Here is a 139,226-nt window from a genome sequence, read left to right as displayed (position 1 = left end):
ATGCTAGTACTATATAGACATGGACGGGCGAGCAAGGGCATGGACAAAATTTACCTTAACATATTGGGCCTCAATTTACTGGGCCTGTCAATTTTGCAAATTTCAAATTTTCTCAAAAGGGTCGTAGGGTCATTTTGTCAGAATTCTTTGTTTTCTTAAGGGTTAGGCCCAAGTTTTGGAATAAAATTTATAATATCCATTACAGACTCCGAGACGGAGGCTTTTTATTATCATTGTTATTATGCTTACCCTCCTTTGTTTTTATATAAAACCTAATTGACTAAAAATTAATTATTTATAATAAATAGGTATTATCTTTTCTAAAATATTCTTACTAATCAAATATATTGGCTAGAATTACTATTATATAACGACTATCTTGGAAAAACATAAATAAATATGAGAAACAAAGTGAATTGAATCATATATTCAGGACCAAAATAAAATTTAAATAAGTTCTTATATTAAGAATCTGATGTAGTATATGCTTTTAAGCAATGAGTCATAAGCATATTATAAGCATGTTTATGTATATTTGAGCACCTGCTTATCTCATGTTTCGTAATTAAAAAATTATTTTTCAGGGCTCCTACTGCGCCTTAAATAATAGGCTTATATAATAAAATAAACCAAAACAAAAGTACAAAAAGGTTAATATTATTATCACACTTATTGTGGCTTGGAATATATCACCATTAACTATAAATATAAGATCTATTTTATTGTATAATCTAACATCAAGCTACATGACTCCCTCCTTTTCGTTTTTGGCCAACGTCTCCCTCCTTTTGCAAAACTTGTGAAATGAAATGAATAATTATACTCCATAGTAATACCCAAAAAAAAAAAAATCATTCATAATTAATTTTAAAATATAAAAAGCATCTTTTTTGAGGACGCGATGATACATCCATGCCCTTTCCCTTACCTCTCATTCGCCATCAAGTACCAAAATTTCTCCACCTTTTAATTATTACGTCGCTTTCTTATGAAAGCGCATGTTAGATATATTTGTATATTACCATTGATTAGGCATCGTGCTAATAAGTAATAACCCTTCATTTTTTTTTTTCTAAATCAACATTTATATTTGTCATTTTCGTTGATATTTTTGTTGGCATAAAAAAGCGTTTAATATTTTTGTTGGCAAAAAAAAGTGTTTAATATTTTTGAGATACTGATGTCAGCGTGACAGAGATTTATGATAATGGTGCCATTGAGTAAATCCAAAAAAAAAAAGAACTATTATTAAACTTTTCGTTGAACATACAACCAGCAGCATGATTCTAAACTTGCGGATCTCTCATGTTGTTGACGAAATAAATACAATAAAATAAAGTTACTCGTATTATTTTAAATAAAATTTAAATTTAAATTTATCTGGCAAAAATAACATCTTCTGGTGAAAATAACAAATGAGTCCGAACAAAGAAGATAAATAAATGACCAAATGAAAGAGTACACAGGAAAGATAGAGAGCAATTTATGATTTATCAAGTAAAATATATTTAACAGTAAAATTAAAAGGCGGATGAAAAAAATTAATTACATGTTTATTGAGTTCGATAACTTTTAAATTTAAATTAATTAAGTATCATATAAAGGATAACTGTAAAACAAAAGTTAAAAAGAGACAGAGAGAGAAATTTTTCTCCCTCAACAAACATGCTTCTCTAGTAAATGCAATATAAAAACGAAATTAAAATAACTCTCATACGATTAATTATACGAAATTTAAAAACGCAGTATAAAAATGCAATGTTTTATTAATTGTTGACGCATATTAAAATCAACATTTGAAAAATAGAACATTTGTACGAGGGAGTCAAAAGCTGGAATTTTGGGTTGCCTTTTGTACAAAGAAGAAAAATTAAAATCAAACAAGTCAATTTAAAAATAGTATGGCAAAAATCAACTCATAAAATTAAAAAAAAAAAAAAAGTTAAGGTTGATCCCGCTAGGATATACCCGGCATCCAAAAGCTTTCTGAGCGCGTCCAAACACTGAAGTATTTATTTTAAAGTATGTTTAATGCTTTTTTTTGACATTTAATATTTTAAAATATTTTTCAGATATATCTAATATTTTAAAATATTTTTTAGATGGAGTATAAAAATATTTTAATATATTAAATTTGTCTTAAAAATATTTCATAATCTATAAATACCGTCTTATAATGACGCTGAAAGTAGCACTCAATGTACTCGAGTGATCCTAATCTGAGGAAATCTGGTGTTTGCTGAACATAAAAGAAAAAAAAGAAAAAAATAATCTATGTAAAGTTTTAAATCAATTCTCTCTCATGCTCCCGCACTCTGTCTCTCTCGCCCTGCTCCTCTGGTAATAGCTTCCCTGCCACCCCCGTCCTCCACGGAAATCGTCGCTATCTCGCTTTCTGTATGCCTTCAACACTTGACTGGTGAGAAAGACGTCAGTTTGAATGGCGAATCTGAAAGGAGGGACTCGACCGCCATGGGTGGGGCTTGGAGCTGCTGTGTGGATTCAAATAGCTTCTGGAAACGCCTACACCTTCCCTCTGTACTCTCACTCTCTCAGATCTGTTCTGGGTTTTAACCAGCGCCAGATTGCTTTCCTTGGTGTCGCCAACGATATTGGCGAGAACGTTGGCCTCCTTCCTGGTCTTGCCTCCAACAAGTTCCCTCCTTGGCTCATTCTCTCCGTTGGTGCTCTTCTCTCTTTTCTTGGTTATGGCGTTCTCTGGCTTTCTGTTAGTCGCACTGTTCTCTCTCTTCCGTACTCCGTGGTATGTTCATCCTTCTCTTCCCTTCTCTTTCTCTGTTTTCGCTTTTGTCTCTTTCTTCTTCTTCTTCTTACAGTGAGTTGTTTCAAACGTCTCTAATTCGCTTACGCTTTCCACTCATACCATCTGGCTTTGGTTGTCTTCAATTCTGAAGCTTTGCATCTGGGGATTCTCTTGATTCGAATTTCCCCTGCCTAATTTTCTTTAACATACAAGTATTCTAATAACTACCATAAAAACCTTTTACTATCACCCTTACTTCATTAAATAACTTAAACTCTTGGAAATTGTCACCGACAAAGTTTTAAAGTTTCCTACGATCGAATTAAGAGTAAATTATTGTCGCTCTGAAGTTTAGACAATATTTCGTGAATTTGTTCTTAGCTTTCACTTCGAACCCAAAAATCGGTTTTTGTCGTGGATCATGATTAAAGGCTAAAAGCTCTCATGACGTTTTACCTGGCCTGTTTGTTTCTGCGCTGGCAACAAATTATGTTTTTGAACGCAAAACCAGACATTGCATAAGTTTCTAGTAAATGTTAATATTGGGCTCTTCGATAATGGCATGATATGTGGGGGTAACACTTTTTGGAAAAACAATCATGTGAATAAATATCATCCACGTGCTATATTTTTGTTCCAGAAACTGATCATAAATATCGACCAAAACTGCACCAAATTCTAATTTCATATCTTCTTCCATTGACATTTAATTTGCAGTTATGGATTGCTTCAGTTGTTGCCACCAACAGTACTGCATGGTTAACCACAGCTGTTCTTGTCACCAACATGAGAAACTTCCCTGTGAGCAGAGGTTCAGTCGCCGGAATCCTCAAAGGCTATGGAGGGTTAAGTGCTGCAGCTTTCACTGAAATTTACAGCCTAGTCCTTCACAATTCTTCCTCTAAGTTCCTCTTGTTCCTTGCCCTTGGCATTCCTATTACATGTTTCACCTTGATGTTTCTTGTCAGACCTTGCACTCCCGCTTCTGGCGAAGACTCCTCAGAAAATTCCCATTTTGTCTTCATCCAAGCCTCTAGTGTTGTCCTAGGTTTTTACCTTCTTGCAACCACAGTACTTAACGATGTTGTCTCCTTAAGTGATGTAGTGTCCTATGTTCTGATCTTTGTGATGATCCTCCTCCTTATGGCTCCCCTTGCCGTCCCCATAAAGATGACATTGTTTCCCAGAAAATCCATCAAACCAGAGACACCTGGGGCGCAAGTAGGATCTTCAGAGTGTGATGAGAAGTCAGTACCTTTGTTGCTTCCAGCATCTTCGTCTTCAGCAACACTTGGGAGTTTTTATGACAGTGATGAGTCGGCTGAGGTGGCTATGCTTCTTGCTGTGGGAGAAGGGGCAGTGAACAAGAAGAGGAGGAGGCCTAAAAGAGGGGAAGATTTTACATTTCGTGAGGCCGTGATTAAAGCTGATTTTTGGCTTCTGTTTCTGGTTTTCTTTGTTGGTGTAGGAACTGGGGTTACTGTGGTAAATAATCTAGCACAGATTGGGATCGCACAAGGTGTGGAAAAGACCACAATCTTGTTGTCCACTTTTAGCTTCTGCAATTTCGTGGGTCGGCTTGGTGGAGGAGTTGTTTCTGAACATTTTGTCAGGTCAGTTTTCATCACTTAAGTCAGAACTGCAATGGAGAATATCACTTAAAATATTCAAACAGATAAGATCTATGAAACAATGGAGTTTTCATATTGAGCTAAACCATGATAATAGTCTAACTACAGCAAAAACTCATTGTAAAGGCACATAATTCACCCCACACTTTCTTCTGTTGGGGAAAAAACTATCAGAATTAAGTCCTAAGCATTTCAACGTTCCACCTGATTTAGATACTGATCTTTTGAGATTATGTGCAGAACCAAAACAATCCCACGAACAGTGTGGATGACATGCACGCAGATTGTAATGATCATCTCGTACTTGCTGTTTGCATATACTGTGAATGGAACTCTTTATCCTGCAATAGCATTTCTGGGAATCTGCTATGGCGTGCAGTTTTCTGTCATGATTCCTGCAGTTTCTGAGTTATTTGGGCTGAAACACTTTGGTGTTCTTTACAACTTCATGTGCTTGGGAAATCCTCTTGGCGCCTTCCTTTTCTCTGCCCTCTTAGCCGGCCATGTCTACGACGCTGAATCCGCCAAGCAGCATGGTCTGAACCACCTGATGCATGGCTCTATAAGTAAGGCCTGCGTTGGTCCCTCCTGCTTTAAGCTGACCTTTTTGGTTCTGGCTGGTGTGTCCGCTGTAGGCACCTTCTTGAGCATTATTTTGACTTTGAGGGTGAAGCCTGTTTATCAGATGCTTTATTCTGGTGGTTCTTTTAGGCTCCCCCAATCCTCTTCAAGGCATTAAGATGATCTTGAGACTGCTCATACTTTAAGGCCCGCGATATTTACATGGGTCTGATATTTGTACTACTATAAGATGCGGGCGCACACATATATAGCTGAGTCCTTATCAGTGTAATGTAAGTTCAAATTTTTGACACTATGATGCAATTAGGCCCCACCTTTTTTTTTCCCCCCTTTAATTTCATTCATTTGATCTTTTCTGTGAGTGGAATCTAAGTTTCTATTCTCACATGTGGGGATCATCTGATGTTACTTTGTACGCACTAAGCGTTATATAATTTGTACGAGTTTATTATTTGGCGAGTGTAAGTGTGTAACACGTCTGGGGGAGAGTAGCAAAGAAAATGGGGATATATTTGTAATATAAAACAGTTACAGAAGTATACTTTTATAATAAAAATAGGAGGTCAATTTGTTTCGGTTTTATAATCAAACTGAATTAGTCGATTGCTCACCCTGGGTTATTGCATGTTTTCGTTAACATAATCATGCGTAGATTTTGCATTTATAGTATGACAGGATGCACTAAACCAGTCAACAAAAATTGATCCAATTAATGGGGATTTTATTAGTGGGTGAAGTATCGTTATAAGTATTTTTTAAACTTGGAGGCATTTTTTATTTGGCTAAAATATAGAGATTCTCTTATTAGAGGTATTATTAGGCACTAAATGTGGATACTTTTTCTAATAAGGATTCGAATTTTGATTCTTCATCTTGTAAGGGACTAGTTTTTTCTGTCAGATTTAACTCATGTTATAAGGCTTTTTTTTTTTTTTGCTAAAGCATAGGTATCCTCCTATTGGAGATAATCCTATTCAAAGTACTTTCGGGCACTAAATGTGAGCACCTCTCTCAATGAGAATTCAAACCTTGGTTTATCATGTTGTGAGAAACAAGTTCTTTCTGTTAGACTCAACTCTGTTAGTATTATAAGGCATGTTTTGATCTTAGTAAAGTTGGCACCCACCTCACTTAAATTTTTTTGGGTATCAAAAGGAAAAAGATGCCCTAAAGCCCATTGGGTTATCAACCCCCGCATTGGAAGCCCAGTTAATCCCAGGCTCCTTCTGATCCCATCCAAACAACTTATCAGATTTACGACTCTTTAGAAAAAATGGAGTGGGCGGTGCCGGTGATGTGATTGCAAAACCAATCTTAAATCATATGACGCGTCTCTCTATTTAAGCCATCCTGCCATTGTGGCGGTTAAAATGGGGGCTCTGTTTGGAAACACGTTAGTGCCGATGTCTTGTCAAACAGACACCTACAGAATTGAATTCAGGTTTCACGGGATAACAACTTGGTACAGCTAATTTAAAAATATTTAAAAATCAGTTAAACTAGTTATTTATAATAAATATATATTAATTTTTATAAATTGTTTTATTTAATCATATATATCAGTATTATTTTTTAGTAAGAATCCCTTATAATTGATACAAATATGTTGAGAAAAATTATAAATTTAAAAAATAAAGTGGACTGAAATTTTCTTCATAAAAAAAATAGATTAAAATTTTATATTTAAGATCAACTCTAATTTTTAATAGTTTAACTAATTTTTATAAAACAACAAGCCTTATCCCACTAGGTGGGGTCGGCTACATGAATCACACGACGCCATCGTGCTCTGTCAACAAAGTTTAACTAATTCTTATATTAAAAATAAAATGTAGTTTTTTTAATTTTTTATGTTTAATAGCTTGTAATTTTAATATATTTAAAATCTAAAATAAAAATAAAATGAACATGCATATTATGACAAGAGACCAGACAATCATCTGTAAATCGTAATTAAATTTATTTTTTATTTTTTATCCTCTGTGCATGATGCATGCACCTCTGATTTTCCTTCCCCTTTTGTGGGCTAAAAAGAAAAGAAGGCAACAATAGCCATTAAATACGGTACGGGCAGAAAAGCCCGGGGGTAGAGAGAGAATGGAAAGGGAAATTTGATGAAATATAAAGTGGACGGCACACAAAAGATTATTATATTAATCATTTGGATTATGATCTAGTTGATCAATATCTAATTAATTTGTAATATTTAATTGAAGGGATCCGTATCGGATCAAGACTCTACATATGTATGTTTCTGAATTTGATTAAACTTGTCATTTCATTACCAAGTCCCTGGTTATTAGCGATCAATTGCTGAGTATGACTGTAATGGACTAAAGTCGCATATCAGTCTCTGGCTCCAATTAAAAAGCTCAGCTTTCCCTCCCTCCCTCGTCTTCTCCGATCTTCCTCTTCTTAAGACTAGCTTCCCTAGTCCCCACTGCCTAAGTTCTTTACGAAAAGAGGAAAGGTGTCCAGGATATATATATATATATATATATATCTTCATTGAACTCTTCGCCTGAAAAGCATGACTCGATCGGGGAAGGAAAGCGAGGCCGTGAGTGAAGTGGCTGATCTGAAAGTAGGGACTCGGCCGCCATGGGTGGGCCTTGGAGCTGCTGTGTGGTTTCAAATATCTTCTGGAAATTCCTACGGCTTCCCTCTGTACTCTCATTCTCTCAGATCGGTTCTGGGTTTTAACCAGCGCCAGATTGCCTTCCTCGGCGTCGCCAACGACATTGGTGAGAACGTTGGTGTTCTTCCTGGTCTCGCCTCCAACAAGCTTCCTCCTTGGCTTATTCTCTCTGTCGGTGCTCTTCTCTCTTTTCTTGGCTATGGCGTTCTCTGGCTCTCTGTTAGTCGCACTCTTCCCTCTCTTCCTTACTGGTTGGTATGTCCACCATTCTCTTCTCTTTCTACTTCTTCTTCTTCTTGTTAATTCTTACTGCGGCGAGTTGATTCAAACGTCTTCGACCTTTCATTCGCACCATCTGGCTTTGGTTGTCTTCAATTTTTAAGCTTTGCATCTTTGGCTGCTTGATTTGGATTTTCTCTGCCTATTTACCTTTGAGACTTTTTTTCTTAAAAGAAAGAATCTAAAACCCGTCTTTGAAAGATACACTCTCTTATTGCTTAGTCTCTAAAATTAGGCATAAACTAAATGCATTAGCCTTTTCTGTTGGATCAAATTACTTATCTACGCTTCTTTGAGTGCATAATTCCACCTTAGCCTTCCATGTATTGGTTTAAGCCCAATTTTGATGTTTTCATATTGTCATTGATGACCGTAAAAGCAATTTGTCACTCTTACTTCATTATATAACTAAAACTTTTGAAATTATCACCGATATAATTCTAGAGTTTCTTATGATCACTGGAGGAGTTAATTCTTGTCTCTCTTATTCTTACTAGTTTGTACACGAAATTTAATGCCTTAGCTTTCACTTCGGGATCATAAAGGTTGTTTTGTGATGGACTATGACAATGGCTTTCATGGCCTTTCACTTGAAAGTGTGTGCTTTATTTATTTCTGTGTTGGCGTGGTCCTAAATCGCGTTTGCAATGCAAAACCACCTTTGGCAGCAAAGTTATGTTTATAATGCAAAATTATGCACTGCATAAGTTTCTAGTAAGTGTTGATATTGGGCTCTTCGATAATGGCATAAAATGTGGGGGTTAACTCTTTTTAGGAAAGAAATAATGTGATGCTAAGCTAAAAAACATAAGTAATATGCTCATGTTATATTTCTGTTCCATAAACTAATCATAAATATCTACGAAAACGGCATCAGGTTTTGTCCAATTTCAAAATGGATTTAGCTAGCTCATACATAGTTCTAATTTCTTATCTTCTTCCATTGATATTTAAAACGCAGTTATGGATTGCTTCAGTTGTGGCCACCAACGGTAGTACATGGTTAAGCACCCCGGTTCTTGTCACCAACATGAGAAACTTCCCTGCAAGCAGAGGCACAGTCGCCGGAATCCTCAAAGGCTATCTAGGCTTAAGTGCTACAGTTTTCACTGAAGTCTACAGCTTAGTCCTTCACAGTTCTTCTTCCAAGTTCCTCTTGTTCCTTGCCCTTGGCATTCCTATTACATGTTTTGCCTTGATGTTTCTCGTCAGGCCTTGCACTCCTGCTTCTGGCGATGACCCCTCAGAAAATGGCCATTTCGTCTTCATCCAAGCCTCTAGTGTTGTCCTAGGTTTATACCTTCTCGCGACCACAGTAATTGGAGATGTTGTATCCTTCAGTGGTGTGGCATCCTATGCTTCAGTCTTTGTGATGATCCTCCTCCTAATGGCTCCTCTTGCTGTCCCCATAAAGATGACATTATTTCCCAGAAAATCCATCAAACCTGATGTACAAGAACGATCTTCAGAGCGTGATGATAAGTCAGAACCTTTGTTGTTTCCGGTATCTTCATCGTCAGGAACACTTGGGAGTTTTTATGACGATGATTCATCTGAGGTGGCTATGCTTCTTGCTGTGGGTGAAGGGGCAGTGAATAAGAAGAGGAGGAGGCCTAAAAGAGGCGAAGATTTTACATTTCGGGAGGCAGTGATTAAAGCTGATTTTTGGCTTCTGTTTCTGGTTTTCTTTGTTGGTGTAGGAACTGGGGTTACGGTAGTAAATAATCTAGCACAGATTGGTATCGCACAAGGTGTGGAAAATACCACAATCTTGTTGTCCACTTTTGGCTTCTGCAATTTCGTGGGTCGGCTTGGTGGAGGAGTTGTTTCTGAACATTTTGTCAGGTCAGTTACATATTATATATGGGCACACTTGAGAAATTACAGTCAGAACTGCAATGAGGAATATACTTAAAATAATCACATGGATAAAATCTACGAAACAGTGAAGATTTCATATTGAGCTTGACCTTGATATAATAGTCTAACGACGGGCTAAAAAACTTGCTGTAAAGGCACACAACTCACCCACTGTTTAGTCTGCTGTGGAAACTACCAGAATTAAGTTTTATGCATTTCAACGTTCCGCCAGATTTAGATACTGATCTTTTGATATTATGTGCAGAACAAAAACAATCCCACGAACAGTGTGGATGACATGCACACAGATAATAATGATCATCTCGTACATGCTGTTTGCATATGCTGTGAATGGAACTCTTTATCCTGCAATAGCATTTCTCGGAATCTGCTATGGCGTGCAATTTTCTGTAATGATTCCTACTGTTTCTGAGTTATTTGGCCTGAAAAACTTTGGCGTTCTCTACAACTTCTTGTGCTTGGGGAACCCTCTTGGCGCCTTCCTTTTCTCTGCCCTCTTAGCCGGCCATGTCTACGATTCTGAAGCAGCCAAGCAGCATGGTCTGAGCCACCTGGTGCACGACACTATAACTAAGGCCTGCGTTGGTCCCTCCTGCTTTAAGCTGACTTTTTTTTTTGGCTGGTGTGTCTGCTGTGGGCACCTTCTTGAGCATTATTTTGACTTTGAGGGTGAAGCCTGTTTATCAGATGCTTTATGCTGGTGGTTCTTTTAGGCTTCCCCAATCCTCTTCAAGCCACGCCATGTCTACGATTCTGAAGCAGCCAGCAGCATGGTCTGAGCCACCTGGTGCACGACACTATAACTAAGGCCTGCGTTGGTCCCTCCTGCTTTAAGCTGACTTTTTTTGGTTTTGGCTGTGTTTCTGCTGTGGTGCACCTTCTTGAGCATTATTTTGACTTCGAGGGTGAAGCCTGTTTATCAGATGCTTTATGCTGGTGGTTCTTTTAGGCTTCCCCAATCCCTCTTCAAGCCATTAAAAATGATCCTAATCTTTGAGACTAGTAATACTTGAAGGCCTGTGATATTTATATGGGTCTGATATTTGTATTACTATAACATGCATATATAGCTGAGCATCAACTTTAGGCGATCACAAATTTGAGTGGTATCTGAGTAACCTATGCCTTTCGGTGTAATGCAGGTTCATAATTTGGTATTTTAATGTGAGAATAATGCTTATTTGGGTATGAATGTTCCGCTGAAAATTGTATTAGCAGTTCTCAGTTCTCTATCGCTGTCTGCTGACTTGAGCTCAGTCATTATGAGAGATCTCAACACTATCATGCAGCTACGTCCCATCTTTTATTCCCCTCATTCGATCTCGTGTACGACGGCTAGTAATCCATTGGTACTTATACAAGGAAAAAAAAACTATTGTTTTTTCCTTACGTAGTATTTTTATTTGCTTATATCTCAATTTATACGCAACTCAGTCCAGACAGTCCTTATAATTATAATTTCATTTTAACTAAGTTTTACATTTAACTATAGTTTAACCATTTAAAAAATTAGTCTTTATATTTTAAAAAAATAAAATTATATATTTTATGATAGATTGAGTTGTATTAGGTTAGAGTTTTCTTTCTTTTTTTTTGGGGTCAAAAGTATTAGGTTAGAGTTTAAGGATTGACTTATAACAGAATTAAATTGAAGTTTCAAGATATTAAGTTTTCCTGTATACAACGCAATCCTTATTTAATTTGCATGACATATGAGAGTGAGTGACGCATTTGGCTGAAAGTAGAAAGAACATGATATATTGAATCACTCGTCTCATGAACCTTGGATTATGTCGCAAGCTAAGCCGAGTAAAAACCGAAAAGATGTTTCAGACTTTCGGCATACATATATACATGAATTGGCCGTAGAACCCAGAGAGATTAAGAAGATAAGCAAAAATTCTGCAGGGAGATTAAGAAAGCAAAAAACTCTGAGACACACTTGATCACCTTCTACATATATTAATAAACTACATAGCTAATGGCTAGCACTCGCCATTAAAGAGCAAACCAGGAAGATTAGTGCCGAAACCACAACACAGGAAAAAAATTCAAGTTGGTTTCAGATCTTGAAACATTGTGAGCCACTGGTGTGTTTTCATCATCATCATAATCCTGCTCAGATTTTGCATTTTTCTTTTGATAACATGGACTGAAGCCCATTGGGCTATCAGTCACTACATCCGCAGCCCAATTAGGCCTCGGACTCCTACTGCCTGGCAATGGAAGCCCTGATAACCTTGGGCTCATTGCTGAGCCCATCAACCTCCCATGATCCACGGGCCTGGGCACCATCGGGCTTCGACTGGGGTGAATCATCCTCCCATCAAGAGGGCCAGATAACTTCAACACCTTGTTATTGGTAATTACCTTCTCATGCACTCGTCCATCAAGAGGCCCAGAAAATTCCAGGCTTCTGGTTCTGTAGGGTGTACCCATGGGTTTGGGCTTTTCCTCCTTCAGCGACCCTCTCCTTTGGACCAGCCAATTGGTCTCACAAGGAATCTCCTTCCCGGCCTCATCACGAGACACAACGAGCTTCTTCACACATTTCCTCCAACACTTCTTGACCACCTGAGAGAGCTTCTTGTTGGCTCCATTGTCCTTCTTGGCAAGCTTGAGGATCTCCAGCCTGTGCTTGGCGACGGAGATTCCCATGCTCTGGAGGAACTCGTGGTCGAAGAAGACGGCATCTCCGGGCTCAAGCTCGTTGCGGGCGAATGTCACGCCATAGTCGTAAGTGAGGGAAGGATGAAGATTGGTTCGAGAGAGCCAGGAAAACCAGTCCATAGATGAAGGAGAAATTGAAATGCGGAGAATACTAGGCGATATTTATAAAGGAGACGTGACACGTGAAGAGAAAGTAAAAAATGTTATAGGCCTTACGGTAAGTTAGCCATTTTGTTGAATGGAGAGAAATGTTGAAGGAGAAGAAGCTAAGATATGAAGTGGAAGTTATTCTGAGAACAAGACCGGTGAGTAGGACGGCTATATAAGGGGATAACATATGGTGGAAGGTATGAGATTGAGAGAGAGAGGGTGAAGCTAAGGAAAAGGTAAAATTAAGAAGTGGGGTTAAAAGAAAGAAAAAGGGGAAAAAGTGGTTAGAGCCAAATCAATTTGGAAACCTACTTCCCGTTTTATATATCATAAAATCCAAAAATATGACCCCTTTTCATGTCTATCCTTGTTCTCCACTAAGTCATATAGTTACCAGTCTCACACCCTTTTCTCAAGTTCTCTCTCCTCTCTCTCTTTTTCTGGGCCTTGCCCTTTTCTCAGGTTGTCAGCTTTAATTTCTCTTGTTTCACTAATTACATTGTTATGGATTATTGCAGATTAAATAAATGACTCAAAGGAAATATAATGAGTTGGACAGGAAGGGTGGCCGGAGACTTTAATTGAGCTCTGAAACGTATAATGAAATTTGGAAGGTGATTCCCGCTATATTTATAATTTCATCCAACCACAATAAATGTTGATGAGCTATTTTTCAGTTCATTATTTTGGTTTATTTACAGGAAAATAAGTGAAAATGTGGCTAATTAAGTACGTGACATCATATCATATTCATTTTAACTACAAGCTAATAAAGAGATTTTCCAGTTACTGCAATGAGAAAGTTGTGATTGAAAGATAATTATCATAATACTACCTTCCGTTTTTAATATAAGAGTTAGTTGATTAATTTGAATAGATTAAGAAAATCAGTTAAATTAGTTATTTGTAATAAATAGATATTGTATTTTTTAAAATATCCTTACTAATCATGTGTATTAGTTAAAACTACCATTTGATGAAAAATTTAACATGTGTAATTACTATAAAGACTATCTTAAAAAAATAAAAAAAAATGAGAAATAAAATAAATTAAGATCTTATATTTAAGACTAAATTAAAAATTAAATTAACTCTTATATTAAGGATTAAAAAAATAATAGATATTGCTTTTTAGATAACAAAAATTGAATAAGGTTGGTAAAAATATTACTGAATAAAAATATCTGAAACATGCGATTTATTAGTAGTTGTTGTGGTACCATTATACAGCTCAACCTCTAGCCATAGTCGGCCTTAATTTCTGCTTCAACTAAAAATTTTATGCCCCATCTTCTTCAACTATCCGTATATATTAATTATTTGAGTAAAATACTCTAACTTCTTTTATATTTTGTCTTAATTATACAGACTTTTTTTTTTATTTTGAAAACATACACTTAAATCCAAACTATTAATTCTGTTAAGAATATTTCAAAAAGATATTTTTTTATTCAAATTTATATTAAAAATACTTTCTATTTGCAAAATTACCCTCCATAGTAGTAAGTCCTAAAATTTTGGTTAATCGCAGAATTTAAGATTTTCTCATTTACCTTAATTTTATTTTTTTATTTTTGAAAATTATTGTTTGTTTAATGTTTTCATCATAGTGGGCCAAAAAATTAAGTAATTTAGTTACTGCAAACATAAATTTAAATGATTTATATAAGTTTCCAAACTCGCATAATTTATATTATGTGATAAGAAAATAAGCATTCAAACTATTTTCTAGTCATTTTTAAAAAAAATCTTAAGTTTCAATATTTCATGAGGAACTAAAATTATATAATTGTATAATATAATTGAAATTAAAATTTTATAACATTAAAAATTTTGAAAATACATGTATTATAGTTATTTTTGTTGTATCAAAAAATTTTTTTTATAGATGTAAATGTTTAAATAACATTTATGTTAAAGAAGGATATTTTGATCAAAATAAAAATTTAAAAGTCAAATTTAATGGTTAATTAACGATTGAATGGATGGATGGAAATTGAATCTTAAAAATATAAGAGAGGTTTGTATAACATATATTTTAATTTGAAAGGAAGTTTATATACGTTTTTAAAATAGAAAGGAGGTTTCTGTAATTTAAGTAAAATAGAGAGGTGGTCAATGTATTTTACTCTTTTAATTTTCATCGCCCGGAATACTTTAATGTTAAATTCATTGTTTGCTGCTACTTTATGTGACTTTGTAATTTTGTAATAAATTTGTAATTAATTAATGGTAGTTAGATTGAATGAAAGTTGCTCACTCAGTTTCCATAAAACAGGTCGAAAATTTGAAACTTGTATGTGGAAAAATAAATCATGCCACGGGTGCTAAGTTAGTTTCATACTTTTATTTGAACTCAAGAAAGTTTGATGTCGAATTAATTGTTAATTTCTTAAAAAATTATTTATCGCCACGCAATCCTCATGCATGAAATTAAAATTTAAAACAGACAGATTTAGATTCCCTTAGATTTACGAAATATTATCGCATCTCTCAAGTATATTTAACTACGTTAGAGGGGAGGGGATAAGGAGTAAAAATAATAATAAAATTTAATTAAAATATAAAATCATATTATTGATGGGTGATAAACTTATTGAAATTTTTATATTATAGAATAGATGGGAATTAAATCACTTTGGTGGCTATATACATATACGTGTGTGTGTGTGTGTGTGTGTGTGTGCAGGTTTTAGAGGCACCCTGTCGGTGAGCCTTTTATGACGCCTCCAAATTTGTTGTTTTCTTTTCTTTTGTTTGTTTTTTTTTTTTTCCCACCTCGAGTGATTCCTGTCAAACCATTGGGCCTAAAATGATTATTTTGGTAAATTAAAATTAAGCTGAATACAATCTACATATTATTCAAATGTAACGATAAAGATCCAAAATATCATTTTGAGCAGCAACCTAACACATTCAGAGTCATAATAATAAAATAACTCGAGCATGAGATTTCATTCCAATGAAGCAGGGGGCATTAAATTTGTCCAAAAATTTTCCCTCATGTGCTTTGAGCACCCAGAAAATTTTTTTTCCTTGTAAAAATTTACTCAAAAATTTAAAATCATAATAATATTATTCTTATTATTAAAAAACTAACGTTGGTCATTAATACTTTTAATGATAGGTAATAAACTTGTTATGAATTTAAATTTTTGAAATAAATTTGTACTTAAGAAACTTTCAAGTGCCCACTCCTGACTGAAATTTTTTTCAGCAAATTCGCATCTTATCTTTTTTTTTCAAAGACTTTTCTTTTAGTATCGAGTACTAAATATAAATACCTCTTATAATTCAAATCTTAATTCATTATGCCATAAGAAACTAATATTTTTTATGGTAGCTATAATATTGAAAAAATTTACTTGGGTAGAGTCAAGAGCATTTGACTATGTCGTGGGAGACTCTTGAAGCTTAGTTTTGGACTTTGGGGCATTATCTGGGCACTGAGGAGCTAAGTCTGGGTAAGTCTGATCTGAAGGAAAATTCGGCCCACATATTAAAAGTCTCGTTATTAAAAAAAAAAAAAGTGAAAAGGGCAAGCTAAGTGGCTATGGCGTCTCTGAAAATGAGATCAAGGCATACCCACTTACAAAAGCTTAGTGGCAATAATCCTAACTCTTGCTTGATATTCGGGTGATCTCAACTACTCGGTTTTTGTCAATAATCTTAGTGGTACCAAAGCTTGTCATAAATAAAAATTCGGATTTAATCTCACTTATAATATTAAATCGTCAGTATTCACTTTTTTAGTTTAAAATTTATTCTTTGAACTTGTTCACCTGACTGTATTTTATCATCCTTCTTTCATTCTTTACAATCCCTTTTTTCTTAAAAAAAAATTATTATATTGCCACATTATAGGTGAAATACAGTAAACCTTTTAAACGTTTTTCTTCTATTTTTATTGGAAGTTGAAAATATGGAAGGTGAAATTTAAAGAAGCTTACGTGTTTAACATTTTATACGAATACTCAATGTATTCTTTAATCTTCTTGTAAATATAAAGTCTAAATTTGATAGTTAAATTTTCATATACAAAGTTCAAAGTTTACATGCAAAGTAAAACTAAAAATACAATCCGGCACATATATGTCATAAAATGTATTGTGTGTGATGAAGAGTTTGAGTGATAAAAGACGAAGAGGAAATGGAACGAGAGGTGAAGTGGCGTAGGAGTGTAGTTTTGTTTTTTTTTTTTTTTTTGGGGGGGGGGGGAACTTAGATGGGCAATGAGTTAGCATTGGGCCATCAGAATAAAAAATTTAACAAAATCAATTAAAATAAATTTTGTAAAAACACTTATAGGCTACCTCGAGCCTGGCCTATTTTTTTGAGGATTTTTATATTTGGGAGTGAATATTATTTTTTCCCCATTTCTCCCCTCATTTTTCAAATTCAATTATGTTAAAAAAAAAAAAGGGGCTAGCCTTATGAGTCCCAGATATTGAATTATCCAAATATTTGTCTATGGCCAAGATAATCATGGATTTGAAAATGAATTTGTACTAAATAAATTTTTTTTAAAGATATTCCCTCTGATTTCATATATAAAAGAGAAGGCATATATTTAATAAAAAATAAAAAATAGTTTAACTTTTTTTAAAAAAATATTTAAGTTTAAAAACAATCATGTGTGCGAACGATTTTCTTATAGGGTTAATACTATTTTTCGCTCTGTAAGTTTGTTTTCACTTTGATTTTAGTATTTTAAATTTCAAATCATAAGTTTTAGTTAAGTTTTTTTTAATCTAAAATATTAGTTTTCATAATTTAATAAAAATATATACTATTTTTCCTCTTGAAAGATCAAACTTATAATTTATAACTTGAAGAACTGAAACCAAAATGAATGTAAACTTGAGGAACCAAAAATTATATTAACCATATATAAAATCGAAATAATATTTTTGTGGGAGAATTATAATGAAGTTTCAATTAAGGAATATCATTAATAAAATATCTCAATAATAACACAGCAGAGAAGTTAACAAAAAGTAAAAGACAATTGTTCAATCATCGAAATTTATTAGTATTTATTTATTTTTATTGGGGGTTCCTTATGATTCTCCCCATTTTTGTTGCCAACAATTCTTTCAATTATACTCTTCTGATCCTTAATATAAAGTATATTTAACTAATTTGATTAGATTGAGGAAATTAGGTTTAGTTAATTATAAGAAATATGACATGTTTTTTCTAAAACACCATAATCGTCTTTCTTAATATCCTCTCTTCTTTTTATATTTGATTATAGTTGAGGGAGTATCTATAGAGATAATTTAGAAATAATTGATAAATATGAGAAATAAATTTTATATTTAAGATCAAAATTAACTTAACAATTAGATACTATGGGTTAAGAAGTAGAGGGTTATTAATTAAAGTTGCTTCATGCTTCGTTAGCAAGAAAAGCCTCCACAAAATTGTCATGTTGATATTTTTCCCCTGGATCCTTTTCGCAGCCTATATAAGGATCGAGACATCGGGGAATAATCGGAATCATCGGTTCTTCACAGTTGCCTTAGTCCAATTTACACTCTGCGTAGTTCCTCTATCAAAATTCTGTGTGCTTTGTGATGGCGAAGTTGAAGATTGCCGGCACATGGGCAGGAGTGTTAGAGGTTGAACTCGAGACTTGGACGCTACCCATGTTGAGGGAAGAAATCGCCAAGCGATCCAACTGCGGCGTAGACTCCATCAATTTGATATGTGCTGGAAAAATTTTGAAAGACAGTGATGGGCAAGAGAAATTGAGCAAACTGGGTATCAAAAATAACGCCAAAATTCTTGCGAGTCGTATCAGTGCTGAAGAAGGCAGGGCTTTGATGGCCGAGGAGGAGCGGACTCGCAGACTTTCCCGAGTCAAGTACATGACTAATTTTGATTTCATTCCTTCGCTTTCACTTTTGATGGAACACATTTTTTATTCGCTCAATTTGTGGAACAAAGGCTCCAACTATGTGCACTTGGATTTCGTTGACTTCCCTATCCTTTTGCTGACTTCTAGCTTGTCGAAAACTAGTGTGCTCCGAAGATTTCATTGATCAAGTGGTTTTAATGTTTCTCATTTTGTTTAACTGTGCAATTATCGCCAATTTGACTGCGATCGTGTCTTCAAAGGAATGTATTAATTGAGACACTGCCCAGTGCTGCCTAGAAATTATATAAAGAATTGTTTTCTGTTGGTTGGGTTTGTGAAGTTTCACTGTTTGTTCTGGAATTTCATTTAAATTTGTATCAAATGTGTTCTGTTAGGAGTGGTCCAGGACTTCAATGTAAAGGTTACGGTGGCATAGGCTAATGGTTTTGGCTTTTGATTAGCAAAATTTTCTCCTTTAATTTTATCCATTAGCTCATTCTCATCTTTAATATCTGTGGCTGACTTGCATATGTTTTAAACAGGACAGCTGCCACAGCACTCGCCAAAAGGCATGCTGATGGCTCATTACCTATGGAAGACTTCAACATAGAAGTTGAAGATCAAAGCGGGCAAAAAGTGCAGTTGGGTTCTGAGACGGATCAGAGGTATGCAATATGGACCTGTGACATTTGAGGAAATTCATTTAGATGAAACTAGTTGTTTGAGGACTTCAGATTCTGTTTTACATTTAATTATCAAAATAAGGGTCAAGCCGTCATTTGGCAGGGCAGTAATGATGGGACTGATGCTTCATGCAAACGGAAAACGTCTAATCAGACAGAAAAACTACAATGATGCTTTAGAAGTGCTCTCTATGGGCGAGGTCAGTTCCTGATGAAATTAACTGATGCGTGTTAATTCCTTTTCTGTTTATCATTTAATAATCCAAAGAACACTTGACTTCTTTGGCAGGAGGCATTCTCTCTTTGTGATCCAAAGGTCATTGAGGTGAGCAGCGCAATTTTTATCCTTTTTATGTGCCAAGTCATGGCATGATAGGGTTATATTTGATGGAAGTCAATATTGAGCTTTTCCTTGCTGAAGTGTTTGTTGTAAACATGCTTCTTGCAGTGAAAGATGTTGACTATGTAGGAATTAATTTACTATACTCGGAATTAAATAAGAAAATGTGCTTATCTGAAACTGCCCCTTTTTTTTCAAAAGGAAGTTTGTTATGCTGCAATGCAAAAGTTTTTGCAATAAGGTCTGATAACATGTTTCTCAGGTCTCGCTTCTTTGTTACTGCTTTTACTTTGCTCTTCCAAGGTTATTAAATTCATTTGAGCTTTCCTCTTGGTTGGCTTTTCTTCAAGAACAATTTCCTACAATATTTTGTTCTCTGGATCTGAAATATTTTTGCCTCTCTGTCTGTTCAGCTTGTTGACAATGTTCCAATACTGCAAATAGACATGGTCTGGTGCTACTTTATGATCCGAGACATCAGATGGCTATCAGAGGCTGGAAAGCGTCTTGAAATGGCTAGGACTGGAATTGAGCGTGCTCATGGAAAGAATTCCCAGCGCCTTAGACTTCTACAGGGAGGTCGCTATCCTGAACTTGCATTGTAAGTAGTTTGTGTGTACTGTTTAGTTTCTTGCTTCTTAGAAATGTTCAAAATATTCTTGTGCTACAGCATGGCGTAGATTAATTTCGTGCACCATGTAATAGGCATTTGCGACTAGAGCTACTTGAAGGGGTGGTGGCTTATCATAGTGGTAAGCTGGATAAAGCAAGAGATGCATTGACTTCTGCAAAAGCAAAATTCACCCAGGTAAGCTGAGCTATCATATCATATTTTGAGAAATTATGAGTCAAAAACAGTGATATCACATCTTACAAAACCATTTTTCTTTTTCCTGTGTCCTTGTCTAATTAACATTATAATTGGTTATAGTCTGCCTTCAGATTTTTGGATTTTAAGATGTCCAAGTTTTTCCCCTTATCTAGCTAAATCTCTTTAGAACAAGCTATCATATTTGGTCCTTGAAAGAGACCGTCCTCATCAATATAATCCTTAAAGTTTATTGACATCATTTTGTCCTAATATTTTCTAAAAATATCAATTTTAGTCTTGAGTTGTGAGTAAATTGATGTTGTTACAATCTCGGGGATTAAATTGATATCAGTAAGCTTTCAGGGAGTAGATGTCATTGAAATCTTTCACGGAATAATATTATATCTAACTCATCTTTTAATAATACATTTCTTTTCTCTCTCATCCTGGAAATAAACTGATGCATTTTTCAGCTGCAAGTGCCAGATGAAGCCTTGTCATTTCTTATGAACATGGGATTCAAAGAGCGTGACATAAAGAGAGCACTAAGGATGAACAATCAAGATGTGGGAGGTGCCATTGATTTTCTTGAGGAGGAGAAGGCAAAGAAATGGCAAAAACGGGAAGAAGACATAAGGAGAAGGAATGAAATCAGGTGAGTGAGATGATGGTTACTGACCGACGACGTTTATTCTCTATGATGTATCATTGCTTATTATCATTCCCCCTTGTGGCACCTCTGAGAAAATAAAAATGCAGGGAACAGAAGCGTTATGGGTTGACACCCTTAAAGAAAGCTGTGGATCTGCAGAAGTTGAAGGATTTGGTCTCTCTGGGGTGAGTACTAAGTTAATCTTGCTTTGATCGTTTTAAAGACATTAAAAAAACCGATCCTATAAGTCTTCACTTAACAACTAAGCTTTTCTTATGAGTCCCATGTTGGGAAATCTTACAAATGTTGTGGGGTTTATAAGTTTAAGAGGTTCTCCCTCCTAATAGATTAGTCTTTTGGGATTGGGCTTTCTCCTTAGGCTTATGCTCATCATATTGGTGCTTTCGTTGAGAGTCAGCCAACTGAGAAAGGGTTACCTGCAGAGGGTTCTGACCGGTAAGAAGACCGCGTGAAGTGTTGTAAAGTGGAGCTGCCGGGGACGTCAGCTCTCAAGAGGAGTACACTGTTATGAGTTTCACATTGAGAAATCTCACAAATCTTGTGGGGTTTATAAGTTCAAGGGATTCTCCCTTCCAATAGGCTAGTGTTTTGGGATTGGGCTTTCCCCTTGGGCTTATGCTCATCACATCTTTAAGGACGAAATGATTATTGACATGACTTTAAGGCCTTTATGACCATGTCGTTGAAGGCTTGATCTTCATAGAAGGAATATAGCAGAGATTTGAATAAAACCAATACCTTAACTTGCACAACTTACAGCTTTTTCATTGTAAATTTAGAGTAAATTAGTTTGACGTCTAGAGAGGTGCTAAACCTAAACTCATCTCTTAGTCTTGTTTCAAAATTACACTAATATCTTCTATCCGAAACCTTCATCAACAATTTGTCCCTCGTAAGTTAGTCCGGACAAAATGACCCATATACTTGACGTGAAAAATCCAAGTCAGAGGATGCACGTAATCTCTAAAACCGTAGGGGATTTGAATTTAAGTTAGGCAAATATAAAGCAACCAAGTGTAGTTTACTTATTAGCATGTTTTTCTTGTGACAAAAGCGTCGCATTATGTTTTTTTGGCTAATTATTGCTGACATGTTCTATCAATAAGAATGCTATTCCACAGAATTTCCTTATTGAACTAATCTAGCTCTATGCTTCTGGTTGTGGAAGATTTGAGAAGGAACTTGCTGCTGAAGCCCTTCGAAGAAATGAAAATGATTTTGACAAGGCATTGAATGATTTGACAAATCCAGAAACTAATTCTGCCATACAGGTCAGTATCTATATGTCTCTGCATGTTATAACTTCAAACAGTTCAGCTAATTACTCTCATCAATATGAAGGTTCACATCGAGACAAGGAAAACAAAACGGCTGAAGCAAGCAAAAGAGTCTCAAATTGAAAATTTTGTCCGCATGGGGTTTGAAAGATCAAGAGGTACTAAAGGTCTTGAGCTCCTGAGAATGGGCATGATATATAAATGTTGTAGCAGGTTCTGATATTGCTTTCTTGTTGGCAGTGGTATCTGCCGTCGAGGCTGGTGGCACTTTGGATCAAATAATGCAAACACTGACTGCGCAACCCGAGGAAAACATGCAAATCGAAGCAAGTTCAACTGCGAACACTGCAAGTTCTGCTCCCTCGTCAGATAACATGGATTCTAACGTTCCAGGCCTATCCGAGGATGTTGAAGGTCTATCAGAAGATTTCAGCAAAGCAGAGGAGCGGGATGTGGAAATGGAAGATGAGCTTTCTGCAGATATAGCAAAAGCTGACGCGTTGGCTGACTATGATATCGAAGTTAATATAGAAGGGGAAGCCATAACAGAATATCTGTCTCTGTTGGAGTCAGCAGGCAGCAGCAGTGGGCAAAAGTTGCCTTCTCAGTAAGAAGATGGCTATGAAGAATAATTCTTGTAGATATAAGATGGGTTAAATATGCGTCTCTCTCTTTCTTGTAGGGACAATGTCATCTTTATGTGGTTCCAATTAACTTGCTTTATGGGGATGCTTCATCTGAAAAAAAATGAATATTTGGGGATGCATGGAACTTAAATTTTCGGTGATAATATAACTTTAACTATACTCCCCCTTGCCACCTTCTCCGAGGAGCAGTGTAGTTTGACAATGGCTTTAATTTCAAATATGATTACAAGTAAGATATTATGGTATAGATCACAATTTAGTTCAGAAAAATATATTTCAGAAGTCAAAATGATGGCTTTTTTTTTTTTTTTGTGGGTCAGTGTATGTCTTCAGATTATGTGTATTGCAAAAATAATGATTTCGTCACTTTCCCTCCTCAATCGATTTCATATATTCAAACTTGAATCCAGAAAACAGCAAATGCTAACTAACCAAGACATTTCATCAACATTCCAGCCATAAAGTCGACAGTTAAATTTCCAAAATCACTTATTCTAAAAAGGGGAAAAATTTCCAGAAACCTTCAAGAGCCTCTTCGAGATCAAACTATACCTCTATGAAAACTTGATATTATAACAAAGACTAAAAATACCTCTATGAAAACTTGATATTATAGCAAAGATTAAAAAAGCATTGGAGCTGTCTATCCATTGGAAAGACGACTATTTGCAAATTACATGTCTACCATACTAATTGTGTCTATTTACATCATTATTCTGAATCATTAATTTCTGTATCTGTGACCATAACAATCTCGGTAATTTTGTCTTCTTGTCCCACTTTAGTTTCCTTGTAATCCTTTGGAAGCACATTACAGTTGATGGTGTGCGACACCGGTCTCTCCTCTTGAAACAATCTGAGTGGGCAAATTGAAAGCATGCATAAATAAAACATCGTATAGCTCAACAAACACAAGTGGTAACTTGGCGCTTCCCCCATAAAAGACGGAGGGAAAGAGTCAAATAGAGGACTTACGGGTGCTTGCATAAAGTAGGGCACTGAATAGTGAGTGCATACTTGCAAGTGGAAAGCTCTGTGATAGAACTAATCATAGCTCTCGGCTCTGAGCATACGAACCTGACCTGTTATCAAAATTCGAAATCAGTATGCTTGTGGAAGAAAGAAAAGAAAAACAGATTTCTTTAATTTCTTACCTCTGTCTCTCGTGGCTTATTTGTAAGGTCACATGTGGTACCATTTGTGTATTGGTGAGCATGGTACCTGCATGGGTATTATAAATATTAATATACACGAGTTTTTGTTCCATCATCCTACATCGAGTGAAACAATTCTCAATGATCAGCCAGCCTTGTTATTTGGTTATATACTTATATTCATTTTTGGAGGGTACCTTTGAGATGCATCTTGGGAACGAGGATCCTTCAATGTAGAAATGTCAGAAAGATTTTGGTTGAAGGCAGCAGTGGCTTCTTCGTCATACTCTCCCAATACAAATTCCTGGACCATCTGAAACAAAGGCACAAATACATCCATTTATTATAAGTCCGACCTGCAAGTCAAATAATCTTTAAGAAAACTGATGACAATACGAATGACAATTGCTAAAAGAACATCGTGAACAGATGTTAATGTCTTGTAGGGAAATTGATATAATAACAGGCTTGATTGATATGGATAACAAGCTTCTACTGTCAAGAATCACTGCAACACGTAATAAGATTGAATCTGTTTAGTGAATGTTAAGCCAAAAAATACAATTCCATTGTATTGATCCGATCTAAACAGTTTACAAAATAACTCTTAAAAACTAAGTTCCCATGCCACTGTGGGTGAATTAATTTAAACTGGTTTATTTATCTAATTCCTGTCACAAATTCATTGTCTCCCGCTGCTAGCTGGGAGGAAAAGAATTGATTATATTATATAAATAGAATGAAGGACTAAAGCTTACCTTATCATCCTCCACATGTAGTTGCCGCAACTTCTTTTGATAGCAAAATTCATATGACCACCAACCCTCTTGCTGCACAAACATATTATTAATGCAAGAAAATGATTTAAAATAGATATCTTTTGATAGAAAAAGTTTTGATATATACTAACTCTGATAAAGCATCGATCCTTTAACACTTCTAACAATTCATCTGGTGTCTTTAGTTTAAGCCTTTTCTCAGATTCAACAATCATGCTGCTAATATTGTGCTGGATAACCGGCCTTCCGCTTTTTTCCTTTTCCACCTTAGGCAAGAAGCATATAAATTTCTGTCCACTTTTATCTGGCATGATTATAGACTCCTGGTCATCATCCTGTTAACAAAGCATCACCAACACTTTAGGAAAAAAGGGGAAGATTTTGGAGAAGAAGGTTTTTTTTTTGGGTGGGGGGGGTGTCGTCGCCCACTAAGTTATGATTTCTCCTCGTCAATTAAACAAGAATAACAGAATTAAAAACAGAAAAAATCAGGACAAGGGGAAAAAGTAAACAAGCATCTAGCAGAAGAGCACATCCAATTCTCACACAGGAAAAGCACCATAGAGTGAACAAGAGATGATAACCCATAGAAAGGCAATTGCAAATGAATACAAATTTATTCAAGCTTACTGGATGAAAAGGAGAATCTTCTGGATGGAATTCAATCTTGTACTTTGGTTCACGAGAGCTACGACCATATGTGCCACCACCTGCTAACAAATCAGTTAGTGTATTAGTGACTAAGCTCAAATAGGAGACGGAAAATCCACAGCACGTAATATAATATCGCATTTTGTTGCATTACCACTCGGACCTCCATCCTTTACAAGATGGCAATACCAAGACCAATTGGTACTTCCACACCGAATTGGCACTTGCATTTTGGTAATTATAAATTAGAAAAAAGACTGAAACCAATAACTTGCAACCAGGAAAAGAGATCTTTGAAGCTGATTAGAATCACTTTGACAGGAATGCGAAAACAAACGTGTCATTCATAAGGTTAGATAGATGCACGGAACTGAACCGAAATAAGGCGCAGCTGAAGGTCCTAAGCAAAGCATTAATTTCCATAAACAGAAGCTTGAACCTCTTCTTCCACAAAAATTTAACTACGTGAACGGAAGGAGATTCTTAAATCTTCATTTATTCTTAAATTTCATTCAATGAACCCAATTGTTGACAATGCAAGTAAAACGTTGAATTATCGAGAAAAAGAATGAGGCAAGGATTTGAGAATCGGAGATAAGTCAGAGAGCAGCCAAATTGTTGATTAACTAAGAGAGAAAAGAATCCAAATTGAAGGACGAAAAAAAAGATGGGCACAGGCGTTGGATTACCGAGATGAGCTGGGAAGATCTGGTCACCGAACACGGAACTAAAAACGGTGAAAGATAAGAAGATGAAGAAGAACGCCTTCATCTCGTCTCTGTTAGGGTTTATGGTGTCAGAAATAGGAGAATCTCGCGATAAGGAAAACAATAGCTCCCAATCGCAGACAAATAGGAAGATGACTAACTCCGCTCAGAATCAATCGGAGACGGCGATCAATAAGTCGTATGGAGGGAGAAGCCACAGTGGACGTACTCCCCTTCCCTTCCACGCGAGCTTGCCAATCATCGCTTGCCAGATCATACAAGGTTGCATAACCTTTTTTCCTTTCACTTCTTTTTTGTAAAAGCCCATTGGGCGGACAAACAGGCCCATAAGAGTGCAGGTAGAGGAAAAATTAAATCTATCTCCCCGCTAAAAGAAGTGCTTCATATTTAGTATTCGATAGTACTTTGAATAGTATTGTCTCCAATAAAAAAATATCTATACTCTAAAAAAAAAATTAAATCTATCTTGGCCCAAAATTATAACCAGAAATCTCAACATCATCCTATTTTTTTAAAAAGATAATAATCTAAATGATATAGAAAATTATCCCATTTAAATTAAAATTTCATTTTTATCTGAAAAAATAAAATAGGAAGCTTTGAGTGTGTTAAACTTAAATAAGATATGAATTGTCGAGCTACTGTTGTAAAACAAGATCATATATCCAATTATCGATACAGGCACCATCAAAACCTTTTTAAAATTAAATTGTTTTCACTTGTTAATTTAGAGGAGGAATATATATGCACACACAAATACATATATTCACTGTGGTTTCTTACCTATAAAGAAATATAAAAATAAAATAAGATATATACTGCTTCTGATCCTTAATATAAAAGGTAATTTGACTTTTAATTTGATACTAAATATAAGAATTCAAATATACTTTATCTCTCACATTTATCTTTTTTTTTTCTCAAATTATTTTTTGTAATAATTGCACATGTTAAAAAACCCTTGCTAATACACATAACTAGTAAAAGTATTTTTTAAAAAAATAAAACTTATTTATTAAAAATAATTAACTTAACTAATTTTTTATTTTATTTAAATTAGTCAACTTACTAAAAAGAGATACTGTTAATCAATATCCTAAATTGAGGGATAAGTAGGAGAGTTTTATTAGGAGAATGAGAGTTTTAAAATTAAATTGCTTTCACTTTTAATTTGGGGGGGGGGGGACACACGCGTGTGTGTGTATTGACTTCGGTTTCTTAGCTATGAAGAAATATAAAAATAAAGCAAAATACTACTATAATTTAGGGATAAGTAGGAGAATGAGGGATTAGTTGGCGATTTGTGGGTTGTGACAGACAGTTGAGGGGGGCCCACACTGGTTCAGCGGCTAGGCTTTGCTTCGGTCACGTGGTTCTCGCAGCTAGTGCTTCGGTGGGAATGCCATACCAACGGAGGTCGTCCGCCATTTTATTTTTATCATTAAAAAATATTTATTTTCAGATAATTAAAATTACAGAGCCCCAGCTTTGTCTAGCCATCAACTTGTTCTGCACTTCTCCGAGATTCTTCTCTCCCCACTTTGTTTTATTTTATCTCTTTTTCAGAGAGATATTATATGACAGTAGTGAAATTAAATTATATAATAAAAACAAAAAATTATATCAGTTTTTTAATTTTATAAATATATTATGTACCTTTTTTTCCCTTGAAATTACATGATGCAATTCTAGAAAGGATTTGCAGGGTGCAATATTTATGAGAAGTAAAAAACAAAAACAATGATTAACTGTATGAGACGCCAACGGCCAAAATTAGTCTATCCGCTATAAGATCACATCACCTGATTTATGAAGGTTATTAATTAAAAAACTTAATTCATAAAGGTTCCAAAAATCTATTGCTCTCCGAGAGATGGGACCCACTGATTTTTTTTCGTCAACATCCCGGTGGGGAGAATAACAAGAAAACTATAAAGCGGGTATTTTCAGTTGTTAACAAGAAAAAGAAAACGAGGAGGAAAAAAGATATTGTATTCCAAGAAATTCTGATAAATGAAAAAGCAGCCAACATTTTCTGGATTTTCTACTTCTGTGGCGTTTACGTCAAGGATTGGAAAAATCTTTCAGTGTACAAAAGAACCAACACAACGTGGGTCGCTTTTCTTTTTCTTCCATGCCTCACATTACATTCTCTTCCCCAGACTTTGTCTCGCTCAGTCCATGTCTTGTCTCTGAGTTTTCTCGGTAAGTTTCATGCTTCTCCTAGATTTCATCACATAGATAAGTTCTTCTGTCTTATCAAAATCTGGGTTTTCATTTCTTCTGATATAATCTTAGCGGGTTGTCAGGTTTGGATAGTAATACCTGTTCCCTTCGAATTCAGTTTGGGAGCTGGTAAATAAAGAAGAAAGAGAGAAAGTATTCGGTTTGTGTTGTTCTTCTGTGTTGGGATTTGAGAAAAGAAAAGGAAGATCCTAATTTGCATTGACTGTGTTCTGATTCTCTCAAACTTCAGCCATTCTGATTACAACCTAGTCGGTCTCACGAAGAAGACGTTTTCAAGATTTCCAGCTGGTGATTTTCCTTATAAGTTCTTGCTAGGCTATATGCTATCTTATTATTTTGTCTCTGAAGGACTTTTATTGTATTGTTGGGGTTTGGATTTGTTATTATCTTGTGTATGCACTTCAATTGGAAACTATCTTTCTTTCTTGTTTATGGGATTGACTTGATTGAACAGTGAGTGTTGTGGTCTGAAGAGAAGTACAGCGTCAATTTTTCTTGGTTAGGTTCTTTACTGTTCGATTTTTGGGTCCAAATGGGTAGCAAAAAGAAACAAGTTGGAGAAAAATCAAGCGATGGTAGTGGAAGTCAAAGCACAGTAGGAGATAGCAGCTCCAAAACTTATGATAAAGATACTGAGGTATTTATTTCCATGTCTCAAGAGTTAAAGAGTGAAGGGAACAAGCTGTTCCAAAGGGGAGATCTTGAAGGAGCCGTCTCAAAATATGGGAAAGCCATTAAATTGCTACCAAGAAATCATATAGATGTGTCTTGTCTGCGGAGCAATTTGGCTGCATGCTACATGCAGTTGGGAATCAGCGAGTACCCGAGGGCCATTCGTGAATGCGATTTAGCCCTTGAAGTAACTCCAAAGTACAGTAAAGCCCTTTTGAAGAGGGCAAGGTGCTATGAGGCCTTAAATAGACTGGATTTAGCTGTGAAAGATGTTAGAACAGTACTGAAGATGGAGCCAAACAATACCATGGCATTGGAAATTTCGGAGAAGGTGAAAAATGCACTTGAAAAGAAGGGATTAAAAGAAGATGATATAGCAATTGAGTTGCCTTCTGATCATACTAAACTTCCTTGTGTGCCTCCTGAAGGAGTAAAAGAGAAGAAGCGCAAGAAGAGCAAAAAGGTTGAGTTGGTGACTGCAGATAATGTAGGTATTGAAAAGCCTGCTGAGGAGAAGTTGGAAGACAAGAAGGCGGAGGACAGTGTTGAGCAGAAGAAGGCTGTGAAAAAATCCAAAGAGAAGTTGGAAGACTGTGTTGAGCAGAAGGAGACTGTGAAAAAATCTGAAGAGAAGTTGGAAGACAAGAAGGCGGAAGATAGTGTTGAGCAGAAGGAGGCTGTGAACAAATCCAGAGAGAAGTTGGAAGAGAAGAAGGCAGAGGACAATATTGAGAAGAAGAAGGCTGTGAACAAATCCAAAAAGAAAGTGGCCAAGGAAAAGAGTAACGAGAAGAAGGCTGATATAAAGGAGGTTATTGAGGAAAAATTTAATGATGGAAAGGAAGATACAGCTAAGAAAACAGTGAAACTTGTTTTTGGGGAGGACATTAGATTTGCAGAATTGCAAGTCAATTGCAGCCTCCAGCATCTAAGGGAAGTTATCAGCGATCGATTTCCAAGCCTAGGAGCAGTTCTTGTCAAATACAGAGATCAAGAAGGTGATTTAGTCACAATCACTTCTGATGAAGAATTAAGATGGGCTGAAAGATCAGCAGGATCAGAGAGTTCTATACGCCTATACATAGTGGATGCTGATCCTAAGCAGGATCCACTGTTTGAGAAAATTAATGAAAAGAAGGAGCAAAAGCCTGTTATTAGTAATGAACTTGAGAGTAGTTGTGTGGAAAAAGAAAAGGAAATGATTAGGCCATCTTGCATTGAGGATTGGATAATCCAGTTTGCCCAACTGTTCAAGAACCATGTTGGAATCGAATCTGACAGATATTTAGATTTTCATGAACTTGGAATGAAACTCTATTCTGAGGCTATGGAGGAGACAGTTACTAGTGAAGAAGCACAAAGCCTGTTTGACATGGCAGGAGCTAAGTTCCAGGAAATGGCAGCTTTAGCATTGTTCAACTGGGGAAATGTTCACATGTCCAGGGCAAGAAAAAAGGTGAATTTCACAGAAGAATCTTCTAAAGAGCACCTGCATGAAGAGATAAAAAATTCATATGAATGGGTGCAGGAAGAATATAAAAGAGCAGGAGAAAAATATGAAGCAGCCATTAAAATTAAACCCGATTTTTATGAAGGCTTCCTGGCGCTAGGGCAACGGCAGTTTGAGCAAGCAAAACTTTCTTGGTATTATGCAATTAGCACAATTGTTGACTTAGCAACATGGCCCTCTACCGAAGTTCTTCAGCTTTACAACAATGCTGAAGAAAACATGGAGAAAGGAATGCAGATATGGGAAGAATCAGAAAAACGTTGCTTGAATGAAGATCCTAAATCAAAGGATATCAAATTCCTTTTACAGAAGATGGGATTGGATTGCCTATTGCAAAATATATCATCAGAAGAAATAGCAGCTCAGGCAGCAAATTTGAGGTCTCAAATAAATATCCTTTGGGGTACCATGTTGTATGAGCGTTCAGTTATGGAATTCAAACTAGGGCTACCAGTATGGCATGAATGTCTGGAAGTTGCAGTTGAGAAGTTTGAACTTGCTGGAGCTTCTCCAACAGATATAGCTGTAATGTTGAAGAACCACTGTTCAAATAACACTGCTGCTGAGGGTACGTGTCCATACTAATTAGAAACTTTGCAACAGAATGAATATGCACTTTTGTATATATTAATTTTCCTCATTAACAGGTCTAGGATTCAACATTGATGAAATAGTCCAAGCATGGAACGAGATGTATGAAGCTAGAAGGTGGCAGAGTCGGGTTTCATCATTTCATTTGGAACCCTTATTCAGAAGGCGAGCTTCAAAAATTTATCATGCCTTGGAGCTTGCATGATTCGCTTTCTGTTCTCCAAGTTGATGGAAAACGGCACAGCCAATACTCACGTAGCTGCCTCGTGCTTGAATTACTGTCTTTTCATAGAAAGGTAACTTAAATTCATATCAATATCATGATTATTGCTGTCTATTTTTGGTGAAACAGAAACATGATGAAAGGGAAGGCTTGTACACAAATACACCGCACACACCTTGGCAATGCCCTCTTTTCTTTAACATACAGTACTGTGAAAGGATCAAAGCAGATATTAACCATGAGAGAACATCCTAAAAACAAAATGTGATGATAAAATATAACTGCAGGATTCAAAGAGTTCAAGAAGACAATGAACTTGTAATTGTTTAGGAGTCCCACATTTATAGGCTTCTCAATGAAGTTGAAAATTTGACTGTCCATGTCCTTCAATAATCTTCACGTTTTATTCATTGACATGCTCATTCTTGCAAAAGCTTCTTATACGTTTGATCCCCCCCCCCCCCAAAAAAAAAAAGAAGAAGCAGGTAACTGTGAGGAACTCTGCTTTTTTTGTAGTATGCCTGATGTTAATTTTCTTTTAGTCATGTTGATTTTCTTTTCATTTATTCACTGACATGCTCATTTCTTGCAAATACGAAACATAAGGAGACAGTTAAATTTTCTTCATTCTGGACGTTGGGTCCTGAACATGTGGAGTCATCTGCAACATTTGTTTCCAGTATGAGTTTAAATGATGCATGTTTCTCCAGATCAACTTAATTCTTTACTCAGCACCATATTAAATGGAAACATCATTGGTTCATTTTTTTCTGTGCAGGGTTTATATCTTGTTACTTGTAGGCGTTGAGTCAATTTTATGTTCATAGAAAGGAGCTATTCTTTGCGCTGCACATAGGTGTTCCATTTCCAAGAACAGAGTTCTCTGTCTTGCGTCATTACACGTTGGGAAGAGTGGAGTTATAGCAACTTATATTTGGTATGTGTTTGGGAACACGTTCTCAAAAGGTTGCTCTTGTTTCCAAACACAGTTTTAGTTTTTGGTTTCTGCTTTACCTCATATTGCCTCCTGTTGGTGTGTCAGTTTTTAGTGATCAGCAGTGACATTAACTTTGTACCAAAAGCAGTTGAAGAGAAAGTGTTTGCGAGATATATCCACTTGTACTGGATCATTTAATTTCTTATTATTGGCGAGTTGTGTTTCGAACATCAAAGAAAAATAGACGAAGAAAGAAATCAAAAATTAAAAATTATAGAAAGAAAATAGTTCCAGAGTATAACTCTAGCGTTCAAAATATGTATGCGCATCAGATACGGAAGACTTTGTTTTTAACAAGTTTGCATCACGCCAATGAAAACACATGCTTGTTACCCCAAAACAAAAGAACAAAAAGAAAAAGGACGGAAGAGTTGCTATAAAATCCTAAATAAAAAAACATAATTAGTAAAAAATCGCAAGTATAACAAAATAATCTGCAACTACAAGTTTTAAGATAGTAAATGATAACTTCTTATTTATTAGTGAGACTTACTAATAATTTTTTTTCTTGGAGCTTCATTGTAATTCTATAAAATTGTTCCAAAATTTAGGTGTAATTTTAAATATATTGATTGTTGTCCACCGAATTTGGATCCCTTTCTCCCCTTTCTCTCTCACAATCCTATTTCTAGTTTCTATCACGGATAATTCAAATTTAATATTTTAGAAAATAAATGCCCGCATTCTCCCTCTTTTTTATGTAATATTATAATAATAAGTTTACAAAATGTGAAATTTGTACCATCCGTTTTTCAATCCATGAGAATCTGGAAAAAAAGAGATCAATCCAAATCCGTTGTCACCGAATAAAAAATGTGAAATAAAAATATTGCATCCAAGATCATGATAGTTCCTTACTATTTCTATTGAACCTAGTAACGAAGAAGTTTAATTAAATCCATCCTTTGATTTAAAACTATGAACATGACAAAATATTTATGCTCTGGCAAAATAAAATGATAAAGTATCTATGCTTTCAATCACTGGACTTTGGTGAAAATGAAACATTATTTATATAGCCATGTGCATTGAATAGACCGCAGTACCAACCGTGCACTGTTTAGAACATTTACTTGTTCCATCAGTGTGTTATTATACAGTGGAAAAGAGGCACTGAAAGGCCCAGTGAGTGAGCATCGGCATCCAAAAGGGGTGGGAAGAAAGATATGAAAATTGAAATTCACGTGCATAATTACATAAAGTGCGTACATTTATGAGAACCAACCCCTTCTTACCTTCTATTACTTGATGGCCATTTATGAATATTCAAGACAATGTCATCAGTATGTACAGATAGCTGCCCCAGGTTGAGAGACAATTCAATGTCCCTGGTCTATTCTGGTCGAAAGCTTATCAAATTGGGAAGCTCAGTTAAGTGAAGCTTCTTGATTTCAGATGCAGTAACTTTGCAAGACTCCAGATTTAGGGTGCGTAAGTTCTTCAAAGGCTTCAGATACCGAAGTCCTTCGTTGGTTATTTGAGAATTGGACACATTTAGTGACCTCAGTCCAGTTAATCCTGTATCACACAAACTCAAGGTCAAGCATAAAAGCATAGTTAAGATCTTGCACACATCTTCTAACGGCTATACCTCAGGAAATGACTGTTAAGAAACGAATAAAGTCCTTAAATTATAATAGAGCACGTGCGCCTAAGGTGAAGAATATGCAAGTCGAATCGGGACTTATCTGCTTCCTCTTTCAACCATGGAAGAAAGGGAAAGCAGAAGTACGACAGTTTGGTCACACAAGGAAACCCAATTTTATGCAATGTATGTTACAAGGTGCAATGTAACAAGAGGGATAAGAATATACCAGAGAGTAATTCCAAAGTTTTATCTGTCAAGTTGCAATTCTGGGACAGGTTTAACTGTGTCAGGGAGACAATGTCTTTAATATTTTGGACGCCTGCATCAGTTAATCCTCCACCACATATTTCAAGGGATTGTAGGTTCTTAAAGTCTGCCACGCGAAAACATACAAAAGCAATTAAATTATCAATATAACTTCATGCACAAGATACTGCAGACCCAGATTTTCAAATTACGTCAGTCAGCACCTTGTAACATTAATAATACGTCTCATAACAACAGCTGTGACTCAATCAGGTGCTTGAATGTAATTCTATTGTTAGCATGCAAATAGAATAAATAATTAATGAAAGAAATCGATCATGGACTGAGAGTCAGATTAATATACTCATACATCGTAAATATGCAGTGCCAGAGTCTGAAATTCGTGCTCCAAAAAGATCCAATTTTATCAATCCACTCAGACCTGCAAAAGATGAGCCAAAATGATAAAATGAACTACAGATGAAGCAAGGCAATATTCATTTCATTTAGTTTAAAGATGTTATCAATTTTCCCATGTTTTTTTACACTTGAAAATAGTACATTTGAAAAATTACTTGCCAAACGAAAACAGACATCAGAGATTATTGTGAAACTTTAACCTCTAATTGGAAAAATGGTGATGATGAATATGGTGATGCAGGTGAAAAGACAAAAGGAATATGTAATGTACAACAACAAGCCTTACTCAACTAGGTGGCATTGGCTACAAGGAATACGTATTGTAGTCTATGAAAATAAAAGCTTCTTCCTCTTTACAACATGGTCTTTTAGTTCTGTTAACATTCATCATTGTTCATCATTTAAAAGTAACCGGCACAGCCTGTACCATTATTAACTCACCACATATATGGACTTAAAGTAGAACGTGGGTTAAAACTGTTAAGGTATTGTGGAGGAATTAGAGGAGAGAGAGGAAGGAGAAGAAATCTGGGAAGAAGAACGAGAGAGACAGAGGGAGAAGAGAGAGAGGAGGGAAAATTCATTCCATTCATTTAAGCCATTCGCATGTCTCCTTAAAACTTACCCAGGCTCTTTATTTATAGGCCTAAGGACTTAGTAACTAATACTAACTCACTCCCTTCTTTCTATTATACTTACATATCAAAAACCACCAAACAAAAACACATAAATACGTACTAGTAAGTTTTGCAAGTCCAGCATCAGTAATCTGACGGGCATCCAGATTGAGCAATTTAAGAGACGTCAATCCTGACAGCCTTTTCAAGCCACTATCAGTTACCAAGGTAAATGACAGATTCAAACTTTCCAATTTGTTTAAACCTGGATAAAATTAAGAATGACGAGCAGCATCATGTGCACTTGTTCAGTCTATGTTATCCTCAATCATGATTAAATCAAATTGATAAGTAGATATAATGCAAATAGTATGTCATATATAGATGTTAGTGTAGGCATACGTGGACCTGCAAATATTAAGACAGACAAAAGAGATCTCTTTAGCTAAAAAATTGTGAAACCAGAAGAGCAAGAGGCATTGTATCTATGCTCATTAAGAAGGATTCAGCCACAATAGCACCCAAGCATTGGTAAGCAAGAATAAGCGAAAATATTTATTACGAAAACGGGCTTACTCAAATTTGTCTCCCAACATGCTACAGAATAAATTTTTTAACATGTTTACAGCCTATAGAGCAGACACTTTTCTGATTAGATAACTAGATATAGGATTTAATCATTCAACCTGATATATAACGCAGCCCATTGCTCCCAACTTCAGTGTCAGACAACTCCAAACTTTTCAGACAACTGAGACCTGAAAGAAGAAAATTTGTGACTTTCGTTTCATAGCAGGTATTGCTAACTCAAATATTTGAATCTAGAATCCTCACAATCTTTTAGAACCCTTTCTTCCCACTTGAAGAATAGGATTTAAAACAAGGATTTTTATCACATTAAAAATAAAACATGAGAGATTCATCTTTTGCAATAGATCATGAATTGGCCAAAAAAAAAACAGAGAGGAAGAAAACAGTACTATGAGCCTTTAAACTATATAGCGGACAGGAATATGAACCTTTAAACAATGTAATGGTCATTCAAAACTACAAAACAGAGATACACGAAATGCAAATGTAAACCTGTCAAATTAGCCAGCCCTTCATCACCTATCTTGCAAGAATCCAGATTCAAAAACTCCAAATTCATTAAACCTGTCAAGAATCAACCAATTATTGATGTGATTCAACACTCGGAAAAATTAGAATATACAAGTTGCACAAGCAATAATAGCAAATCAATGAGCCCTACTCGTCCATATAAGGCATGATGCATTCCCTTTAAGGAGTTTCTTAGAATTAGAGTCTCAAACATGAGGACTATTATCAAAAAATTACTGTCTTCTCAAGCAAGAATCACGTGTCAACTCTTCATGAACCTCATTAAGCTCCCCTTCATAACCACATATTATAAACTTCTCACGACGATTGAATCCAGCAACATAGCTGAGTTTGCTCTGGGTTCAATAACAGAACACCCAATGGTGAAGAGGAAGCCTAACTATAAAACACATGATTGCTTTGTTACAGGAGAAAACAGGGATAAAGATACCAAGAAGCAACATAGGATATGGGAAGTAGCTTTGGTGGCCTCACGGGGAAAACAGAAGAGCTTTTAACATTCTTTTCAATTACCCATTAGCCCGTTCATTTTACCCTTGTTTTGAATTTTAATATGCATGAAATAGGTTCTTTGTTGTTGAATTTCGTTGAGGAGACTTGTTACAGTTTTGTTTCAGGGGCTGCACTCCTAAATTCCTCTAAATATCAGGCATCCCGACATAGTAACTATTCCCGCTCAGATAACTTCAGCAGGACCAATTCTTTCCCAAATGAGTAAATAAATCCGTTAGAAGTATGATAGATGCATGCAGAAGACATTAGGATAACCAAAATGCCCAAAACCACATGCAAATTTCAATACCCAATATCACACAAGAGCTCTATCTGCTGCGCAATGAAATTGGAATTGCCAGCAATTGACATTAACAATTTTACAAATAGGAATTGTACACGCACTAAATTAGTAACCTTCTTAATCTGAATAGCTTTAATGGTACTGCAAACAATTGAGAGGTTTTTTGGTAACCATGGCTGGCCATGGGCGTACTCTATCACATATGCACAATAAAATATAATATATGCAAGCGGAATTAAATTAGAAATCGGTAAAAAAAAAAAAAGAATTATAAGAAACAGATGAAATGTAAGCAGGGTAATCATTTAACATATTTATTTTATCCAACTTTCTCTGGTTTCCTTTTTTTTGATTTTTTTTGCGCCCCGCGTGCCCCCCGGGGGGGTCCATAAACTTCACCCAGAAAGATTGGGCACATCAAGTTTATTTTTCAGCGTAGGGAAGAAAGTAAAAATGAGAAATACTCTTCTGCTGCACAGAGAGACCAGATACAACCTTTCAGATGAATCAGACATGCGTCTGTGATATTGTTGAATCCCAGGCTCAACCTCTTCAAGCTTTTAAGGCCTGCACAAAAGGGGATGGAAGTGTTAAACCTAGAATTTATTGCCTTGCAATTCTTCGAATTAGAAGCATGAATATGTAGTTTCGAAGCATGCTTTCATAGTTAAACTTACCGGAAATTTTTTCAAACCCATCATCAGAAAGACCACATCTATTAAGATTTAAGCAAGCCAAGGCTGCTAAGGCTGTAACAGAAATAATTATAAAATTAGAGAACTGACTAAACAAGTAGACATTGGAACAATAATCGGCATGAGCATCCAATAATATAATTTTTGACAGCTTTAGTGACAACTCATAAAGGACATTTCAAGGTCCTTAATTCTCCATTAAAACTTGATAAATAAACATAGTCATCCATAATGATCAATATTTGTTCCAGGAAAATGATGATGTCTAAAACTTGTGAAGCTTAAAGAAAACAAGTAGAAAGAAAAATGAAGTTACCAGCAATAGAATCTAAACATGAAGCAGTTATATTGCAACCTTCCATGTCCAAGGTAGTAAGCTTCTGCAAACCTGTAAATGCAAACCAGTAAAAAGTTACCACTTAAAAGTAGATGGCCGCATAGCATAACACACGAATCATATTGCACTTTGATAGAGTTAATCCTGTATCCTTCCCAAAAACCTACTGCAGCTGACAAAATAGAGTAAAAGTAGTAAAAGCTGTGCCTACAAGTTACAAAGAATAAAACAGTTTATGACCCAAGAAGCAAGAGTGGAGGAAGAATAGGTGAGGGCAGGTGCAGCCAGAAAGAGAGGCAGCAACTGGGAGTGGTCGGGTTACCATCTTGTAGAACTCTCGGTTTCAGTGGGTGTGTGTTAAGTCTTTTAGAAAGGTAGTAGCTTGTGGAGAGTTCTGGCATCTCAGATGCTAGCGTGTTCTTTGCATTCAGTTGCTGCAGCTATGTTTGTATTTCTGCTCTTAGGGTGTGAGGGGAGGACGGGTTTTAGCCAATACAAGGCACTACAGCATTGGTACTGATACAGTGTAACTTTGAATACAAAACACGAGTTCAGTTACATCTGTTTCCATTCAGTCTTCCCCCTTTTTTATCCTGATCTGAACCAAGCACGTTCTGGCTTTGGGGTTGAGTTTCACGGTTCTATCACACTTTAAACATATTGAATAAGTTAGACAGTTTTGATTGATGTTTAAAAAAAAAAAAAAGCCTTTTACATTATCTATTGGAGCATAATGCAGCAGCTGCTGTGTATTACATTGGGAAAGGATACCCAACACGATGAAAGATACCTCTCAAATAACTAATTCCAAGATCTGTAATACTGGTGTTGGAAATTAGTAACTCCTTGAGATTTGAAAGCCCTGAAACACCACAAACAGTCAAAACATGATAGTGACTTGAGTAATTGCATGTTAAAGCAAGAAGAGGAACGGATGATAGATGAACCCAGTCAGTTATCAAACATTTAAACCGCGGGATTTGGCATAAACTGATCAGATGTATGTATATGAGTCAAAACAAATAAAGTAATATGATCAAACATTCTAAACAATATTCAAGACTACTCAAGCAAAACATTGCTTTACCACGTAAGATATAAGATACTTGATCATATGTATGCATAAACAAAGTAAGTTCACACAGCATATAGATTCGATATTTGGCAATTTCTTTCCTTTCTACTTTCAATAATAGTAAGCATAACCAAAAGAGAATAAAAATTAAGTAAAAATTTAATTTCGTCCAGCTGCAATTGAATGTCATTCAACTGCAAATATTTATTGTCGTTGTCATAGTAGTTAATAAGACAAATGTTTGAAGAAACGATATTGTTATAGATCACTAATATTATAACTTTACATGTCATTTCAGATGCCGCTAGCATCACGAAAATTAACCTGGACACCAAAAACAAAAATTATATACATCTCAAACATCCTTCACATGCATAAAAAGCTTGTTCGATATCTGATGGAAAAACACATCATTCACATAACAAAAGACCATATATAATCCAAGCGGGCAAAATTTTCTTAATTATGCCCAAAACATAGAAATTAGCATATTTTAGGGAATTATCCATTCACTTCAAGAGGAAATGTTTTTCTCTCTCCCATGCCTTATCTTCTGTGGCTCAGCCATTTCTATTTGCCAATTTTAAACATGGGAAACGCCTGTGAATGAGACAGCTATATCATACAAAGACTTATGTCACCCATGAAGATCCACAATCCACAGACAAAAGAACACTCCCTTTTCATCATCAAATGAAACCTGCAAGACAAACACTACAATAAAAATACAACACCTAAATACCTGAGATAGCCTTTATGTCTGAATCTATGACACATTTGCAGCATCCGATATTAAGAGACTCCAGCTTTTTCAAACCTGTATAGCCAAAAAATTTCTGAGGAAATCAAGCATGATAGCATCAGGTCACTTTAACCACCATTCAAATCATTCCTAATTAAACAATCTAGGAAAAACCAAAAGGTAATAATAAAAATTCATCTTGCATTATCATATAAACTAATCTGATTGCACTATTTGTTTATACTAAACCGAAGCAATTGACTCAACAAACAGCATAAAATTATCAAATTTGAAGGTGTTCAGCACCTTTAAGATATATCAGAAATATATGAAATTGTCAATGAACATTCATCAAAAACCCATTAGAAGTAAAATAGGTTGGAATTCTAATTAAAAAGACAGGGGAAATATGTGATGAAGCAATCTAAGATAACGATCATATTCTTATTCCAGTCAAATGAACCTTATTTCAGGCTACACTACCCCATCAATTATACCTCTTGCTTAACTGTAGATAAAAACTCAAGCTTATTTTATATTACTACAGGAGAGGTTGGCAGTAAACAGTGCATGTATGTTTTAAGAAGAAATTCATCTGAGCTTAGAAACTGCAAAGTTTCGAGGAAAGAAACCTTTAAGATGAACAAAACCACCATGAATCTCTGGACACCTCTCCAGGTCCAACTTCTCCAGATTAACTAAATTGGAGAAGGTACGCATTCCATCAGGTGTAACAGTGCTGCTCCTTCGGATACTCAAGGAAGTCAAGTTTGAAAGACCTATGTAAGAAAATCAGCATTTGTTTATGACAATCAAAATGGACTCCTGAACTCTTAGCCAGTCAGCATAGTAAACACAAGTACATGATACCATTAAATACAATGCTATTATCTACTACATACATACAGTATGAAGAATACACAACATTTGATGAAGGTTGCACCTTATTTGAACATCATTATCCATACTACAACTATACAGCAACTATCATGCAAATAATATGTACTACATATATGGGACTCGAAAACTGTCACATAAAATATAATAACACACAACCACATACATATTTACTTGGAAATTCAAAAACACTTTTTATGACAATTCTATCCGTTATAAAATATCTTTTTTTTTAATGGTAAACTAGAAATTATAGAATGAAGGAATTCACAAATGTTGGTAGGATGCACTTAAACTTAAATCTTCAAATCAAAAAATTCGCATATCATGGAAAAGAAGAAAAGAAGACATTACATGACAGCATATCCCACAGATAGCATTCAAGATGAGCATAAAATTTCACCAAACTCTAGGCAAAGTCCCGTAATTGGAAGAAACTGCAAGATCTTGCTATAATCGTAAAATGACAGAGAGCTCCAGATTTTTTAAAAAAAAAAATTGTAATCATAAAAAAATAATATTACCACTAATGTGTTTAAGCCCATGTTCTGAGAATTGGTTGCAGAAATCAAGAGTTAATGCTTGAAGATTTGAGCAATCTTTCAGGAAACGCAATCCCTTATCTGTCACTTGAGACCGAGTAAGATCAACAGAGAGTAAAGATTCTCCTTGCGAAGATATTGTGTCCATCCAACCATCATGTACCCCAGGATATTCAGCCAAAAAAATATCCTATCATGTAGAAAAAACACCTCGTAAGGTGTACAGTTTTACAACTTCAATGCTTAAGTACTTAAACTTGAGAAATACTTTCAACTCCACCAAGCCTCTCGCACACTACCTGAAGAGCACAATCTCGGAAAGCTTCCAATGATACATCTGTGAGGCAATGAGAATCCACCAATTCATTGAAGATTTGCTGGCTTATGTCCCTTGGAAGAATTGAAAATGAACTATATTTGTCAATATCCTGTCACATTTCAATCTGTGAATCAGGCAACGAATGTAGACAAGAAATAACCCCCAGGCGTATGAACAAAAGAAAGCAGTACCTCACGTATTTTACGGATACATAGCTCCATGAGAGAAGGGCAACCACCCCCTTCTAAGTGATGACTTGCCATAGAATGCAAAGCTGTGGCTCTTGACCATTTTGCGCTAGCACTTCTACAATACCTTCTTGAGACTACTCTATGCAAACCATATTCAACGACTTGCTGATCTCGCTTCCTGGAACAGATTCCCCCCATTGCTTAATGGTTGATGAAGGTGCCAAAAAACAGCAATGTTCCCATTTCAGAAGGATATTCTGCTGGGATGAACTGCAGGAAGAAAAATAAACATAGCTTTACACTTGTATGTGATTGTGAGGAAGAAGAATAAATAAAGAGCCCTTGGGTGCAAAAATATTGTAGACTTGAACTCAGTAAACAAAAAAGTTCTTCCCTGATTTTGTAGGTTAACAATAAATTGTGAAATAGCACTAACGATCTCTAATACCGAAGCTTTTTGCACTACAATAGCAGTGATAGCAGAATTTTTAAACAGAAAAGCACAGACAGAAGGCATCATCATCCGTGTTTAATATTAGTAAGCAGTAATAACACTTTAGCAATGGCAGAGCGTAGAATAGGATATCCGTTCTTGTCCAGACGAATTAACCATAATACCAGATTATGAAAACTAGTCTCGGACCAATTCTTCTGGACAACAAATGACACTATGTTATCAACGATGGAAGCTTCATTTTCAAACATTATTGTGCATAATCGGGGCATGGGACCGCCGCTCTCACTCATCTTATTTAAATTACAAGAAAAATTAGTGATAGCAGAAGCATAACATAATTTTATCCATAAGCAGCTAAATAACAAGAGAAATTCTTGTGCACACCATTTCGTTTCTAATACAAAATTCTTGTATGCAGTGGGACTGAAGGAAATCTGTTACGTCAATGTAAATGCATGGTTCTCTCTCAAGCGTGAGCTCTGGAAGTCAGATTGATCTCCAACCCCAGAAGTGTGCAAAACTAAAAGCTCCAAATAGTAGATAACATTCCCGACTGTATATCTATAGCAATAAGTAACAATAATAATTTTAAGAAACATTATCTTGTGAAAAGATGAGGAATATGAAACAGTGTTCTCCCTCCAACGGGAAAATCAGAGAAAACACCATCGTTCAAAATGTTCTAAGAACCAAAGATGCAATCAGTTTTTACCCCCAAGGTATAAGCTGTACCTCTCCTTCAAATATAGCTCAATAAGTTAAAGTTTTCATTTCAAGGGAGGAAAAAGGCATAAACGAACCCACATATGAGTCGTTGATCTCCACCGCTAAATCATACCTCTTTATCTCACACACCAAGCAGAAGAGTATAAATACTTGGTCGACGGAAAGGGAAGATGAAAACGAAACAGAACTCTTGAATGAACATACCTTAAAGGCGAGCTCTTCGGTGAGAGACTGGAAGATCAAAAGCCGAAGAAGCCATGAAAAGTGAGTTTTAGGAACAGAACGAGGTAAACGGCAAGCAGAAATGAGAGGAAGCAACGAGGTGGTTTGGGGAGGAGGAGGAGGAGGAGGAAGAAGAAGGCGATGGAAGTGTGAGACAGTGAGAAGCCAAGCTACGCCATCTGTGCTTGCCGCGTGTCAATTGGCTCGGGGGTGTGGGGGAACTTCTGAATAATTAATAACTAAAATTAATCATCGATTATTGTTAATAATTAATGATTAATAGTTAATACGATAAAGGATGAGATAAGATTGAAAGGGGCGAGAGCAGGCGGGTCCCACGTTCGTGCTCAGGCTTCGCGTCCTGTTGGACCATTCTATTCTATTGTCCCCTCTCGCTCGTCGGCTAAACGTTGTCGTTTATCGGTTATTTACTCATCTCATTCTATCCATAGAACAGAAAGATAAAACATTTTTTAATTTTATTTATAAAATATTGAGAAAATTTTTTTATACAAATATACAATTTTACTTTTTATTTATTATTATATTAATTTTGTTTATATGAGATATAGTGTATATTAAATAAGGATAAAATTGAAAAGTTATTAAATTTTAAATGAGAGTTAGTAAAATTTAGGGTTTTTCTTAGTTTGTGTGAAATATGTTAGAAGTAATTTTTATAAATAAAATCAGAAAACTATTACTTAAGAGCTTATTTGAAATTACATTCAAAAAGTAATTATAAGTAAGTTTTATCCTCTACATACTTACCTAGGTCATTTCAAATGCGCCTAAGTCGATGTTGATACCCATACATAAATCTCTCTCTGAAGTAAAAAGCAATAAAATCATATATGAAAAAATTATGATGATCTAATTTCCTTGAAAAATTATATAAGGCCAAACTTTTATTAAATATAATGCATAATATACTAAAAAATGCTCCTGGACCACCATTGTTTAATGCAGATTTATTGCCTCTATTTACGGGAAAATACTAAAAAATGTTATAACAGAAAAAAAAATCACTTGACAAGTATCTATATTTTTTAATTTTTAATTTGTTGTGTGTACATATGTATTTATTAAATTGTTAATTTTGGTACGTTAATTCCGCGCAAGAGCAAAATTACAGAATTAACAATACCAATAGAAGTTTTTTTTTTTTTAATGCAGAGAAAATATTATTACTCCGAAAATTTACAAAAGGAACACATCAGAAGAAAATTGAAGTATTTAATAAAAAGAGAAAACAACAACTAATGAGATTGGGCGGAAAAAAATCGAATTCTTCACAATGTAGCAAATCGGGATTTAAATCCTACCGAAAAAGACACTTACATTTACTGCCCCAACCTTAAACAAAATTGTTTTGAATAGAAAGATTTATGTTGGCATGAAAAAAACAAAATGGCTTATATGATGAAAAAGAATTTCTTTTTAAAAGGCCTCTTATATCTGTGAGCTAAGGAGGCGCTAACATAAAAGATTTATTTAGAATAGTTTATAAGTAATTTTCCAATTATAATTTACGGAATACAAATTAATTATATGAAAAGAGTTGTAATGTTACATCTCGACTTATATAAAACATATTTATAAGTAATTTCTAACCTAAATAAGGTTATATAAGATTAATTCCCGATGGTTATATCAATATGTCATCGTCTTGCCGTGAATTTGAAGTGCTTGGAACTTTCAAAACTCTAATAATTTTCTTGGCCACTAAAACCTCTGCTCATTTTCTTGCACACCTATAATAGTTTGGCCATTCGGCATTTCAGTATTTGAGTAGTGTGAACTTTGTTTTGATGTTATTATTGCTTTGTTAAAAGCAAATAATATCATACAATATTTTAATTATCAAATCATTTAACTTTTTTAAATTTAAAGTTTTTTCCCCAAAAAAATGGCGCTTTTTTTGACCAAAGAAAAGTAATTGTCATGCTTGTATCCTTATGTTTTCAGAAATATATACAGTGACTTTTATCAATAATGAGACCTCAGTATCTGAAAATATCTTTAGTCACTATATTTCCATTTTATCCCATGGAACGTCTTTTTCAGCTATCAATTGTTATTGTTCACAGGCACGATGTTATCTTCTATCCTTTTTCATCTTCCAATTGATGATTCTTGTTCTGCAATCACTTCATTGCTAAAAAAGAAACAAATATTGCCAGTGAAATGGTTAAATTTATAACAGGAGTTAGTTGAAAATTAAATTTAGTTGAAAATATAAAATCTCAATTCACTTTATTTTTTAAATTTATAATTTATTCTCTAAAATATCCCCATCAACTACACATATTAAGGGTTTCTCTCTAAGGGTAACCATGATTAAAAAAAATTTACAAAAAATATGTTTGTTGCAAATAACTAATTTAATTAATTTTTTTAATTTATTCAAATAAGGGTTCAATTTAGTTTTTTTTATATGTTTTTTTAGCCTTACATTTATTGTATTGTTGCATCCATTGCATGTAATGCTGTTCGTTGTATTTTCTTGGATTTTTTTTTTTTTTTGCGGACTGATTTCTTGGATCTTTATTGTTGCAACCGGGTTTTTGTGGTTCCATGTGGTTTTATCATACAAGAGGGCCTAAAAATCCATGCATCATTTTGCTTTTTAGATCACACTGTCAAAAACAATAAAACATAAGATTTTTTTTATTATTAAATATTATTTTCCCTCCCTTTCCCTTTGCTTCAATCATCTTTACCCGAACGGAATGACAAGTGTTTATTAATATCCAACGATTTAGTTTTTACAGTACATGTGTGTCTCCCCAAATGGAACTGATGTGGGTTTCCTCAAAATACCAAATAAGTGTCTAAAAAGATTATACTCGTCTGATCCTTAATATAAGACATATTTAACTAATTTGATTAGATTAAGGAAGTTAGGTAAGCTAGTTAATTATAAGAAAAGTGACACATTTTTCCTAAAATACCATAATCATCTTTCTTAATACGTCATCTCCCTCTTCTACTTGATTATGGTTGAGAGGGTACCCATAGGGGTAATTTAGAAAAAATTGATAAATATAAGAAATGAGTCTTATATTTAGGATCAAAACCAACTCAAAACTTAAGTCCTGTATTAAGGACCAAAGGAGTAACATACTTATAATTACTTAGTACTCCCTCCGTTCCTTATTATAAGAGATATTTGATGCTTATGGCATGTTCCTATATATAAGAGACACTTAAAAGTTATCTCTACTTTTTTTGTGTTGATTTCCTATTTTACCCATATTTATTGTCTCCAATTCACACTCTCTCTCTTTCTCACTTCTCTTTCTTTTAATAATTTAATTGTTCTCTCTCATGCTTTTTCTCCTTATTAATTAGGGCATTTTTGGAAAAAAGATTATACTTTTTACACATTGATTGTTCTTAACTAATTTTAACTGTTTTTTTTATCAACGTAATTCAGTTATTCGTTTCTTATAATAAGTAATGGAGGGAGTATATAAATAATGCCAAACAAACACATGCTCGTTCAAGGAGATGAACCCAAACTACTAAATTTTTTTTCTTAAACACATACTGGCAATTGATACATTATCATCTCAATTTTTTTTATGTTCACTGAGAATAAAAGCATAGAGGTAGCTCGATTCTATTCTTTATTTTTATTTTTTTAAACAATATAAATTTTAGAAATAAAAAAATCTGTTTGAATCATTATTTTTTAAAAGAAGTAAACGGGCTTATAAGCCATAATCTCTGCAGAAAATAAATTAATATTCTTGAATTATTTTTAATTTTAAATTAATTATAAACGGTGCTCTTTGGACATGGCTATTATAATTTATTTTTTCATCATGTATAATCCATTTGATTCGACTGGTTAATTTTTTAAGCGTATTTTCAAAATTGAGGGATGAAGGAGAATTTATCAAAGCAAATTTTAATTTCAGGAGGTCTAACCGGACCAAGCTGTGGCCTGTGTCTTACCCTAACCGGACCATACACACAGTGATCCCCCTTGCCAATTCTCCTTCTCTCCACTCTCCCTGTCTCTCTCTGTCTCTCTCTCTCTCTCTCTCACTGAAATTGTTCTCTCTTCGAAATGTTGGCAATGGAGGATTCAACCTTCTGCTTGTCCAAGAGGGACATGTGGATTGACTCTTTCGTGGAGGTTGCCGTGGCGGTGGAATCTCTTCTTGCCTTCCAATCTCTTGCCTGCCTTCTAGTGGTATTATTATAATATTTATTGTTTCTTTTGTTTTGTTTTTTTGTTTTTTAAATTTTGCGACCTAGAGCTTAAGCATGACAGTAATTTCTGTTAATGGCGTCTCTGATAGTGTTCGTTTCACAATTTTCGTCTATGATTTTATGCTCTGTATGATTTTGGGTTTCATTGGAGTGTTATGTTTCTTCTTTGTTGTTTTGTTTAATTTTCAATTATTCATTCATTCACTTGCTTATTCTTTTGAGAAGGGTTTTGGGATTATGCTGAAACGTCACTTGTTTTTTGGTCAATATATTTGCTGCTTAAGCTAAACCGCCCCCCTAGAATACGAATAAGGACTGGATTCCTTGTTCGTTCTTAGGTTTTGTAATCAAATTATAAATTTTAAGAAAATTGCATCATGCGATACGGAACTATACAAATCAAATGTTACATTATCATCGTAAATTCATACCTGACCATAAAGACATAAGAAAATTTTCTTGGTAAAGAACCGTGTTTGTGGTTGTAAATAGACACTATAGTACTTTGGAATGGTGGCGCACAACTCTGCGTTTTTTGGTTCATCCTTCATTTTGCTAGATAGAAGGGTGCGCTTATACACCAAGTTTGCATATTGGCTTTGTAATTCAAATCCTGTGCATGGTTCTCTTCAATTCAATCGAGAATTCAATGGTGTTTAAAGCACGCTCTCTGGTTTGCTTTTATCTGTTGCGAATGAATGCACTTTAATATTTACCCTTTTGACAAGCTCGATAATTGCTTCGCATAACCCATGTACCATCGGTTCTTTATGTTCGTTTCTCTTCCACTTCTACTCCGCATCCCCCCCCCCGGGGTTCCCAAACCCAAAAAAAACGTAAACCAGGTTTTCAACATCAACAATGCGTTTCGATTGGCTAGTGATAGGTTTGATTTTTATTGTCATTTACATATGCCCTTTTCGTAAAATGGAAAAACTTTGCCCTTTAAAAGGTGACTGCTTTAGAAGAGTGCACTATGGGTTCTCCTGAAGGTCATGTCTACTTTAGGAGTATGCTTCATTTTGAAGTTTTAGCTTTGTAAGTTGTGTTTTCTTTTCACTGCCCTGCATTCTATGCCTGAAAAAGGGAGTATCTTCTATGTCCTTCTGGCCTTTCATCAGTCTGTCCTCCTTTCTGCTTGTGAATTCTCTGCAAAGAATTAGTACTGCTGAAAAACTGTATAATTGATCAATTTAAGCAGGTTAATCATTTGCATCCTTGCTCCTTTCTTGAAAGGCTATGCTAAAGTGGGATTGTGTCCTTTTTCCCTCTCTTATGCCCTCTGTTTTTGAACGTCACACGCTTAGTCTGTTTGAAATCATTTTGACGGGTTTGATGTATAATGTCTTCCAATATAATACAACTGCGAGAGTGAGTTGAATGAAAATTCTCACGTTTATCCTTCAGGCTGGATCTCTTCTTTACAACATCAACGATTCAACTTTGCATAAATTGTGCAGAATAGATGGAAGGTAAATCTAGGCATCTCCATAGAAGGCAATATTGTTCTTTTAGAGTTGGAAGATTACGTATTCTGATGTATGTTCATTCTTTTGTCAGCTTTCCTTTAGAAGAACTCCTTAAAGGAAAACGTGCTTACCTAGAAAATAAAGACGGAAGCGAGACAGACGAAGACGATGATGAAGACGATGAAGAGGCAAATGATCAGGATGATGATGATGATGGAGAAGAGGAATTCTCAGGTGAAGGTGAAGAAGAAGGGAATCCTGAGGATGACCCTGAGGCCAACGGTGCTGGAGGATCTGATGACGATGATGATGATGGTGAGGATGATGATGGTGATGATGGTGAGGATGAGGAGGAGGAAGAGGAAGAGGAGGAGGAAGAAGATGATGAAGAGGATGAGCCACCTGCCAAGAAGAGGAAGTGAGAATTGGATTAGGTACATTGTTTTCTCACCTTCCTTTGTAATGCCTAGTCTAGTTCCTAATAGAAGATTCTCCATCCTGTCGATCAGACATGATTCCTTGTGTCAAGGATTATAAATCATAAACATCTACAATTAGCGTATTCTCTTGTTATTATTTAGTTTGCTTTCATAGTTATATCCCTTTTCATTTGCCGCTACTTCATACATTGTATAAAAGAGAGACAAAAAAACAAAAACAAAAATAAAGAGACAAAAAAAACAAAATAGCTTTTGCCATTACAGGGAGAAAACAAAAAGACGAAAAAATACAGATTTCCCGAAAGGGGAAAAGATAAGAAAAAATTCATAAACAATCAGACAGTGGAGCAGTAATGGATGACCCAAAATACAAAGACCAGTAATACTTTTCATTTTTTAAAACAAAAATGGTTCTGGTGGGGTACTATTCACTCTAGTTTTTCAGCAGTGTTCAATTTTTTTAATAAATGAAATCAAATATCATCAGTTATCACTGCAAGTTTATTATGTTTTATAACTAGCCGTGCATATTAATTTTTCTCAAGAGAATCTTGTTAAAGCCTACAAAATTTTAAGATTTTTCTACGCAAAGGTACTTCCTACTTTATTTAAATGATTTTATTACATAACGTTTTTTTTTTTCTAAATTGAAATTTTCCGCCAAATATTTTAGCCTCCGCATTACCGTCAAGTCAAGTTTTGGATGCGCGTGAGATCGAGTCAATTCAGGTTAATTCAAGTGACTTTTTATGAAATTAAACAAAATGTCAAGACACAACAATTCATATAATCAGTTAAGCAATGAATTAAGCCATCACATCTCATCTCATTTTAAAGCCTGTTCAACCAATATGGCAGTGAAATGTACATAGAACTTGGCCTAAAGAAACTCAAATATAAAAGCCTAAAGTTTATTGACAATTCACTTCAAAAAGCCAATACGTGAAAGAAAATTAGGAAGCTATCTGCTTGAAGAAAGAGATACAAATGGTTCTCTTGTTGAAGGGGGAATATAAATAATATTCCGCAGCACTCTTTGACAGGAAGATGGATGCTTCTTTCCCATCAAAGTTAACCTGCAAGAATATTCATAATTATAACCCAATAATGTTACTAAAAAAGGTCACTGCATGTGTCTGTAACAACTTTATGCTGTGAAGTAGGAAATTTCGAGGATCCTTGGGCGACTTAGTGATCTATACCATGGCTTTAAATTAGGCTTTTGAAACTGAATGCTTCTAAAATGAAAACTGCATAAAATATAAACCATCAAAATCATGTTTCCGTACGGGCTGAGCGTATTATATCATAAAACAAATGGGTAGAGAATGCAAGTTTCTACAAAAGTAAATTGCAAAAGCAGTGCGACAAATAAAAATGGTCACTAGCTCACGCTTAATGATACCATCCATATTTACAACAGCAGCAAACAATACATACATTATGCATTTTGAAATTTAATCATGAGAGATTTCCAACAAGAAAATACGTATAACTGATTTTTTTTTTTTGGGACCATGTACAACTGTGATTTTGAAACCTTGATTTGAGCCTTCACTACTGATGTTACAAAGGAAAGGAGAAAGTGCAAAGTAGGGCTCATTTTATACAAGACGTCTCTCGGCTCATCTCAATTTCTGTACTACACCCATGCATGCCAAACTCAAGCGAAGGGCTATTGGCACTCAACAATACTCAGGACCCCAGGATACTTTTCCTAGCTTCTAAGATGCGTCAATAGCCATTAGTGGTATACTCTGCAAAACCATAATTGGTGTTTAATTCCGGTGTTGAGAGGAATATCGTAGTTTTGTAACCAAAATTAAGAAAACAGTCAAAAAATAAAAAGACAAAACTGATGATCTCAAACAATAATAGACAGAGGAAACCAATAGAATGTCACTTGGTGACTGAAAATAAGAACGAGGACTAGCCGGATAATTAAGAATACAAGATGCTTTAAAGTTCAAACCAGAACAACGAAATAATCATGATTAGTTCAAAAAGATTGAAATTTCACCCACTATGGCAGTTTCCCCGATCGAAAAATTGCAAACTTGGACATCTCCGAGTAAGAATACGCAATACCATTCTCCTTCAGAAAGTCCTCAAGAAGCTGCTTAGCCCTTTCAGGATCAGCACTCTCACACTCGATCTCATACAACGTTCCAAAACCAAAACTAGTCTCATCCACTTCCAATTCCAGACCCTTCCACTCATACACGCTCCTCACATTTCTAAAGCCTCCTAAGCCCACATATCCCTTCTCACCCACCACTCCAAACTCCTCCTTCACCCTCCTCAGCACTCTAGACTCCACCACCGAATCCAACCTCCCCGGTTCAGCCACGCAATCGCGACCGATCTTTGGGTCTAGATCCTCTTCATCCTCCTCCACCCGACTCACGCCGTCGACCAAGACCGCTTTAGCTTTGAGCGAAACGACACAGCGGGCGTCGTCGTCGAAGAATCGGAGCCGGAGAACGGCGCGGCGAGACGAGAGCTCCCCGGCTGCGCCGTCGAAGAACAGATTCTCTTGGCGATGGGTTTTAATGTGAAACGGAGCGAGTAAAGTCGTGACCAAACGATGAGCTTCAGCATTTCCCAACCGCAGCTTCACTTCCACCTCCATTGGGGATGATGAGGGAGGAGAAAGTAGGCGTCTGTTAAGTGCTCTGGTGGGAAAATTTAGGGTTCGTTTAGGAGGAAATACCAATGCGATGCGCTTTGGAAGAGGAATCCTTGGCGCGATCGAGCTGATGGAGAAGAGTAGCTGCGCCAGTGGTGGTGGTGGGGGTGATGGCGGCGGCGCTGCGTCTGCGAGCTTCCTCGAGTTCCTCTTTATCTTCGATCTTCACTTCGATTTTAGTTGGTCGCCTCAGCATTTTCTTGCGGAATCTGATTCTGGATGGGAAAAACACATGGTGAGATTGGCTTGTATATCTATCGTGTTTATGCTATCGCCTTTCGTTTCTGATACGTCGGGTCGGATCCCATAATTTCAAATATGCAATTCCCTGAAAATCCTAGGCCCAATTTCCGAATAGAATAATTTGAATCGAGCCTGAAAGTGAAATGCATATCTTCCCAAAAATTTTCAAATGCATTTGGAGAACATGAATGATTTTAAAAAGCTGAAAAAGGATAATTTAATTAATATTTTAGTTAATTATTGTAAAATAACTTAATATGAATTAATTAGACAAACTTACATAACAAAATTAACCCTCAAAAATCAAAATGTTCAATAATATCAATATTACGTTCCCATAGAGCAACATTACATATTTTTAAAACTTCAAGGAAAATATTGCGCTTGTCAAAAACTCAAAATACGAATTAGTAAACTTTCAAGGCGAATTTTCCATCCAAGGCCCAAAAGAAAAAAGGCGATTTTTCCATGTAACCCAACAACAACAACCATATATTCTAGCATTCAACCTGGCTTTGAACATTCCTTTCTTTTTTCTTTTTTCCTCGCCAACGGCTTTGAAAATTAATATTAAGATAATTTACAAGGGGACACTATCTCAAGGGAATATTAACTAATATATTGACAAAATGTTCTGATAAATCTCAAATGACAAGCAGGTGGAACTATTCGAACTGGAGATTGAAAATCATCATCATCATCAACCTCCCCTTTACAAGGAAAATTTCCTATAACAATTCAGCCTAGTTAACTATCTCAACAACTCACACGATAGGAGGACAGATATACTTGGGTTTTGCTGGGAGGGGTGCGGGGAAATAGCGGAAAAAGAAAGAGTGGGAAGTACAAGAGAGTTAAAAGAGCAACAACACAGACATGGTAGAAGGACTTGTTTTCTGTTTGTTTTTCTTCTTTGGCCATTTATATATCGAAATTACAGGTTACCCTCGTCGCAATCAAAGTTCATATCTTGAAGATCAGGCCACCGTGGGTAGCGAAGAAAGGAGCAAACACAAGAGACTCGACAGCCATGAGCTTGATCAGAATGTTAAGCGAGGGTCCAGATGTATCCTTGAGAGGGTCACCAATGGTGTCACCAATAACAGCTGCTTTGTGTGGATCTGACCCTTTTGGACCAAGTGTTCTTGCATGTTCAGTAGCACCAGCCTAATAAATCACACAGTCACCCAAAAAAAAAGAAATTGAAAACATGAGACCATATAATAATAAGCCATATTTTGTTGCCAAAAATGCCCAGTCAAATCCTCACCTCAATGTATTTCTTGGCATTATCCCACGCACCACCAGTGTTGGAAGCTGAGATAGCAATCTATTTACACAGTTCAATATGAAAATGAGTTTAAAACAAACATGGAACTCAAAAGCTGCCTGCCATGGACGATATATGACTGTGATGGTAGAAAATATGGTGAACCTACCTGTACGCCAGATACAAGGGATCCAGCAAGAACACCAGATAGCGTTTCAACGCCAAAAATTATTCCAACGATGAGAGGCGTAAGCATGACAAGAGCACCAGGGGGGATCATCTCCTTAATGGAAGCATCAGTGGAGATCTTCACACATGTGGCATAGTCAGGCTTGGTGGTTCCCTCTAACAAACCTGGCATGGTGTTGAATTGCCTGCGTACTTCCTCAACCATCTTCAAAGCCGCCTTTCCAACACTCTTCATGGTCATAGCAGAAAACCAGTAAGGAAGCATAGCGCCCACAATTAAACCAATAAAAACCTTCGGAGTCAGCACATCAACAGTTGAAATAGCAGCTCTGCTCACAAAAGCACCGAAAAGTGCAAGAGACACCAGGGCGGCAGAACCAATTGCAAACCCCTACACAGCAGAAGAACAAGAGATCTCAAGTGTCAACCAAAAAAACTAATATTTCCACCGAACAAAAAGGAATCTGAATGAAAATCCAAACCTTTCCAATAGCAGCAGTTGTGTTTCCTGCGGCATCAAGAGCATCAGTCCTCTCTCGAATTCTGTGACTCATGCCTGCCATCTCAGCAATACCACCAGCATTGTCACTGATTGGACCATACGCGTCAATGGCCAAACCAGTAGCTATGGTACTCAACATCCCAAGTGCAGCAACTGCAATACCGTACATGGCAGCAAAGCTGAAACTAACAAAAATGCCAACTGCTATGGCAAAAATTGGAATGATGACAGACTTGTATCCCAAGGCAAGGCCAAATATAACGTTGGTAGCAGCACCAGTCCTGCAGGAGTCTGCAACGTCTTGCACAGGGCTGCAGCAACAATAAAAAGAGCTAATGAAACCAACACCTAAAGAATCAGATTAAAAAAAAAAAAAAGCAAAATGGCCCAAAAGGGCCTACCTGTAAGCATTGCTGGTATAGTACTCAGTCACAAATCCAATAATTAGCCCTGCCCACAGACCAACAGCAACACACAAAAATAGCTGCCTGCAAATCAAAACCATTTAAATGAGTCCTCAGATAGGAGAATTAAATGCTACTTTCCCATTTGTATGCCAGATTTTAGATCAGACCTACCACACCAGATTTTTTCCCAGATCTAATTGGAATCAAATTTACTAAATCCAGTTTGTACAGATCAATATGTCCTGTATTTAGTGACTAATCAAATTGATTATAACATCACAATATCAGAGAAATTGTTGCATGGGAGTACCAATTATCAGTCAAAAGAGCAGTCAGATGAAGTTACTTGGGAAATACGTTATGTAAAATCTGTGACGAAGTTCATCCGGTCATTAAGAATATAACTACAAACTGTAATCCCCCCCAATACCCACAAGTAATGCCGACCCCATCCCTTTCAATGATTCCTACATTAAGAAAGTGATTGCTAAAGGACTAACCAATTCTTCACATCTTTCTGGTCTCCGAAGTTGAATATAGTGAAGGAAGATGGAAGTGCAATCCAACTAGCAATTGCAATCCCAATAGTCATCAAAACAGTGGAAATAATGAGTTGTTTTTTCAATGCTGGCTCAATTTCCTTAACAGTCTTTATCTCAAAGAAGTCAGTTGCAAATAAGGTGGTGAGCAAACAAACAACGATTCCCACGGAACTGATAATGAGAGGAAACAACATTGCAGTCAACTCATGATTCACCCCAAATGAGGAGATGGAGGCAACAACTAGAGCAGCACAGGATGATTCGGCATATGAACCAAAAAGGTCAGATCCCATTCCAGCTATATCACCAACATTATCACCAACATTATCTGCTATCACCTGAGTACACAAAAGTTTGTTCAGATATGGGATGAGTAGACAGTAAGGCGAAACATTAGCATATCTTTCCCTCCAGTTCTATTTATAGAATATTTTTAACCAAGTAATAAAAATTAAGAAAGATAGTTAAAATAGTTAAGTCTTAATTTAGTAAAAAATTACTATAACATTTTCAAATTACCCTTAACTAAATCTATTAACTTGTACCTTTGAATCTTAAAGCCAAAATTGAACCAATTAGATATGTGAGCATTTTTGGAAATATTTTACAAATGCTTCACTAGATTTTATACAGTGTTTTATGATAAGAATCAAGCGGAAATTCTAGAACAACCTTATAGTAAGGATGGGATGGCGCAATAAAAGGGGAGAGACTAACTTCAGCATATTCGTACTTACAGCTGGATTTCTTGGGTCATCCTCAGGAATGTTTCTTTCAACCTTGCCAACAAGGTCGGCACCAACATCAGCGGCCTTAGTATAAATGCCTCCACCAACTCTGCCAAACAGAGCCATAGAAGACCCACCCAGACCATAGCCAGTGATGGCCTCGAAAAGACCACTCCAGTCATCACCATAGTAAAGCTTGAACAAGTTGATAGCAATGTACAGAACCAAAAGACCATTTGCAGCTAGGAGAAATCCCATAACTGCACCAGATCTAAATGCAGTGATGAAGGCCTTCCCAACGCCCTTTCTTGCCTCCAGTGTGGTTCGTGCGTTGGCATAAGTAGCAATTTTCATCCCAAGGAAACCAGAAATAACTGACGTGACTGCACCAAGCACGAAAGATGCAGTGCTGAAAATCGCAGTTGCAAGAGCCGGCTTACACATTTTAGTTTTGTCATAGGTGCAAGGTTGTTGGCTTGTACTGAATCCCTCCACAGAACCAAGGAAAAGGAATATCAAGATTGCAAAAGCCACCATGAAGATTCCCACATACTTATATTCGGTGAAGAGAAAAGACGTTGCCCCTGCAATATCAGAGCACCAAGATAGAAGTGAACCAAGCTTTTAACCTTCCGTTAAAAAGCACAAGCAATCCATTTCCTCTTCCACATACTCATAAGCAAATTTTCACGAAAAGGACGAATTACATGTTTCAAATTATAATATTCCCAGACTACGAGCTTTTTTTTTAGAAAAAAATAAAAGTTGACATGAAAAACGGGAAAAAGAAACTTCTAAAGAATTAAATTTCAAACCAGTTATCTCAATTTTTATACAAGTTCTCCCTCATCTCCCTCCCTCTCCCTTTCCCCTCTCTATCACTGTTCAACATCACGAATTTTCTTTTCCTCTTGTCTTTCTCTTTTCTGTTCAGTATCCCCTGAGAAACGACTCGAAACTCATTTACCCAACAAGCACTGGAAGAATCACATAACTGATATTGCAGATAATAGAGCCATCTCATATAATGTAAGAAAAAATCGCGAGAATTGGCTAAAAAAATCTACGGCAGTCTGACGTTCCCTGTGTATGAAAAATAGCGAATAAAAAGTGAAGGGGGAAAAACGGTGGGGAAAAAAAGATCGAACAAATTCTAATTGTGAATTATGATAATTGGAAGCGTGGGTCCAGATTCCATTTCCCGGACCTGCCTCCATCGTCAATTAAAAAAAAAATTGAAATACTACAGTGATGGCATCATGAAGGGTTCATTGTGAACGCCATCTAGGCCGTCGAGATATCTCTAGAGTGTTTCAGATTTCGCGCTTTTATGGAATTAGAAACCCAAAAAAAAAAGAGAGAAATTATAGCAAAGAGCCAACGAGCATTGATTTCTTTATACCAAAAAAAAAAATGATTATTGAATTCAATGCTACCGAACTTCGAGGCACCAGAAATGACGTAGAAACCAAGTAAAGCTCAAAATTTCAAGCGAGCTTTCTTCGTGGCATATCAAGCACGACACCGGAATGAAAATTGAAATTCACTGCTTCGGAAGTAAAAAATACACACGCCGAGATCTACTCATGAGAACAATTATGAAACATCTCAAGGAAAAAGAATCAAATTAATGACAAGAAAACTCAAACAGAGCATCAAAGGAGAGAAAGAAACCTTCTGATATAGCGCCCTGAATTTCAGCACATTTTATGACGACACTGTGGTCGTTGATCCCTTCCTCTTCTTCGATGAGATAATCATTGTACCCATTCTTGCTATTCGGAGAACTGTCGCTAGAAGCAGAGAGCTTGACTCTTGAAACGAGAATCCACTGAAACAAAGCGAACCCAATTCCGATAACAGCACATACCGGAATCAGAATCTCGGTTCCGAGATCGGGGAGAATCGCCGCCACCATGGCCAAGCGCCAACAAGGGAGTTGAGCTTTGAAGCGGGGAAAAGGCACAGTCTAGGGGAGTGAGAAAGAATGTGTGAATGCTAAGCTGGTTGGAGAGGAGGGTCTAATATAGAATGGGAGGAGAGAGAAAGAGAGAAGGAAGAGATAGGGATCGAGAATGATGAGGGACAAAGGAAGGTGTGTGGTGGAGAATATAAAATTGTAAAATCAGAAGGATAGGATAGCTAATTTCTAATTTTGCTATTCCCAAATCTTGATTTTTCACCTTTCCGTGCTTTCTCCTTCTAATATGGAAATGAGAAAGTAATTAATTTAACTACTATTGGTCTTATTATTATATAGAGTCTTCATTTTTATATTTAAACTATTTATACTGTTAATTATATAAAATATACAACTAACAATAATATATTATTCATAAGTAATATGCTAACTCTAAATTTCATATAGTATATGAACAAAAACGTGTCTTATTATCAATTTATCAATCATAAACAGCCCTAATAGATTAAATTAGTCAAATTACTATTTTAATTAAGTGGGTAACATTTGGTACCCATGATCCCATTATATTACATGACATTGTATAATGCATGATGGATGTAGTTATACCGAAGCAAGATTCAGAATGAAACAATTGCCCCCCGAAAATAGATACAGAAGAGGAACTTTTTTGTTTTGTCCTTTTTCATATTTAAATAAATAATTTATCAAGATACTAAATTATAAATTCTTGATAAGAGATGTAGACAGGTAAAATATCACTGTCAAGCAAAAATATGATAATCAAATTTTAATTAATGGGTAATTTTTTCTATTACATGATTTTCAAAAAATGATGTCCGACAGTATTCTATGTGAATATATTTAAATACTCCATCACATATTAAGATTCACTGTGTAGTTAAATTGTTTCATTTACAATTTATGAGCCCAGACAGCCTTTTGTATATTGAATATATTTTATAGTATCTTTTCTTTCTTTGTTTTGTTGTCACATAAAGTTTAGATAAATTGGATCACAATCACTCCTTAAGGTCAGAATATGATTCAAGGCCTAAAAAATTTATAGTATTTTTTCTAACTCAATTAAAATGTGCGTGTATAATATATATATATATATATATATTAAAATAGAGAGAATTACATACAAAGACAATAGAAAATACAAAATCCCAAATCAGCATTCCTTATAACAATTTAACATGTTTCGTAAATAACAACATATTTTTGTGAACGTCTTAGATTTGTAATTTCGTAATTTTCCCATTAAAATACTGACTGATAGCATAGTCGTATTAAATTCTTTTTGTTTTTTTTGTGTGCCAGTAGTCGTATTAGATTCGACCTTATAAAATTGCACGAGAGAGATATGTGCACAAATTAGCTTCTAATATGTGTATGGGCATATGAAAAGAATATATTCCTTTAAGTAAGCTTAGAAAATTTAATTTATCAATAATAATAAAATTATATTCAAGGAGCTGCTCTACCCTCACTTAAGCTTAATAATTCTCAAGTCTAAGAAGATCACATGCTAGATAAACACATAAAGAGAAAAAGGAAAAAAGAAAAGTTCCCTGAGCTCATCCCATGAAGAATCAAACTTTAACACTTTTTTTTTTCAATATAAAGTATTATTCCTACACTTTTTATCATGATAAATATATTGCGGTTGAAGTGTACAATTTTAACAAGAAAATGAAGGTAAGAAACCAAGAATATTAGGTCCGGCAGCTGAATAAAAAATTATTTATTAAATATAAAGGAACCAAAGGACCGGCCATGGATTTAGAACGGAACACGTAAATGTTAAGTCATTAAAATAGTAAATGTCAAAAAATGACACGTTTACTACGAGTCTACAAGGAACACTGCGTATTTTTAAAATCATTTAAATTGCTCTCAACAAAAAATTATTTAAATAAAAAAACTTTGATGACAACCGACAATGACGAATTTTGTTTGACCAATAATCAATCAACAATTTGTAACAATAACTCAAACAAGAGAGAATTCAGGTCAAAAAACAACAGAGGGGATTATTAATTGAGCAATAAATGGTGATTTCCTAATGAAAAGTCGTAATTTTACAATTGATACATATATAGCATGATTGATTATGCATTATAAATTTGAAATTATTAATCAACACAAAAAACACAATACAAAAATAAAATCAATTTTTTTTTAATTTCTACGTCGTTATTTATTTTAATATTTTCCTTCCCGTGTATTTTTATTTGGATATTATTATTAGCATGTTGCATTTAATTAACAAAGTTGTTCATGTTTAAACCCAAAATAAATGTGAAGGAATTAGGCAATGGATATGGATGAACCCAGACCCGGATTACTCAATCCAATGGTAGCCCACACGTCATATTTAATACTGGCCTGCGTCTTGATCTTATCCTTTCATGTTGACGTTAATATTCAATGACCAGCTTGGCACCATCCTTTCCCAATTAATAAACACTCCCGTACTGTCAAATGCCCATTCGTTAATTTTTTTTCCAGGTTGAAAATGAAGTTTAGATAGTACTAGTATAATATATTTCAGAAATTCTTTTTCCTTTTCTCATAACTTATCTTTTATAAAAAATTTGAACTGAGTATTACCTCTATTTTTTAATATAAAAATTTATTTGATTTTTATTTTAGTCCTAAATATAAGACCCTAATTATTCTGTCTCTCATATTTATCTATTTTTTGATATAGTCCTTATAATAATGGTAATACACTTCATAAGCAATGATGTTTTAGAAAAGACAACATCTATTTATTACGAATAATTAACTTAATCAATTTTTATAATCTATTCAAATTAGTCAACTAGTTCTTATATTAAGAACAAGATAGTATTTTAAATCTCATTAAAATGAAAATATTAATTATTTAATCTTTCAATTTTCAACTCTTCTCCAAATAAATTGACTATTGTTCTGTCATCAATCTCTGTGGTGCTGCTTAGGATGCATAGGATTAAAATTATAACCAATGATAAGAACTGAATTATTAAAAGAATTAAATTTGAGTAACTTAGTCGCAATGAGTTAATCTTAAGAGATTAATGTACAATCAAATTAAAAGTTGAAGGACTAAACTGAACAACCAGGTGTTATCACCGAGTGAGGTACTTAATTATTAACACGACATCGTACGGGATACGAGGAGCTAATACACACATTTGTTGCATATTTTTATCGCAGAACAGTAACTATGTGCAAATTTTTGTCATAGCTTTGAATAATATTTTTTTAAAAAGTTTTTTGGGTTGATGTCTCAAATATATTGATGGTGTATAATAATCATGTGTTTTGATTTTTGTATAATATTTTATAAGATGGGAAATATGACCAAACGTATGTTTTTTTTTTTTTTCCTTGGTGGTTGCAGAAACGTGTGTCATATTTATTTTAGGGAAAATTGGGGAGAGGGACCTGGTGGCAAAAATATTTATGGGGAAAGACCTTAAAAATTTTATTTACTTGGAAAGACCAAATACTAAAATATAAATTTAAAATTACGAATCTGCCCTTAACAAAATTTCATATATTATCTCTCACCACATCCTATAATTTTCTTTTTTTAACAAAATAATTAAAATTTATTCAAATTAATTCAAACTACTTGGAATTATTAAGTTACAAAACAACTCTAACTAATCAAATCAAATTCAATTAATAAGTAACACTAAGTAATTTATTCATCCATCATTTTCGAAAAATAAAACTCTTTTCTTGGGCTTCCTTAATAATAATGAGCCAATCAAAATCATATAGTTGAATTAAAAATTAAAAAAAGTGATACAATAATAAATAATATATAACTTATTGATAATTAATAAGAATAAAAAAACCATGTAGCTTTGAACTTGAATTTTCTTACTCAAATTATTATAACTACTTTTACTATGACAAATATTTATTGGTATAATGAATTTCTTATGTCACTTTTTATTTTAAATTTTTTAATTTTATTCAGTAAGAGGATTCAACTTATTTAAATAAAATAATAGCACGAAATCGATAAGCAAAACTATGAAACAAATTTTTTTTTCTATGAATGGTAGAACTTTACTATCATACTCATTTTTCAGAAAGCCTACGACAAATTGTTAATTAAAAATAATTAAAAAATAAATTAATTAGTGTTGGCTATTAATTTAATTCATTAGAATCAGTGTCTGACTTTGAAATTTAAATTAGTTTGAATTAATTCAAATAAATTATAATTATTCTATAAAATGATATGAAAATTATGGGACGTGGTGAGAGAATATAGGGATTTTGGTGAATAGGGGTAATTTCAGTCTTTTTAAGTTTATATTTTAATATCTGGTCCATTTAAATAATTAAGGTTTTTAAGATCCTTTCTAATAAATATCATTTCTAGTTTGTCCCTCTTTCTAATTTTCCCTTTTTTTTATGTAATTATATATGCTCTGATAAAGTAGGCTTCTTATTTTTAAATCTAGCAGTTTCTTAAAAACTATTGAAGCTTATCTCTCCTGATATTTTTAGATGATTCCCCTGCTTAACCAAAGTTAATAAAATAAAAATAATAAGAAAATGTCAATCAATGAAACATAAACAAGAGAGAAAGAGAGGAGGGGGGGAGATTAACTTTAAATCTCTTGATTTTCTTCCAGCATTGATAGTGTTAATTCTAGAGAAGGGTTAACCTACATGCGAACTAGAACGTCCGAAACTTAATCTATACGTAAAATATTATCATGTTGCCAATGAACAAATTTATTGATTTTAATTACATTTATTCTCATTCTTTCTGATCTCTTTTATTAATTTTTTTTTCTCATGTCATATGTTTACTCTCTCGTCGGAAAAAATATTTTGCACTAAGGATATGACTCTACGAGAAGTGGGATTCACAGATTTTGGGCTTATTTATAGTGATTTGTAAAATACTATATAAATATTTAAAAATAATTTTATCTCAATTTACATAAACTGTACTTATAAATAATTATAAATACGATTTCAATATGTTTTTTTAGTTAAAATTTTTTTTTCCTATATTTTGTATATCTAATTTTATATTGATCTCTACTCATAAAGGATAAAAAATTTTATTGGCATCACAAGGGATAGAGTTTTTTTTTTTGGCCGAAACGCAAGGGATAGAGTTGGATGAACAGACTTTTGTTATAGTTGACTGTTAGTTCTATTTTTTTCTTTTGGCTGTTAGTTCTAATTTATTATTTAAAAACAATTAAGAGGAATAATAATTCCGTTCATAATCCATCAAATCATCAATTTCAGAGGTGGCCCGCCATCCTTTGGCGCATTCTGCTGCAACATAAATATCCTTTTCTCAATTAAAAACAATTCTTTTTTGTATAATTTCTGGTCCTTAAAATTTAGATTAATTTTGGTTTCAGCTTCTCAAATTTAAAACTCATAGTTTTGATCTTTGAAATTTAGTTCATTTTAAAATGTTAGTCTTTAGAAATGTAACAATATGTAAAATTTGCTGAATTCTCATAAACAACATTAAAATAGTGATGCGGACTCATTAAATGGCATTTAGCTGAATATTATGTGAATAATAAAGAGGGGAAAAAATAAAGAACAGATGCTTAAAATGTAGTTGTCTAGCCCTTTTTTCTTGTTATTTATTTGAGGAGCTATTTATTGTACTCTATTTCAATAACTCGTCTTTCTCTACACAATCTATTACCCACTCAATATAAAATCTCGTAGATGAGCTCATATTATTAGTTTAACACCATTTATGATAGTTCAGTATATTTTAATGCTGTTGTATTTTTAAGGACTAATATTTTGAGACAGACTAAATTTCAAGAACTAAAATTATATGTTTAAAATTTAAAGAATCAAAACTAAAATGGACTCAAATTTAAGAGATCAAAAATTACATTAATCTTGCAATATAAAGTACTACTTCTTATACATACATACATATAAAATAATGACAAGCTCCTGAAATCCAGTTACCTAAATGTTTTTTTTTTTAGTGGTTTCAAAAATCAAAATACGGGCATGGAATAAACCGTTTTTTTAACCTTATTCGAACGAAAGCACTTGATTCTTATATATCTCTCTATCATCTGCACTTTTTATTTACTAAAGTCGAATATTCCCAAACTTTATTTCACAATTTTTTAAAAAATTTTAAGGGCATATTCCTTTAAAAGCATTGTGTCCTATTTGAACCCACAGTTCCAAAATATTCATAATAATCAAGTCTGTATTTAAAAAAAAAATTATTAATTGCCTGAAAAGTTCTCGACTCCTGTCGGTCGGTGTCCGTTTTGGCGAGAAATATTTAAGGCCCACAAGACATTGCTCCCATAATATACACTCTTCTAATTCTATTTATAGAATATATAAAATATATTTTTTATTCTATTTATGAGGTATTGAGAAAATTTTTTTGTATGAATATATAATGTATATTAAATAATATATATTTACCCATCATTTATTAATGTATTGACTTTGTTTATGTGAAGTATAATGTATATTAAATAAGGATAAAGTTAAAAAGTTATTAAATTTTAAATGAAAGTTAGTGAAATTTAGAGTTTTTTTTTATCTAAATAAAACATACTATAAGTACCTTATAAATAAGAATAATCATAATCGTAAATCGTTCCTAACCTAGGATATAAAGTCTCTGCCCCTCCCACAAAATAAATAAACAAATCCCACTTCCATTAATATATTTTATTCATTATTAAAAAAAAAAATACCCTGCATGGTCATGTGTGTCAAATGAATGCAAATGGTACTAGTACGAATAACCATGCAGCAGGACTCTCTGAACTCCACTTTCATACTGGATTCTCTTGCTAAGTATTCGAGTAACCGACTATCTAATTTTGATATGAGGAGTTTTCACATAATCTAGATTTTACTTAAGGATAAAAATCTAAAATCGAAACTCCAAACTCCCAGTCACAATACCAGAGATAAAATCCAAACTCGAGATCTTGTCTTACCATAATTGCAGCTACTGGCCCCTTTGGCTCTATTTGTATATTTAGACATGCTATTTAAGCTCTCTCTCTCTCTCTCTCAACATCAATGCCTCGGAAAGCTGCTGTTAAAATTAATTTATTAGAATTAGTATTGATGAGGGTTACAACTTGAATTCTTCTAAGGAAAACATTGGGGTGGTTATTATAGATAGGGGTGTTCAAGGCCGGCCCGTCCCGGTCGGCCCGTTCCGGTCCTGGTCTTATTGGGACGGGACAGATCCGTCTCGAAATTTTTCGGGACGGGACAAACCGGGACGGGACAAAAAAGGGACCGGGATGGGACGGGACACGGGACGGGGTCGTCCCGTCCCGGTCCCGTCCCAGTTCCTTTTTTTTTAAAAAAAAAATTAATTTTTTTTAATTTTTTATATAATATCATTTTTTTCATATTTTTTTAAGATTTGAGACTATTGTATGGAATTATGGATATATTTATTTAGAGTTTTTATATTTGTTAATGATTTGAGATTATTGATGATTAGAATTTTTAGCAAGTTTTTATTGTGTTAAAAGCTTTTGTTTAGAGTTTTTAATAACTATTATATGTAATATTTTGAGCTTTTGTTTAAGAGTGCCCAAACAAATAAAAAGATGTTTTTATAAGATTTAAGCTTAAAAAAATATAATTAAAAAAATTAGATTTTTAAAAAAAAAATAAAAAAAAATATTTCGGGACGTCCCGGTCCCGTCCCGGATCCGTCCCGTCCCGACCGGGACCAGGACAACCCCGGGACGGGCCGGGACACGGGACAGAAAATCTGTCCCGTTACTGTTCATCGGGACGGAACCGGGACGGGCCTGTCCCGGTCCCGATCCGTCCCGTGAACACCCCTAATTATAGATGGGCAACAGTACTTATTAAATTTAATGATCGTCTATGTGTGATGGCATTTTCTACGATTTTGATGAAAACAAAAGGCTCCTTTGAAAAAAAAATCCAAATTGAATCAAATAGTAAGAATCTCAATGACTCTCATTCCCTTGGAAAAAAAAAAAAGGTTGCACCTCTCGAAGACCTATATATAACGCATATTATAATGTTATTTTTATAATACTCCTCCTGTCTTTAATATAAGACCTATTTAACTAATTTGATTAAATTAAGGAAGTTAGGTAAGTTAGTTAATTATAAAAAATGTGCCACATTTTTCCTAAAACATCATAATCATCTTTCTTAATACCCCTCTCCCTCTTCTACTTGATCATAGTTGATGGAGTATCTATAAGGATAATTTAGAGAAAATTGATAAATATGAGAAATGGGTCTTATATTTAGGAACAAAATCAACTCAATAATTAAATCTTATATTAAAGACTAAAAGAGTAGTATAATTTATTAGAGTATGATATTATAGTGTAACTATCTTGAGGGTGGAAAAAAATGCTACATAGATTATTTTAAGAAATAAAAAAAAATCATGATAAGGTTGTCAAGTTGTCTTCGTACAATGCCTATGAATGCGATGCATGGAAGACATCAAGCCGATGATTTCTTTGTTGGGCCAGTCATGGTGGACCATAATTTGAATGCCTGACATTGACAATTCTTACAACCAATATTAGGTGTGGTTCTGTTGAATTGAAAAAGAAGAAGAAAAAGAAAGGAAGCAGATAAGACAATTTCTTTTAATTGTTCATGGACCGACGCCCAATTAATTAAAAATATCAATATTTATTTTTAATATCAAATTTACAATAAATAATCTTCAATTTTTTAATTTTCTCTGTGGGGATATGTGGGAGTAATCCATCTCCGTCTCTTCAAAATTAGTAACAACTTTGTACCATACACACTTTTTAGGGAAAATAATAAATAAAGAAGTTGAAAAATTGTGATATTTTAAATAAGACACATAAGAGTTGAAAATAATAAAAAAGAAAGTGATGCATGATATGATATTTTGTAAATATAATTAAATGACTAAAATTTTCTTATATCAAAAAGTTTATTAATAAGTTTAAAACTGACAATGATAAATATTAAATAACAAATGACAAATTATTTATTAATGAGTTTTAAATTGACAATAACAAGTATTGAACAGTAAATGATAATAAATATATTGACGATAACAAGTTTGATAACTTTTTTTTAAAAAAATCTAATACAACGACGTTTTAATCATTTAACTATATTTACAAAATATTAAATTAAGACACCACCTCTTCCTTTGTCATTTTCAACTTTTAGGTGTTTGTGAACTGATAAATATAATTTCAGGGTTGTTTTTCTGAAATCTTCCCTACTTGTTAATATCATCTTCTATCATATTTAAATCCTAATTGGGTTCTTATTATAAATTATGAATAACCTGACTATTTTTTCCCAAAATAATATCATTATACACCCTCCTCCCTTCCAAATATGTCCAAATAAACACTATGTCAAAGGTGCCGATGAATCCGTCACGCTCGTTTTATTGAAAAAACTCATAAATATGTCCTTTTTTTAATTTCTTTTTATTGCTCAGACATTGACAAGTACACCTGCATCGTGAGTCCCTTTTGCTCGTGATAGACGCATCAAGCCATCAACCAATCATGATCATGAAGTTTATAAAACATTTGGTTTTCATGTGGAACATAGACGAGTAGAGAACTGCCACGTGCTGTTTTGAGAATATTCTTATATTCAGATTCGGATCCCGTTGATGATTAATTTCTAAGTTTTTTAGGAGCCAAATATATGATCTAAATATAAGTACTAATTAACTAATTTGGATAGATTAAAAAAATAAATTAAATTAATTATTTATAATAAATAGGTATTGTCTTTCTTAAAATATCCTTATCAATCAACTATACTTGTTAGAACTATCATTATTAGAATAACTATCTTAAAAAAATATGTAAATATGAGAGATAAAATATATTGAAATCTGATATTTAGAATAAAAATAAAAATTAAATAAAGTCTTATATTAAAAAAAAGAAGTTAGTACCAGTTATTTTGCACTCTCCACGACCACGTACGTCCTTAATTACATGGATGAGGGTTAGATTGCGGAATGTAAAATCCTACCAACAATGTATCATTTATCTTTCTTTTTTGCATAAACTTTAAGTGGAATTCCATGATCCATCGCGAGGCACGCCTATAATCTAAAAATATATCGCATTATGAACAATTTAATGTAAAGTTGATGTTTTATATGAATACTTTAATTTTCCCTCTCAAACAAGGCACGGTATTTGAAATCCATCAAATTTGAGTGGCTTCATAATATTCACTTGCATGTCTAGTTTGACAAACTAAACTGAATTGACTCAAATCCATTATATAAGATCTCATTGACGATCTTAAACACGCGGAGCCTTTACCATCTAGCACTATTTTACCTGTAATTAATACAGGCAAAAAAATTCTTATTTGTCAATATCCATTAAAAGCATATCAAATGAAAAAGAGGAGAGAATGAACATGGTCTTCAAAGACTCTCCGATGGATCCATCAACTGTTTCTCTTTGGTCTATGTCTTTCCCCCATTGTTTACAAATTTGTACAACGCAGGCTATCCACACACACATTTATACTACATTCGGTCCTAATTATAAGAGTTAGTTGACTCATTTGAGAATATTACGAAAATAATTTAATAGACAAATAAAAGGAATATTCTCTACAACAACACAATAAATAATTCAACTCACAACCAAGCCAACAACGTTAATTTTAATTATCATAATATTCCTTTCAAATTTATACATATATGTGTAGAAGCTAGTTGACTTGTGGAGTTTTTTTGGGTCCTAAATTGTCTCTCAAATTTATAAATTTTTTCTCAAAATATCACAATTAATTACATAGGTTAAAGAAAAATATTTATTAATTTAGTAATCTTCAATGCAAATGATTAAAGAGGTATTCTAGAAAAATCAATACTATTTTTTTATAAAGATTACATGATTAACTTGATTAATTTTCTCAATATCTATAAATTAATTATCTAACTCCATTTAAAATTGGAGACTTCTATATAGAGCTCTTGGTAATCCAACTCATCAAAATAAATTTCAAATTATATGTGAAATTTAATGTCAATTCATCAGTAGGTTTATTCAAAACCAAAACGTCTTGTATAAAAGCTGTGTGCAGAATATATCCAAAAAAAAAAAAATGCTGTGTGCAGCAAAGTAGCCAACATTTGAAAACCAACATAATGAAACGCTTGTTATATGCATTCGCTTATTAATTAAGAGATTCAAAATCCACACATTCAAATCATAGTTGGCTTGCTGGTCAAAAAAAAAATCATAGTTGGCTTAAAATTACATATCTGCTAATTATTATTGGGTCGTGAAAATTTGCGTGTAGTTCTTATTTAATTATTTTTGTGCGCGCGCGCGTATGTGTGTGTTTATAGATATATATATATATATATATATATGTTCATTTAATTATTTTTAGTCGAATACTATAGGCATGATTTCTGTTTCCATTAAAAACAATTTTAGATACAACTGGACTCATGATACTATTTGAAAAAGTTAAAATGACATAATACTCCTTCGATCCTTAATATAAGGCCTATTTAACAAATTTGATTAGATTAAAAAAGTTAAGTAAGTTAGTTAATTATAATAAATGTGACACATTTTTCTTAAAACACCATAACCATCTTTCTTAATACCATTCTTCCTCTTCTACTTGATTATGGTTGAGGGGGTATCTATATGGGTAATTTAGAGAAAATTAATAAATATGAGCAATAGGTTTTATATTTAAGATTAAAATCAACTTAACAATTTGATCCTATTTTAAAGACCGGAGGAATACCAAACAGAGACTAGAAGACAAACTTCTTAGGACACGATTAAGTTATGGGGTCATAAATGTGTCATTAGATGTATTATTATACATTTGAACCCTGGTTTTGAACTATAAACATTCCTAAAAGGTTCTAGAATCTGTAACATGTGGACTCGTCTAGACAAACTTATATTAATTACTTAAACATATGAAGATATAATAAAAAAACTAATCAGACATTATTACTAGTATTCTTTATATTAAAAAACCATAATAATAATTTTAAAATATCATAAATTTAAAATATAAATTTAGATACCCAAGCAAAAAGAGCAAAAATATAATAAAAGAGAGGAATCTAAAACGAGGGGCCAGGTTTGGAATGCGGAAATAGTGATGGCAGGAGGGATGTGATTGGCATGATAGCAACACTTAACTTTTCTTTCCGATGCTTTCTTATGCAATTCATTGAATTAAATTTGGAAGTGCGTGAGCCTAACGCTTCAATTATTTTCAATATGAGGTCATTTATTAAGCTTATACATATTGATTTGACGCAAACTTTAACCTATATATGTTGTGCATTTACTAAATCAAACCCACTGCAGCACATCGTATCCTTACCCTAGATTTAGTAATTAATTCAATCACAATAATGATTATTATACTCCTTCGATGTTAACACCTATTTAACTAATTTAATTAGATTAAGAAATTTAGTAATTATTAATTAAAGAAGTGCGTGAGCCTAACGCTTCATTTTTTCAATATGAGGTCATTTATTAAGCTTATACATATTGATTTGACGCAAACTTTAACCTATATATGTTGTGCATTTACTAAATCAAACCCACTGCAGCACATCGTATCCTTACCCTAGATTTAGTAATTAATTCAATCACAATAATGATTATTATACTCCTTCGATGTTAACACCTATTTAACTAATTAATTAGATTAGAAATTTAGGTAAGTTAGTTAATTATAAGAAATATGACATATTTTTTTTAAACATCATAATCATCTTCTTTAATATTCCCTCTCCTTCTTTTACTTGATTATAGTGAGAGAGTATCTATAAGGGTAATTTAGAAAAGATTTATAAATATAAAAAATAGGTCTTATATTTAGGATCAAAATTAACTCAACAGTTATGTTTTATATTAAAGACTGGAGGAGTAGTATTTTGCAGCAAAGATTGAATCCAAAATAATACAATTTTTCCTAAAAGATCAATTTTTATGGATTGATATAATGTTTGGTCCTTATAGGTTTTATTTTTTCAAAAAAAAAAAGATCCAAATTCTTATTAAAATACAGGAATTGATATTTTAAACTGATAAAAACTTAAGAGACCAAAAGCTTTGATCAAATCAGACAAGATCACAAGTGATACTAGGTTCTCTCATTAACATGACTACTCAATTATGTGTTAAGTAATTAGAAAATTTATTCGTATAATTTTAATATGGATTAATATAATTTTTGGTATTTGAAATTTGGGTCTATTTTGGTTTTAGTCTCTCAAAATTTCAAACTCATAATTTTAGTCCTTAGTCTTAAAACGTTAATCTCTGTGTGTAATAATATTAAAATCTATTAAAGTGTCATAAACAGCATTAAAGTGGTAATATAAAGTTAACATGCGGCATGTAATTAGATCTTGCGTGGATAACAAAAGATGAAAAAAAAAAAGTCACAATAACACAACTCTTTAACCTTTTATTTTTTCTCTATTGCTGTCTGTTTTCAAGAGTTATTCACTGTATTACATTCTGTTATCCACACAAGATTCAATTATGTATCAGAATCAATATCACTACTTTTAACATTATTGATGACACTTCCGCAAACTTTAATCCCATTGCATCACAAGAGACTTTCAGGAACTAAAATCACAGATTTAAAATTTAAGGAACCAGAAAATAAAATGGGCTTAAATATCACGTGCCATTTTATTAATATGTACCGCCACTAAAGGGCAATTTGGCGAAGCTAGAAAAAGGAAGTCACAACGGAGGGAAAGATTTTGAATGTTATCATCAATGATTTTTGTTGACGTTAGTTATTAATTCTGGTGGGTCCGGTGTGGTTGAAATAACCCAACGGATGACCTTGCTCCATTTGGAAAAAAAAAAAACCTAAAATCAAAATATCTATATAATATCATACATAATGGTGATGATAATCAAAACCCTCTTGCAAGATTACGTTGTCAGATGATAAATTATAAAAAGGCTGGAAAAAAGATGATCACTTTAAAAACAACAATTATATTTTTTTTACATGAATAATATAATGAATTAGACAGGAGGAGGAGGAGGATTAAATATTAAATTATTTGACGGTGGATGTTAGGTGTAAAAAAAGATGAAGATAATCAAGATATTTTGAGAGAACCAATCGTATGGTTTGCGTGAGAGAACTATTTGTTTCGGTGCGATTGGCGCAATAATTAACGGGCAAAATGAGAAGGATGATGTCAGCTAACAAAAATTAAATCATATTTAAGCACCCGCCATGACAAAAAAAAAAATTCACTTCTTAATGAATAATTAAAAACTATATATTGGACCTTGATTAATTTAAGTCTAATTGGATAAGAGCATGAGGATAACAAGATGCTGTTGCATTTGTGCTTATTAATTATGAATTCTTGAAAATCAATTAGTATTAATCAGAACATGATTTAAGTAAAACAATGTGAGATTAATCTTGTCCCACAAGTCACACAATTACTTTTAGAATGATTTGGTGTGTGTTGGGAAAATTAGACAAGAATAATAATTTTTTAAAATTTTGAAAACTTCAAAATTCTTAGTTATTATTAGTATTTTCAGAGGATCATTAATTATTTCTACCACTACTATTATTATTGTATGACCTTCCCTCCTTTCAGTGACTTTAGAGTGAAGGGCCGAAAATCAATGTTTTGGCCGGAAAATATTAAAACTTAAAGGTTAGGACAATAAAAGACCGCACACATACTTACAGTATGCACATTGGGCCTAGAAGAACATACAAACCATGTAAACAGAAACGGATTTTATGAAGATATGGGCCAATGCCCAATTACTTGTTGGGCTCTTAATGCAAGTTATGTTGGCCTGTAAACATAAAGGGCTTTTATGAGGATCTTCGGTCTAGGCCCAATTACTTGTTGGGCCCTAATGCAAGCTAGGTTGGGTTAAGCCCATGGAGGTTCTCAGTTCTGTTAACTTCCCCACCCATTATTCTCAAAAAACAAATAATCCCGGCATAATGATTATATCTCTCGAGTGTTGACCAAACAAATCAATTTGTCATGTACCTTTATGCTGGGAAACTTTTTTTCTTTTTCTCATCCTAATCCTGATTTTCATCCAATTCTAGTTTGATTTCTCAATACAAAAAAGTAAATATACATAATACATTCAGAAAGATATCATTAAAAATACAGTAATGAGAGATAATTCCATTTATTTCACAACCATTTACAGCCATATTTACCCAATATTTGGTATGAGAGAATTGAAACCAAAAAAGAGGGGAGGAAAAATTTTAATGAGATTGATTTAAAAAATAGAAAAAATAGGGTTATAAGATTTTGATAAAAATAAGATGTAAGATAAAAGGTAAGAAAAATCAAGTGAAAGCTTTTAACTTTCATTTTTTCAATTATTAAATCAAGTTCAGTAAATTTTTTTCTCCCATCTCATTTCCTTCATCTCTCTTATACTAAACAGACCTTTAGCCTCAATTAAGCTTAACTTTAGTATTATTTCATTCCATGAATTAGGCTAAGATAAAATTCATTTGTGATTTATGATATTGAAGTAAAAAAAGCTACTCATTAATTTAGCTATTTATAATTTATTTTTATTAAAATACTTTTTTTATTTTATGATTTATGAATTGGCAATAAAACTGAAACTATATATAACACGCTTAAAAATTGTTTCTCTCTCATGGATTGCTTCGCTTAGCCATCCCAAAATGATGTTTTCCTTTTGGATTCCCACGTTTGAAATATGATGATGTCACACACACGGCTAAATTTTTTATGATTAATTGCACGTGATTGTTGATTTTTTTTTTTTTAAAGAAAGACATGTTTTTGTTTTTTCCTTCTGTTTGCTGAGAGCTCCTACGCTGCAACAAAAGTACACAACTCATCACACACGCACATGATAAGCTACTCCTCAAATATTTACTATAAGAATTATTTAACTAATTTAAATAGGTTAAAAAAGTGATAATCCTCTTATTCTTAATATAGGACTCAATTTTTGAGTTAGTTTTGGTCCTAAATATAAGACTCATTTATTATATTTATTAATTTTCTCTAAATGATCCATATGGATACTCCCTCAACCATAATCAAGTAGAAGAGAGAGGTGAGATATTAAGAAAGATGATTATAGTGTTTTAGGAAAAATGTGTCACTTTTCTTATAATTAACTAGCTTACTTAACTTCCTTAATCTAATCAAATTTATTAAATGGGTTTTATATTAAGGATTGGAAAAGTATAAATTACTCAATTCTAACAATACTCTTCTAGTCCTATTTATAAAGTAGAAAGAGATGATATTTTTTGAGTCTATTTATAGGGTATTAAAGAAATTTTTTATATGTATGTATAATTTTACTCTTCATTAATTATTACGTTGACTTTGTTTATATGAGGTATAATAATATATATATGAGTATAATATATATTACATAAAGTTGGAAAGTTGTTAAATTTTAAACGAGAATTAATAAAATCTAAGATTTTTCCTAATTTGAGTGAAACATGTTAGAAATGACTTATAAATAGAACCAGAAGAGATCTGATTAATCTAGAATATCTTTATGTAATATTATATTATACTCTCCCCGATCCTAAATGTAAAACTCTTATACTAATGTGTATAAGGGTCTTACATTTAGAACATGAGAAGTATCAATTTGTAAATTGGTATATAAATTAATTCAGAAAAATATAATAAACATGAAATATAAAATATATCACAGTTTTATATTTAGAATCAAAACTAATTTTTTATCAAATTTCTACATATAAAATTGGAAAAGTATTTTGAATCATATTGCCTAGTACATTAGATTTGAATAATTAGGCCGGCCTGAATCTACAGCACCGTATCGCGAGTTACGGAACCAAGCTGCTATGGCAAAATTGCGGCTAGGTGTTGGGAAAGGAATTGGATCCTCTCCACTACCCTTTCCATCCTTTTTCCCTCTACTATTTTTCTTTTCTTTTCATAACTATTGAATTAAAACTCCAATGGTCCAGATTTAATATTTTATAACATTTTATAAAAATAAATGTTATGATAAAAAAATAGATAAATAAATTTAAACTGTTAAAATCTAATCTGAACAATTCATAACTATAGACTGTTATTATAGAGCATTTTTTTAAAATTTTTTTATTACAATTGCAAACTATTCAGACCAAATTTTAACAGTTTAAATTTATTTTTTTTTTAATAACATTATTTTTATAAGATGTTAAATCTGGACCATTGGAATTTTGATCCAATGGTTGTGAAGAAAAAAAAAAAAGATAGTGGAGGGAAGAGGATGGGAAGGTAGTGGAGAGAATCCAAGTCCGTTGGAAAAAAAATTGTGGTGAAGGGGGTGAATAATGTGGATTTAAAAGGGAGCAATCTATGCTTTTATACTGTTCCTAATGATGCGAATTGGTATTGGAGAAGCCTAATGAATTTGAAAAGCAAATTTGAGCAGTGCTTTTATAATTGCATCTGGCTGGTTAGTCTAAATGGCTGATTATTTAAAAAAACTATTTTTTTATTTATATTATACTAACTTATACAGGGCGGACTGAGACCTAGTTGCAAAGAATAAAATCATAGATATTCATTAAACTATTAATGGATTTTATCCTTGCGAGGAGCCGCAACAGTTAGTTATACTCTCTTAATATATATATAAATACAAATATTTATATTGGAAAAACAAGGGGAGATCAACAATATGAAATTGTTGCCATGGCTCAAGACACTTTAAACTATATTTATAACTTCAATGCACATGTCAACTTATTAAATGGGAAAATCTTCGTCCAATCACTGGGTTGTTATTTTACATATTTTCAGCAGAGACTCAATATTTGTGAGCGATCTTGAATTGGTTTCTTAACTGCCCAGGTAAAAAGAAGTAACTACATATTTGAGAAATCTAAAATATTTGTCCTAAAGTTTCGGAGTTGTGAAATACACTACGGTGGAAAAATCTCAAGCATTGGCCAATTGATTGGATAATGTACATCTCTCTCTCTCACGTCTCTTTTGTTCACCCTTATTTTATTGGATGCATATATTTAAAGTACAAAAATTTTGCATCGTCCATTTTATTGCCCTTTTAGATGACTGACGAACCTAACACATACTTAGGACTCAACACTAGACAACCGTTCAAGTTAACACAACGATCCAGCAGCTCAATCTTGTTTGTCTGACTGGAGGCAAAAAAGAGATAGAATTTTGGTGGGGAGGTGAAGAGCTCTTCATTCTTGATTGAATATCACTTGTGAACTCACTCATTTGTTTCTATGGATCTTTCTCTATTTTATTACACTGAGGACTTCCAGGATTTTTGCTTGCTTCAAAAACATGGTTAGGAAATCGACAAAGGAACAGCCCAAAGAAAGCGCCATGCTATCTCATTCCAGGGATAAGCCATAAACAACGGAGTAGCCAATCTGACTCTAACATGATATTTTCAGAACCTTATGCGGAATAAGTTTCGAAGTCTTGATATTTTTCTTTAAAAGTAGAGAGAAAAAAGGAGAGAAAATCTCACATGGTCGGTCGCAAGTTTTAACGTTTTTAACCTTATGATTTCTCGCTAAGAACGACGACGATGACGTGGCCACGGTTAAAAAGAAGAGCTTTGCCTTGAACCCTCACACCACCTCCCTTCCTTTCCTTCCCCAAAATTCATCAACCAGAAGACTGCTTCCCTACCTTCTTGTTCTCTCGCTGAAAAATTTGTTCTTGACCGTTCATGTCAACCAAAACCTTTTTCCTTCAACACCGTAGAATTCGTGGGCCTTTCTTAGCCATCAACCCCATTTAGATTTTTTCCCGTTTTGTAATTAATTACACACTCCCTTTCATCACTATGGGAAAACGGAAACGAATCTCTGATCAGACTGAGACCGATCATCAACCTCTCCTGTGTTCCTCTTCTACGGGTACGTTTCTAATCGTTTCATTTTATTGTGTTTTCCCCCCTGATTTTTCATGCTTTTTAAAGCTTTCTATTAGCGTAATGATAGAGGAAAGTGAAGAAATGAAATACTCTTTTGAGCTACTTGAAACGGTTCCATTGATGGGCACCTGAGAAAACGTGATACGTCTACTTATTTGGGCCGATCTTAATTATTTCAGGTGGGATGCACTTCATTCTTGCTCTTACTCCTCTTGTCCTCTGTTTTTTTCTGGTAGAAAATATACGGCCGAGGAGGCAATTGGCTTTCTTGTTTTTAGACGTTCCATTTTCTCCCTTTCAGAGTAATTTTACTGGGTTTCAAGGGATTTTTTTCCTTCTAATTTTTCTTCTTCTTCTTCTTCTTGTTTTTGTTTTGGTTTTGCAAATGCGTCTTGGAACGCTTGTTTAGTCGGTTCTGATTTTTGTTCTTCAGATTTCTGTTCTGTTTTCTTTTCTCTTCCAATTTTACTGCACCAGTATCCATTCTGTTGTTATACTACTTCAATTTAGTCTTTTGATCACCCTTTTCCCTTTTCGTTTGTGGTGATTTCTTCTTAGTTCTGGGATTTAAAGGAAAAATGAGGGATTGATTCCTGTATTCAAACAAGAACTTCTCATTTCACATTGTGATTCAACTATACATTTTTCTATGACACCTAGTGGAAGCATCGTCTATTAATGAGATCATATCCTTGCTTTTAATTTTTCCAAGGAGTTGTTATTTCTTCTTCTTTGCTTTCATTCTCCGCTTCTCCCCTCTCTCTTCTCTCACTGCAAATTGAAATGTAACTGCACTGACTCATTTAGGTTTGATCAGTTGATGACTTATTATTCTTTTTTATGCTGATTGTTGTTCAATGTGCTTTGTTTTGTCAGGTTATGTGTAAAAATAGTGACGTTAGGGTTCAGAATTGGAAATTTCGAGTGATGTTTCATCATTTACATGAGATAAATATTTCCATGAAATTGTGAACCTGACAGCAATGTATTGGCTGCATTATCGCATCAGACGAAATCATTTAACAGTCCTCTTCCCGTTTTAGTAACTTTCTAGATTTTTTTATTTGTTTCTAGTTTGTAAATAGAAATATAATTATTTATTGTTGTTCTTTTGATTGACATTGCAGAAGTCATTCCATGCTCCTCTGAGATGGAACTATTGTCAGATGAGGTTGCTTTTCTTCTCCCCTTTTTTGAAGTTTTGCGCATTTATGGTTGTTAATTACTTCATTGACGCATGGATTTCATTTTGTAAATTATTCTTGCATTATTATCTTAATGTCACCATTGAGCTTTGGGAAAATTATCATACATTTGTATTTTGGTTTTCTTGCTTCTTTGCAGAAATCTTCACATTCAGGCGATCCTGGTATGCATCCTCTGGCACCTGTTTTGGATATGACAGATGATCCTATGAAGTTATTAAATGCCCATCCAACTACATCCCATCACTATCAGAGTCTCGGCCGTTCTATGTTTTTGAAGCGCTCACGACATTACTATGGTCATCAGTACTCTCGACGTAACTCTGCAAATCATGCCAATGCATCGTCTTCTTGTGGAAAGAACACTTCTTCGTATGATGAGAAGCTTTCTTTTAAGTTGGCTTCTCAATCCAAGTCAGAATCCAAACGTCACGCAGGTGTTTCTTTGTTGCTCACCTGTAGTGCTAAAGTTAGTATATATTTTATATGATTTGTTCAATACAACAACAGCAATAAGCTTTATCTCACTTGGTGGGATAGGTATGATTTGTTCAATAATTAAACTATTTATATTTTTATACATGTCCTGTATTCTAATGCTTACATCCAACTTTGAATTTTCTGGGAGCACCGGTCTTCTGTATGTATTTATCCAAGTAAACTACCATTTTGGTCCTTGAAAGACATAGGTTAGGTCAATTTTAATTATTGTCATTTGACTCTAAACATTTTGAAAAACCTCTCTAGATGGTCCTAGGGTGAACTCTTCACCGTCAAATTATCCTTGGCAGGATCATATTGATTAGATTTTAAGAAATTCAAAGTCAAATGATGTGAACTAATCTTCTGAAGATTAAGTTGGTTGAACATGCATTTTTTGGGGTTTGGGGACCAAAGGAGCAGTACCACTTTTCTTTTTTCAAGCTTTTATCTTCTGGCGATTTCTTGTTCATGTGTATTCTCCCCTTGACATGTTGACACTAATTTTTTTCCCCCAGAATTCAGAGACAAGATATTTTCCCGGCCAGAGAGAATCCGGTCGAGTTCCTTAGCTGCAGACGCAGTATCCTCTGATGCAGTCAAGATGGTATGTGGGGTTTGTCAGAAGCCATTAAAACGAAAAAATTTCTTGCACGGGAATCCTTTATCTTCTTCCTACGACCATTCTTCAATTGTGGCAGTCCTGGTTTGTGGCCATGCTTATCATGCAGAGTGCTTGGATCAGAAAACCAGCTTTGAAGAAAGACGTGACCCTCCATGCCCTGTGTGTGGGTCTACTTTTGCAGGATGATGACTTCAAAACTTGTTACTGATCATGAACAAGGTGAAAGAGTAGAGTTCTCTGCAAGATCATGACATGAAAACTAGTTCTTAGTTGGGGAGCAGCCAGAGTTGCCTCACTTTAACCCGAGGATATATCGGGGATCTAGACTAATCCGAGTCATTGATTTATCGGGGATCGGAGATCTAGACTAATCCGTGTCATTGATTTATCGGGGATCTAGACTAATCCAGATCAAGACACAAAAAGTAGTTGGTATTGCTTGAAATGGAATTTGAGCGGTAGGATATGCAGTATAGGGGTTTTAGTACGTTAGGGTCTGTATTATTGAGTTGGTGGCGCTTTGTGTAAAGAGAGAAATATTAGATGGCAACTTATGCTTCGCTTTGACGTGTTTTGAGAGTTGAGACTGATACAATGCAGTTGCTGGAGATTTATCAGAATTCCAATGACTGCCTAATAAAAATGCTAGCTTTTATCTTTAACCTTCTTGCTTATCAAGTATTCTTGCTAGTGTGATTTATTACAAATTTCACGAATTTTGTGTGTGTAAACTAGAAGTCACGGTGAAATATTTGTTTTTTTTTTTCCCTAAAAGGAAATACATGATTTGACAAGTATACTGTACCTGCGTGTTTGAAAAAATTCTCTTTGATAAATAGGGATATATGGTTTATACTGTAATAATACGACATCATCAATGAATATTTAATAAATGGTTGTAGATATATTAATTTTATTACGTAATATTTTAATTTTACGACTATAATGATTAAATTAGTAATTTGTGAAATTATTTATTTGTTGAATCTGTAAAATGAAATTCAATCATTGTTGTTGTTATTTTTTAATTACAAGGACAAACACCAGATTTTTGTTCTCTAAACAAGGGCTAATTTTTATTTTTGTGGAGCAATATTTGCAATGGCTTTTGTGAACTTTTGTTTTTGGGGTTTTGCACTCAGATAAATATACCTATTATAATATTAAAAAGAAGTATCATGTATCATAATAAAATATCAGATGCAAAAATGCACATTGACATTTTAAAACCAAGCGAAAATACCATTTCGTTAATTCTTGCTAACGTCCGTTATTTTTTATTTTTGTGGATCCCATCCCAGTTCCATTTGTTAAATGCTCTTGTGAGGCACTACCGTCTCATTCTCACCCCTTCTGTCTCTCTCCCCCTGCCCTCCTAACACGTGACCACCTCCCTACCAGCACACATTATGCTTTCCTCCTAACACCCCCCTTCTATCACCATTCTTTCTCTCTACACTTTTTCTTTCTGGCACCATCTTCTTCTATCACCAATCTCTCTCTCATTAGTTTAGTTATTTGCTATTGGATTTGTGTGGTCTACATCAGGCAAGGGAGTGATCGAAGTTGGTATCCATGGTTGTGCTGAAACATACCACTGCGATGATCGGGATACCCAACTTGATGCCATCACTCTCATGGACACCGTCGACGAGGAAAACCAGCTTGATTCAATATCCCAAGAGTAAGCTAAGCTCATTTAATTTTGCTAGAAAATTAGTTAAGCTTAACAGGTTTACTACTATTAGCTTGTACATTTTGTCAACTCGGAGCAGAGATTCTACCTTCCTGGAAACCTAAAAGAAGAGCACCCAAAGACCCTACAAGGCAAGCATGGAACACAGCAAAAACAACGCTTAAACATGCCAAGTTGATTCAAAAATGCTTTCAATGTAGACGAAGAGATAGTGAGGAACCTTTAGTCTTATGGCGGCCGAACGGACCAAACGTTAACAGCCAGAGGGGAAAGGTCTTAGTTTCAGTCCATAGTCTCAATGAGGATGAGAAGAAAGCCATTTGCTTGTCAACGATGATGAAGACGATGATTGTTGCTGCTTCTTTTTGCTCCATAATGGCATTCTCTTTTGGCCTATTCAAACGCGTCTCTCTCCGAACCAGCCACAGAGATTCACTCCTCTAGTTATGAAAATGACAGTGAACAGTGCTCATCCCAGATCAAAAGCATGCTCTTGTGATAAAGCTCATTTGTTCTGATCATTCTTTCACTCTTCTCATTTGTATGGGTGTCGCTGTCGAATGAGAAATGGGTGAAAGAGAGAGACGGTTGATAATTAGGAGAGAGAGGGAGGAAGGATGAGGAGGAGAGAGATTGACCAGGGTAGGCAAGAGCAGCTGACTTAGACAAACTGGGACCCAAAAAGGGAAAAACTAACAAATGTTTGAGAGAATTAACGGACTTAGTAATTTTGCTTCATTTTAAAATGTTCGCATGTATTTTTGTATTTAACATTTTATTATAACGCCTAATACTCCTTTTTGATATTATAATAGATAAATTTACTCCTTCACCTTGTATAAATTTATGAATCCTATGAAAATCACAGATTTTTTTTCCTTTTTAAATATATGCAGAATTATTTTTTTAAAAAAATTATATAATACTTGAGAGTTTTTTTAAACTAAAACAAATCATCAACTTAGATCAATCTTTAGAAATTAAAAAAATTAAATTAAGAATAATTTAGTTAAAAAGTTTAAAGTTATACAACAGTATATAGTAACAGAGAGACTTGAAAGTATGCCTAAAAAATGTAATTTTAGAAGTCTTTAAATTATACTCGAGACATTTGCTGTTGAAATAATGGCTCTCCTGGTGTGATCTGCATTATTGGTTACAGATGTTAGCCTAATGCACCATTCTACAAGGTCATATATGGGTATCACTGAATGAGATTAAAACAGTTTAGATGCAAAGAATAACATACCTGCGAAACACATTGGAAGAAACAAGCCAACTGCAATTGAATTCTTATTAAATATTGCCAATAACCAGAAAAGGGGTTAAAACACCAACGCCACATAAGCCTAAATTATTATTATAATACATTGATGGAGTAGAAATACTTCTACACCTAGTGGCATTGGCAGTCCAGAAAACTCACGATGCCTCTTTACAAGTAGCCTTATTATGGCCTGTTCCTTTGCACTTGGTACATGTGACAGTCTTCCTAGATTTCTTTGGTGTTTTATTCTCATCTTTCTTATTTTGGCCATAAGGTCTAGAATTGCAAGGAGGAAGTACATTATTCTCAGTCTCTATCTCTGTCTCCTCCTTAGCTTCCTCCTCGTTGTTCAAATCATCAGAAGCAGGATTCATGGATAAATAATCAAAAACAGGATTTATGGATTCAGAGTACACGCGATGGAAGTTATCAGCTGTGAAGTATTTCGCACAGTAGTCATATACACTTCGATGGGTGCAATTCAAGACAGCTATAGCATGGCAGCATGGCAGCCCTGTTGCTTTCCATCTCAAACAGCTACAGTCCCACTTTTCAATATCCACAACGCGGACAGAGTCATCATGAACCTCAAACAAGGTGTCTGATGAGAACAAGACTTTAAGGCCTTGTGCCCTGAGGGATTCGTCTTGCAGCAGTTCCTCCTTTGACGGAGTCAGTCTCAATGTCCAACTACTTGAATCTGCTCGACGATTGTTTATTAACTCCACGATCTTACATACAAGAGCTTCTACCTTTTGTGCTATAGGTACCTCTCGCACTTCGTCAATCCACATGGTGTATAACTCAGCGACGTTTACGAGAATATGATTGTATCGCTCACCTTTGAATACTGCACTTGCCCATTGCTCTGGTTCAACTTCCATGACCCAATCATATGCTGTTGTAGAAACTTTTCTAATCTGTTCTAAGAACATTTTGAAACCATCGAGCCGCAGTGCATGAGCAGCAGATAGGAAATTAACTGGCAAAGAAGGCCTGCCTTCCCCATGGTAAGGGCCCTTCAGACTTTTCTTGAAACTGTCAAGGAGGTGGTACATGGAATAACCGTGTTGGGCATTTTGGAATACCTTTAGAACTGATTGCTTTAAGTTCTTCTCTCTGTCAGACACAAAAGTCATAGGCTGGGAAGTCGGTAATGCAAGTTTCAACTGCTCTAGAAACCAATTCCAGTTATCATCATTCTCAACATCAACTATACACAGAGCAACAGGGAAAGCAACATCATCACCATCTAGTGAAGTGGCTGTCAATAAAACCTCATGATATTTTGATTTCAAAGATGACGAATCAAGGAATAGAAGAGGGCGGCAACCAGCCTGAAATCCTCGTATCAGAGCATGAAACGACAAAAAAAGACGCTGAAATCTTTTGTCATCACCTGTGACGAGCTTGATACAGCTGCCAGGATTTGACTCTAACATCCTCTCGCAAAGCCTTGGCAACTGATTATATGCTTCTTTGTATGAACCTTGCAGTTGTTCCCTAGCTTCCTCAACCGCACGCCATACTTGAGAGTAATTCAACTCAATCCCAAAGTCTCGGTGAATGGCACTTGCAATCTCCTTTGTTTTATGATGAAGGTTATCTCGTAGCCTGTCCTTTACAACATTTACCAACCAGTTCTTTGAGGGATGAGTAGACTTCCAAGATTTTCCTCCACAAGTATGTGGCTCCTCCATCTTTTTAATTCTAAATGATTGATCAGATGGAACCCAGGAAGCAAAAATCCTCCATGGGCAGTCTTCACATACACATCTGGCTCTGGCACGAACTGTGTCATTCTTGATATACCTATAGGCAAAATGATGTGCCATGGCATATTTCTGCAAGGCGTCACGAAATTCTTGGACACTTGGAAAGTCCTGTCCAACACCAGTAATACTGTCTTTCCAACATTCAGCTAATTTTCCCGGAGTTATGTCAGATCCAACATCAAGCAAATTGTCAGAATAGTCATTACATGGCAAATATAGCTGGTCCTCTCTATTATCAGCAGCAGCAGCAGCATGATTTCTTTTATTCTTTTTCCGTGACATCACTTTTTTACTTTCTTCTGCATTCATAGACGGACCATTTGCAGTAAGTGCCCGAGATGCAGCACGCCTTCGCTTCTTAACTGCATCTGCAGGACTAGCATCCATATCACTGATGACTCGGCCATGAGAGGATGTATCAGTGGCAATGGAAACAGAACAAGGCGGATTGGAACAGGCAGCGCCATGATTAGTAGTAACAGCATGATTTGGAGAACGGTTTGCAGAAGTGCCTACTGCAGGGAGACTTATGGTAGTCAATTTAACAGATAACAAAGTCAGCAAATTTGGCATACAAACAAGAGGGGTGAGTGGGGACCTTAAGGTAGCAGCAGCCGTACCTGATGCTGTTTGTTTGCGAACAGTCTTAGGTTTTGTTTTTGAAGGATTGACAGGGGTCACTGCTTCGGCTACGTTTATATCATTTCTCCTGCAAATGAAGGTAAGCTTTAATCAATGTGAATATACTGTGTAGAACTAATTGGAACAATAAGAAGGCTAATTCTGGCAGACAAAATCATTTTATAGGGGCAGCATCATTATTTACAAGGGTGGAAAATTAGCATTGTCTAAACATTAATGAAAGAAGAGAATTTAAAGAACAACCTGGTATTCATGTTCAAGGATTCCTGGTCAAAACCTTTTGTCCCAGAAATAAAAACGTCAGCAGTAATTGAATCCACATAATATTCTTTCATCCTCTTCAGGTCTCGATCATTTGATATACAGATTAAAGTTTTCCTGTTCCCCGGAAGAAAATACTTGATGGACAGGGTCTTACTTAGTAAGTTCCATAATTCAGCAAGTTTTAGTTTGAGATCTTCAAAAGTCGTTTCATGATTAATCTCCACCGCATGCGCTTCGCCTCCAGTATATGACATAGATCCATCGTCATTTGTTAAAAATTTACCACCAGATTGGCTGATCAGTATAAGCTTCCCCCTCACCATTTCCACAACTAGATTGAAGTTCATGAGTATGTGTCTAAATTATACTCAACAGTCAACAAGTAAATTTAAAATTGCATTTACGGACAATAACCATTTAGAGGAAGGCCAACAACGTCAAGAAAGAGTGCTTGTGTTCCTTGCAGAAAAACGAAAACTGTGAAATAACAGCTTTGTTTTCACCAAAGACAGAATACTTTTTAAGGACACGGGCAAAGAAAGAAGATGAGAAAACAAAGTCAACGAACACAAGCACTCTTTCAAAACTAGAAATAGTTATCAGCAAAGTCAACAAACAAAACTTGACACAAATTGCAGTGATAAATTCTTTCAAAATAATCCCATCAAATGAACAAAATATATGAATTTATGGTTACGAGTCATCAACATAAAACCACCAATAAGCATCTGCTAACTGGCCCCAGAGTGGCAATATGACTATTTCTGTTTATCTAAGGAAGAAGATGATGGACGAGCCTATACATTGGAAAAATAATATGACTATTCTTTTCAGCAGAAATCCCACCCACTTAATGGAAACGAACAAAAATAGAAGATGGAAACGCCTACGATGGATGCTTAAACTGGAAATAGTGATCAACCGAGTCAACCAACACAACTTCCATTGATCAATTATTTCCAGACAATTCCATCGCATGCACAACATGCACAAACTAGTAGTAACAAATGATCAACAATTGAACACCAATGCACCTTTGTAAACGGTCCAAAGGTGGGACGAAAAAGATGATAACCTTCTCTTTTTAAAAAAGATAATTTCTCTACGAGTTGTTCGGGCTAATTTTTCCGACAAGCGCTCACTAGAACCACAGTCGAGCAAGAGGAATGAACCCCAGCTAGTGGAAGACGAAGAAGGACTTACCCAGAGAAGGGTCTCTGAAAAGAGATTCAGATGCACAGAAAAACCTAGAATTGGGGCCTCTTGTGAAAATAGGGTAAATGAGGGTGAGTGAATCGAAGCTATGAGACAAGGGTCTGTTTGGAACATCAAAATTATAAAGGGGCAAGTTTTAAAATGAGTAAAATTTTAAAATTTTCTAGGATATAAATGTTTTTTTCACCCAAATTTGTTGGCCGAGCTATCAAATCAAATACTCCTCCGATCCTTAATATAAGACTCAATTATTGAGTTAGTTTTAGTCCTAAATATAAGACTCATTTATCATATCTGTCAGTTTTCTCTAAATTATCCTTATGGATACCCCTCAACCATAATCAAGTAGAAGAATGAGAGGAGATATTAAGAAAGATGATTATGGTGTTTTAAAAAAAACGTATTACATTTTTTATAATTAACTAACTTACCTAACTTTCTTAATCTAATCAAATTAGTTAAATAGATCTTATATTAAGGATTGAAAGAGTATCAAATACACTCATTATTGTTTTTAAAATTTAAATGCTGCATTTTAACATTATATAAAACTCATTAGAAATAGCCCAAAATACCTGAAGATATGCTAGCAAAAAAAAAAACCTGAAGATACATTTTTTTTTTGGCCGAACTGAAGATACATTCAAAAAATAAATCTTCTCTATATAATATGAGTCAATTTAATTTAAGTTCTTTTTCCTATGCTGAAAAAATTTTAAGTTGTTTTGTATTTTATTTTTTTACTTCTTTTGTCTTGATAATTATCAATGAATAATATCTTATTGGTATATACTCCCTCCTTTTCATTTTGATCCGCACTTTAGCAATTTTTTATTCCATTTTACCTATGGGTTTATAATCTCAAGGGATAATCAAATACTACCTCTGGTCTTTAATATAAAATCCCGTTTAATTTTTATTTTGATCATAAATATAAGATCCCAATTCACTTTGTTTCTCAAATTTATACATTTTTGTCTAAGCAAGTCCTTCTAACAATGGTAATTCTAGCGTATACACTTGATTAACAAGGATATTTTAGGAAAGATAACACTTATTTATTACAAATAACTAACTTAACTTCTGTTCTTAATCTCCTCAAATTAGTCAACTAGCTCTTATAATTAAGACTGGAGGTAGTATATCTTAGTTTTAACATGGTAATTAATGCATGGTTTTTTAATACTACCTCCGGTCCTAATTATAAGAGTCAGTTGAGTAATCTGAGAAGATTAAGAAACTAAGTTGAGTTAGTTATTTGTCCTAAATAGGTGTTGTCTTTCTTAAAATATCCTTGCTAATCAAGTGTATTGACTAGAACTATCATTATTAGAAGGGCTATTTGGGAAAAAAAAGTATAAATATGAGAGACAAAATAGATCTGGATATTATATTTGGGATCAAAATAAAAATTAAATAGGATCTTATATTAATAACGAGAGCTAGTATCTTGTTGTTGTATCACGATTCACGAGTAAAGAAAACTAGAGAGCATGAGAATAATTTGATTAAATTGCACCATTATTAGGGTGTTTATGGTCCCCTCCCCCGGGGCCAACGGGTGTCTATTTATAATTTGTTTCTCAAAACCTTGTATCAAAATATCAAACAACCCCTAAAACGAATTGGGGCAGTATATGTTATCGTGAACAACCTTTTCGAACAATTAATCTCACATGAAGCACTCAAATTTTGGTTCATTGATATTAAAACTCTCTCAAAACATAATACCAATACAAGAAGTAAGGGTTAACATAAACTTTGATCCCTCGAGTTTATTCTCATTTTGGTTTTAGCCCCTCAAGTTTCAAATCATAGGTTTGGTTTCCTCAAGGGGCAAAATAATCCAAGTTTTTTTTAGATTATAGGGATTAATGTTATAAATAAAAAGAAATTTAAGGGGCCAAAACTTATAGTTTAAAACTTGAGGGACAAAAACCAAAATAAAGACAAACTTGAGATATCAAAGTTTGTATTAACCCAAAAAGTAACTAGGGGGTTGATTTGGTTCTAAATATAAGAGATTAATCTATTTTGTTTTCCAAATTTGTCATTTACTCTTTAAAGTATCGTTATTGATTACATGTATTATGTTATGAGGTTTCGAAGAAAGAGTAGTCATGACTAAAAAAATATACTTTAAAAAAATCAACTCATATTTATGACAAATAAATAACTTAATTGTTTTCTTTAATATACTAAAATTAGTTAAGTAGCTCTTATGTTACCTCCGGTCCTTAATATAATAGTTATTTTAACATTCAGTTTGATCATAAATATAAGATTTTAATATACTTCATCTCTCATATTTATTTATTTTTTAAGGTAGTTATTGTAATAGTTGTATGTATTAAAGGTTTTATTAAACGATAATTCTAGTTAATACACATGATTATCAAGGATGTTTTAGGAAAGACAATACCTATTTATTACAAATAACTAATTTAACTAATTCTCTTAATTTACTCAAATTGTATTAAGGACCAGATTAAATTCCTAACTAAGACTTCGACAATATAATTTGAATTTTCCCCTGGTAAAACTTTATGTATTTCGAAGTTTTTAACAATGAAAAAGAAAGACACAATTGTAGTTTCTTCGAATCAACTAACAATGTTCTGGTCAAAAAAGAAAAAGAAAAAGAATCAGCTAACAATGGTGGACTGAAGAAAATTTATGTTAAAAAACTAAGCATTGTCTTCCTACTTGAAGGTTTTAGACGGCTTGCCGGCTAGATATATGCGACAGCTGCTATTGTTATTTTCTTATTAAATTAGATCCCAGTAGATGTCATTGGCCATCCTGTGAAGGTATGGCGTTAAGGCACATTTGTTCTTGTAAAGTTTATGTTGATTTGTGCATTATGGTGATATGAATTAGCTGAGGAAAATTTGTTCGCGCATGAATTGGTATCTTCTAGCCCCTGTTTAGCAGTTTATTATTGCTTCTCGTCCTTAATATTAAGGCCAGTTAACTAATTTAAATAAATTAAGAAAATTAGTTAATTATTTGTAGTAAATATGTATTGTCTTTCTTAAAATATCCTTACTAATCAAATATCATTTGATAAAACATTTAATATGTGCAATCATTACAAAAACTATATTGAAAAAATATATAAATACGAGAGGCAAAATGAATTGAGATCATATATTTATGATCAAATTAAAAGTCAAACTAACTTTTATGTTAAAAATCAGAAATTGTATTATTCATGTGTTTATTTCATGGTTGTTAATTTACTATGTTGTTATCCCTCGTGGGTGTTTTGTGTTTGAACTGTTTTTCTACTGTGCCACTAGACTTCAATGTACGTAGCAGTATTGTCTAATATGTTTGTGTAAGCTTCCTTCTTACTTAATTTATTTTTGTTTTTAATGTATAATCCATCCTTCTGTAAGAAAATAAAAAAATAATTACAAAACTTTAAAGCATTTTAACATGTTTTTTTAATTCTTTACATGAATATTTCATTGTAGGAAACTCTCCGTAAAAATTAAAATAAGGAAGCTACGTGGAAGTTTAGTGCGAGTGGGCAACAAGTAAAAAATGATTTTAATCTCGCATAAATTCAGGAAATAAACAATACGGGGATCCTACGACCATAAGCCGTCAATGCAATGCAAGAATCTGAAGGGACAGGATTCCCGTTTCGGAAGAGCGAAGAATAACGGAATGTGGGACCCCCTGGACCTCGTTATTTATCAACCTTCCTCGTTCGCTGTCCATTGCTCAATGCTGGCGAAGAGCAGGATCCGAATTCCCCGCGCATATTCCTTCTTCCGTTGAACTCTCCGTTTCTCTCCGCCGGGAAACCCCCAATTCCGGTGGCGGGAACGGGACTTGACCGTTAGGTGAGACTCGGGTCTCTTCGTCACTAAGAAAAAGAATATTGTTCTTTTCTATTCCTTTGGTTGTTGACTCCCTGTTCAATCCTCTTTCCTGCTTGGGGCTTTCAGAGGTATGGCCTTTACGACGAAGTTCATTGCAGAGAAGGTGTTTCAGAAGGTGGGAGGATACCATCATGGAAGTAGCAGTCAGAAGAGAAATGGCCGGGAGACTCACATCAATCTCGCCGATGACGATGGTGGCGGCGGCGACGACGACGCGGGGATGGAGCTTGTGCAGCTTGGAGCTGCCAGATCCAAGAACGTGTTGATTTTGATGAGTGATACTGGTGGCGGACACAGAGCTTCCGCCGAGGCCATTCGTGATGCGTTTCAATTGGAATTTGGGGACGAGTACAGTGTAAATAACTTCTAATTTGTTCTTCGTTTATGATGGGCTTTGCTTACTCTATCATCTCAACGTCTTTTCTCTCTCTATATCTTGAATTCCTTTGAGATTCTTTCTCCATCAAAGACACAACGTTCTGGATCTGCTATTTTTGTTTTCTTCCATTCTTACCCGGGAAATATTTCTACTGTGTACGTAGTCAAATTTAGCTGAAAATCATTGCACAGTATTCTTCTCGAACCGCTTAAATTTTTGTCGGCCCTTGATTTTGTCGCAATTTTTTATTTATATTGGAGCTATTTGCCCAGCACTGTGGGACTTATATGCTATCATCAATTCTTCCTTCACATTTCTGGGCTGATGAAATGACCTCTGTCTTTTTCAGATATTTGTTAAAGATGTTTGGAAAGAGTACACTGGATGGCCATTGAACGACATGGAGAGTCAATATAAATTTATGGTGAAACATGTGCAGTTGTGGAATGTTGCATTTCATGGTACTTCTCCCAAGTGGATACACTCTGTATATCTAGCTGCTATTGCTGCCTACTATGCCAAGTACAATCCTCTTCCATCTCTTTTCTTCTTTCCCTTTTTATAACTTATACGCTTCGCCAGATAACAATTCGTAACTGCAAGAGTTAAGCAGCTAGCAGCGTCACCTAATTTACTGTATTAGGATACACTTTGATAAGCAGCTTCCTATTATAACTAGCACAACTTACTATGCTTGGAATATAAATTGACGTACTTTATGTTCGTTCCGTTGTTTTTCTTTGAAAAATCCTAGGAAGACAGGGGAATCATGAACGATATGACCATGTCAGCAGTTGAAACCTACCTCTGACATGTTTATTTATATATCTATTCGTCATCAGATTGCTTTTTGCATATTGGATAGTCTAGTTCTGCACATTTGCGTCTCTAATGATCTTGTCCTACAAAAGATGATTTCAGAAACCTTTGGTTCATTTTGCTCATTCACCTTTGTTGCAAAACAGTAATTATTTGTTCTTTTTGGGAAAAAGCAGTAATATTTTCCTGAGCTGGCAGAAGCTATTAGTTTTTATGGGGTGAAATATTTGAGAGTTGTACGGCTTACGTTATTGAAATTAAGTGGTATATCTCCTAAATTGTCTTACACTCTCAAATTGTCAGGGAGGTGGAAGCAGGGCTAATGGAGTATAAACCAGATATTATAATCAGCGTCCATCCCTTAATGCAACATATTCCACTGTGGGTTCTTAAGTGGCAAGGTTTGCAGAATAAAGTGGTTTTTGTCACGGTGATCACAGATCTTAGTTCCTGCCACCCTACTTGGTGAGTTCACTGCACCATTTTAATTCACTTGCTTAGTTTAGTTAAAATAACAATTTTTACACGCTCTTAAGCCTGGAGTTATTCCCAGGTTTCATCCAGGAGTAAGTAGATGTTACTGCCCTTCTCAGGAGGTAGCCAAGAGAGCCTTACAAGTTGGTCTTGAAGAGTCTCAAGTCTGTGTTTATGGCTTGCCCATCAGGCCGTCTTTTGCCCGTGCTGTTCTCTCCAAGGTATGCATTTTGTCAAAGACTTACAATTCAAAAGTCTAAACCGTTGAGTAAAGGCCAATGAATAACTTGCCTATGAATAGTTTTATAATAATCTCTGACACTTCTATGGTTAGTTTTGATCTGGGTAAAACAATTAGTTGAGTTTTAAATCTATAGGATCAATTAAGGGAAGAACTTGAGTTGGACCCAAGCTTGCCTGCAGTTTTGCTGATGGGGGGCGGCGAAGGCATGGGTCCTGTAAAGAAAACAGCAAAGGCTCTGGGAGAATCACTTTGGGATAAAGCAGCTGAGAAACCAATTGGGCAGTTGATAATAATATGTGGTCGTAATAAGAACTTAGCATCCACGCTTCAGTCTCTTGAATGGAAAATTCCTGTTAAGGTTTGGCTTCTATCTGAATTTCTCATATCTGAACAGACAACAATGCATCATCTGCAGAATAGAATGGCACATGTTGAGCATTTGTTTATTAAACTGGTACAGATAAGAGGGTTTGAGACTCAGATGCAGAAATGGATGGGAGCCTGTGATTGCATTATAACTAAAGTAAGTTTCACCTATCTGCAATTTAGATGCTGCTCCTTATTTCAGCATAGGCTTATGAGTTCTTTACTTTTCTGAACTTTGCAGGCGGGACCAGGTACTATTGCAGAAGCATTGATCAGAGGGCTTCCTATAATCCTCAATGACTATATCCCTGGACAGGTGAGTAATGAAATGAAAAAAATCTCAGGCAGACCCGGTATATCAAGTATGAATAGGCTAAGCCAAATGATCATGAACACACACACACACAAAAGCATGTTATGCGTTGTTAGGTAGACCCAGTATATCGCTTTTTTATACAAATCTGTGGATCTAGTCAATCCAGTATAAAAAAACTAAGCTGATCGCTAGACATATAAGCATGCAAAACATCTTTTCACTAGCTCAACTATGAATGGTATATCAAAACCATGTTTTGGCAGAAGCAATCCAAAGGCTGCTTCCACCAAAACGTGGTTTCGGTGTTTTCCAAAACGAATCCAAACATGCGTTAGGTCTGCTTAAGATCTCTCTTGATCAAATTGTTCTACTCTTCTGCATTCAAATTTTCTCACTGATTTCGCCAAATATTCAATTTTTTTATGGTTGAAATGATGACTGCAGGAAAGGGGTAATGTACCTTATGTGGTAGACAATGGAGCTGGAGTGTTCACCAGAAGTCCCAAGGAAACAGCAAGAATAGTGGCAGAATGGTTCAGTACAAAATCTGATGAGCTGCAGAGAATGTCAGAGAATGCACTGAAGCTAGCCCAACCAGAGGCAGTGTTTGACATCGTGAAGGACATTCATGAACTTGCCCAGCAATATGGACCTTTGGCTAACTTCCCTTACATGTTGACCTCATCCTTTACAAGCTTGTTCTAGTGATGATGTTGATTTCTTGATCTCCAATCCACGTTAAGCATTTTATTGTATATTGGAACTGGCATAGTGGCATGTACAGTTTTATTCCCTTATTTATTTGTGTCAGTCTTTGTCATAGAAGCTTGGTCACTAGCTCAGATGTTTGTAAGAGATGAGATGTCTAGGAGGGTTTTGTGCGGAAACGGGACTTCTTATCTGTGTGCAAGGTCCTAATTTTGTATGGCTTGTTTTAGTGTATGTGACTCATATCATATCTAGTTGAGAATTAACAATTAACAAATAAAACTAGTATTATTTGCTGTTTGTAAGATAAAAGGACTATTTTTACAGGGGAAATAAAACTGTTGTTTCTATTACTGTTTTTTCACATCAATTAAATTTATATTTCATACAATCACTTAATATTACAATATTTGGTATTGTTAAATTAAGGGGGTGTTTGGAAGCACCAAGAAGTGTTTCTCAAAAGCACTTTTCCGCAAAACGAGACAAACTCTTTCACATATTTGTCTCGTATACCGTAAAAACACTTTTAAAACCATGGTTTGGTTTTCATCCAAACACCTCTTAAGAAAATCATATAAAAATGCGTTTTCATGACGGACTACTACCTTCACGGTTTATTTTGAGTTTTCCACTTTGACCTATAGTCAGAGTGACGAGCAGGAAGAGGCATCGGCATTCTTGTTTGCTTGTAACATCGTCTTCTTTCTCCGTCGTGTTAGGGTTTGGAACATTGCAAATTGCCTTTCATTTCTTCACACATGCCATTCACACCAGCTTCCTTGCGTATTACGCCAAATTAATGCGATTTTTCGGCCGATGTTTTACTACATTTAACCATTTTTAAGAAAATCGCGTTTCATCCGCGGTTTCCTTTCGGGGGTTCAAAATATCGGAAAATAACAATCGTATCGCGCTCGTTCCGAAAATTTCCTTTTCAACTGCATAACTTCTCGAATCTTTGTTGAGAAATTGCTCTTCCCTCACCCAACGGAGGGTGGTGCCAGCAACTTTATATCGTCTCTTTAGTCGCTGAATTTTGTTACGAATTTGTTCTGCTGAATGTAATTCATTGGTGAATATATCTTTCTTCGATTCTATCAGGTATCTTGATCAATTGGTTCTAGCATCTTGATGATCTGTTAATTCGGATCTGCTTTTTAGTCGTGGGTTGATATTATTTTCCGTGGTCTTTTTTTTTTTTTTCAGAGATTTTGGGCTGCATTTTGGAGGATCGGATCATTTCAGTAATCGAGTTAGTCCGGTGGAACATCATTTAATCCGGAGAAAAGAGATGGTGATCAGATTGAATTTCTTTCGTTCCCATTTTATGCTTTTAGAATCTAGTTCTTGTAGTTATAAATTGCGTAAGTTAGGGCCATCAAATTTAACAGTAACTTTTAGAATTTGTCGAAACTTGTACTTCCACTGATATCACTTGAGATTTGAAGGTTCATCATTCTAGTTTTGTTGATGAAGAAGGAGTCGACAAAGCTTGTGGGTGTCCTCTACTTCCCTTGAAAAGCCACATAAAGGGACCGGCTCCAAATTCAGATCAAGGTTTCAATTATTTATATTTTGAATTTGCTTAAAATCTTTTCATTTACCTTATTTGGAAATTAAGACTTGCTTCATGCAGACAGAACTGATATAGTGGATGAAGCTATCACGTTCTTTCGCGCCAATGTTTTCTTCCGAAACTTTGATATCAAGAGCCCTGCTGATAAGCTTCTTATATACCTGACATTTTACATTAACGTGGCTCTCAAGAGGCTTGAAGGTTGCAGAACTTTAGCCGAAGGTACGAAGGCAATCATTAACTTGGGTCTGGAAGACGTTCCTGTACCTGGAGAGTCTGGCTTTCCTTTTCCAGGCCTTTTCCCTCTTCCGCAATCACGGAAGGAAGCAGGTAGTACCCCTTCTTTGCCTGTGGAATCACAATTTATGTCAGGATGCTTTAATATATTCTATGCATGTTCAGTAATAGCTGCGACTTGCTGCATTTAAATTAGTAGTTCTTTAATGTTTCTTACAATCTGTAGTAGTGAGGTGACTAAATGTATTTCTTGTAATGTCTATGGTGCTCTACTGAACATGCTAACTACTTTTAATTTTAATTGGCTTAAAACTCAAAGTTAATTAGTTCCCGCAGTGTGCGAACTTCCTAATTTTCATTGCTTCTCTGGCTAGAGAATTGTTTGATAGCATATTGGTATAGTTCACTATAAATTAAAAGTAAACGGGTAAAGATGAAATGACTCATTCAGTAATAATGACAATCATTCTCTAGTTTCTTCAATGTATCTTCCAAAGAGTAGGCATGATCCAAAGTCACTAAGTAGGCGGTTGTAATGGCATTGACTCAATATCCAATGCCAGTAGTGTATTGGTCATCAGAGTTCTCGACATACATTCTTTTGATAACCGAGGGTGAAGGCTTGAAAATTTACTTTTGGAAATGCTAGTATTAATTTGGGAGAATTTATGAAGAAAATGTAAAATTCAGGAGATCTTATATTTAAGACTAAAGCATACTCCTAAAAGCTTGTATATCCAGGATTGGAGGGAGTAGCTTAGATGGTATCGTTGATCTAGTATATTTTTAATTTTATGCTCAGCCTCTGTCTGTTAAAGCAGTATTGCAATTTGATTACCTTTTTTAGCCCATATAAGTTCTTACTTTTCAAGTTATGCGATTCTACCGATTGCAGAACTATTCAGAAATTATTTGAAGCAGACAAGGGAGGAAACAAGTGGGAGGCTATTGAGCGTGGCATACAGACCCAATGGGACTCCCAATAAATGGTGGCTGGCATTTGCAAAGAGGAAATTTATGAATATAATTGTTCCTTGAATTGTTGTGACGTACAGACTCTGCTTGAATCATAGGTTAAGCGTTGAAAAACACATTTAGCATTAAGTTGATATGTGAATAAGATTTATGGCAAAAAAAAAAAATGGAGGTATTATTGTTTCTTTTTAGGTCTCAGTATCCAACCTCTCCTTTGTCTGTCCACTGAAACTTTATTTGTCATATTTTGGTGTGTCTGTCAAATTGGGTTCCCTTCAGCGTCACCTTGTAATGGGTACTTCGGCTGCTCATCTCCACAAGAAGTTCTATTCCAGTTATTTAGTGCTTTAAGTGAGCGTTGGCATTTCCAATTCCTTATCTATTTCTATGTTTTTATAACCACCATGTTTAAAGGGTGGAAAATGGAAATCATCAATGCATCAATGTGTGTCAGTGTGTGTGGGTGATAATTTTAAGCTAATACACCAAATCTAAATATATAATATAGTACATTTCATTTTTTTAGACTTTATATACTATAAAAAATGTGTACGTTGTTAAAATCGCAAGTCCATAGGCTATGGATGGCAAGTGTAATCAGCCGAGTTCCTTTTGCTGAACATCTTTTTCTAACATTTATTGTCAAGTGAAATTTATTTCCATTTCTTTTTCTAACATTGGTGATGAATGATTTATATTTTATACTAATATTGATGATTTATTTTAGTGTTTTCATTTAATTAGAATGATTGAATTAAAAAAAAAAGTCCTGGGCATAAAAAAGATATTATTGAAAAGGGCAAAATCTACTTATATGATCTTTGTGCCTTAAAAGGTATTAATATTTAGTTGTCGGCTGGGAGATATCTATAGGAAAAAAAATGAAATTATTAATAATTAAGAAGACGTTTTTATCAAATTTAAGTAATTTAAATTAGATTTTGCAAGTGTTTATAAAAAAAATTAGATTTTGTAAGTAAAAATATGCCAATACTAAAATCTTGATCAAACGCAGAGTTGTCGTATGTTAAGTGGTCCTGAATGCATCAAGTTGTCTCATTTATGACTTATCCCGGTTTACCTATGTTATTTATTTATTTCCTACCCCCGGTTCATTTCGACCTCGCGTTTTGGTGTTTTCCGCTTTTCGTTCCAGAATCCTGAGGAAGAGGTGCAAAATCGACCCGAGTCGGAGAAACTAAAACAAGACCAAAGGAAGGAAAAGCCAAAAGGTGTGTTTGGCGCTGTCTCTGTCTTATCCGGGAAAATCTTCTTCCTCATCCTCAATCTTCACGCCACCTTCTTCCTCTTCATTTCACCACAAAAAGGAAGCAATTTGGGTCTTTTCGGATTCTCCAATTAGCGTCAAGTTCTTGGTGGCTTTCATTATTCCTTTCCTTGATCGTAAATTAGGGTTTTTGGGAGGTTGATGATTAGGTGCGGGAGGAATACATCCTCGAATTGGAGTATCATAGAGAGTATATGTTACCCAGAAACGTGATTTGTTGCTGCCAATGTGACCTTCTGTTATCCTCTGGTTTGTTTGTTTGATGCTGAGCTCCAAGTTGCTTGGTGCAATCTAATATTGAAGGTAACTATTTCGGTTGTAATTTCTCTGCTTTTCATCAGTTAAGTTCGAAACTTATGATGATTGTTGCATTTTATGGAAGGCTTTCTCTGACTTATAATCTTGCAAATGAACTAAGATTGTATGTCGTGACGTTGACTGACCATTGGGGCAGCGCTTTGTTTGTGATTTCAGTATTGGTTTCTAATGAGGAAGATGGAATTTAAACTATGGCTCCTATATTTCTTTAACCTTTTTTTTTTTAAACTTGTTATGTTGCATCTGTTTCCCCAACCACCACGCGTGTAAATAACAAAACTTGGTTGATCTCACATTGAACTTGGATAAAATGTACCGTTTACTGATTGAACAACTGGGGGGCAGAAGCAGAAGACCATTCGAGTGGTTTGTTGATCGCATGTGATAAACATTTTGCATGTTTTGTTTTGAGGCATTGCCAGATGATGATTATCTGGGCCTTTCTTTTCTTATTTTGTAGAAGAATGAAAAGTGTTAGAGATTGGGTTTTCTCTCAGTTGCTATCCAAGTCATTAATCTCATCTAGACCACTATCAGGCAGTGGTAGTTTCTATGACGAGGCACCTCAGAACGGAGAACATGAAGAACAAGGTACTTTTTTCATTGCTTGTCTGGAATTACTGAAAATGAAAATGTAATCATAGAATTTCTTCCAACTGAAGATCTTCATGCAAGTTGTGCTTGACAAATAAAACCCTGGTTAAGCTAGTTGCCAAATGCATGGAATAATAAACATCTTCTAGTTACATGGTTGTCTGTATACTTCTTTATGTGTCAGCTTGTGACTAGTAGAATGACATAATGCCTCGAATCAGCTCTTGGAAGGGATGGAAACAGAAATTCTTGAACCTCATTGTTTGTTTGATAAACCATCTGAAATTCTTAATAACTTTCTTTGCCAGGACAAAGTATCATGAGTGTGATGGCTAGTGTCCCGGTTCGCCAACAATTGATAAATTTGAGCTAAAGCTGATGACTTTTTTTCTTGGTTAGGTTTGGTTCAGTCAGATGTTTTGGTAGTGCCATCACTTGCTTCTACTACATTGAACTCCTCTGATGAACATAACTCCACCATGCAGCAAGTCTCAGATACAGAACCCTGTCACTCTCAACATCGTGTCATAGGAAAGCAGAAGGATCCCTTGGCAAAGATTGAAGATCTCCAAGTTAAGTTTTTCCGACTGCTTCAGCGTCTTGGCCAGTCACAAGAAGATCTCATGGTTGCAAAGGTTCTTTATCGGATGCACCTAGCAACCTTAATACGTGCTGGAGAATCAGATCTGAAAAGTGTTAACCTTGGCATAGGCAAATCACGAGCATTGGCAAGTGAACAAGAGGCAGTTGGTATTCCCCAATTGGATTTCTCCTGCAGCATACTTGTCCTGGGTAAAACAGGAGTCGGTAAAAGTGCTACCATAAATTCCATATTTGATCAAGTGAAAACCATAACTGATGCATTTGGACCTGCAACTAACAGGATTCAGGAAGTTGTTGGAACTGTCAATGGGTTTAAAGTAAGGGTGATAGATACCCCTGGCCTCCTGCCTTCCTCTACTAGTAATGTGAAGAAAAATAAGAGGATCTTGCTCTCCATAAAGAGATTCATTAGAAAGTCCCCCCCAGACATTATTTTGTATGTTGAAAGACTTGATCTTGTCAATGTGGGCTCTAATGACTTCCCTATTCTGAAGCTTATAACTGAAGTATTTGGCTCAGCAATCTGGTTCAACACTATCCTTGTCATGACTCATTCCCACTCAGCTATTCTGGAAGGACCTGATGGGCATATTGTCAATCATGAGTTATATGTGTCTCAATGTACTAAATTAATGCAGCACTATATTCATCAGGCAGTTTCTGACTCAAGGCTTGAAAACCCCATTCTCTTGGTTGAGAACCATCCTCTGTGTCCAAAAAATATCAAGGGGGAGAAGATTCTTCCAAATGGAAGAGTCTGGAGATCTCAATTTTTGTTATTTTGCATTTGTACCAAAATTCTGGCTGATGTTAATTCCCTCCTTAAGTTTCAGAACAGTGTTGAACTGGGCCCTTCAAATAGTGCAAGAATGCCTTCTCTGCCTCATCTTCTCTCATCCCTTTTACGGCGACACTCTGTATCCCATCCGAGTGGAATGGATGATGAAATTGATCAAATATTACTCAATGATGTGGAAGAAGAAGATGAATATGATCAATTGCCATCCATTCGAATCTTGAAAAAGGCCCAGTTTGAAAAATTGTCCAAGGTGCAGAAAAAAGAATATCTTGATGAGTTGGATTACAGAGAGACTCTGTACTTAAAGAAACAGTTGAAAGAAGAGTACCGTAGACACAGAGAGAAGACACTCATGAAGGAGCAAAATTTGTTGCATACTGATCATCCTGAAGATCAGCAGCAACCTCCAGAGCCTGTTCTGTTACCAGATATGGCTGTTCCTGTGAGTTTTGACTCAGACTGTCCTTTTCATAGGTATCGTGGCCTTATTGCAAGTGACCAATGGCTTGCAAGACCTGTTCTTGATCCCCAGGGATGGGATCATGATGTGGGCTTCGATGGTATAAACTTGGAGACAGCTATGGAAATAAACAAGAATGCATATGCAATGCTTACCGGACAAATGAATAAAGACAAGCAAGATTTTAATATTCAATCAGAGTGTGCTGCAGCTTACGTGGATCCTAGGGGTCTTACGAATTCTATAGGTGCTGATGTTCAATCTGTTGGTAAAGATATGATTTATACGATTCATAGCAACACAAAGTTGAGAAACATAAAGCATAATATTGCAGACTGTGGTGTTTCTGTGACATCTTTTGGGAAGAAGTATTATATCGGTGCTAAGATTGAGGATACTGTTCTTGTTGGGAAAAGACTAAAATTTGTCCTAAATGCAGGCCGCATAGTAGGTGCCGGGCAAGTGGCATATGGTGGGAATTTTGAAGCAACACTAAGAGGAGGAGATTTTCCTGTGAGAAATGACAATGTAAGTCTTGCAATGACAGTCCTCTCCTCCAATAAAGAGATGGTGTTGAGTGGAAGCTTACAATCCGAATTCAGGCTGGGCAGAAATTCTAAGGCTTCTGTTAGTGCTAATCTTAATAGTCGGAAAATGGGGAAAATATGTATAAAGACAAGTAGCTCAGAGCATTTACAAATTGCTCTTGTTGCAGTGTTCTCAATTTTCAATGGCTTGCTACGTACAAAGGGAGCTGATAACATGAGGAAGGAAGCAAGGGATGGGGGCTAAGGTGTTGATTTTCTGGCACTCATCTCATTTCTGTTTATGGATTTAATTGAAGTGGTGAAGTAGTCTAGATACCAAACATAGACTTAGTCCTTTCCCTGCCGAGGGAAAACATGTAGATTTTAATTCTTTTGAGGAGGCTGCTCGAGAATTTTGTTGTTCTTGATGCTACCGATGCCTGTCTTGAAGAATGTCAAAGGTTGATTTCTTGAACCTGTTTCTATCAGAAGTGTTTCTGAAAAATAAGGTATCAACAAAATAAATTACAACTGTGTAGCATAGCAAAGCAACGAAAGTTTTTGGTTTCGTTTATTGTTCCAGTAAGTTGGAATGTGGATAAATTTAACACAGCGATGTTTCCAAGAAATATGAAAAGTGTTCCTGAGGCTTTTTAGACTATTTTTTGGATAGAGCAATGTACATCGTCTCATGCTGATGCTTGCTTGCAGAAGTTCATTTTCATATGATGGAGTCCCGACTCCCTGTAACCGAACACAGTAAAAAATACGATCTCTGCCTTTGAATCCCTTTGCCTTCTTCTCTTGGGATGGTTAAATCGTGCTTGATTCTCGCAGAAGTTGTCACTTCCACTGTTTTATGCAAGTTCGTTTTGCTTCCCTTTGAATTTGAACATAAAATATAGTGTTCAAGTCAAGGAGAGAAATTAGGAGAAATTGGGGAACTTCTCTGTTAAAAGTTTTATTGTTTAGAAGGATTTTTGCCAATTGCAAAATGCTGATACTTTTATGTGTATAGGAACTTAGGAACTGATCATGTTCTTCTCAATAATAAAATTTTTAATAAAGAATTTTTTTCCTTAATTGTAAAAAAAGGTACAAGGACATGGGGTCATATGATTAAGTGAACAATGAAGATCTCTTGCACTAGGAGTGTTTGGATGAACACTAAATTAAGATTTTAGAAGTGATTTTTATAAAATTTAAGATAAACATGTGAGCAAAATTTTGTTTCAATTTGCAGGAAAATATTTTTTTAAAGTGCACGGCCTCCAAACATCTGCTCATCAGCTTCTAACCAAATCAGTTTCTTTATTTGTCTATTATCTACAATGTAAATTTCGGTCCTTTAGAATTCCATACCTGCAAAAAAACTTGTCTAAATAGAAAACTTATAAACTTACATATCAATTACTCGTATTTCATTCGAATACTCCAAGTGTTTTTTTTTTTGGTAAAAAATACTCCAAATGTTGATAAGTGATGAAATTCTTTATTTATGATTTGGCAATTTTATTTTGTAGGATATCCCAAAAAATAGTACAAAATTTATATCTGATTCTCTCAGCAGTCTCGGCTTACAGCTTACTTGTGCATTGAATAATTAAAAGTAAAGACGGATGATGTAACCCAGACTTAGAAACCGGGTCACCTCTGGGTGCTTGCTGACATAAGCTTTTGATTTGCTTGGCAAATTCTAGGTTATGAATTCCTATGTTCCTATGTTCCTATGATCCAGCCTGGATGACCACGTGGGTGCCGAGACTTCTGGATTTTTTCGTCAAATTTCAAACCACATCAAAGATCCCTACGTTCAAATAATTAAATATCTTACTATAATAATTTTTTTACGAGAATTTCCATTTTGTTAATGATTATCTCTGAGAAACATGGGGCATGAACGCATTGTAGGAAAGTGTGAAGGAGAAGGGTTGCAACAACAAATGAGAGGTTGATATATATGGAAGTCGAACCCTTTAGAATAAATAACAAAAAAGGTTAATTGCATGGACTCAATATGGCACCGCTAATCAAACAAAAGATAAAGCCCATCCTGGTCCCTTAGAAAAGGTCTTAGGGGCTCATGATTGATTGAATTCTCTCCGTTACGCTTATCCAAGTGGCTTTGGAATTTGGATGCTGCATCATTCACTAGACATCACATCACGTTGTGTTGCCAGCGCATTCTAAAATGACTTCACATAATCATAAATCATCCCTTATCATGATTCATCTTTCTTGCCTATGAAATTAGGAAAAATTACACTCAGGTCTCACAGAACACAATTAATATCAAAAAGGTCTCTCGAAATCACGAAATGATTCTGAAGTCCCCAGGGACCTGTGTGTAATTAATTCTAATTGTGAAATTACGTAGTTATCCCTGTTAATTTGAATCTATTTACAACCTCAACAGTGACTGTTAACAACCCGAGAAGAGGTGGTTAACAACCTCAACAACGCCCCTGGTATTCCATAGAGTGAGTTGTCATGAGCACTGCCGAGGTTGTCAATCACGTCTTCTCGGGTTGTTAACAACACTGTTGAGATTGTAAATAAAATTAGAACCTATTTACAACATCAACAGTGGCTGTTAACAACTCGAGAAGAGGTGGTTAACAACCTCAACAACGCCCCTGACATTCTATAAAGTGAGTTGTCATGCGCACTGCCGAGGTTGTCAATCACATCTTCTCGAGTTGTTAGAAGCCACTGTTGAGATTGTAAACGAATTGTTACAATAAAATTAACAGGGGTAAGTAGGTAATTTTGCAATTAGAATTAATTACACACAGGTTTCTGGGGACTTCAGAATCATTTCGCGATTTCGTGAGACCTTTTTGATATTAATTGTACTCTGTGGGACCTGAGTGTAATTTTCCCATGAAATTATCACTTCGACGTAACAAAAGGCGTCTTCCTGTGGGATACGTAAATTGTCTGTATTGTATTTATTTTTTTATTTGCTACATGTTGAAATGCATCAATGCATTTCAAAACACGTCAGAACCATTTTGAAACAGTTCACAAGTGATATTAACGATAGTGTTGTGTTTATTATATATTTTCCTTTGATTATAATAATTAATTATATTGATGCGATCCCGTTTCTATATTATTGAATATATAATCCTAGAAATTACTTTAATAGGATAAACTGGGTATTATATTATATTTAGTGATACTTATCATTGAGCAATTAAAATTTATTGTAAAACTCGTATATTTAGGCCCGTTTAGAATATAAAAATATCATTTGTATACATATAAACGAACTTTATTATTCATAATTTATCAAGAGTGAATATTATGGGAATTTGTTTTACCTGATTATCATGGAAATATAGCCGAAGGTTGGCAGAGTCATCCAATTTATCTATTTAGTTTTTGGTTTATATAGTGGTTGATTAATTCTACGGTATGGAGCTGAGGGAAGAATTTTAGGAATTTCTCTGAATACCCAATATTGAAGAAGGAGGGGTTAAAAAGAAAGTCCCCTCCGTATTGTTTTAACCAGACAATAGGAAGGAACAGCCACTCCCCCTCCGGTCCTCCCCTCCAACCAAATGGACATCTTCCAATTTAAATTTAGATGTTAGATCTTCTGTGTGGGGAAAAAAAAAACTGACTTTTAAAATATATTTCCATTGAGGATTGAGCCACTTGCAATTTGCATATTCTAAGACGTGTACTTTTAGACATGTTTACATTGCACGTGCCAGGAATCATTCCTCATGCTCTCCTCTTATTCCAGCATATCCCATAACGATTCCTTTTCAGAATTCAGATTCCATAGCCACCCTCTTGCTTACTACACTTGTACCAAACCCTTCTTGCATCTAAAATTTCAGCTGACACAACAAATTGACCATCCAAAACCGAAGAATCATCAGACATCGGCCTTGACAATTTTAATCACGATCCAACGTTGTCAAACAAATTGAGAATATAAAAAGAATGCGAAGCATACATTCAATTTATACCTCCGATCATCTATTTTTTTAAATCTTGCTCCTAATTCTAGCTACATTATATACATTCAAATACGATGAATTCTTGCAACATATCTCCTAACAATATATTTCTCACACTCTAATAACATCAAAACTAAGCATATTTGGTCTCAATGGCGAGTCCTTCAAGGTGTAATGTCCTTGCTCTGAGTACAAATTCTGGTATAAGATTAAGAACAAGAAAGGGGGGGAAATTGTTTTGGGTTCAACATATTTCGCTTATGGTGAAGAGCCCCACAAAACTTCGGCAATAATGGTGGCAGATTCAGCATCAGAAACGGAAGCTTCCCTTACTCTCGTCAGAATCTCTTGCTTGAAAGCTCTTCTTTCTCTCTGCCTCAACCCTTCTCCCACTTCTAATTGAACTGCGAATCTTGCCACACAGCTTGCAAACGGATGGTTTTGCAGGAACCGTCTCTGCCTGCTTTCCCTCTTCCCTTTTTCTACCACTCCTCCAACACTGACCCCACTTTCTTCTTCTTCTTTTTCTTTCTCGCTATGCTGATCGATGCCGATCAAATCACCACCCAGTTCGGACCTTTGCAACTCTATAAGTTTTTCTATCAAACCTTCCTTCAACATAGCCTCAACCGCTTCCTTCCTCCCGAAATACCCAATTTCTAGCACACAATCCATGGCCATCACTTTCATATGTAAATCCTGTGAGTTTAAGAAGCTCATGATCTTCGGTATTTCGCCGTTCGACTTGATTTCGTCCACAATAGGAGATTTTATGGATCTAATTAACGAGCACAGGACTTGAATCGAATTCGGGGAAGCCATTGAGGTTAGGGCACTGACGGATGGACCCATTAAGACCTGGCCTACGAAGACGTCCTTGTTAAACCGAATCAATCCCGCGATAGCTAAGGCCGAGTGTTCTCGGATTCTCTTCGAGCATTTAGAATCGCATAAAATCGATTCCAGCGAAGAAAACACCTTCAATCGGAGAACCAAATCCTGAAATTCACGGCTGAACCCTAGGGAAAGCCTCTCTTCAAATTGATCCAAAAGGTTCACCAATTCCTCCTCGTTGCGCATAGGCTCTCGGAGAGCTCTGCTCAAATTGCCAACGCTTTCGCGGTCTATCCACTTCTGAATCTCAGACTCAATTGACCCTGCGATTCGGGAAATGGAGTAAGCGGAGGTTCGGCGCGCGAGAAAAGACCGGAGGCCAAGGCCTCCTTTGGTATTTCTAAGGGACTCAACTAAATCCTTGAGGTCAGTGAGGTGCTTAGAAAGAGAAGAAAGATTTGGGTCGCCAGAAAGGATAGCATCGGACTCGGTGTGTAGCTCCAACAGAGCTTTAATGGCGGAGGAATTGGAATCGTCGGAGTGTTGACTGGGTTGACTTGTAAGTTGTGGGAAGCTTCTTTGAGAGCTTGGAGGACCTGGAGAAGCTGTGGGGTGCGATGGTTTGGAGGATCTTCCATGGATATAGCAGAGAGAGAAGAGGATGAATCAGAAGGAAGAACTGGTATTTTCTAGTACGGGTTTGGTATAACAAAGAAGAAAAGCTCTGTATCTGCGGAAGGAAATCCAACGACCAGTCCTTTGCAAATGGGCGCCACTCGGAAGCCGATTGTGTAAGCACCTACTATTTTTTTTTTAATATCATTTTTTTGGCCACTTAAATATGAAATTTTAAGGAAAAATGACAAAAGATTTTTTTTTAAAATAATTACAATTAAATTGTAATAACAAGTGAGTGGTTGTCATGTATTATATTAAAATTTGTTATTATAGATTGTTGTGTTATCACTGAGATTTTTTAATAATTATATCCTTTATTTGGAGTTTCACAGTAGTTCTCTTAATTTTAAATTCCAGCCTGTCTGAATAACAAAAATGTAACTTAATCAAATAATCATATAAAAATATATTCAAATATATTTTTTATTTACTAAAAATAAATATTAATATACATTGAAAAATAAATTGAAACCAAAAGACTTATTAATTTGTTTAAACTATTTTTTTATCTAAAGAATAAAAATAGATAATAATTTGAGGCAGTTGTATATCTATCTAATTTTTTAATACACAAACTATCTTAATGTTTTTTATGCACCAAGCTGTCTTAATGTTGTTTATGAATAATAAATAATTTCATCTCGTACAGTACTTATATGCATCGATATTAATGAATCTTAAGAAAATGATGCGGGCCACTCTCGCATCATAAGTGAGGCCCCAATCTGGTTTATTATTATTTTATTTACTTTTCTCGTTAGCATATCGATCCTTTTCAGAAGATATTTGGCAATTCTCAAAAATACTTTTTAAAAGTATTTTTATAAAAATGAGATAATTTTTTTTATATATTTGCTTTTGTAAACTGTAAAAACACTTTTAAAACTATAGTTTAGTTTCTATCTAAATACTCCTTCAAATGAATGTGAATCTTGGTTGCATTTGTTCGAACTGCCCCACCCCCGCAGATTGGGTAGAAAAATACTTTTTGAAACATGGGAGACCAAGAAGGCAGATCTCAATCCAATGACATTGGAGCATAAGATTAAAGGTTTGTTCAGAATTATAGTTGGAACTTTTAAAATCAGTTTGGCAATCATGATTTATAAAATATTGTATCATATAAATATGTGCGTAAAAATGTTTATAATTGTTTAAAAGTAAATACAAACAAACCCTAAAGCGATCATGAATCTCACGCCTAGGTAAGGGAACATACGAAGATGCAAAAAACATATTTGACCAGTCGTATGGAAATAAGGAATGCTTTCAACTTTTAAACTCAAATTACCTTTTCCTGTTAATTCACAAATGATTGGTTTCTGGGGAGGAGGCAAATCGATGTACCGATTGGCAGGTTTACAAGAAATATCATTTGAATGGAGTCACAGCTCTTGATATCCTTAATGTCAAACGTAGGGACTTATTTTCAGCTGATTTTGTAATAAGCTACATGATGTTAATTGCTACCTCCTGTCCTTAATATAAGACCTGATTTGACTTTTAGTTTGATCTTAATTATAAGACCTCAATCTATTTCGTCTCTCATATTTATGTATTTTTTTCTCAAGTTAGTCCTTCTAGTAATGGTAATTCTAACCTATATATTTAATCAGTAAGGATATTTTAGGAAAAACAACACATGTTTATTACAAATAATTAATTTAACTTATTTCTTTAATATTATCAAATAGTCAACTGACTCTTATAATTATGACCGGTAGGTAGTAGCATTTTCTTTGCACGCTTTTAATTGTCTTTGTATTTCATAAAATAAGTTGAGGCACAAGAATCTCAATGTATTCAAAGTTCACTAGTGAGGATTCTCTGAATCAATTAAGGGGGTGTTTGGCTTTTTTGCCAAACCATGGTTTGGCAAAAAATTTGCCAAACACCTCCATTTTTTTTAAAACCAAGGTTTTGCCCAACAAAACCTGGTTCCAGATAAGCTAGTGGGGCGTAGCTTCTGAGGCAGCTCACGGAGGGAACAAGCACGCGGGGGGGTAGTCATTCAGGGGGGGCGGTAGTCATTCAGCACCGGGGGGGGTAGTCATTCAAGGGGGGGCGTTAGTCATTCAGCACGCGTGGGGGTAGTCCGAAGTTATGAAATATATTTGGCAAAATAAATCATTTTTCTAAAAACATATTTATTTATTTTATTAATATATATACACACTAATTTCTTATTATTTATATTATTTATGCCATATTTATTATGTTGTCAAAATATATATTATTAATAAATTTATTACTAACTCCGGTCCTAATTATAAGACCCAGTTGATTTATTTGAGGAAATTAAGGAAGTAAGTTAAGTTAGTTATTTGTAATAAATAAGTGTTGTCATTCCTAAAATATCCTTGCTAATTAAGTGTATTGGCTAGAACTATCATTATTAGAAGGATTATTTTGGAAAAAAATGCATAAATATGAAAGACAAAATGAATTGGAGTCTTATAATTAGGACCAAACAAAAAGTCAAACGGGGTCTTATAATAAGGACCGGAAGTAGTACTTCAAATAAACATATATTATGAAATATATATTATATGTAATTATCATTTAAACTTATGTCCTTTTTAGTAATTTCTACATATCAAAAAGCACTTCTGACAATAATTATCCAAACACTCTCACTTTATCAGAATCACTTTTCCAGAAAATCTATTCTTTCAAAATCTATTCTCTCCAAAATCTATTCTCCAGAAGCTATTCTGCAAACCATGGTTTTGCCTCATCCAAACACCCCCTAAGTCTACTTTTTAGATTAGTTTTGAGATAGATGTAAAAGCAACAAACATAAAAAGCACCCCTTTCTAAATCAGTTATAGAACTTAAAGTGAACTTAGAGTTTTTAAATAAGCTTTTTTCCCAATCAATCTATAAAAAAGTCTATTAATCACAGTTATAACTTATAAGTACTAATAGACATAGTTTATATAAATCGAAAGAACACTCTTCACATATATTTATTTTATATTTTATAAATCTTGATTGAATAACTACTTACAAGATATTTTAAACGAGTCCTTAAAGTCCTATTATAAGCAAATGTCCTATAGATAAAGAGGGAAAAGCCATACGCAAGGATGGACGTGGAAAATATTTTAGTAGTTGGAAAAATAACTTCACGAGAGCAAGATGCTATTATAGGGACAAAAAGTATCCTCACTGGCATACTGCGACCATGTCTACTGCGACCATATCAGTAACCTGGGAGCGGGACAACTCTGTTTAATAGCAGTTAAGCCTTATTAAATTAAACAAAAAAGGAAAGAAAGATCTGGCTATTTTTGCGGCTTTTTTACTCAGATGTGATGAACAGTAAAAAAATTTACTACACCTGAAATCTTTCAGACCATGAATGACTTTAAATTTGAACAAAACTCATTCTTGGTCTAAACAATTTCAGTGGCATCTACATTAGAAAATAAAAATTGTTCTTGGTATGAACAACTTCAGTGGGGCTCACATCACAAAATGAAAGTTGTTATTGGTCTTAACAACTTCAGTGGGACCTACAATCCATGTTTGTCTTAGGCTCCACGTGAAAATATTTTCTTCCATGCCTTTTCAATTTTCATTTGACTGTACCATACTTTTGTTTTTTTCTACCACACGCAAAGTCACTCAAGGAGTAGTATATCATTGTTTGAAGCTCAACTCACGCGTAAGGATTCCTTCCCAACATAGTCCCATCAGTATAGGACTCAGGGAGTGGTCATTCATTGTCTTCAGTTTTGTTTTGGTATGGGAATGCATGGTGTAATTTTAGCCTATATAGTGGCGTTCGACATTCCCACTCCATCTGCCTTCTCAACACTTCTCAAATTGTTCTTAAACTTGACCGATTCCTTCCATTCTTCTTTCTCCCTCCACACTTTCGTGTGAAGTAGGTAGTGTGTGCGGTCTTGTAATTGTATACATTTTAGAAATTAGAGGCTGAAAGAAATATAATTATCATTTGACTAGCACATAAAGGTAAATTTACATTGAATAATGATAAGCTTATAATAAATGTACTTATGTAATTTTACATTAGGTACTATTTAAGTGATCCAAAAAAAATCCTTACGATTGAAAACAAAAATAAATGTTAATAACTATTTCACACTAGTTATTTAAAAATTATAACTACTCAATATGACAAAATAATTAGCCATTGCTGTTGAGTAATTTTTTTAAATTTATATTTTATGATTTGGTCTCCCTAAATAATTATAATTTTTATGATTATCTTTAATAAATATTGTTTTTCCTAAGTCCTCCTCTTTAATTTTCCCCAAAAATTAAATAAACAAAACTCCTCTCTTTCATTATTATTAATCCCACCATCAGTACTCTTTCTATCAGGAAAATTTAGGCACCATTTAGTGCTAGTTTTTACCAGATATAAGATTAGACTAAGTTCACAACCAAATATTATCTAACCAGATGCATATTTAATTTGACTACATATTTACTCAAACACTATCTACTAAAAAAACAGTTATATATTTAATCATATTATAAAAAAATAAACTACAATTTATTTTACATGACAATTAATTATATGTCTATATTTTTTAATTAAAACATACTCAACATGTAAAAATGACTAAATATAAAATTTTTATCCATCATTTAGCAAAATACATACCAAAATTTTAAAAAAAACTAATCAAGAGAATGTACTTTATTCGTAAGAAAAATCAAGTCTCAAGCAAAGATAAAATGTATACAATTGCAAGACCAAACACACCACCTACTTCACGCGAAAGTGTGGAAGGAGAAAGAAGAATGGAAGGAATCGGCCAAGTTTAAAAACAATTTGAGGAGTGATGAGAAGATAGATGGAGTGGAAATGTCGAATGTCATTATATAGACCAAAATTACACTATGCACTCACATGCCAAAATAAAGCTGAAGACAATGAATGACCACTCCATGAGTCCTATACTGATGGGAATATGTAGGGAAGAAATCCTTATGCGTGAGTTGAGCTTCAAACAATGAAAGACTACTTCCTGGGTGACTTTGTGTGTGACAGGAAAAAAACAAAAGTATGGTCTGGTCAAATGAAAATTGAAAAGGTATGGAAGGAAGTAATTTCACCTGGAGCATAAGACAAACATAGATCGTGGGTCCCACTAAAATTGTTCAAACTAAGAACAATTTTCATTTCGTGATGTGGGTCTCACTGAAGTTGCAACTTTCATTTTCTGATGTGGGTCCCACTAAAATTGTTCGGACTAAAAACAAGTTATGTACAAATTTAAAGTCGTTTACGGTCTGAATGATTTCAGGTGTAGTATTTTGGTAAATAGTTTTGATCTTATCGTATCTGAGTAAATTTTTTTTATTGTTCATCATATCTGAGTAAAAAAAACCCTATTTTTGCTTAATATGACGGGTCTTCAATTTAAAAGAATAAAGATAATTAATCTTGGAATCATTTAAATTTCACCCACGTATTTTACACCCGTGATATGCGTATCATCCATAGTTTTCTTCTTTTTTTTTTTTTTTTTTTGGGGCAGCATTCTTTTTTAATTTTTTAATGAACGTGTTTGTTTGTTTTCATATGTACGGGTTCACGCCTTATCGTGCTTTGGGTGATAACATGTACTTCTGAAAGAAGGCATTTCATCTTTCAAATCGATTCTCAAGGGTGAGGACCAATCAGTTTCAAGACTCATCTTCTAAGACCCCAAACTAGAATCTGATGTGGCAAAAATCGAAATAAAACTTTTGTTTTTTTTATATTTATCTTATATTTTATAAATTATAATTGAAAAACCATTTATAAATTACTCCAAATGAATCACAAGAAGATAAACATTGATGCATATTTGATGTACCCTCTCCCATCCATGATAATATAATAAATTAATTAAGTTTTCTGACAAGCTAAAAAAATTAGTTAAGCCATTAAATTTGTTTTAAATTGATAGACGTTACCTATTTCACTGTTATTAAAAAATACTACATATGGTTCTAATTATAAAACCTCATTTATAGTTTATAAACAAGATCTTATAATTAGGATCAGAGGTAGTATGATTGAAAAATTTCTCTCTAATCTTTCCTACATTTAAAACTCTTTTTTTTTTTTGTAACAAGGGTTTAAAGTAATTATCTTATCAACCTTTTATATTTTGGATAAAAAATTTGTTTAACCAACTTCTTATATTATGGATCGGATGAGAGTCTCTAATAAAACAACTAGTTAAAAAATAAATTTAATACTACCTCCGATCTTAATTATAGTACCTTATTTGTACAAACGATATCTTATAATTGGTAATATAAATATAAAATCTTAATTCACTCTGTTCTATTATTTTCTGTCCAAACTATCCATATTGTTTATATATGGTGATGAAATTTGTATCAAGATTTTAGGAGTAGTTTTAATAGAAATTATTTTAAAGAGTATTTTAGAGAACTAACACATTTTTAACAAATACTCTTTGAAATGATAAACATGAAAAATGTGTCTTATATTTAAAATAAAAATTAACTTAATATTAGATCCTATATTAAGGACTGAAGGAGTAATTAATTTAATTAATCTTTTTAATCTATTTAGATTATCTAAGTTGGAGATAGTATTAATTATTTCGGATAAGATAGTTCATATTAAAAGTCCACCTAGCTTTGTGTCTCATATCGTCAAACATATAAACGAATTTTCATTTTCATTTATTTAGTTTTCATTCTCATTGTCGTTATTATTCATAAATGATTTATCATAGTTTTGGTGTTTGGGAAAGCAAAAGCTGTCCTGCTTTATTTAGCAAGGAACCATTATGTGTTGGCAAAAAAAAAAACACGCACACACACACACAAGAAAAAGGAAAAAGCAAGGAACCATTATGTGTTGGCAAAAAAAAAAAAAAACACACACACACACAAAAGAAAAAGGAAAAAGCAAGGAACCATTATGTTTACCCTAGTCCCCGTGATAAAACTGATGAAAAGTGGGATTGATAAATAAGATAAGTAGTGAATTACTGGTCTTAAATATAAAGATTAGTAGACTAATTTGAATAGATTAAAAAAATAAGTTATGTTAATTATTTGTCATAAATATATGTTATCTTTTTAAAATATATTTGCTAATCAAATATATGGTTAGAATTATCATTATTAGAAGGACAACGTTGAAAAAAAAATATAAATACAAAAAACAAAATGAATTAAAATTTTATATTTAGAATCAAAATAAAAATTAAATGAGATTTTATATTAAGAACAAGTATGTTATAACGTCTATACTTATCATAAAATTTATATTTATCCATTAATACTATCCATTTTTTGCCAACAATAAATACTACCGATTTGTTACATAGGTACTGATGAAAAAGGTTAGGAGTTTTTAAAGGTGATGTAACAAAAAGTGAGGAAAATGTGATTATTTTAACAAATGAAATCGGAAAAGAAATTTGTTAAAAATATTTTGCTCAAAAAAAAAAAAAAAATTTGTTAAAAATAAAATGTAGGCAAAAACAATAAACACCCATGCTTGATGAGACGTCAAGCAACGCGACTGACCAAGCCAGTGGATGAAATTGTCCATACCACCACCATACTGCCACGTGTACATGCCATTCCGGTATCCTGCGGGCGCTATATCACTCTCACATAGTATTTACGCTAACGGGAGGCTTCGCTTCGCTCCCAGCACAAGCCTCCTCAACACCTTCTCCGTCGTCTCCCTCTCTTCCTCATCTCTCACCCCTCTCTCCTCGGCTAATGCTTCAAGGCGAGCTTCTCCCTCTCTTCCTCTCTCTCGGATTTCTGAGATATTTATTTTAAGAAGATTATGATTATTAAACTGAAATAGTTCTTGATGCTTCATATGATTAACTACTGATTCCATTCCTATAAATTTATGATTGTTTGATCTTTATTTGTACTTGTATCTAGAACAGAAATGTAGGTTTTAAACTCAGGGAACTAAGTTTCCATTAGTGTGAATGTCGATGGCGTTCATCGTTCAGATTCAGATCACGAACTGTTGAAACTCTTGCTTATGGATAATTGAGCGCTAACAATTTTTTTAGTGGTTTGAAGTTTCTTCTGGCAGAGAGTGTTTAAAAGAGCTAGTTCTGTAAAGAAGACAATTATATGCATTCGCTTGATACACAACGTCCTGCTGGAAGAGGATCTGTCTCTCTGACTATTTTAAACCTTCAACTAGATCAGTTTTGATGCCAACTCGCTTGTTTATCAAATAGCTGGTTTTAGCGTTTGATTATTATCTTTTATTCCTGCTTTCATGCAAAACGCGTATGCTGTGAGATTTAGTTTTGAATCTTTTCTCCTCAAAGAATATTGAGTAAACAATTGAGATGAAATTTGGCAGTTTCATTTTCTAAAATAGAACTTCAACTTAAAGCCTGACAACTTCACTTCTCATCCCGTATATTGCAGAATGACATAATTTTAATATTCTTGAATGCAGGTAATTAGGCTTCTCGGGCGGTTGATTGACAATCATGTCTCTGGATCGGGAAATCAGGATGCAAACTTTGTTGCTTAATTTTGTTCTTGCAACCTTGCTCTTTCTGAGCGCGATCAAAGATGGAAATGCCGGAACCACTAGCAGTTTCATACGATCAGAGTGGCCATCTGTTGATATCCCTCTTGATAACGAAGTATTTGCAGTTCCAAAGGGTCATAATGCACCTCAACAAGTAAGTCTTGTAAAACAAAAACTGCCACATCTCTTATTAACGCGCCATGTTGTGTAATGAGATTCAAATGAGGATTCCATGTCTCTGTATCAATAACAGTCATGTGTTGAGGTTTTGAGTCACTGGACTTTGTCTAAGCAAAAATATTAGTAACATGCTATATTCACTAGCTCATCAGAGAACCTCTCAGGTTTTCTGAATGGCAAGATTTAAGTTCCCATTAACAATAAAAGATCCTTTTGAAGAGAGAAATATGCACAACAGGAAGTATTGATGCAACTGGTGCACAGAGTACATGAGAAACACTAGAATTCTTAGGAATATCTATATGAAATGTTGAACTGTAAAAAGTGGCTTAATTGACCATGACTAGATGATAGTGTTTCCTTCTGTTCTAACAGTGATATAATATTAATGAATTTTAACTTGTGGTGACTTTTATATGCTGAATATTCCCTTCTTAGGTGCACATCACTCAAGGTGATTATGATGGAAAAGCTGTAATCATCTCATGGGTCACACCGGATGAACCAGGGCCCAGCAAAGTACAATATGGGAAATCAGACAATAAATATCAGTTTAGTGCAGAAGGGACGGTGACAAACTATACCTTCTACCAATATAAGTCTGGCTACATTCATCATTGTCTTATTGAAGGCCTTGAGGTAATTGTTGTTATGAGCACATTTTTTCATCTTTCCTAGACTAATTTTTATTATCCCACTGTGTGATTTAGGAGCATGTTTGCTTCGCTAATCTCATGGCTTGCTCTTTTCAGTATAACACTAAATACTACTACAGAATAGGAAGTGGTGATTCTTCTCGAGAATTTTGGTTTGAAACACCTCCCCAAGTTGACCGAGATGCTCCTTACAAATTTGGGATCATAGGTATGTGATACATTTTTGACGCGTGTTCTACTATTATAATGGGAAATGTTTTAATATATCCTGACTTTCAATATTATTTTTGGTTATGTCTTCTTCTTTTTTTACCAAAAAATTTGGTTATTTTTTCACTGCCATCCATATATCATTGCAGAATCATTCAACAGCTAATTCATAAAGTATTTTTGGGATTCCATTTTTAGTTTTTTTCCCCCCTTTACTTGAAACTTTGATTTTCATAAATGATTATTTCATGAATGTTGCAGGTGATTTGGGCCAAACTTATAACTCTTTTTCCACCCTTGACCACTACATGAAGAGTGGAGCAAAGACTGTCCTATTTGTTGGAGACCTTTCTTATGCGGATAGGTATAAATATAATGATGTTGGTACACGATGGGATACATGGGGTCGGTTCGTTGAAAGGAGTGCAGCATATCAGCCATGGATTTGGTCTGCTGGAAATCATGAAATTGAGTACATGCCCGACATGGTATAATACTATAATATGAATTTAAGACTGGACGTGCATTCAATATTCTTGTCTGTAATCTGCACTAAAATCACTTAGAAATGAGAGTTTTACTATTTTCTGGACCAATAAGCAAATAAATAATGATTTCAATTTTCCTCTTCTTAATTAGGAATTAGGGGGCTTTTTCAAGGGTGGGGGCTGGGGAGGGATGTTCTGAATTACTTCTTCACTGGATTTATTCCTTCTCTGGCATTATCCTAAAATCACTGCCCCCAGGAAAATTTGCTAGGAATAAACTTTTGTTTCTCCACAAAGCTCATCTATAATAAGTATGACATGGACAACTGTTAATTCTATCTAACTATCGTGTTCCATTATGTCCATGTTTTAGTTGTTCCCTAAAAATGTGTTGAAAAATCAGCCTGAACATTGTGATAAGGTAGTTGATCTACCCAACGCTGCATTTGTGAGATATAAATTGGCTCTATGTTGCTTTTAACTGAATCTTCGTGGTCAGGGGGAGGTTGTTCCTTTCAAATCCTATCTTCACAGATATACTACTCCTTATCTGGCTTCCAAAAGCAGCAGCCCTCTCTGGTATTCTATTAGGCGTGCATCTGCTCATATCATTGTGCTATCCAGCTATTCTCCCTTTGGTAACAACTGGACATTCTCCCTTTGCCAAATTTTGTAGTGTATTCTTTGAAATGTGGAAACAGCTTTCTCGATGGTTAATATGATAAATTACTGATATTTGCCGGCAGTAAAGTACACACCCCAGTATGTGTGGCTCAATGAAGAATTGAAGAGGGTTGATAGGGATAAGACCCCTTGGCTCATTGTTCTGATGCATGTTCCACTATACAACAGTAATGAAGCTCACTATATGGAGGGTGAAAGCATGCGAGCAGTATTTGAGAGCTGGTTCATTCATTACAAAGTTGATGTGGTTTTTGCTGGCCATGTCCATGCTTATGAAAGATCAGTATGGTTCTCAACCTTGTTTGTTGACCTTGTTCTTTTCTCTGTTCTTGAAGTAGCAAAGAGTTGCATGTTGCTTTAGAATTATTAGTTAGGGAAACTATCCTGTTTGGTGCTTTAGTCACAATGACGCGAGGTTGACAAGGAAAATTCCCACATAGCCTTGGTTTGCTGTCGTGGCTACTTGTTTTCTGCACAATATATTTCTTCTCATGTGTTGAATGCATCTATCTTGTTTTCAGTACCGCTTCTCCAATATCAACTACAACATTACAAGCGGCAACCGCTACCCTATACCTGACAAAGCAGCTCCTGTGTACATAACTGTCGGAGATGGAGGAAATCAAGAAGGTCTTGCTGCAAGGTAATTTGAGCTACTTTATTCTGGAAGTTGGTAGCATTTTTACTTAGGAGTTGATGAACATATAATATACTACCATCAGTCTTTAATATAAGAACTCCTTAGACTTTTATTTTGGTCCTAAATATAAGATCCCAGTCTACTTTGTCTCTCATATTTATCTTTTTTTTTTTTTAAGGTAATCCTTGTGATAATTGTAGTTCTAACTAATATACTTGATTAGCAAGGATATTTTAGGAAAGTTAATATCTATTTATTACAAATAACTAACTTAACTAATTTTTTTAATCTACTCAAATTAGTCAACTCGTTCTTATATTAAGGGTCGGAGGTAGTATGTCTCTATACAGTTCTTCATAAGTGAAATCCTTGTTGGATATAGCATGTCTATGCTTAAAATGTTTCATTGGTTGTGCAGATTTTTAGAACCACAACCAGAATATTCTGCCTTTCGGGAGGCCAGCTTTGGACACTCAACTCTGGAGATAATGAACAGGACTCATGCTATGTACCACTGGAATCGTAATGACGATGGCAAGAAAGTGCCAACTGACTCTTTCATACTGCATAATCAATATTGGTAGTTCACTTCACCTTTTTTGTGCTTTGGTGATCAGAGTAGCAAGCTAAAAGTCCGGCATTGCTTTCTGGACGCATTAATTATCCCTTAAGTTAAAACTTGACATATTCCTTTGCTACCGGATCCTCGTTAATTAGCTCATAGATTAATTTGGTGGACAAGATATTCATAAACTCAACAGCTTAGAATGTTTTCTGTATCTCACGAAATGGTCCCATTGTGTAGAATTTGCACTCGCATCCAATCAATGCATTTTTTTATTTTATCTTATCTTATTTTATTTTTGTAGAACACCCAATATGTTGGAATAATTGTGTTTGGAACAATCAGATTGTGGTTTTGTTTTATTTCTTCTTAATCTGCATTTATGTGCGGTCATGCTAAGGATAACTGCTGCATGGTTGAATTTCTGGGAACGCAGGGGAAAGAATAGGAGGAGAAGAAAACTGAAGAAGTATTTTGTAAGCAGTGTTCTTGGAAGGCTTGCCTCCGATTTATAGGAGCCTAAATCTTTCTCTCAGGTGACGTTGTGGAATGAACAAAATGTTGTCTTTTCCAAGATGCGTGGCTTTCAGTTTCCCGTTGTTCGTAATGCTCGTTTTCGAAAATGATTTGTTGTCTTAGCCTAAATGCATGCCTTGTATTCCACACGTTAAGAACTAATAGTTATCCGTGTTCATGTCTGGATTTTGGAGAGAAGGAACATTCCTTTTATCCTTGGGAAATTGCTGAGTAGAAAATTTGGAGTTGAGGAAGAGAGGAGAATAAGATCTAATTTATGATGGTAATAATTTTCTTATTAAGTGGCTTCTCTTTTTTGTAAGTCATAACCTGCGCCATCATATTGTGTTTGTAAATTATGGTTTTTCTTGAGGAACTGATTTTGCCCGCATTTCAAAATATAACGCTTTTGTAATCCTTGTTTAGCAGTAGTGTTCAAGTCTGGTTCCTTAGAATCGAATCATTATCTATATTGGCATTGCTCCAACCAGATTCTGCCGTGTGTTCTATTTTGCCTATATTGGCATTTGGGGTTAAATGCATATGGAAAAAATAATACAAGTGGCAGAATCTAATTGAAATAATTAATTTTTTTAAGAAAATTGACCTGCGGCTTTTTTTTTTTATCCTGGGGAAATTACTATGGAGTCTTTAGTAAAGAATGTAATTATCAAAGAGTTTCATAATAAGTGAATGACAAATTTCATGATAACAAGATTCATGATGCGTAAAGGAATTTTTTTATTAATTATACTTCTTCCTTGAAATCTCACAATACTTTCCCTTTTTCCCCCATATCATGTTTTAAGTCTGAAATTATTGTTAGTAAAGAAGCTGACATGTGTCTGTTTTTAGGGGGTGTTTGGATAACCTTAAAAACACTTTTCATAAGTATTTTTCTGTAAATCAAAACAAAATCTTTTATATATTTATTTTGTATACCATAAAAGTATTTTTAAAACCATAGTTTTGATTTTACCCGAATACTTCTTAGTCAATCTTATTTTTCATAAACTCAGTTTTATCCAAGGCTAAAAACCTTTTGCCAAGACAACTATATTCAAACTACAGTTTTAGCAAATGCAAAACTAAACATGCCCTAACTTGTTAAAAAAGTTAATTCAGGCTGCTTATATTGCCTTAGTCAAAACATGTCCAACTGGCTGGCGAAAAAAAAAACAAAAAAAAACAAAACAAAACATGCCCAATAGATTTCCAAATATGCACGACAATTATTACTGAATTTATGTGTAATATCTTTTTACCTTATGTGCATGACAAGATTGACGACCTACAAATTTTTTTTTATACCAAAAAACTAGTCACGACCTACAAATAATTGGATGTTCAAAATTTCAAATGATCAAAATATATATCAATACTAAACAATTCCCGCTCTATATATTAGCAATCTATGAAATTATCTAATCATTTATCTTTCGTCTCAACAAGTTTAGAATATTATTTTGTAAGAAATATTTAAGACTGCAAACAGAAATCCAAAAGAGCAACAGCTTACCACATTTTCAAGAATTACACTGTTTTTCTTCACCTTTTTCTCCGCCCTTTCCTTTATCTTGCTGTCCCTTTCTGCACGTCCATATAAAACCTTAGCAAAAAGATAATTAACGCTTCTACCGAGAGCTTGACGGGCGGGAAAGAAAGCAGTGAGCCAGCAAATGAGAAATACGAGCGGCTAGAAAAGAGGTGGTTTCGAATTCTAATCGAATGAAACAATTATGTACATCACTAGCTCGATTTTCTCACAAATAACAGAGAGCAAAATTTGTATAAATCGAGGGGTGCGGATATTGTGAAGGTTTGGCAAGGAACACTCAGGAATCAGCCCTATAAATCGGCTGGGGCAACCACTTGAGAAACATTCTCAAAGATCCAGATTTAGCCCCATCCAGCTCATAACATTCTTCGTATTCCCCTTCCAATATGACCCTCGTAAGGGTCAATATGCATCTTCCCAGATAATCCTGCATCATTCACGGGCAAATCTGTCAGTGAAATCTCAGAACTTAGTCCCGTTAGAAATCAACCAGACTCTGGATCTTTTAGTATTATAGTTCTTACGAATTTGGAGAAAAACGGGGAGGAAAAAAAAGAAAAGAAAGGGGGGTAGGGCGGGAAAAGAAGCGAACTCTATTCACATATCCATTGTGCTTCTCTCCTTTCCGACTGTATCAGAACTTCGCAATCTACAACTTAGGATGCTTGTACCCAGCCAAAAGTTTTAATCTAGCACCTAATATCGCTCACTGCTACAAGTCTCCCGTGAAAATTTCTTTTGCATCAGACCGGAAATGAAGACTCGTTAATAAATGGCATAGACACGTCTTTTTATATTTCCTCGGTCTACTTGTCATTTGCAAATGATGAAGTTTGCTCAAGAATCTCTTAAATTTCAGTACCTGATCAACTAAATTTTGTAACAAACTATATGATGCATGATCTTTTTTTTTTTTACCTTTCCAAATGTATCATGGTCCCAAATTTCAACCATTAGCATATCATGTAATCCATCCTCAACAACAAAGTCAAAAGTCTGATTCCAAACTGGATTTAAGGTGTTATTCACAACCTGAAAATTTTAACAGCTTCCAAGGTCAGTAAATTCATAATATCTTGGGAATAACTACTTAGGCAACAGGAAGTGGAAAGAGGATCGAACATGGACAAAAGCGGATGAACTCCTGGATTCCTCTAACACACCCCAGGATAAAAGGAGGCAAAAAGATTAAAGAAAGAAGACAAAGATTGATCACATGTCCTATTTACAGGCTCATCTTAAGGATTTTCAATACAATAACATAATAGATGCTAGTCTAGGTTTTTGGTCTATCACAGTAAAGGAGTACTAGTTTTGCTGCTTACCCTGGTTCTGCATTTTGTTTCTGATTTCTTCATGATGAGAACAGCATAAGGATCAGATTTCCCCGTAAAATCTGCCGCAGGCAAGTCTTCACCAGATATCACCGTAACAGAAAGGACTCCTCTGATTATAACGTCCCTTTTCTTCTGTGTAACTTCATTTCCGTTTCCAGTACATTCTATTCCATTTGCTAAACTTTTAAGAATCTTTTCTAAGGATGTCAATGGATCATTGCGAACAAAAGGGTTGGTAAACACAGTCTCCATGCCAAAAGGATAGTATAAAAGCTCCAAATGTACCTAAGCACAAAGAGAAACAATTATTTGAAAAGAAAATATATTTCATTCTGTCAAATATATCTATATCTATAGAGATAAAATGATAAATATACCTAGGGACAAAGAAAAGACATGATTACAAATTCATATTGACCACAAAAACTTGAAACCTTTAAGGCAACTATACTTTAAGGGAAGTCATCTTTGTGTATAACTTATGTCAAACATTATCGCTTAAACCCAGAGTCCGACACTTTTGACGTGGGTAAACATGTATACATTTTCATATGATTGTTGTTGTTTTAATACTTGTACTATCATATGTATACACCTCAATATACGGGGCTCTTGGGACGGGTTATATTTATCGGGGAAAAGAAAAGAAGTAACTGGATCCAAAATTTACAGAAAAATCTGGACTGTCTCCTAAGAAAAGAGGCCCCTAATTATCATTGTTTAACCAAGTGGGACACGATTACTTACCGAACCCCTGTTTTTGTTATCTCTTTGGACCTCCAAATCCTTGACCAGCTTCAACCACACATCTTTTACTTTACCAGGCTCAAGTTCACTGAGCCGTATGTGCGCACAACCAATCAATTCAGATGCCATTAAGCCCTCAGAATCATAAACTTTAACCACCAGGTGCTGAGTAGATTCATCTTCGACAATAAATTCGAAGTGTTCATTCCAAATTGGATTCAGATCATTGTTCTGGACGGAAAAAATAGTAATGTTATTTCTTTCTGAATTGAGAATAAATTGGGGGGGGGGGGGCAGTACATTGACTTACAATTGTCTTGCTAGTTTTCATTCTGTCACGCAAAGGTCGTACATACAGCACAGCATAGGGGTCTGATTTACCAATAATGTCTTTGTTTGTTAACTCCTTAGCCTGCACAAGCTTGACTTCTAATATGCCCACAGGCTTCAACTCCAGATCACTGAGCAAGAAAAACAGTGTTTTATATTGTGAATCTATGATTTAATTGGCAGGGACCATAATTACTGAATCTCACGACAAAGCGACCAATTTTTTTTTTTAAATACCCCGGGGGGGGGGTGAGTGAATAAAATCCGCAATCTCCCACTTAGGCGAGTGTTCATTGCCACTAGGGCCTTTTTTTTTTTAAAAAAAAAAAAGGTAATCCTGTGTACAATCACCTTAACTGACATAGCTGCCTAATTGACAGGTCGTGTAATTGTCGGGACCAGATACAATGCAGTAATAATTAGAATTTTATGAAAATTCTAATGTACTACCTCCGGTCCTTAATATAAGACCCCATTTGACTTTTTGTTTGGTCCTAATTATAAGACCCCAATCCATTTTGTCTCTCATATTTATGCATTTTTTTCAACATAGTCCTTCTAATAATGATAATTCTAGCCAATACACTTAATTAGCAAGGATATTTTAGGAATGACAACACTTATTTATTACAAATAACTAACTTAACTTACTTCCTTAATCTCCTCAAATAAGTCAACTGGGTCTTATAATTAGGACCGGAGGTAGTACATTATTTCTCTCTACCCACGAAGACCAACAGTTTCAATTAGTTAAAGGCTGGCAACAATAGAAAGATTAATTATGTGCAATGATTAACAGTACGATTGCCTTCTCCAAGTATTTGACTACCTGTAATCTCCAGGCAGGATGGGTACAACTTTTCTCACAGGCCATGTAATAGAATCTTCAACAGCATCCCGAATTGACCCCTGCAGTAATTTGATAGACTAATTATTTGTTCATGCATCGATAAATACCAAATTACTATTTAGGTCTTCTTTTGCTTTTCTGCTAAGCTTATATAATTTTCTTGATAAATCATTTGCTACAAAAAGTTTTTTCATGATGGTGACAGTTAGTTACTCCCGGTACTTTTTAACTTCCCTCTTATTTGGCGAAGATGAGGAAACAAAGTACATATACAACTATGCAAAGCTGCACACTGGTATCCGATATAGGTAATGGACAATGCGAGTTCAAACCTCAATTGCATCGGCTAAGCCGGGGATTGCTGATATATCTCCACCAACAACTTTCAACGTGAAATCCAATTTTTTCTGCAAGTTGGAATTTTCTGAATGTGATCAAATGCATTACACTAGTATGTGCATATGCTAAAAGTTACTGGAAACGGGAATTGGGACGGATATTAGCAGACTCAACCTCTAAGTCCATGATTTAGAAAAATTTCTTGATGATTCAACACTACCTTGGCTTACATAGAATATTCATTAGTACTTTAAACTTAAATTCATACGACGAACTGTCAAAGGATAATTATATATTTGATCCACTCTCCACCTACCGACTGATTAACAAATTGATGTTTCATCAAGCTTTAAACCGTGTTTCTCTAGCTGCTGGCAGGGCAGCTTTCCATCTTCGGTGCATACGCATGTTTTAAATCATCCATATCTTTCTATCGACAAATCAATGTCAGTCACCGTCTATAATCTCTAGGCACTAAGCAAAACTTTCATTCTGACTTCTTCCATCAAGTATATGACAATTCGATTTATATGCAATATTGGGGAAACTCAAAATCAATCAATAGATGGAAAAATGTACTAAATTCAACTGAAAAAAAAAAAAGAAGTTTAATACAAAAATTATGCCAGTTCTTACAACAAAATTATAAGTTCATTTTATTAAAATTTTATGGTTGGATCCGGAAAAAATATAAACCCAAGTTTTATATGATAAAGAATGAATCATTATAGACCATGCATGGATACCGCACCTTTTGCCTCAAAGAGTAGCTAACAGCTCCAAAGCCAGGAAATTCATCAACAAGTGGCTTAAAAATCAGCCGGAAAACACCTGTGAATCCTATATCTTTTACCTGGACGGAGATTATAAGATCGATTTAATCACCACATCAGTTCAATACGTTACTTAAGCACAAATGACTGGTATCTAACATTTAGAAAGCCATTACCCATAAGCATGCCCCTGGCAGTGAATTAGTAGAAGAATCAGCAAAAACAAACAACGATACAAACCTTTCAGAAAATGCCAAAATGCAGAATACCAGACAATTGTTTTTAAATAGTGCAAAAAAGATATACACTCCATGATTAACCTTTGATTCCACAGATGCGAAGCTTCAAATTATAAATTTCACTTATATTAATAAATATGTTAGATTGGAATCTAATTACTGAAATGTAAACAATAAAAGAACCAGTAAGTCTCAGGTTTGCGATCAGCTCTGAAACTCAATGGATAAGACTTCGGACGTAATTGAATTTACAAGTTACTATAGTCTGATGGAATGGAAAAGACAAGCTTTGGCCTCGTTATCTTGGACTTCTTACAGGTAACGACAGAGAGAACTTTCATGGCATAATCCTTATCAATCCATTTCTAATCAGATAGCCGAAATGAGAAAGCAGAGGTGATTCAGGAAGTTCATGAGTACCTGTACTGGCAGTGCAACACCAATTAGTGTCTTAATATCAAGTACAATACTTGGATTCCCATCCCAATTCATTTCCAACTCCATTGTGACGCCGCTCCCTCCATCTTCTATTATAGATACTCCTAATCAATGGCTTCAAACATTAGATTCTCCAATGACATCTAAAACACCTATTGGTAAGAGGATCCGGCAAAGAATCCTAACAAGAACAAAGAGAAAACTAAAAATGACAGCACGTTTCCAGGTGGCAAAGCCGTGAATCAACAAATAAGCATGTATAACATCACGATAATGTAGTCCATTAATTATTTTAATTACACAAAAGCGGGAGACGACATCAGTAAATGGCACTTAACGAAGGCCTGATTAACTGAACTCATAAAGTCATTTGACTCAAAGTTGAGCTCACCTGTAAACTGTGGGGCTACTGTACCTAGAGTGAACTTCGAAAATTTCAATGAGGCCAAAATCACCGGTCTATATTGTTCGAGAATTGGTTCCACGGATGCCTTTATGAGCTCAGAAGCAGCCTAGAACCCGATTTACGAAAAGCTAGTCACATCCATAGAGTTATAGATACTAAATCCAACATTGTTCAGGAACTGAATGTTGAATGCCACAGAAGTTACCTCGTTAACATAGGGCCAGATCTTAGTTAGATGTGAGTTCAGCCAAGTCAACTGAAGACATTAAAAATAAATAAACAAATATCGGAAATGTCAGTCTCAGCTCCCATTGATCAAAAGACCGTCAAATGCAGAACAGTCAGCAAGAAAAACAGGGGACAGAGAGCTCAACTTTTGCCTCTGAGAAAAGACAACCCAAGAAGGATAGTACTGAGGAGGCAAGATCTTCCTGGAATCTTCAACGGTCATCCGGGCCAAAGCGGCAATCGTTTCAGCAAGCTCAGACCGGAGCTTGGATCTAGCATTCTCATAACGGGCGAATCCGACGATGAGAGCAACGCCGACGACGATTCCGAGCACGAGGCCGACAAGGAACGCCATGCGCGTGGCTTCGGGAGAGAATAAACGTGAGAAAGAAGCAAAGAGGTTGGTGGAAAGCGTGCCTAACAACGGTGGATTTGATGAGAGAGAGAGGAGGCGTTGAAGGAACGAGAGAGAACGCAGAGTGGTTGCGATGAGTGTAGGAAGAGGAAGGAGATTGGTGTGGTAAGCGCTGCGTTGGGAGGTTGTTGTTGGTGCCGTTGCGATCAAAGTTGTTGAGGCGGGCAAATCTATTGTCTCAAACTCACCTACGGAAGTCATCTTTTCATGCTTTAATTTCTTTGTGTGGGCGGCCGGCTCAATATTCTCTTGTACAAATAATTTTGAACTATAATATTCAGATTTTGACACACAAAATATAACTGTAATATTCAGATTTAATTATATTAAAAGTATTCAACAAATATATGCGCCTACTTTATAATATTAGATATCTAGAGAATTATGATAAATTGATACAAACTTATGAATAATATTAGATATATTTTCTCTCATTTTTAGCCCAAAAAACCCTCTCACATTTTTGCCTATTTGTTTCTTTTTACATAAACCAATAAAAACTAATTGTTGTCTTTAAAACTGTTTTATCTTTTCATAAATACCTTTTATTAAACATTCTATTCTCCTTTACTCATTCTCTCCTGATTAATTAAAAAACATTGTCTTTTAAAAAGAAACGGATGAATTTGCTTATTTGGGAAAAAACACATGTTTTTTTTTAACTAAAGTTTAGATATCTTTTTATTGGAAGTAATTCTATTAGAGGTATTGTCGAGCACTAAATGTAAGTATCACTTTATTGAAAGTGATTATATTCGAGGTACTGTCGAACACTAAATGTAAGTATCATTTTATTGGAAATAATTTGGAACTTGAATCTTGATTTGTCATATTATGAGGGGTTAATCCTTTTCGCTAGACTCAATCCCATTGGTTGGGAAAAAACAATTAATGGATCCAGTTTGGAAGCAACACAAAAGATGGAAGAAATGCATGTGCTAAAAAAAAAAGCCGAATAAGTATGTGCGGTTGGCGATTGAACTTCAAAATGGGTGATGCTGTTCACGTGACGAGAGTGAACGCGAGGAATTACATGTGCTAGGCTGTAAAAGAAATATACTATTTGTAACGTTGTAAACTAGATACTGTTATATTTAGTATTACATTATAAATTAGACCTTATATTGAGAATAGAAGGTATTATTTAAAAAAGAGCAAGAAAAGAAATTCTCATTTAAATACCTTAATCAGGGGATAAATTTGAAATATACTGAAGCACAATCAAGTGATAATTAAGATGCAAGAAATGTGAGTCAGAGAAAGTTGGGAAGAAAATGGGTTGGCTGAAAACGAAAGGTATAGTATCGAACAACCTCAAAAAATATAGAATTTGTCGTGCATGTGTGGCGATGTATTTTATGGAAGGTTCCTTGAACGCTTTGTGAAAAGGAACATGACGAAGAAGAAACAGCTTCCCTATAATGTTAAGAAATAGCAATACTTCCATTTAATCACGTAGGATTAAGTAACTAATATAAATATGAAACAGTAACTGAAAGTATAAAACTTTTTTAAAAAATAATTTGATTATTTGCAATTAATATGTAAATAATTTATGACACTTTTTTTTAAAATACCCCTCTTATAAATTAGAAATTATAGCATTTAATACTACCTCTGATCCTAATTCTAAGACTTTATTCGTAACCTACAAACAAGGTTTTATGATTAGAACTAGAGGTAGTAGTATTTAATTATAAATTTACATGAAAAGAAAAGGAAAAAAAAGACATATGATCATGTGCGATCAAAGAATTTAATATAACAAATATAAACAACTTGATCTAAATTTTTTCTAATTTTTAAATGTGCATTATATTTAAGATCCGGAGAAGTGTAAGTTTTGGGTTACTTATCCTCCATAATATGGTTTTATCTCATCAATTAATATAGTCAATAGTATAGTGCATGGAGTATTTAATAAATTCTCATTGTTTTTTAAGATTATAATAATGTTCTTGGGAATAAAGCAACGCAATTGTATTTTGTTCTGGCACACCATTCCTCACACGGCCTTTGCTAACTACTCTGTCACTTTCCACTGGCTTTCTTCGAGGGAAGTAGCCTATTAGTCACTTTTTCTTTTAATGGAAAAGAGGGTGCCCTAAACAAATTAAGCAAATATGTGGGAATAGATTCCAAGTACAACAATATGAACAAGATTCCTTATGCTGACATTAGTAGAATCATGATCAAATTAAGAACGGGCAATATAGTGTGCTAAAGCATAAGCATTATTATTATTACTCCTCCGGTCCTAATTATAAGACCCAATTGACTTATTTGAGGAGATTAAGGAAGTAAGTTAAGTTGATTATTTATAATAAATAAGTGTTGTCATTCCTAAAATATCCTTGCTAATTAAGTATATTGGCTAAAACTATCATTGTTAGAAGGATTATCTTGGAAAAAAATACATAAATATAAGAGACAAAATGGATTGGGTCTTATAATTAGGACCAAATAAAAAGTCAAATTGGGTCTTATAATAAGGACCGGAGGAGTATTATTTTGCCAAAGCTTAAGCATGAGAATTAGTATTATAATCCTAGAAATGGCAAAAAACAGTATTATAATCCTAGAAACATGTCTAAAGCAAATATTCCGAGAACAAAGCTTCGATTAAAGGATTTTAAGGAAGACTGACTTTTAAAACCTTTGGACCAAGCAATTCGAAGGCCATGAAAAATTCCCCACGCTTCAGCTTCTAAAGCATAACATACGCCCAGATAATGAGAGAAAGCAAAGACAGAAGTACATTATGGTCTCTTAACAAACCATCACAAGCAGCAACCTCATCCCGCGTAAAACCGCTTTTTTTTTTTTGTGACTCATTTTAGTCTGAATTTAGTAGGTTCAAAATTATAGGAATAGTACCAACAGAATTGAATCTAACAAAAAAATTTAGTCCTCCACAACATAATAAATTAAAGTTTGAATCCATATTTAGGTACTAACAATACCTTTAATACGGTTGATTCCAACAAGAGAATAGCTTCCTCCAAGAAGATACTTGTGCTTGAAATATATATATATATATATATATATATATAAGAATAATAATTGTAAATTTTTAAAAATCACATTAACTCCAAGATGAAATGTAGTCACTTACTCACCCTCAACAATCAACTGTACGTAGATTCATTGGTTAGCCACTAGCAACGTTAATGCTGGTTCCATTTCATTTATATCTTTGTACGACGAAACGTATCTACTTATCAGGTTTCAAGCCTCCTTATGTAAAATTAAACTTTCATAATTCTTTGAGCATGATGGATCGGTGTCCACAATATATGAACCTATCGCTATGTCCCTCAATTTACAACTAATTTAGATTTGAGCTTCTGTTAGCCCTAAACTAAGGGAGCCTCCTACAGATGTTTTCATACGTAACAGCTGAATTGTAGCGTTCCACCATGCACCATAGCCCCATGCCCAAACAGCAGTATAAAAGCCATAACACTGACTGAAGCAAAATCTGGAACAAACGTTTGGAATCACGCACATCCAAAGTTAGCATGCAAGACAAGGAACCACGCCATAATCTCGCAGATACAATCATTTAAAGGAAGACCCAAATGAAAAACAAACTTCACTTCACAGCACAAAGAGGACAAGTTGTTCAGTTCACAGGTTGAAACAAAAAAGCAAAGAAGAAAAGAAAAGAAGTAAACAGCATCTAACTTTTTCACAGTATCAATCTCCAATTAACTTCAGAGGCTATGCTCTCCTTGAACCCTTGAGGTATTCTGCTCTTATGGTCCATAATTGCTGGACCACTGATTTCATGCCAGGTCGATCTGCTCGAACTGGTGCTGCACATTGAATTGCCAACTCGATCATCTTCATGACAACCTCTGTATTTACACTTTCCTTCATTGCAGGATCCAGCAATGCGAGCACATTTCCTTCATCAAACCTCCTGAACGCCTGCAAATTGATCACTACCACATAACTTGAGTGCCCAAAAGCAAACCTAAGTTAGCTTTTTAAAAAAAAAAAAAAAATAGTGTTGAAACAGGCCAAACTAGGAAAACCAGAGATTTCACAAGTAATCAGTGTCCACGATACTCTCGTAGTAGTTTATTTAAGTCTCTACCAATATGCACATATAATGTTTTCGTCAAGAATTTCTTCCATTGATTGATTTTCACATCAAATGATGCATCGTTTTGAATTGAAGAAGTCTACCTAACCATGTCAATGATTCCCATCTGCCAAGAATACTATTTCATTTTTCTGATGTATTTCAAAGTTGAAACAGACAACAAGCACTTTAGGTTAAAAGAAAAACTGAGAGAAACAGAATGAGAAATTCATGTAAAATAAGAACAAGACATCAGTTTACCCATCGTAATGTAATCCGCTCTTCAACTGGTTTCTTCAACTCCACTGGACGGCGGCCTGTCACAATTTCTATAAGCAAAATTCCAAATGAGTAAACATCACTCTTGGGAGTGAGTTGGTATGTCTTCATGTACTCAGGGTCCAAATAACCAACTGTTCCTTTAACTTTGGTTGAAACGTGTGTCTGATCAGAGTTTGTGGGACCAAGCTTCGCAAATCCAAAATCAGCAACTTTGGCTCTCATGCTTTCAGTCAGAAGAATGTTGGATGATTTCACATCCCGATGGATAATCTGCTTTTCTGTTCACAGATAAGAAAAATGTCAGTCATAAATTGACGGATTTATAAACATCCAAGACTCAAGTAACCTTTGGAATGGATATGTCAAAATGACATAATCATCAGTAACATAAAACATCCATAAAATTCACCCAAAAAAAAAAATCCATGACAATGCCCAAAAAAAGAAGTAAATAAAACATCTATTAATCAGGAATCTTAAGACATCTTCAGCATGCAGGGAAGGCAAACCTAAAAGGGAAAAGGAGGAAATTCACTGAAAGATACCAAAAGTCATTATTTGAACAATATCCTGACAATAGATAGCACTTCTCCAATATACAAACAGCATATGGTGATACTTAAAGTGATTATTTATGATTTAACACTTCACTGCACCCATTTATACTCCAGTCATCTGATAAAATTCTTGCCTTCGGCTTGTACACAGAGAAGATTAAAAAAAAAAAGTAGAATGGAGGGTTTTCTGACCTGCATATGTATGCAGATAGGTCAGGCCATGAGCAACATCAATAGCAATTTCAAGGCGCTGATTGAAATCTAGGATATTTCCACGTAGACCTGCCAGTAATATCAAGGGAATATTATAATGCTTCTATATCCAAAGATAATCATTGGACAAAAAAAGGGTGCAAGATCTTACCATCCAAATGTTCTCTAAGAGAACCATTTGCCACATACTCAGTAATAAGAAGGCGTTCATTTCCTTTGTCAATATAACCTAGTAGCTTCACCAAGTTTCGATGATCAATTTTGGCCAGGATTTCAACCTCACTGCTGAATTCAGTTCTCAAAGCCTCAAAAAGTTCCTGTGCGATTAATTTAATATGGTCAACATAAAGAGAGGAGATACTTCAAACATCAAAGTTTAAAATGCAAAGTTAGTTTCCTGACGACCATGATTGATAGTATAAAAAACTCAAGCATCAAATGGTGAGAAATTAGATATAGTACACTTCCTAGAACTTTGAAGTGAAGATGGTTTGAACCACTCCAATCCAAAGGTTATTATTGGAAAAGGATGAGGAAGTCAATAATGCTGTAAAACAAATGGCTTTAAATTCAATAATGAAATGCAGTGCCTCAGCTATTCTGCTTTAGAAATGCCTGAATGCAATTGTTAGCCATGAAACTACATTAACTTCCCCCCTATTTGAACCATGCAATACAAGGGCACAATGATTCACACTCGCACCTGACTTTATATAAAAAGCATTGGGTGACATGGTAACACTGACTCCTCACAACAAATAAAAAATCATCCCCAACCAGACTGGAGATCATTCCACATCAAATCAACCATAATTAGATAAATGATTTCCCTTATATTTTCATTGCGATCCCATAATAGTTGCATGCACGCCTGACTTAAAGATGGTTTTACCGAATTCAACATTCAGAGGTTAAAATTGGACAACAAAGTCCATAATGCAGTATTATTGAAATCCAATATCACTCGCAAAACAGAGCCCTAGAACTTTACTGCACAGAGCAGAGGCCCTATGGATTACAAGATCGTAATTTAATACTGCGCTATTCCTTACCCTTTTGGCACGTTTCACAGCCACAACCAATCCATCCTCAAGCTGAGCCCTGTAGACAGTTCCAAAACCACCTTCTCCTATTTGAAAATTATCTGAGAAATTATGCGTAGCTCTTACAATTTGACTCAAGTTAAGATGTAGTGACCCAATTCTAGTTAGTTTTGGGGACAATGAGAATCTTAAAGGACTAGGTGGCGCACGAAGTGGACTCGCAGGCACCTTTTCAGACATAGCATTTACTTCAAAGGGGGAAGCCGAATCAACTACAAAAGCAAAAATGTATATTATTTTGTTATTCAAATATCACAGGAGCAACAATCTAAAACAGTAAATATACAGATATATAAAGCAAAATGAAATCTTATAACAACAACGACAACAAACTATATCTATCAAATTGTCCACGTTGGTACACCCCAAAATCATAAATGTCAACTCACCTGAATGCGTGTCCTTGGTCAAATCAGCATGAGTAGTGGCTTTTCGTCTTCTCCCATAGATACAAGGACAGATAGCTGCACAACATACTAAGAAAGCTCCACCTGCTACTATACCAACATGAGGCACTGACACATTCTTGGAAACATTTTGGCGGGATTGAGATGTGGAATTATTGTTTAAATCCTTCTGCAGAAGTTTTCTTCCTGCCTTTGAAGGCAAATTAACTGCAAATAATAAAAGCCAAGTTAAATGTTAAAGAACAGTTGTTTCCAATTGTGAAATCTAACGCAGACCATACTCAAACTGTCAAACATATCCCTTATTGATCCATACCTGTAACAACATCCAAGGCACAGTTGCCACTTTCAAAGTAGTCCTTCAAATCACAACCATTGGCAATATACAGTTGGAGGGTCTTGCAGAAGGTAACTCTGTCCACTATATTATCGTTCATGTAGTAAAGTTCCTCGCCAGGAGAATATGAGTAAGCTACCCAATTAGGACCACAATCAGTTGACTGTAAGAAAGAACCAGCCGCGAAAATGCTAGGCAGTTGCAGCAATAGCGTCAAGAATAATGCGGGGATAGCCATACTTAACTAGATATTGTTATCCTTTTGCACTTTAGAGTACTAATAAATAGTAAAAGCATTTCTCTGTCAGCTGACAACCAGGAAGCAATATGGTTGTTGATACGTAGAATTACCCAGAATGAGCAGGAGACTCCTGATCAGGAAGAATATAAGAGTTGAAAAGTCCAAACTTAAGCCTTGAAGAATTTTTATCAGCTAAAACTTCAAACCCCAGTAACTTTCGGTTTCACATATTCATGACATTAAAAAAGAATAAGGTAAGTAAGTTGATATCAGAAAGATAGTCAGCTGAAACCAATTTTTAGGCCAATTCACCAAACTGAACAAGGGAAATAAGCCCAACTAATTTAACAGGCGATCGAAGACAAAACCGCGAATTGCCACACGAAAGGAGGTTTTAATTTCTCGCAATGGCCGCCAAGAACAAATAAAGCCCTCTGGAACCCAACGAGCATAGAGGAACCCGCAATTGAAATTCTGATAATGGAATAATAAAAGAGCTTAATAATTGAATTTCACGCCTGCGACGTTGTCTAGACAGCAACGTTCTTCAACGCACTCAGTGAATTCAATTCTTCATAGTCCCCCCAAAATTCAAGCTATCCCCTGAACACCCAATTCACCCAATTGAACCAGGAAAGAATAAAACCCAAAGCAACCAGTAACTACCACAGCTAGGAATCCAAACCACGTCAAGAATTATCAAATTCCACAACAACAAGCCACACCTAGTTCACCAAAACCTCGAATTCACACGATAAAACAAGCAAAATCCCCACTCAACACCAAGGAATTAAAGCTGATATGAAAAAGATCTGAGGAACGCTATTTCTGGGCCCAAATAGTTGAAAATGGGTTGAAGCGGAAAATATCATGAGCTGGAAGAGAGGGGGAGAAAGAGAGAGCCAACAAGAAAGGCGGCTAAGCGTGGGAGGATTTTAAAAAAATAAGGAAGTGGGGCTCCAAGGGAAGTGCGACACAAGGATGAAGAAGAGAGAGAACGCACACATGGAATATAGAGAGAGGGAGGGAAAGAGAAAGACCGGCGAAGCAAGCAATGGTGGACTGTGACGTAAACCCCATGTCCGTCCTTGCGTATTTGTACATATATGTGTATCTATTATCTGGCTTCATAATTTGTCATCTTCTCCCCAACAGGTTTCGCTTTCGCATTCGTTCGTCGTTGACCGGTGAAAGGAGGAGGGAAAGCAAAGAGGACCAAGACTCTGGTGCAGGGAAAGTATCGGAAGGGTTTTACTGTCATTGCACACCCATTTCTTGTGCAATGGAAATATATTATTTTGGCGATTATCAGATTACTCCTTTGCGACAATTGAAAAAAAAAAAAAAATTTAAAAGGACTCCGGTAACCCGGTTGATCCTAAATCCGAATTTCCGATGGTCAAACCCAACACACAAAAGGATTTCGTGAGGTTTCTTTCTTAATCTGAAGTCTCAACCACGGGGACCCGGGACCCATCCGCAATATTCTTGTGGAAGATGCTGGTGGCGGCCGGTGGAAAATCCAAATTTTCTAATCACATCAAAATACTTTTAATTAGTTCAAAATAATCATCTAACATCCAGTAAATTACTTCTTCTCATACGTAATATAAAAACTAATTTGATTTTTAATTTTATTTTAAATATAAAATTTAAATTTTTTATATTTATTTATTTTTTCTAAAATAATTATTCTAATAGTTGTACATGTTAAACGTTCAATTAAATAGTAGTTTTAGACTACACATAATTAATAAGAGTATTTTAAGAAAGATAACATCTAATTATTACAATAATTAACTATGTAAATTTTTTTAATCTATTTAAATTAGTCAACTAATTTTTATAGTAAAAATATAATTTAATCATATAGGAAATTGCAGTTAGGTCATTGATACAATAAAATTACCATTAAATTTGACCCATTAAATTTTTTAAAAAAAAAAGAGTTTTGGGGTAGTATAATTGAAATATACATTAAAGTTAAGGACATTATTTTGAGTTTTCTTTTTTAAAAAAATAACAATATGTAGAAATTGTGTTTTAATTAGTCTATTTTTTTCAATTATATGTAATTCATATATAAATATTTTACTTACTTGTGATTTAACGTTTTGTTTAAATATAATTTTTTTTGGTAATTATATATGAATAGTTTTGTATATTTTAAATAAATTATATTATTTTAATTATAATTAGACGAACTTCAGTTTAATCATAGCCAGATTACTAACTTCTAAGTTATTGTCTCAAACTATTTAATATCAAGTTTTGTAAGTCAGGCTGTCAGCCTAGATTACGAGGGGGAAAGAAAGAAAAGAAATATCAGTGCGCACAACTCACAACCCGAGCGGGAATTAACCGAGGACTGATCTGAGGTCAAGTACTTGATGGGAAGATGGCAAGAAAAAAAAACGTACTTGATGGGAAGTTTAAGGCGTGTTTGTTTGTGCGTGTTTTCAGTTTCCCCCTTTGGGTGTGAACTGGTTCTCACGTGGCCTTGAATTTTTCAATTTAAGGTTTGTTTTACTTAGCTATCAACGAACCCTGGACCCCATGCAATGTAGGCCTGCAATATGTGTTGCAGACCTATTATCGTATTCGCCCAACAATTAAAACCCGATGTCATGAAAAAAGGGTCTTGGTTTTCTGACCTTGGAAGGTCTTGGTTGAAGATTTATATGAAGTGCAGATAATTGATCTCATTATCTCTAACCCTTTTCATATTCCAATATTCCTGAAAATTTGTGTTGGAGTTTTCCCTCTTTGGGTTCTTACTTCGTTAAGGAAGGATTCGGGCTTAGCAGACAAATGATGTCTTCTAATCCAAATGATCAAGTTTGGAAATTTTTGTGATCAATATCTCTTCCCTTGGAGAATTTATTATTAGTCTGAAAGATCCTTAATGATGCAATTCTCTTAAGTGATATTTTGACCAAACATCATCTCAATATCTCTAATCTTTTTTTTTTTTTTGCATGCAATGCTCCTGGGATTCTAGAACATCTATTTATTTCTTGTCATTTGACTCGTTCAATTTGGTTCTTAATATCAAGTTACCATTCTTCTCTTTTGTAAAGTTCTAAAATTGGCTCAAAACCATGCTTAAGAGTTTGCATAAAGATGTGTCATTTAAAGGAATAAAAATGCCATTTTACATAATGGAGGGAAACCATCACAGCATGTTATCATTGAGGAGATCAACAATGTTTCATCCTTTTTTGAATTGGCAGTTCGAGTTGAGCATGGTGAAACTATAACATCGGTCAAAAAGAGCTCTAAGCTACAAAAAGTTAATATCTCCACAAACAAATAAAGATTGACAATAATTATGTACAAATTCAAGCCTCAAAAATAACTGAAATGCAAATCACGAATTTGTTGCCAAGGCTAACCCATCCAACATTTCTTGTGGAAAAAAGCTTCTTGGCAAAATCATCTCTTTAGCATTTTTTATTTTTGTGCTAACCTTGTTTGGATTTGCAGGTCACCATTTTGCTCAGTGAATAGTAAAGAAAAGTTACAAATATTTTGCATTAATAAGAGATACTTACTTGGAGTAAGAACTATTGCAAACTCTTCCCATATCATCTACATGAATATTGTTAACTTTCTTTCCTTTTTTACTTTTACCAGCATGCAAGTAATTTTTTCTCTAGATCTTAGGTTAATTTTATTTCTTAGCTCTTGTCCCTCTTTTACTTTTTGTATATAGTTATACTATTTTATTGTTTTTTTAATTAATGCATTCTAATTGTTTTTTATAACCAAAGGAACCCTTCACCAAAAATTGAGTACGGTTTAGCTCTTTTTTTAATAAAAAAATTATTTACGATTCGATCCCCAAGCTGACCGTAGTAGAAGAGAATATAATCACCAGGTAGCTCCTAAAACTTGATACTTCTCCTGTGCTTAATTTAGAGCCTATTGAAAAGTTGATGTTAATCATAAAGATAAGATTTATTTTACATATTTATCAATTTTTTTAAATCAACTTTGTTGATATTAAAAAAGACACGTTTTAGAAAAAAAAAACATACTCCCTCCTATTCAAAATATAAGCAAAATTTTGGTGGAGGGGTTTTTTTTTTTATAAGACAACATTCACTTTTGTCTAAACATTTAATGGGTTTTTTTTTTTAAATTTTGTCCTACATATATTCTTTTTCCTCTTTGATGCATTTATTGTATCTTTTATTTATTCTCTTCATTAATAAGAGCATATTTGGAAAGAAAAAATATATGCTTTGCATATTTATTATTTTAAACTAATTTTAACTAAGTTCTTGATAAATATAAATAAATAAAGTTTAGTTTATATTTTGAATTGGAAGGAGTATCATATTAAATAATTTAACTAACATTTTTAGTTTACTCAAATTAATTAATTAGGTCTTATATTAAGAATTGGATGCGTACTACCTCTAGTCTTAACATAAGAGCTAATTAGAAGATTAGATTTGATTTTAAATATAATACCTTAATTTACTCTGTCTCTTATTTTTTTTAAAATATTCCTACTAATTGCAAATGATTTCCACCAAAGGATAATTTCAATTATTCAATATGCATGATTGATGGGAATAATTTGGAGAGATTAACATATATTTATGATAAATAACTAACTTAACTAATTTTTTTATTATTCTCAAATTAGTTATCTATGACATTAAGCAGTGCAGTATTAATTACTACTCATTTATTCACTTTCGTTTCATTTTCGTCGTGAAAAAAGCATACATATCACATCATTGATTTCAATTTTAGGTGGGGAAGAGGAGCTTTCTTAATTAATTATAGTAAAACATAATTCAAATAAACATTTTACACACTTTTTTTTTGACAAGTTATCAGATAGTGATTTATATGATAAACACATAAATGCTTGAAACAAAAGTCAAGCCGCTAGATTGTTGTTGATTCATATCAGTTGACACCACAAACAGAATAGTTTATTTGTCAAATCACACAAGTTTAAACGCCAAGAATTTAATTAGGCCTAGCATGATTTATGACCAACTTGTTGATCAAACCAATGGCTGAATTGAACCCCATTTGAGTATGATTGACCAAGACGACGCCTGTGTGGGTCAAGAGGTTTGAATCCACTGGAGTTGTCCATCTCATTATTCGTTTTTTGATTCTTTATGGTCTGTTCTGTCCACTTGACGCCGGGTCAAAACAGATACATGCGCATAAAATTAAATACTCGGTGATGGCAAAAAGAAAAAAAAAAGAAATTTAAAGCTGCGTGATTATAGAATTTCTTGTACGCTTTTCGAGTCGTGTGCATTTTTTTTTAATTTTTTAAATATTACGTGAAAAATAAGGAGTATAATATAAATTTATCTCAAAAGTTTATACTCAAGAGTTATAGGTATTTGAAAGTTTTTTAAAACAAATTTGTCTCAAGAGTCAAAATCGTAACTATATTACCCCTTATCATCAAAAACTAACATTGATTATTAAAATAGTGACGCTTATCATTAACACTTTTAAAAGAATAAGGTAATACTGCTGTGATTTTAAATTTTTAAGAAAATTTACTTTAAAAAAAAAACCTTCAAATACTCAACACACA

At 34.6% G+C, this 139,226-nt stretch overlaps 17 protein-coding genes and 2 pseudogenes across 32 annotated transcripts; 10 read left to right on the top strand and 9 right to left on the bottom strand.

Moving 5' to 3' along the window:
* The first annotated feature begins 2,283 nt into the window (after positions 1–2,283).
* On the top strand, positions 2,284–5,428 carry LOC114713495 (protein NUCLEAR FUSION DEFECTIVE 4). The gene is made up of 3 exons (XM_028898162.1): positions 2,284–2,764; positions 3,482–4,377; positions 4,636–5,428. Exons 1-3 carry the CDS (start codon positions 2,441–2,443, stop codon positions 5,132–5,134), a joined length of 1,719 nt encoding a protein of 572 aa, XP_028753995.1. The 5' UTR covers positions 2,284–2,440; the 3' UTR covers positions 5,135–5,428.
* A 1,835-nt stretch (positions 5,429–7,263) lies between these two features.
* LOC114713477 (protein NUCLEAR FUSION DEFECTIVE 4-like) lies at positions 7,264–10,582 on the top strand (annotated as a pseudogene).
* A 1,212-nt stretch (positions 10,583–11,794) lies between these two features.
* LOC114713476 (uncharacterized) lies at positions 11,795–12,565 on the bottom strand. The gene has a single exon (XM_028898142.1). It carries the CDS (start codon positions 12,563–12,565, stop codon positions 11,795–11,797), a length of 771 nt encoding a protein of 256 aa, XP_028753975.1.
* Positions 12,566–18,053: 5,488 nt separating this feature from the next.
* LOC114713473 (NEDD8 ultimate buster 1) lies at positions 18,054–23,136 on the top strand. Of its 2 annotated transcripts, none has more exons than XM_028898129.1 (11): positions 18,054–18,464; positions 19,001–19,123; positions 19,245–19,341; positions 19,428–19,466; positions 19,895–20,082; positions 20,187–20,289; positions 20,766–20,947; positions 21,052–21,129; positions 22,134–22,236; positions 22,307–22,400; positions 22,483–23,136. In XM_028898129.1, exons 1-11 carry the CDS (start codon positions 18,175–18,177, stop codon positions 22,851–22,853), a joined length of 1,668 nt encoding a protein of 555 aa, XP_028753962.1. In that variant the 5' UTR covers positions 18,054–18,174; the 3' UTR covers positions 22,854–23,136. The 2 variants fall into 2 exon arrangements, with proteins under 2 accessions (XP_028753962.1, XP_028753963.1); XM_028898130.1 differs by having other exon boundaries at positions 18,150–18,464; positions 19,431–19,466.
* Positions 23,137–23,472: 336 nt separating this feature from the next.
* LOC114713480 (protein OS-9 homolog) lies at positions 23,473–26,353 on the bottom strand. Of its 2 annotated transcripts, none has more exons than XM_028898144.1 (8): positions 26,163–26,353; positions 25,453–25,532; positions 24,954–25,157; positions 24,802–24,873; positions 24,241–24,356; positions 24,044–24,110; positions 23,865–23,971; positions 23,473–23,745 (listed from the first exon to the last, which is right to left on the bottom strand). In XM_028898144.1, exons 1-8 carry the CDS (start codon positions 26,242–26,244, stop codon positions 23,601–23,603), a joined length of 873 nt encoding a protein of 290 aa, XP_028753977.1. In that variant the 5' UTR covers positions 26,245–26,353; the 3' UTR covers positions 23,473–23,600. The 2 variants fall into 2 exon arrangements, with proteins under 2 accessions (XP_028753977.1, XP_028753978.1); XM_028898145.1 differs by having other exon boundaries at positions 25,453–25,529.
* A 1,915-nt stretch (positions 26,354–28,268) lies between these two features.
* On the top strand, positions 28,269–32,589 carry LOC114713487 (protein PHOX1). 4 transcript variants are annotated; one of them, XM_028898156.1, is made up of 4 exons: positions 28,269–31,198; positions 31,278–31,517; positions 32,058–32,123; positions 32,223–32,589. In XM_028898156.1, the coding sequence occupies exons 1-2, from the start codon at positions 28,981–28,983 to the stop codon at positions 31,424–31,426; spliced, it is 2,367 nt and encodes a 788-aa protein (XP_028753989.1). In that variant the 5' UTR covers positions 28,269–28,980; the 3' UTR covers positions 31,427–31,517; positions 32,058–32,123; positions 32,223–32,589. The 4 variants fall into 4 exon arrangements, with proteins under 4 accessions (XP_028753989.1, XP_028753988.1, XP_028753986.1 ...); XM_028898155.1 differs by having other exon boundaries at positions 32,051–32,123; XM_028898154.1 differs by lacking the exon at positions 32,058–32,123 and having other exon boundaries at positions 28,285–28,406; positions 28,511–31,198.
* An 846-nt stretch (positions 32,590–33,435) lies between these two features.
* LOC114713484 (F-box/LRR-repeat protein 14) lies at positions 33,436–43,593 on the bottom strand. The gene is made up of 16 exons (XM_028898150.1): positions 43,416–43,593; positions 42,029–42,298; positions 41,818–41,946; positions 41,501–41,708; positions 40,712–40,858; positions 40,080–40,154; positions 39,053–39,124; positions 38,242–38,313; positions 37,908–37,979; positions 37,726–37,797; positions 36,396–36,467; positions 35,999–36,070; positions 35,434–35,577; positions 34,646–34,717; positions 34,256–34,402; positions 33,436–33,959 (listed from the first exon to the last, which is right to left on the bottom strand). The coding sequence occupies exons 2-16, from the start codon at positions 42,224–42,226 to the stop codon at positions 33,775–33,777; spliced, it is 1,737 nt and encodes a 578-aa protein (XP_028753983.1). The 5' UTR covers positions 42,227–42,298; positions 43,416–43,593; the 3' UTR covers positions 33,436–33,774.
* A 3,825-nt stretch (positions 43,594–47,418) lies between these two features.
* Positions 47,419–49,715, top strand: LOC114713485 (glutamic acid-rich protein). Its single transcript, XM_028898151.1, has 3 exons — positions 47,419–47,637; positions 49,065–49,129; positions 49,218–49,715. The coding sequence occupies exons 1-3, from the start codon at positions 47,512–47,514 to the stop codon at positions 49,546–49,548; spliced, it is 522 nt and encodes a 173-aa protein (XP_028753984.1). The 5' UTR covers positions 47,419–47,511; the 3' UTR covers positions 49,549–49,715.
* Positions 49,716–50,347: 632 nt separating this feature from the next.
* LOC114713475 (triphosphate tunnel metalloenzyme 3) lies at positions 50,348–52,497 on the bottom strand. 4 transcript variants are annotated; one of them, XM_028898139.1, is made up of 2 exons: positions 51,587–52,497; positions 50,348–51,323 (listed from the first exon to the last, which is right to left on the bottom strand). In XM_028898139.1, the coding sequence occupies exon 1, from the start codon at positions 52,196–52,198 to the stop codon at positions 51,590–51,592; it is 609 nt and encodes a 202-aa protein (XP_028753972.1). In that variant the 5' UTR covers positions 52,199–52,497; the 3' UTR covers positions 50,348–51,323; positions 51,587–51,589. The 4 variants fall into 4 exon arrangements, with proteins under 4 accessions (XP_028753972.1, XP_028753974.1, XP_028753971.1 ...); XM_028898141.1 differs by having other exon boundaries at positions 50,348–50,642; XM_028898138.1 differs by having other exon boundaries at positions 51,591–52,497.
* A 599-nt stretch (positions 52,498–53,096) lies between these two features.
* On the bottom strand, positions 53,097–58,157 carry LOC114713486 (pyrophosphate-energized vacuolar membrane proton pump). The gene is made up of 8 exons (XM_028898152.1): positions 57,811–58,157; positions 56,146–56,720; positions 55,367–55,746; positions 54,861–54,947; positions 54,440–54,770; positions 53,938–54,348; positions 53,769–53,828; positions 53,097–53,665 (listed from the first exon to the last, which is right to left on the bottom strand). Exons 1-8 carry the CDS (start codon positions 58,052–58,054, stop codon positions 53,462–53,464), a joined length of 2,292 nt encoding a protein of 763 aa, XP_028753985.1. The 5' UTR covers positions 58,055–58,157; the 3' UTR covers positions 53,097–53,461.
* Positions 58,158–76,622: 18,465 nt separating this feature from the next.
* LOC114713474 (uncharacterized) lies at positions 76,623–80,024 on the top strand. Of its 6 annotated transcripts, XM_028898137.1 has the most exons (6): positions 76,627–77,035; positions 77,120–77,231; positions 77,929–78,094; positions 78,180–78,223; positions 78,397–78,694; positions 79,256–80,024. In XM_028898137.1, the coding sequence occupies exons 4-6, from the start codon at positions 78,203–78,205 to the stop codon at positions 79,546–79,548; spliced, it is 612 nt and encodes a 203-aa protein (XP_028753970.1). In that variant the 5' UTR covers positions 76,627–77,035; positions 77,120–77,231; positions 77,929–78,094; positions 78,180–78,202; the 3' UTR covers positions 79,549–80,024. The 6 variants fall into 6 exon arrangements, with proteins under 6 accessions (XP_028753964.1, XP_028753970.1, XP_028753969.1 ...); XM_028898136.1 differs by lacking the exon at positions 77,929–78,094; XM_028898132.1 differs by having other exon boundaries at positions 77,929–78,223.
* Positions 80,025–82,480: 2,456 nt separating this feature from the next.
* On the bottom strand, positions 82,481–86,308 carry LOC114713489 (uncharacterized). The gene is made up of 4 exons (XM_028898157.1): positions 86,210–86,308; positions 84,986–85,337; positions 84,721–84,809; positions 82,481–84,615 (listed from the first exon to the last, which is right to left on the bottom strand). Exons 2-4 carry the CDS (start codon positions 85,327–85,329, stop codon positions 82,481–82,483), a joined length of 2,568 nt encoding a protein of 855 aa, XP_028753990.1. The 5' UTR covers positions 85,330–85,337; positions 86,210–86,308.
* Positions 86,309–89,995: 3,687 nt separating this feature from the next.
* On the top strand, positions 89,996–93,732 carry LOC114713482 (monogalactosyldiacylglycerol synthase 2, chloroplastic). The gene is made up of 8 exons (XM_028898148.1): positions 89,996–90,469; positions 90,843–91,015; positions 91,616–91,777; positions 91,866–92,007; positions 92,164–92,388; positions 92,491–92,553; positions 92,638–92,712; positions 93,157–93,732. Exons 1-8 carry the CDS (start codon positions 90,185–90,187, stop codon positions 93,415–93,417), a joined length of 1,386 nt encoding a protein of 461 aa, XP_028753981.1. The 5' UTR covers positions 89,996–90,184; the 3' UTR covers positions 93,418–93,732.
* A 350-nt stretch (positions 93,733–94,082) lies between these two features.
* Positions 94,083–96,495, top strand: LOC114713483 (actin-related protein 2/3 complex subunit 3). The gene is made up of 5 exons (XM_028898149.1): positions 94,083–94,524; positions 94,630–94,717; positions 94,872–94,980; positions 95,060–95,329; positions 96,132–96,495. Exons 2-5 carry the CDS (start codon positions 94,715–94,717, stop codon positions 96,272–96,274), a joined length of 525 nt encoding a protein of 174 aa, XP_028753982.1. The 5' UTR covers positions 94,083–94,524; positions 94,630–94,714; the 3' UTR covers positions 96,275–96,495.
* An 864-nt stretch (positions 96,496–97,359) lies between these two features.
* Positions 97,360–101,461, top strand: LOC114713492 (translocase of chloroplast 90, chloroplastic). Of its 3 annotated transcripts, none has more exons than XR_003737342.1 (4): positions 97,360–97,802; positions 98,278–98,408; positions 98,811–101,309; positions 101,350–101,461. XR_003737342.1 is itself a non-coding variant. In XM_028898160.1 (3 exons), exons 2-3 carry the CDS (start codon positions 98,282–98,284, stop codon positions 101,063–101,065), a joined length of 2,382 nt encoding a protein of 793 aa, XP_028753993.1. In that variant the 5' UTR covers positions 97,360–97,802; positions 98,278–98,281; the 3' UTR covers positions 101,066–101,461. The 3 variants fall into 3 exon arrangements, 1 of the variants encoding a protein (XP_028753993.1); XR_003737343.1 differs by having other exon boundaries at positions 97,406–97,802; positions 98,281–98,408; XM_028898160.1 differs by having other exon boundaries at positions 98,811–101,461.
* A 3,203-nt stretch (positions 101,462–104,664) lies between these two features.
* On the bottom strand, positions 104,665–106,351 carry LOC114713491 (uncharacterized; annotated as a pseudogene).
* Positions 106,352–113,944: 7,593 nt separating this feature from the next.
* LOC114713490 (bifunctional purple acid phosphatase 26) lies at positions 113,945–119,170 on the top strand. The gene is made up of 10 exons (XM_028898159.1): positions 113,945–114,036; positions 114,739–114,970; positions 115,435–115,635; positions 115,749–115,860; positions 116,124–116,350; positions 116,850–116,988; positions 117,097–117,317; positions 117,556–117,677; positions 118,093–118,254; positions 118,676–119,170. Exons 2-10 carry the CDS (start codon positions 114,773–114,775, stop codon positions 118,752–118,754), a joined length of 1,461 nt encoding a protein of 486 aa, XP_028753992.1. The 5' UTR covers positions 113,945–114,036; positions 114,739–114,772; the 3' UTR covers positions 118,755–119,170.
* Positions 119,171–120,249: 1,079 nt separating this feature from the next.
* LOC114713499 (synaptotagmin-5-like) lies at positions 120,250–126,361 on the bottom strand. The gene is made up of 12 exons (XM_028898165.1): positions 126,128–126,361; positions 125,978–126,028; positions 125,758–125,878; positions 125,349–125,470; positions 124,668–124,769; positions 123,910–123,984; positions 123,557–123,636; positions 122,708–122,858; positions 122,398–122,628; positions 121,639–121,935; positions 121,232–121,345; positions 120,250–120,740 (listed from the first exon to the last, which is right to left on the bottom strand). The coding sequence occupies exons 1-12, from the start codon at positions 126,353–126,355 to the stop codon at positions 120,591–120,593; spliced, it is 1,722 nt and encodes a 573-aa protein (XP_028753998.1). The 5' UTR covers positions 126,356–126,361; the 3' UTR covers positions 120,250–120,590.
* Positions 126,362–130,007: 3,646 nt separating this feature from the next.
* Positions 130,008–134,622, bottom strand: LOC114713496 (calmodulin-binding receptor-like cytoplasmic kinase 3). Its single transcript, XM_028898163.1, has 7 exons — positions 133,384–134,622; positions 133,050–133,274; positions 132,610–132,872; positions 131,709–131,874; positions 131,537–131,626; positions 130,767–131,065; positions 130,008–130,348 (listed from the first exon to the last, which is right to left on the bottom strand). Exons 1-7 carry the CDS (start codon positions 133,640–133,642, stop codon positions 130,139–130,141), a joined length of 1,512 nt encoding a protein of 503 aa, XP_028753996.1. The 5' UTR covers positions 133,643–134,622; the 3' UTR covers positions 130,008–130,138.
* Between the last annotated feature and the right edge of the window lie 4,604 nt (positions 134,623–139,226).

This window comes from Neltuma alba, unplaced genomic scaffold, assembly GCF_004799145.2.
Source record: "Neltuma alba isolate B1F8T4 unplaced genomic scaffold, ASM479914v2 tig00011428_pilon, whole genome shotgun sequence".
Classification (NCBI taxonomy): Eukaryota; Viridiplantae; Streptophyta; class Magnoliopsida; order Fabales; family Fabaceae; genus Neltuma; species Neltuma alba.
The sequence above is the reverse complement of the archived record's forward strand: the minus strand, read 5'-3'. Positions and strand labels throughout refer to the sequence as shown.

Bases quoted from the DNA above. Each gene is read 5' to 3' on its own strand.
- LOC114713489 (XM_028898157.1), bottom strand. From the start codon at position 85,329: ATGGTGAGGGGGAAGCTTATACTGATCAGCCAATCTGGTGGTAAATTT. The intron at 84,810-84,985 runs GTTGTTCTTTAA...CTTCATTTGCAG, and splicing joins TCCTTGAACATGAATACCAG to GAGAAATGATATAAACGTAG. The intron at 84,616-84,720 runs GTACGGCTGCTG...GTCTCCCTGCAG, and splicing joins TCGCAAACAAACAGCATCAG to TAGGCACTTCTGCAAACCGT.
- LOC114713486 (XM_028898152.1), bottom strand. From the start codon at position 58,054: ATGGTGGCGGCGATTCTCCCCGATCTCGGAACCGAGATTCTGATTCCG. The intron at 54,349-54,439 runs GTTTGGATTTTC...TCTGCTGTGTAG, and splicing joins CAACTGCTGCTATTGGAAAG to GGGTTTGCAATTGGTTCTGC. The intron at 53,666-53,768 runs GTGAGGATTTGA...GTGATTTATTAG, and splicing joins ATGCCAAGAAATACATTGAG to GCTGGTGCTACTGAACATGC.
- LOC114713475 (XM_028898139.1), bottom strand. From the start codon at position 52,198: ATGGAGGTGGAAGTGAAGCTGCGGTTGGGAAATGCTGAAGCTCATCGT.
- LOC114713490 (XM_028898159.1), top strand. From the start codon at position 114,773: ATGTCTCTGGATCGGGAAATCAGGATGCAAACTTTGTTGCTTAATTTT. The intron at 114,971-115,434 runs GTAAGTCTTGTA...TTCCCTTCTTAG, and splicing joins GTCATAATGCACCTCAACAA to GTGCACATCACTCAAGGTGA. The intron at 118,255-118,675 runs GTAGTTCACTTC...CTGGGAACGCAG, and splicing joins ATACTGCATAATCAATATTG to GGGAAAGAATAGGAGGAGAA.
- LOC114713487 (XM_028898153.1), top strand. From the start codon at position 28,981: ATGGGTAGCAAAAAGAAACAAGTTGGAGAAAAATCAAGCGATGGTAGT. The intron at 31,199-31,277 runs GTACGTGTCCAT...CCTCATTAACAG, and splicing joins AAATAACACTGCTGCTGAGG to GTCTAGGATTCAACATTGAT.
- LOC114713474 (XM_028898131.1), top strand. From the start codon at position 76,963: ATGGGAAAACGGAAACGAATCTCTGATCAGACTGAGACCGATCATCAA. The intron at 77,036-78,179 runs GTACGTTTCTAA...TTGACATTGCAG, and splicing joins CCTGTGTTCCTCTTCTACGG to AAGTCATTCCATGCTCCTCT. The intron at 78,695-79,255 runs GTGTTTCTTTGT...TTTTTCCCCCAG, and splicing joins AGAATCCAAACGTCACGCAG to AATTCAGAGACAAGATATTT.
- LOC114713473 (XM_028898129.1), top strand. From the start codon at position 18,175: ATGGCGAAGTTGAAGATTGCCGGCACATGGGCAGGAGTGTTAGAGGTT. The intron at 19,124-19,244 runs GTATGCAATATG...GTCATTTGGCAG, and splicing joins GGTTCTGAGACGGATCAGAG to GGCAGTAATGATGGGACTGA. The intron at 22,237-22,306 runs GTCAGTATCTAT...ATCAATATGAAG, and splicing joins AAACTAATTCTGCCATACAG to GTTCACATCGAGACAAGGAA.
- LOC114713495 (XM_028898162.1), top strand. From the start codon at position 2,441: ATGGCGAATCTGAAAGGAGGGACTCGACCGCCATGGGTGGGGCTTGGA. The intron at 2,765-3,481 runs GTATGTTCATCC...TTTAATTTGCAG, and splicing joins TCTCTCTTCCGTACTCCGTG to TTATGGATTGCTTCAGTTGT. The intron at 4,378-4,635 runs GTCAGTTTTCAT...GATTATGTGCAG, and splicing joins GTTTCTGAACATTTTGTCAG to AACCAAAACAATCCCACGAA.
- LOC114713484 (XM_028898150.1), bottom strand. From the start codon at position 42,226: ATGGGGGGAATCTGTTCCAGGAAGCGAGATCAGCAAGTCGTTGAATAT. The intron at 35,578-35,998 runs GTTGAATGATTA...AATTTTATCCAG, and splicing joins TGGGCTGCGTTATATATCAG to GTTTAAACAAATTGGAAAGT. The intron at 34,718-35,433 runs GTACGTATTTAT...CATCTTTTGCAG, and splicing joins TGGACTTGCAAAACTTACTA to GTCTGAGTGGATTGATAAAA.
- LOC114713476 (XM_028898142.1), bottom strand. From the start codon at position 12,565: ATGGACTGGTTTTCCTGGCTCTCTCGAACCAATCTTCATCCTTCCCTC.
- LOC114713485 (XM_028898151.1), top strand. From the start codon at position 47,512: ATGTTGGCAATGGAGGATTCAACCTTCTGCTTGTCCAAGAGGGACATG. The intron at 47,638-49,064 runs GTATTATTATAA...TTTATCCTTCAG, and splicing joins CTCTTGCCTGCCTTCTAGTG to GCTGGATCTCTTCTTTACAA. The intron at 49,130-49,217 runs GTAAATCTAGGC...TTCTTTTGTCAG, and splicing joins TTGTGCAGAATAGATGGAAG to CTTTCCTTTAGAAGAACTCC.
- LOC114713496 (XM_028898163.1), bottom strand. From the start codon at position 133,642: ATGGCTATCCCCGCATTATTCTTGACGCTATTGCTGCAACTGCCTAGC. The intron at 132,873-133,049 runs GTGAGTTGACAT...TTGCTTTTGTAG, and splicing joins GACCAAGGACACGCATTCAG to TTGATTCGGCTTCCCCCTTT. The intron at 131,875-132,609 runs GTAAGGAATAGC...TTAATCGCACAG, and splicing joins CTGTGAAACGTGCCAAAAGG to GAACTTTTTGAGGCTTTGAG.
- LOC114713483 (XM_028898149.1), top strand. The intron at 94,981-95,059 runs GTTTCAATTATT...TGCTTCATGCAG, and splicing joins GGCTCCAAATTCAGATCAAG to ACAGAACTGATATAGTGGAT. The intron at 95,330-96,131 runs GTAGTACCCCTT...TACCGATTGCAG, and splicing joins GCAATCACGGAAGGAAGCAG to AACTATTCAGAAATTATTTG.
- LOC114713480 (XM_028898144.1), bottom strand. From the start codon at position 26,244: ATGAAGGCGTTCTTCTTCATCTTCTTATCTTTCACCGTTTTTAGTTCC. The intron at 23,972-24,043 runs GTAAGAAATTAA...TTTTGATAACAG, and splicing joins ATAAGCCACGAGAGACAGAG to GTCAGGTTCGTATGCTCAGA. The intron at 23,746-23,864 runs GTAAGTCCTCTA...TTGCCCACTCAG, and splicing joins CCTACTTTATGCAAGCACCC to ATTGTTTCAAGAGGAGAGAC.
- LOC114713499 (XM_028898165.1), bottom strand. From the start codon at position 126,355: ATGGCGTTCCTTGTCGGCCTCGTGCTCGGAATCGTCGTCGGCGTTGCT. The intron at 124,770-125,348 runs GTACTCATGAAC...ATCTCCGTCCAG, and splicing joins GTGTTGCACTGCCAGTACAG to GTAAAAGATATAGGATTCAC. The intron at 122,629-122,707 runs GTAAGTCAATGT...TTTTCCGTCCAG, and splicing joins TGAAAACTAGCAAGACAATT to AACAATGATCTGAATCCAAT.
- LOC114713492 (XM_028898160.1), top strand. From the start codon at position 98,282: ATGAAAAGTGTTAGAGATTGGGTTTTCTCTCAGTTGCTATCCAAGTCA. The intron at 98,409-98,810 runs GTACTTTTTTCA...TTTCTTGGTTAG, and splicing joins CGGAGAACATGAAGAACAAG to GTTTGGTTCAGTCAGATGTT.
- LOC114713482 (XM_028898148.1), top strand. From the start codon at position 90,185: ATGGCCTTTACGACGAAGTTCATTGCAGAGAAGGTGTTTCAGAAGGTG. The intron at 91,778-91,865 runs GTGAGTTCACTG...AGTTATTCCCAG, and splicing joins AGTTCCTGCCACCCTACTTG to GTTTCATCCAGGAGTAAGTA. The intron at 92,713-93,156 runs GTGAGTAATGAA...TGATGACTGCAG, and splicing joins ATGACTATATCCCTGGACAG to GAAAGGGGTAATGTACCTTA.